Genomic DNA, 144,179 nt, shown 5'->3' on the forward strand with positions numbered 1-144,179 from the left:
ATTCAACTGTAGCTGTACTTATTACATTTAATTAGCCATAGTAGAGTCACGGTGAAGTTTCTATTCATGATTGCTGTTGCCACTTTGATGCTTAAAGTCCACCCAGGTTTCGTTTGTAAGCCCACTCTGGAAACACTGATTATAGCATGCTCGTTCAATTGCATTTAAATCAAAGCTTTGACAGCTTCCCAGCTGAGTGACTGGATGTGCTCCCATCACTGTGATTTTATTGTATAGGTTGTATACGGTACGTACAAGGTTTAAAGGCAAATCAAACTTGCATCAGCACAGCCAAAGTCCTCTCCACCTGTCTTGGTTGTCTATTACTGTGGTAAACAGATGAAGAGTTTCTGAAATCTAAACATTTTTTTTCTCAACAGGTTCTTTTGCAGTTATCCAACATTTGCACCAGTCAACCAAGCTCCTTGACAATTTTTAAAACAAAGGCACTTTTAAGAGCCACGTCTGTCATTCGTCTTTCCTTTGTGCCTCTTTTGTGTCTCCTGTCCTTCTCTCAGTGTCTTGGCCTATTTTCTTTTGTCTTTTGTGGATTGTTCTGTTTGTTTGTTTTGTCTGTCCATCAGGTGTCTTTGTATCATTTCTTTGCACTTTACCAGAAGTCCTTAAACATGACACGCCCCAAATTCAAGCCCTCCGCATCTTGCCAGACTCTCAATCAGGCAAACAGAAAGACCTGCTTTGTTTGCTTTGAAAGCCTTTCCACAAAAAAAAACCTAAATGAAAAAGTACAATCATTGGATAGGGAGTGGGGACAAGCTGTTGTAAAAAACAGAAATGTTGGCCGAATAATTGATTCTGCACGTATTGCAGTAAGTATAAGTTCTTGACTGAAAACCTATTTTTTCATTTAATCCCTTATTTTAAATGATCACAATGTAATCTGTTCTTTGCACATAACATCCTGTTGTTACATTTACCTTCCTCCTTTGACTTGACCCATGTGTAATGGATTGTATGAAGATGTTCACATGTTAACACCAAATAGCATACATGCTTTTGACAAGATAAAACAATATTTTACAAATATTCTGCTCTAATAACATGGTGGGTTTAAGTAATTTATGTCATGGATTATTAATCTCAGGTGCGGAAACTCGAAGCAATAGGCTATAAGCCTATTTTATTCTTTGGGAAAAAAAGAAAGCTTCAAACAAGTGGGTAGTAGATGTCATCACCCATTTGGGACCCACTGCTACGACAAGAAATTTCCTGGAGAAGATGCAGAGAGCCTGTGAATTTCTCCTCTCTAAAGGTTGTTAATATTTAGATTTATTTCATATATATATCCTGATCAAAATTTTAAGACCAGTTGAAAAATGGCAAAAAGAAAGGGCGGTGGGACAAAAAAAATCAAAGTGTTTTTCACTAAACTAAAATAGGCTGTTCATCAGCTACACAAAGGTTTAGGACATATCTCAAAAGAACTTCCTAAAATAGAAATAAAAGTTTCAAAAAAAGACTTAGTAATAAGTAGCTGCTCTATGCTTGTTAATCACCTCTAAAATTCTTTTCAGATGCTTGATGCTGGTGTTTCCAGGAAGTTATACTTGTTTCTTCAAGTGGTGAAGATGGCTTCACGGAGGTCATCCACTGTCTGGAACTGATGTCCATTTTTGTAAACTTCCCTTGCCATCCAACTCTAAATGTTCTCTGGATTTAGATCAGGGGAACACACAGGATGATCCAAAAGAATTATGTAATTTCCCTGGGAGAAGTCCTTTGTCAGGCAGGCGTTGTGAACTGCAGCATTGTCTTGTTGAAACACCCAGTCATCACCACACAGACAATGGCCTCCGTTCATGAGGGACGCCCCCCTGCAACATCTCCACATTGCTGCTACAGTTTGACGCCTCTGCACAACATGAAGCTCCATTGTTCATTTGAAGGAAAAAGCCCCCCAGATTATGCTGGCGCCCCCTCCTCTATGCCGAGTAGAATACATCTTAGATGGGATCTCCTTGTCATGCCAGTAACATTGGAAGCCATCAGGACCATCTAGATCATTTTTTTTTCTCATCAGAAAAAAACTCCAAACCATTTTGTACTATTTTAGGAGACGAGGTCTCTGAAGACGTTTTTGTTCTTAAAACCTTGAGGCCTTGCTTATGCATCTCAGCGATTTGACCGCATTCAGACAGAAAGCTTTTTTGCCTTTGCCATCAGGAGGTCATGAGAGCGTGAATACCTGACAGAAAATGACACTGAATCCACATTTTTGAAAAAATATGGGCTTTTAAATGATGTGGTCTTAAACTTTCCATCAGCTGATGAACAGCATATTTTAGTGTAATGGTTATTTGCAATAAATTGCTTACTCAATCTTTTTTTGGTCTCAATCCCATTTCTTTGTTTTACATTTTGAAGCTGTACATAAAATCATCTTAAGATCCAACGGTGCAAAATGTGAATTATTGCCAATGTTATTTGTGTTTTGTGTAAAATTGTGTTTTCCAGACACCTCTGTACCAGTGCAACCCCACAGCAGTTTGTTCCACCCAAGGAGCAGAGGCCTGATGAACACACTGAGACCCAGATCTGCAGTCAGGAAGAGAACCTTACTGAGGAGCAGCCAAAGATGTTCGCCAAAGAGATCCTGTCAGACAAGCTGGAAGAGCCTGTGTTTGTGCTCGATCTGGTTCCTGTTTCTCCTCCAGTTCTATGTTCCCAGTCTTCACAGAAAAAGAAAAGACAGAGAAGCCCCTCTCCAACAGCCTCTACATCCTCTCCACCACCTTTCTCCCCAACAGACCAACCACAGCTCCAATTGCTTCATGAAAATAAGAAGAGAAAGGGTAAGTTCTGTTTTCCTCAGTCTTGCAATTAACTTTCTTTTTATTGACTTCAACTTCTGAAATTAATGCTTGTCTTAGCTTTGTGAACATTTGGACCATTACACAGTATTTAAGTATGTATTTTATTGTATTTTTGTGGCCATTCTAAAATAGTTACAATTAATGTCATTCCCATACCTAATATGAGAAAACTAAATCCACATTGAGGAAAATTTAAGTTATTTGAGAAGGATTTTAGAATAATTGTAAAGTATGAAAGTCACCACACAAATTTTCACTTTTTGAGGGTTAAACTCCTTGGCTTAATTTTGTATTTAGTGTATATAGTATAATCTTAGTTAGAGAGTAGATGGTTGTTCCTAGGTAACCTTCTCACCTCTGAACCCGAGAAGGGTCTGGGGTCGTAAAACAGAGACTCTTTGAAGTTGAGATAACACTGTCATGTTCTGGTATAAATACTGTGTGTAAATGTTGATCGGGGCTCTGTTTCAACTGACTTGCTTGGTGACAGAGTCATTCAAACGCTGAATGCCTTTGAATAAAACTTATAAAGACAAAGTCCGGATTTTCTCTTGTTATGAGTCAACTTCTACCCACTTTGATAAGAAAATTCCACAACACCTCATAGGCTAAAAGAGATTTCCAGTGATGATCCATCTCTCTTACAAGAATCCTCTTTTCTTCTTCAAGTCTCTTTACTGCCATGATGCCATCAAATGCCCTTCTCTTTATTGTAAGACAGACAGAGTCTGAAATGCATTTATGACAGACACAGATCAATCCAGGAAGAAAAGTGGAATTATACACTCCCCGGCCACTTTATTAGGTACATCTGTCCAACTGCTCATTAACGCAAATTTCTAATGAGTCAATCACATGGCAGCAACTCAATGCATTTAGGCTGGTAGACATGGTCAAGATGATCTGCTGCAGTTCAAACCGAGCATCAGAATGGGGAAGAAAGGTGATTTGAGTGACTTTGATCGTGTACTGTACTCAAATGCCCTCCACAGTCACCAGATCTCAATCCAATAGAGCACCTTTGGGATGTGGTGCAACGGGAGACTCACATCAAGGATGTGCAGCCGACAAATCTGCAGCATCTGTGTGATGCTATCATGTCAATATGGACCAAACTCTCTGAGGAATGTTTCCAGTACCTTGTTGAATCTATGCCACAAAGGATTAAGGCAGTTCTGTAGGCAAAAGGGGGTCCAACCCAGTACTAGCAAGGTGTACCTAATAAATGTAGGTGAGTGTAGGTTAGCAGTTGTAGAATTAAGTCACATCATCTGTCAAACACGATAACAGTAGAAAACGTGTTGGTGTATGTGGACATACCACTGTGTGGTTGCTGCCATGGCCAAACTGGGTCACCAGACAGAATTTCTTCCAAGCACAGAATTTCTGTTTCTGGAACCAATCTGTTGTACTTTTCCACAGCCAGTGTCAAAATTCCTTTTTCCTCTCTGATCTTGCGGCGAATCTTGGCACGAGCTTTGTTTCCATCAGTGTCTTTATAAAGACGCTGGGATCGTCTTTTGATGCTTGCAACCAGAACTTCAATTCGGCCCACTAAGGAATCTGCATCCGTTGTGCTAGTTGTTGCTGCTAAGGATAAAGAAGAATAATGCAGTTAAAGCTGCAGAATATAACTTTTACAAAAGTGTTTTTTCCATATTTGTTAAAACTGTCACCATGCCGTGACATTTTGTTATGAGATGCAAAAACCGTGAAAAGATTGATCTCTTCCACCTCCTCCTTGAGCTACTATCGCTGTCTAAAGAAATGCATCACTCCTGACCTAAAACAACCAATCAGAGCCAGGAGGAAGGTCTTAGTGCTGTCAATCACCCTCGTGTACGCGCTGCTAGATGTGCTGATGGTGGAGAAACAACTTACTGTTCCAGGAAAACTTTATCCCCCGTCATCGGTGGCCATGCTTGCTAGCTGCACTAAGACCCTCCTCCTGGCTCTGATTGGTTGTTTCTGACTGAGTAGTATATTTCTGCAGTTCATACTAGGAGCACTGGGAGAAGGAAGAGGAGCTAAATGTTTTTCACAGATTATCTGTCTTATACTGTCATGACATAACGATCATTTTAATACTTATGTAAAAAGCAGATTTTTTAATAAAAGTTGCATCCTGCAGCTTTAACTATTTGTGCAATTTCCTCTAAATTTCCTACCGTAATCTGCTCACCTTCTGCCCACTCCTTTACATCACTGACCCAGTCACCCAGTTGACTGTCAGACACTGAAAACTCTATTTTTAGGGACTCCAGGTTCTGAAGCTGAGTTTGAAGAGCTTTTGTGGCCTATATTTCCAATGTCAAAAAAATAAAAATTTAGAGCACAGCAGGTGCAGGTAATTAAAACACATCAATAGTTTATTACCTTCTGATAACAACGGGTCAGTGAGGTGGCCAAGTTGTCCAATTTTAGCTGATTCCAACGCATGGCCATAAGAGTCAGCATGTCTGTCCATCCTCCAAACAGAAAGAAGCCTGCAATATTAGCATTTTCCCTCATCATCATTTAAAACGCATAATTTAAGGAAATCAGTATTTGGTTTTCTCACCAGGTTTGGACATATGTTTTGTGGTAACTGCAATCCTTGAGAGAAATGCATTACACTGCTCCACTTCCTCCCCTAAGGTCAAACCAGCTCCATCCTGATAGGCTCCACTTGACCTAAATATAAGCATGCACACACAGAAAATAAAAATAACTGAGTCAAAAATTTTCATGCAGCTATGCAAGTTCCAACAAGGTGGTTCTATACCTAGTCAGATTTCCATACCTCACATTTGAAGTCATGAGCTTTGGCATGGAAAACCGAGAGAAATGGCTTCATTTGCAGAAGGTGTTGGAGCTCAGGGCAACTTTTTGTCACTCTTTCAAGATATGGCCGATACTTGCAGGTCACATCCATGCAAAAAAAAGTGATATGTCTATTGGCCAACTTTTTTTGCAGGTACAAAGGATAGGCAAATATTTCACCCCTGTACATATTTAGAGCACTAAGGAGCACTCCATGTCTACACACCACAAGCTCCAATCCCTCCTCATCCAGCTTACTGCTGGATCTGTGGGAAGTCTCTCTAGCTGCTGACCACTCACCACCACAAACACTTCTTCCAGAAACCTAAAATGCATAGAATTTCCAGTGACAGTGGTCAGAAATATCCTCATTACAGGCTAAAGGTTACTGTAGTTATACATTTATAATATGCAATCTTACATGTCTGGTTGTTTTGTGTACATAGTCCACAAATCTTCCCACGTCTTCATCCCTGGCTATAAAGATGTCCTCAAAAATAGCCTGTTCTTCAGATCTGAAAAGAAGAGCAATAAAAAACCTGCAAAGAATTCTTATGCAAAGAATTGGTGTATTGTACATATTTGGCCATACCTTGCAGCATTCTTAAAACGGTAATGTTTGCGGTTTCCATCCACTGAAACTGCAAGCATATCTGGGGTACACGCTTGACACGTGAAGGGATCCTTCCTTAACATTTTATCTATGTCATATCTTACGGCTTCCCATTCAAAAAAACTTTTCTGGAAGCCGTCTGCCGAGATCTTCCCAGTCTGTTTTAAAATGAAAGATAAGCAAAAAACAAAAACACAAGAACCTTATTTTAGGACATCAGTGTCAAAATTCAGGCCTCGAGGTTAGGTGTCCTGCAAGATTTAGGTTTGTGTCTGGCACAATACGCCTCATTCAAATAATTTGGCCATTAGCAGGACTCTGTAGGATCTGTATATATATATATATATATATGCTATTTTTTGGAGCAGGGTATAAATAAATATAAATATATACACACACACACACCAAAGTACTCACACGGCCAAAGCGGACAGTTCGTTGATCCAGCATTTTTAGAAATGCTTGGCAGGAGAGACCCGGTGCCGCCATTTTCATTTCTTCAAATGTGAAGAAGACATCAGTTCCATAAAGAGTGGTAAAGTGAAGGGCGGCGGGCAAGTAATCACTTAAATTTAGGTCATGGACTCCAGAAGTCCAAGTAGCGTCACACGCCTCACACACCAGCTCCGGCATTCTTAGATCATAACGACCTAAAACAACAAAAAAGAAATTCCACTTTAAAAGCTTATAATTTTAGAGTTAGGTCTCCATTATATTACAAACAATTGTCTGTGTTCTGCAACACACCTTGTAAATATTTATTTATTTAGTTTTATTTTGGTTTTGAGTCAGGAAAAAATAGTTATTCTTACCATTGATTGTGACCATGGCAACAGCCTTCCCTGGTTTGATCCTCAAACACTTTGATGGACAATCACAGATTCTAAGTGGGGTCTCCACAGGTACAAGTCGTGCTACAGAAATTAATAATTGTTTAATATATTCATTCACCAAAACTGTATCAAAACGCTTTGACAAAGCTATGTAGAAACAGCTGAATCATAAACCAGAGCATTAACAACAAAGTAGAAAGTTAACAGTTGGAAAAAAGGAGGAGTGTTTAAAAATATTGAGCTTAGTTAAACTTACCATCATGGCAAAGAGTTTTATTTAAAACATATGTTGTTGGAGGCAATGGCTGGAAGAATCCAGCGCTCATGGTCTCTCTGTTGTGAAGGACATATCTGGTGTGCATCATCACATCACATTTGTCGCAAAAGAAGGGCCGAGGCAGACAATCGCGACAGCGAAGTGCAGCTGGATTGCTCCCACACTGCTGGCATATGTGTGCTGACACACTTTGTTGAGCTGCCATAGTGTTCACCAAACGGGGTCTTTCCGCCCTCCAACTCTCTGAAAAGAGACTTTTCCTTGTGCTCCAGTTTAAGGAAGCCAGAGGAGCTATAAGTAGTGATGGTTCATTAACCTGGCCTGCAGAATCATTCAGTGAGCTCTGGAGTTCTTGCAGAAAAGACTAAAAAAATTTAAAACATTTTTACAGTTTATTAAAGTGTAGTATGGAAGTTGTAAAAGCAAAAAGCAATTGCCACAAATTTGCTTAAAATACCTAAAAAAAGTATCTATTAAAGACATACCAACAGTCTCTGGAGCATAGGCCACCTCACACTGAATGTTATTAGAGGGACAGCTAGTCTTCTGACTGTGGCCAGCTGTAAATAGAAAATAAATGAAAATAACGTTTATATCTAAAACATTATTTAAACCTACATGTACATGTCCAATTCCCATTCAATACCTGCAATTGTCCTATCACACTCCCCTATATTAAGATTCAAATTCATAATAGGAACTATAAACTCAAGTAATTTAGACTTTTAGATGTATGGAGTAACAATATGTTTGTAACTTTTTTTAGTAGGTATGTCTCTACATGTCCATCATCAGATGGAAATGCATCCATTCTGTTTCACCTACAGTCTACAGTAAAAACAGTAAAACTACTAATTTGTCTTACATTACAAACCTGTATCATGTTTCAGAGTTATTTCTATTCAAAATACTTTTATAATGCAATTAAAGATCATTTTGCATTTGGGAAAGCTATAAAGTAATAAATGCTGGTTGGTTACGAAAAGCAGTTAAACAACAATATCACAAAGTGGATGTAAAACTTAACACAATCAATTGATTAATTAGGAAAAAATATACTTTGTCAAAATATCAAAAAATGGATAAATACATTTATTTAAAAATAATCTGTATCTGTCAGATATCAAGTTTTTAAAAAAAAGTACTGACTCTTAGTTGATTGATTTCTGGTTGATCGTGGTCTTGCATAGAGTTCGTTTCCATCTTTGTCCCTTTTTCTCCACCTGATTGTGGGTTCAGGTATCTTCACAGGTACACCGGTATCTTTACCTTGCTTGAAATCAGCAATCAGGTGATCGAGGTGTTGAAGTTGGTCATTTATTTCCTGTTCATTCGTCTCCTTATCCAGGATAATTAAAGTATCATTAATATTTGAGTCACTCATGGCGATGGACAGACAAAACAAACAAACAGAACAATCCACAAAAGACAAAAGAAAATAGGCCAAGACACTGAGAGAAGGACAGGAGACACAAAAGAGGCACAAAGGAAAGACGAATGACAGACGTGGCTCTTAAAAGTGCCTTTGTTTTAAAAATTGTCAAGGAGCTTGGTTGACTGGTGCAAATGTCGGATAACTGCAAAAGAACCTGTTGAGAAAAAAAATGTTTAGATTTCAGAAACTCTACATCTGTTTACCACAGTAATAGACAACCAAGACAGGTGGAGAGGACTTTGGCTGTGCTGATGCAAGTTTGATTTGCCTTTAAACCTTGTACGGTCCATACAACCTATACAATAAAATCACAGCGATGGGAGCACATCCAGTCACTCAGCTGGGAAGCTGTCAAAGCTTTGATTGAAATGCAACTGAACGAGCATGCTATAATCAGTGTTTCCAGAGTGGGCTTACAAACGAAACCTGGGTGGACTTTAAGCATCAAAGTGGCAACAGCAATCATGAATAGAAACTTCACCGTGACTCTACTATGGCTAATTAAATGTAATAAGTACAGCTACAATTGAATTTGATCAGCTCTCAGCGGCTACTTTAGCTAGCTTACCGCTCATTTTATGCGCCAAAATAGGTTAAAAACATATTTAAATGTCTTCAGCTATTCACTGTTCCACAGCGTTGCCACCACTAACTCGTAAAACTATCAACAGCAACTTTGTAAAGTAACACTTTAGAAGTTTTTTGTGTTTTGTAGTCCAGAAAATTGACTGATTCAGGTTTGCACTCCCCCAGGATGCAGCTGACGCATGCGATGACGTCAGCTTCTTCTTCTTCTTGGATTTTTTGGCTGGTGGCATCCATCCTTCTTCTTCTTCTTAAACATTAATTTCTTATTAATATTGGTGGATTGCAAACGACCTCAGCGGCACACAGCGCCACCTACTGTACATGAGTGTGTAACCTACTGTATTCTTTGTTTTAATTTTGTATAATGTAAAAATAAAAATAAGGAAGGTAAAATCCCGACTTAATTCGGCCAACCGGAGGACAGCATATTTTACAGCTTAAGTAAAATGTGCACGGATTTTAGCCCTTTTATATGCCTTTCGAAAAATTATAACGGACTCGTCGTTCTTGTTCCCATATCGTCAGTTACCGACATTCAGGGAGCTCTATAACAGTCAATGAGAGCACCCTGCACGTCAAATAATGACGAGAAGGGGGTACCTGATGCATCAATACGTGACGCAGAGGGAGCCTGACCAATCGTCCAAATCTGACGACTTGGGAGTGAGAACGTGTTGTCATGGTAAGTCCTCTGCTATCCCCCTTCCCCCTTCTGAAGTTGTGCTGAAAGTCTGTTAAATGCAATTTATTTTGAAAGTTCCAGAAATGTCCGTACCGGAGTTTAATGTTGAAATCCATGGCTGCGGGTCCCAACACCTAGCTCCACCTTGTTTTCACTCCATATATATACACACCTGTTCTGTCATTCATTGCGGAAACATTTTTTATGCTCAAGTCTTGTTTTCGGATCATGCCATGCCTGTCTCGCCTGCCCGTTTGTTGTTTTGTTCCTGCCTCCTGCTGTGAGTGAGGTTTTGTTTTTTGTCATTAAAACCTTTTTACTTACCGACATGCTGCCTTCTAGTCTGCATTCTGGGGTCCTATAACTCGCATGCCATAACAGTCAGACTGTATTCTATCTTAGACCATCATGTTATCTGTCACTTGGGACAGTTTCCCATTGATTAGGTGAAGGATACCAAATATTGGCAATCAAAAGGAAAACATGACACTTCCTGTTTTCAGGGGGCGGGTCTTCGATGATGTCAACATCTGATCAGTGAATATTGTACGGGGCCAGAGGCAGATCAATCTCAGAAGGTTTCATTTCTCTGTGACTTTCCATGTAGGTGCTATATCAATTTTGTCCTTTATGGCGAGAAGTCATATTTTGAGGCTTGGCCACGCCCACATGCTTTGATGCAGCAAAAAGCTTTTGATAACTTTTGATTTTTTAGGCATTTGACCCAACTTGAAATAGATTAAGATCTACAAATAATTTTCATACCAGTAGTGCATAAGGTCAAACTGAAGGTACATACTCATTTTCAGAGGGATCCAAGCCTAAGGGGCACTAGATAAATTTAGTACATGTTATCAATATGGTAATGACTGGCCAAAGTGGGCGTGGCTTATGGGCAAAAATGTACCTCTAACTTTCGCTCATAAAAAATTTCCCATAAATCAGTCATGCTACCTAGAGAGCTTAAACTTCTTGCATGTCTTTTGTGCATAATCCCGAAAAGTGCCTACTCTAGCTAAACGTCTATCTCAAAGCACATCACTACAACATAAGACGTTTCATAATAAAGCTACTGGCTGTATACCCAGTTCTGTTAAGCCAAACGCAGCGGAATTATGCACACTAATTAAGTACAATATGCCTATGATCCCCCATAAACATTGTTCAATTCGGACTGCCCACATGTGTACAAATAATCGTGAATCGTAAGATGAGCTTGCTGGGCATATAAACCAAAAGACAGATTATATCCAACAGTCGCTAACAAAGATAGAACTATCATTGTCAATGCTGGCCAAACAGGTACAAGAAATGGAGACCAGGATCGGAGCTGACAAAGATAACCTTGCCGATACACAAGTTCGCATAGGTAAAATGGAGAAGGAGATAGCTTTTCTAAAAGAGAAAATGGACAACTTGGAAAACCAGAGTAGAAGATCAAATATTAAAATTATAAACATCCCAGTAAGGTCCGAAGGTAACGATGTGGTTGGCTACATGGAGCGACTAATCTCGTGACTTCTCGGACACTGGAACAGGAACTGGAGGTGGTTCGTTCTCAAATCCCTCTCCGAACTTGGACACCGAGTCATAGAGTCCCAGCTTGGTCCCAAGCCTCCAGAGTTTCAGCAGGGTCCCAAGCCTCCAGTGCTGCTCAGTGGCCTCTCCGCGGGAGACCTCCAGACTGCCTGATCCGAGGGTCTTCCATGCTCCGCGCCAGACCTCCAAGACTCCTGTTCAGCCGCCGCAGGTCGCCCAGACTACTGCCCAGCCCTCATCTGGACTATAGCCGACCTCCTGATCGAGGGTCCTGTACCCTGGTCAGCCGACCTCCTGACCGCCTGCTCTGAGGGTCTCCAACACTCCGCGGCAGACCTCGAAAAACTCCTGTTCAGCTACCGCTGGTCGCCCAGACTCCTGCCCGTCATCTGGACTATGGCCGACCTCCTGACTGAGGGTCCTTTACACTGCTTACTCTGCTCACCCTAACCCTAACCCTCTCGACAAGCCACTTTGTGGGTTCACCTGGTCCCATCTCAGGCCTCCCGACCGCCTGGTCCTTCATCGCCGGTCTACAGACCGCCTGGTCCTTCGTCGCCGAAATCTTGGACTTTTAGTCAGTTTGGACTCTCGTTTTCTACCTTGTTCGGTTGTTCTGTATTTTGTTTGTGGTTTCTGACTCTGCACAAGGAGGCTGTCAGTCAAAAAAAAAACAAAGTTGGAATTGGCTACCTGGCAGTCTTGAAATGAGTAATGTTTAGAATACTATTGTTGAATATAATTTCTTCTCCAGGGAAATAAGCTACCACTGCAGGAAAATAGCTATTTTGATATATTAAAAAACTTTCTTACTCACAGCCTTGAAATTAAGTAGCCGGTGGACTGAGTTGAGGTGAGTTGAAACCTCTTTGAAATGCCTGGGTGATAGAGTTAGAAAGCTGATAAACACAGACACGTGTAAAATAAGACATAAGGTGAACCAAGTAAGTTTGACTTGCAAGGGTGAGACAGTCCTCTGCCAGAACAGCAACTTCCTTCTCGCAAAGGGAGAAATCCTTGCACCGGCCTTTTATTTACAACTCACATTCCTACAAGCAAAAAGCAGGAATTGGTTCAGCCAATTCTTACAGAGATTTCTACCTAAAAGTGTAGTGATTCCCATATATGGTATAAGCTTGTCATGTCCAGGGAGTGATCCACTCCAGACCGCATTCCTTAACCTTCCACAAACCCTTTTCCACACTAAAAAAGCAATAATAGGAAATAGAAATCATCTTAACTATAGTAGAACTTCAGATATAAACATGATTTAAACTAAACAATGATAACTTAAAAATGATAACATTTTTCCAACAATTCCCTCCTGTTTATTATTGATCAGTTTAATATCACATCCATGTATACACTTCCAAAAGGCTTTATGCATATACTACATTAAAACATTAAACTATTGTTAAGTTTAATGATTCCTCCTCCATAATGTCATCATAGTTCTGGTTCTTGTCCAGAAGCTGGTAATCCTGGGACAACGTTTTATTAATAATTCCTCCAACCATCCTTAATATCATTGCTCTGATACAGGGAACAATGCACAGAGTAAAAAGGCAGACAACAATAACACAGCGATGACAGGGGTCATGATTTTCAAAAACAGTTGCCACCACGGTCCTGAAGTAAGCCACGAAAAAAAAAGCTTCCTCGGCCGGGATGGACAACCTGCTGCATACCCCTTTTAATTGTATTTAATACAGTACAGTACAGTATCACTCACTGTTTGTCCATCTTCGCCGTTGGTCTCATCAGGGATGTAGGTGCAGCAGGTCTTGTTCAGGAGAGCGCAAACTCCCCCAACCGAGGCCATCGGCAGGTCCAACACCATCCTGTTCTGCAACACCACAGTTTGAAGAGCTGTGACTTCTGTGGACAGTCCTGTAGGAGCTTTTGTGGTTGCATTAACAAACAGTCCCATTTGATAATCTATAGTCTCTAATCTAAGCATGTTATTTCCTACTCTCAACCATGGGAATAAACTTAGAACAAACATATTTCCTGTTGATCTGTGCTTGAATTCCTCAGGAACATTTGATCCCCACACACTGTCATGTGGCTTTACACGGATTAGTTCTCTCTTACTCCTATTTAGGGAAGGTTGAACTGAAATGACATAAGTGTGATCAGTGACATAAACAGGTGCACAAACACCACTCCAACCTGGAGGCAACTGCAAATAAATGGCAGTTCCACACATCCAGTGAAATCCATCTATTGCATAAGTGCCCTTTAGATCATGGACCTTTCCCCCAGGTCCAGCTTGGTTGAAAGGATAATAGTAAGTTGTGTGACACATGCGCATTGGAATTGTCCCCACTGGGATGTAACCGGTGCCTACGACGCAATGAGAAAAATGGGAACCTGCAAGAAGCTCCACATAGTTGGACACAGGAGTTGTAACATTACACTGTTTAAAAGCTGTAACTTGTAAAATGTTAAATTACCCATTACCATGCGGAAACTGGTACTGACACCAGAAACCCAGTTTCTGATAAAACACTCATCTCACTGGTACTGGTCTAGCTGTTAACCTGGGCTGGTTGGAAGAGATAGGAAGTTCAATGCATACATAACCAGAAATGTTCCTGGACTTGGTTACAATTTTTGTATATTGGTACCAGCTGTTAGTCTCATACAAGTAATTTATATCTTGTATAAACATTTTATGGAAATCTTCATTTATCCACCTCTTTAATTTCAGGAAATTATGAGATTGTGGAAATGTCTGGCATATTATTAACACAATCAGGGCACATGTGATACACAAAACTAAATGTTTCAACATCTTTCCTTTAGATTTACCTGTTAGTCTCTCTCTCACCCCTAAGGGCTAGGAAAGATCGTTGGTTTCTTCACTGATGTTGAGACGAAGGCTCCTCTAGATGGCGACAACCCCTTTGTTGTAGACTTTCACTTCCTAGCCTGTGGGTAGAAAGACTGACAGGCTCAACTCTTACAGTGTGCTTTGGGTGTTCACAGCAGTAGGAGTTGTCAATAACCCTTGGAATGGACCCTCCCACTTTGGATCAAACCACGTTTCCTTCTTAATGGTCTTAATCAGCACCCAGTCACCTTCTTTCACGTCACCAGGAACCTGTAGGGCTTCAGAAACATCATTTGGCAGATTATTAACATTTTGTATGTCTCTAGACTGTAATATCTTCATCATGTAATCTGCTAACATCGCATCTTGTTTTGGATCTTTTAGGTCTTTTTGTAGATCAGGGATATAATAAGGTCTGCCATGTATTATTTCAAAAGGTGTTAGTCCACTCTGTGTGATGATACTGCACCGTTTGTCTGCCTCATCTCCTCTGTGCTGCTGCCATTAGCAGGATTACTCTCACCTACTGCTTCCACCCAGCTCCTTATTACTCCTCACCAGATCCACCTGTGCACCTGCTTTATAAGCTGCACTCTGACTGACAAACGGTGCCAGATTTTCCAAAGCCTAGTGTTAGTAGTTATCCAACATTCCTTCCTTGCCTGATCTGATCTCACTTTGCTTCTGTCCCCTGACCATTGCAACCTGCGCATTCACTGGATTTGGAACCCTGAGATCCTAGGGAGCGTTTTCCTGCTGTTACCTCGTCAGCACTCTGGTGAGCCGAAAATCAGCTTCCTGGTTTTCATATGGACTCTGAAGAGGTTAGTGGCTTTTTGTCTGAGTAAAGAATTGTTCTCAGCTCTCTGCTCAGCCGCTAACTAATCTGTCTGTCTTCAGAGGTTCCTGAGGTTCCCGCCAGGGGTTTCATGTCTGTTACCATCCAGGATGTTTAATAAACTTTTGAATCTGAACTGTTGTTGTCCGGTTGAATTTTCGGGTCCTGATAGTACCTGTTACACCCTGAGCTGATGGGGTTATCCTCATATTAAGTTTTACTATATCTAAACATTCGACCCAATTTATTTTTGTTTCTTTCATTGTCTTCCTAAGCTTCCTTTTAACTGTCCCATTTGTTCTTTCTACCAACCCTACACTTTGGGATGGTAGCTACAGTGTGTTTTCCGATCAATCTTAAAACATTTACAAAGTTCTTGTATGACTTTCTTAACATGTGTTCCATTATTACTATAAATCCTTCTTGGAATTCCAAATGTACATAGCCCCTTTTGCCACTGTTATAGCATCCGGTCCTTTGCAAGGAAAGATTTTCTTGGGAGTTTCAGACATATCAAACAAGATGCCCAAATTTGTTTTCTTTTTTTTTTTTTTTTGTAAATTTTAAATCCATATGTAATTAATTGTTTGATCACTAGGACAATCATCCCCACTGTTGAGACATGGCTCTGCCCATGGCTCACATTTGCAACCCAGTGGAACATTGATTTAAAATTAAATCATCTTTATTGGTCATTGTACATGTATATTACAACAAAATTTGTCCTCTGCATTTAACCCATCCCTTACAGGGAGCAGTGGGCTGCCATTGTGCAGTGCCCAGGGAGCATTCTGGGGCTAAGGGTCTTGCTCAGGGACCCAGAGGTGCAATCTGTGGGATACGAACTATGGGATACGAACACAAACCTCTTGTTCTAACCACTAGGCCACCACTCCCCTGGTAATATTTAGGTAATATAGGCTTTCCTTCAGGGCATCTAGTAATCCCTTCATGTTTACATTCAACTAATTTAGCTGGTAACAGCACAGCATCTAATAATTTCAATAATAACTTTGCATTTTTCCACTGTGCTACCAATTATACCTTTTATTTTATTTATTTCATAATATGTGATGTCCAATGTGTTAATAAAACCTGTATGGTGTGAAAGGGTTCAATAAAATTAAATTGGATCTTTCCTACAAACGTTTCTGTTTGGCCAAGATAAAGTTGCTCTCTTTTAATCATCCATAACAATTTTTGTGGTATTCATCAGCAAGATTATCACAGTTTTGAATAATCTATTCTAATCTAGCTTTTTTTTAATGCAGTAAATCCTCATTATATTTAAGAATAAGGTCACTATTAGTTAGTTGCTATTATTTTAATAATGTTTAGTTTAGGTTTCATTAGTTCTAAAAAACTCACTCCTTATCAGTTTAGAAGGCTTAATAAAATTGATGAACACAAAAATGAAGAGCATGTTATGTCTTATAATCTTAGTTTGTCTTACCCAGTTTTATAAACACACCATAGTTTCAGCCAGCTATAGAACTTCCATTTTAATTAAACTTTATATTTCAAGTAACTAAAGTTTGTTTCAATTTCAATCCAGTAATTTTGTTAAGGTACATTTCACCTTGTGTTAAATTTGAGTCTAATTTGATCATTCTGAACCTGACCTGAAAAAGTCCAAACATTTGTTAAAATCCTTTTGTTTTATCATAAAGAAGTGACCTAATATTATTGTACTGTTGAGGATCAGACCTGCTCTTGTAGTCTTTAATTATTATCGTGCACATATACCCTCATTTTTTAATAACATGAAGACATTCATTTCACAAAAACAGACAGACAAAATGGACAGACATTGGCCACATAAAAGTTTGATTACTCTATGTTAATCATGCCCTCCATGCAGAAAAAGTAATGAAGAATAAAAAACAGAAAAAGATAGCCAGTGTTGTAAATATGAATCTGAGAATATTATTTAATATTAATATTTTAATATTAATATTTTACCAAATAATATTCCGGTCTGTTAAGGATTGTCCTGTGAATACCAGCCCCATTAAGGCGATGGTATTAGGACAGAATAGAAAGGTGTGAGACGAGCTCAGGCATTATTGAACAGCATAAACTCTGCACACATATGGAATGAATTCACACAATTTCTTAAAATACAAGAATTTATTAACAAAAATAAGTCAACTCAAAGTCAAACATATTTCAATCAACAAACTCTTTACTATGCTAAAACAATCCAACTAAACTTAATTAAAGAATAATGACAACTAATGGACTATGTACAATATAAACAAGTTGATTAAAGATGATTAGAAATCATGACCAAAAAGAGTGATGCAACATTACCATGCAATGTTTATGTTTGAGAACCACGGATTATCTTGAAGAATCTGGAAGTGAAGTTAAGTTAGTTTTGGAACTAACTTAGAAAATAATCAGCAACCTTTAGACAACCCTTCACAATGCAAGATCAGATTAAATATTATTTTAATAAAATAATGTTTTAAATAATGATCTGCTGAATAAAACCAACCTCCTGGATGACTAATTCTCAACGGTGTCTAATTAGCTGCCTTCATTTATTAAAATAATATTTGAAGAAATATTATTGAGTATTTTGGAAAAGAGCCAAATCTTTCTGGAGAAATGGGGCTTAATGGTGTTTACTTAGTTATCAACTTTAGTAAATGATGTTCGGGGACTATTATTCACTAGCTTGAAAACTAACAACCTTTCTGTTGACTAGCCTTAATGCTAGCACACGTGTTCTTACCGGCTGGCCGTTGGGCTAACAAAGAAGCTAGCTAAAGTGCTAAGCTAGAGATAGCTTAGCGCCAGAATCAACACATACCTTTAAAATACCAGGGTTAAAATGCATAAGCGCTGACGGCGCGTTATGAGCAATGTTCTGGTTAAAACCACCCTTTAAATAAAGTTTATCTTAGCTTTAACACATACAAAGAACCCGAACCGGCCTGGGTGCTACAGGTAGCATGCTAGCACCAAGATAGCCGAGTTCCACAAAACAAACTTCATAACATGAAAACGTTTAGATCATTTCATCCTAAACCAATCTGTTAATCTGCCCAAACCCCAACCTCTGAAGCTGTTGAGGGAATGTCGTCCCAAGGCGAAGTTTGAAGAAGATATCCGTCGTGAACAAAGAGTTAGCTTCCCGCTAACTTCCTCAGTTTCTCCCGATCAGAAGGTGACCAGCTGTTCGTTACCGTAAACACGGTTGCGGCCGTCGTCTTTCCTCCAGACTCGGCTTGTCGAAACAGCTTCTCTCGGAACACTGTTTGCTTCTGTGGGGCCTCGAAGAGAAAATGTAAGCAACTCTTACACCTTAATTTCTCCGTTCATGAATGAAAATACCGGATACACAGACAGTATTTCATTCTACTTAACTTTTGCAAATGATCGGTCCTTGGATCCAGTTGAATTTATGTCCTTTTGCCAGCAAAAGACATTCAGCGCGCTGTGTTCCCTCCTGACCCGATGGTCATCGGTGTGGAAGACAAAGACTTGTGGAAAGGTGGGGCTTTTATTTGGGTATTGGCACCACAGGAAGTCCGCAGTTACCCCATTTCCTGGCTGTGCTGGAAGAAGGTTAATGCACTTTATTTTGAAAGGTTCCAGGAAAGTATGTACCGGAGTTTTAGTGTTGAACACCCATGGCTGTGTGGTCCCAACACCAGCAACGTTTTTCAGCAAGAAGAAGAAGAACAGATTTATTATCAGAACAACAGAGGAAGAGGAGGATTTAGGGGCAGAGGACAAAACTGCAGGTGTCAGAGAGGAGGAGTGAGCAGAGGAAATTACAGACAATACACCTTAGGGTGCTGGTGTTGTGGGACAGAAGGACATCTGGCCAGAGACTGTCCTGAGAGGAGAAATAATGATTCAGCATGACTAGGACATACAATAAGTGAAATTGTTCCTAGTATCTCAGACACCGATAAAAACAAAAACACAGGGGCAGGATGTCCTCCTAAATTTCTAGGACTTTCTATCCCTAGATAGCATAAAACCTGAAGTTACCTTACTGTTGAATGGAAAATCAATTACTTTTAGCATTAATTCTGACCTCAGAAGGACATATTGTAGTAAAGAGAAAAGCAGAACTCTGCCAAGGAGATTATTTCATGTTAAAAGGAGTGGGACCACCTTATTACCACTACTCATTGGATGTTCCGAACAAGCCACCCCTAGACATACGGACATCTTTATTAACAGAAGGAAGAAATGTCATTACTCGACTACAAGATCAGATGATCTACATATTACCATGTGGTATAAGAATACTCCTGGACCAGATAAAACTTATGAAGAAGTATTAACTAAAGTAACCCCTACCAAAGTCATGTTAACTTATGTTTATGAAGATGGGAACAGTACGTCAGTTGCTGAAGCAGTGTTAGTGGAAGACACTAGGAAGCTCTGCAAAATGTGGACACCTCCACACATATCTTTATTCAAGAATAAAGAACTCAAGTGGCAGTTGACTAAATATGTGTACCAAATTACATGTGGAATTATATACTGAACACAAAAAGTGTGAAACAACTGAAAATATGTCTTATATTCTAGGTTCTTCAAAGTAGCCACCTTTTGCTTTGATTACAGCTACGCACACTCTTGGCATTCTGTTGATGAGCTTCAAGAGGTAGTCACCTGAAATGGTTTTCCAACAGTCTTGAAGGAGTTCCCAGAGATGCTTAGCACTGGTTGGCCCTTTTGCCTTCACTCTGCAGTCCAGCTCACCCCAAACCATCTCAATTGGGTTCGGGTCCGGTGACTGTGGAGGCCAGGTCATCTGGCGCAGCACCCCATCACTCTCCTTCTTGGTCAAATAGCCCTTACACAGCCTGGAGTTGTGTTTGGGGTCATTGTCCTGTTGAAAAATAAATGATGGTCCAACTAAACGCAAACCGGATGGAATAGCATGCCGCTGCAAGATGCTGTGGTACCATGCTGGTTCAGTATGCCTTCAATTTTGAATAAATCCCCACCAGTGTCACCAGCAAAGCACCCGCACACCATCACACCTCCTCCTCCATGCTTCACGGTGGGAACCAGGCATGTAGAGTCCATCCGTTCACCTCTTCTGCACCGCACAAAGACAATGTGGTTGAAACCAAAGATCTCAAACATGGACTCATCAGACCAAAGCACAGATTTCCACAGGTCTAATGTCCATTCCTTGTGTTCTTTAGCCCAAACAAGTCTCTTCTGCTTTTTGCCTGTCCTCAGCAGTGGTTTCCTTGCAGCTATTTTACCATGAAGGCCTGATTCACACAGTCTCCTCTTAACAGTTCTAGAGATGTGTCTGCTGCTAGAACTTTGTGTGGCATTGACCTGTTCTCTAATCTGAGCTGCTGTTAACCTGCAATTTCTGAGGCTGGTGACTCAGATGAACTTATTGTCCGCAGCAGAGGTGACTCTTGGTCTTCCTTTCATGGGGCGTTCCTCATGTGAGCCACTTTCTTTGTAGCGCTTGATGGTTTTTGCGACTGCACTTGGGGACAATTTCAAAGTTTTCCCAGTTGTTCAGACTGACTGACCTTCATTTCTTAAAGTAATGATGGCCACTCGTTTTTCTTTACTTAGCTCCTTTTTTCTTGCCATAATACAAATTCCAACAGTCTATTCAGTAGGACTATCAGCTGTGTACTGTATCCACCTCCTGTACCAACACAACTGATGGTCCCAACCCCATTTATAAGGCTTGAAATCCCACTTATAAAACTTGACAGGCCATACTTGTGAAGTGTAAACCATTTCAGGTGACTATCTCTTGAATCTCATCAACAGAATGCCAAGAGTGTGCGGAGCAGTAATCAAAGCAAAAGGTGGCTACATTGAAGAACCTAGAATATAAGACATATTTTCAGTTGTTTCACACTTTTTTGTTCAGTACATAATTCCACATGTGTTAATTCATAGTTTTGATGCCTTCAGTGTGAAGATACAATATTCATAGTCATGAAAATAAAGACAACTCTTTGAATGAGAAGGTGTGTCCAAACTTTTGGTCTGTACTGTATGTCCTGACCCGTGTTAGGGATTTGGGATTCTTTGGGATTTTGTATTATTTAGATGCATTCAGAGATATGTTCTGAATAAAAAGGTCCCTCGCGTCAGCTTTGAGAGGAAACCTGTTGTCTCTTCATCATTTTTATAGTAGTAATGTCAGGATCTGTGCTTTCTCTGTTTGTTTGGTGCTGTTACTGTGCTTAGCCCCTAGATGGCATGGAACCTGGAGGAGAGGTGACAGGTGTTCATCATTCCCTTGATCACCTGCTGAGGAGTATATTAGGAGGAGGCTGCCAGCAACTCACTGCCAGAGTGTTGTCCCTTAGTGGTACAGCTCCAGCCACATTACCTTGTCTTGTTATTGCTTTGAACTTTTAGTAATTTGAATTTTGTTACCTTGCAGGATTACCAGAACCTGACCTTGCCTTTTCGTGTGGAACTCTGCCTGGATTAACAACTTCTGGAAAGAAGCTGTCCAGCTCCATGAGCAAAGACTGTAAACCTCTCGTTACTTCATTGGACCTCACCGGTTGGCAACCTCCTGAATTCTTTGCTCCTTGGATTACCATTCAAGAACCCTGTCCACCCTCCTCCTTCCACTGTACCTACTTCTGAAAACCCTGGACCATCTTATCATCCTGGCACACCATTATCCACCATCATCTGTCTCACGGGTAAACAACTATTTGGTCTCTCCGCTCCCCACCCTCTGGCAGATCATTCCATCAACCCAGTAAGGTTGAATTATTATTCTTTAGTTTTGACCCTGAGTATTTCCTGCTTACCATCCTGTTTATTTTTACAGTTGGTTTCCCGGTTCCAGTTTCCCTGCCCACGTCACTACACTGTAAATAAACACTTTACCGTAAAACTCTGTCTCCTGAATTGCTTTCTGCATGTGGGTCAAATCCGTTAAAAACCATTATGACAGAACACTCTGGACAACCAGACCCAGCAGAAGCGTTCAGGAGAACTCTATCTGAACAACATCACCAAATCATTACAGACGATTCTTCCCTCTGTTTGAACAGCAGAAACAGAGCAATCAGCAGATTGAACATCTAGCCTCCTTGTTTCAGCACACCTTGAGTCATTTCTCCGCCCCGGCAGTAGAGGTCGCCTCAGTCTCTCCGGTTTCTCTGCAACTTCTGCACTCACGTGTCGTCCCTTCACCGAATCCTGAAAAGTTCTCTAGTGAGAAGATTGTAAGGGTTTTCTTCTACAATGCACTCTAGTTTTCAATCGCTCCCCACAATCCTTTCCACATGATTCCATTAAGATTTATTTTGTACTTGGGTTACTTTCTGGAAAAGCTTTGAAATGGGCAGAGGCCCGTTTTTCTAACAGTTTGGATTTTGGTTGCACATTTTCTGAATTTGAGGAGGAGTTTCGCCAGGTTTTCTCTAGTGAGAAAGACTTAACCGCTAACGCTCAAAGTCTATGGTCAATTAAACAGAGAGACCGGTCTGTTGCTGAGTTTTCCATTGATTTTCGCACCCTGGCTGCAGCTTCTGGATGGAATGACTGCGCTCTTAGAGCAGCTTTTTTCCAGTCGTTAAATGAATCATTAAAGGACGAGTTAGCATTAGTCGATGAGCCTAAAACGTTGAATGGGTTAATCAAGCTAGCCGTCAGATTAGATAACAGAATGAGAGAGAGAAAAAGATCCCGATTAGAACGGTGTGCAGTTGGGACTCATTTCTCTAGGTCTACACCAGAAATTATTCGCTCCATTTCTGCCTCACAGAATTCTGGAACTGAACCTATGCAGATCGGGCGAACTTAGCTTTCCCCAGACGAAAGACTGAGACTCCACCAATCAAATCAGTGTTTTTACTGTGGCTCAACTGATCATTTTCTTGCAGACTGTCCTGTTTGTCCTTCGGGACCAAAAGGACAGGTCCGTCAGTAAATGAGGGAATACTGACGGACCGTCCTCTTACCCCCAGATTTAGTTTGCCTGCCACATTAATTTCTCACCATCTTTTTCAGGATCTTTCCACGCTCATTGACTCAGGTAGCGATCAGAGGTTAGTTGTTGAAGCTAAAATTGAGACTGAGCCACTTCCCATACCTCAGTCTGTTTCTTCGCTAGATGGGAAAAGATTACCCTGAATCACACATAGAACCAAACCGTTGACCTTAATCCTTTCGGGAAATCATAGGGAAGAGATTTCATTTTTTGTGTTTCCCATAGCGTTGAATTCAATAGTTTTGGGTTTTCCTTGGCTCAAGAAACATAACCCTCACATTAACTGGGCAGAAAGCCGAATTGAATACTGGTCCATTAACTGTCTTTCCTCTTGTTTACAGTCAGCAGTAGCTTCACTCCCCTCTGAGTCAGATCGTGCAGATAACGAGATGTTCAATCTCACTAACATTCCTCCAGAGTACCATGACCTCAGGTTAGTTTTCAGCAAATCCAAAGCTTTGTCTGTGCCCCCGCATATGACTGTGCAATAGATTTGCTACCCGGTGCCACCTTGCCTTCCAGTAGGCTTTATCACATGTCAGGACCAGAAAGAAAAGTTATGGAGAATTACAGGTCCTTCTCAAAATATTAGCATATTGTGATAAAGTTAATTATTTTCCATAATGTAATGATGAAAATTTAACATTCATATATTTTAGATTAATTGCACACTAACTGAAATATTTCAGGTCTTTTATTGTCTTAATACGGATGATTTTGGCATACAGCTCATAAAAACCCAAAATTCCTATCTCACAAAATTAGCATATCATTAAAAGGGTCTCTAAACGAGCTATGAACCTAATCATCTGAATCAACGAGTTAACTCTAAACACCTGCAAAAGATTCCTGAGGCCTTTAAAACTCTAAGCCTGGTTCATCACTCAAAACCCCAATCATGGGTAAGACTGCCGACCTGACTGCTGTCCAGAAGGCCACTATTGACACCCTCAAGCAAGAGGATAAGACACAGAAAGAAATTTCTGAACAAATAGGCTGTTCCCAGAGTGCTGTATCAAGGCACCTCAGTGGGAAGTCTGTGGGAAGGAAAAAGTGTGGCAGAAAACGCTGCACAACGAGAAGAGGTGACTGGACCCTGAGGAAGATTGTGGAGAAGGGCCGATTCCAGACCTTGGGGGACCTGCGGAAGCAGTGGACTGAGTCTGGAGTAGAAACATCCAGAGCCACCGTGCACAGGCGTGTGCAGGAAATGGGCTACAGGTGCCGCATTTCCCAGGTCAAGCCACTTTTGAACCAGAAACAGCGGCAGAAGCGCCTGACCTGGGCTACAGAGAAGCAGCACTGGACTGTTGCTCAGTGGTCCAAAGTACTTTTTGCGGATGAAAGCAAATTCTGCATGTCATTCGGAAATCAAGTTGCCAGAGTCTGGAGGAAGACTGGGGAGAAGGAAATGCCAAAATGCCAGAAGTCCAGTGTCAAGTACCCACAGTCAGTGATGGTCTGGGGTGCCGTGTCAGCTGCTGGTGTTGGTCCACTGTGTTTTATCAAGGGCAGGGTCAATGCAGCTAGCTATCAGGAGATTTTGGAGCACTTCATGCTTCCATCTGCTGAAAAGCTTTATGGAGATGAAGATTTCATTTTTCAGCTCGACCTGGCACCTGCTCACAGTGCCAAAACCACTGGTAAATGGTTTACTGACCATAGTATCACTGTGCTCAATTGGCCTGCCAACTCTCCTGACCTGAACCCCATAGAGAATCTGTGGGATATTGTGAAGAGAACGTTGAGAGACTCAAGACCCAACACTCTGGATGAGCTAAAGGCTGCTATCGAAGCATCCTGGGCCTCCATAAGACCTCAGCAGTGCCACAGGCTGATTGCCTCCATGCCACGCCGCATTGAGGCAGTCATTTCTGCAAAAGGATTCCCGACCAAGTATTGAGTGCATAACTGTACATGATTATTTGAAGGTTGACGTTTTTTGTATTAAAAACACTTTTCTTTTATTGGTCGGATGAAATATGCTAATTTTGTGAGATAGGAATTTTGGGTTTTCATGAGCTGTATGCCACAATCATCCGTATTAAGACAATAAAAGACCTGAAATATTTCAGTTAGTGTGCAATGAATCTAAAATATATGAATGTTAAATTTTCATCATTACATTATGGAAAATAATTAACTTTATCACAATATGCTAATATTTTGAGAAGGACCTGTATATTAATGAGTCTCTGGTGACAGTATTAATTCGCCCCTCTTCATCTCCACTCGGAGCTGGGTTTTTCTTTGTGGAGAAAAAAGATGGCTCACTACGCCCTTGTATTGACTATAGGGGGTTGAACCGAATTACTGTCAAAAACAAATATCCACTTCCTCTTCTGTCCTCGGCTTTTGAACCAGTTCACGGTTCAACTATTTTTTCTAAATTAGATCTCCGTAACGCCTACCATTTAGTAAGGATGCACCAAGGGGATGACTGGAAGACCGCTTTCAAAACCCTGTTGGGCAATTTTGAATACCTGGTTATGCCGTTTGGATTAAGTAATGAACCTGCAGTGTTTCAGTCTTTCATTAATGACGTACTTAGGGATTTTTTGAACGTTTTTGTCTACCTGGATGACATCCTGAACTACTCTAAAGACATTAAAGAACATACCCGTCATGTCCGTCTAGTTCTACAAAGACTTTTGGAAAATAGACTGTTTGTAAAGGCCGAGAAGCATGAATTTCACAAAACGTCAATCACATTTTTGGGTTACATCCTGGAGGGTGGAGAGGTTCGCTCGGATCCTGAGAAGATCAAGGCAGTGCTGGAGTAGCCTGTTCCAGACTCTCGCAAGCAGCTGCAACGGTTCCTTGGATTTGCAAACTTTTATTGACGATTCATCAAGAACTCTGGTTTAATCGCCGCACCACTCACTGCCTTGACCTCCACAAACATTGTGTTTTCCTGGACACCCGAAGCTAACAAGGCCTTCCAAGCATTAAAAGAGAGGTTTTCTCAAGCACCCATTCTAGTTCATCCTGATTCTTCCAGACAGTTTATTTTGGAAGTAGACGCCTCAGATACAGGTGTTGGTGCCGTACTATCTCAGCAGTCAGCCACAGATGGAAAACTCCACCCATGTGCTTTTTTTTCTCGTCGTCTTACTAACACAGAAAGGAATTACGAAGTGGGAGACAGGGAGCTGTTAGCAATTAAGCTTGCTCTCGAAGAGTGGAGACATTGGCTGGAGGGGGCTAAGCATCCCATTTTAGTATGGACCCATCACAAAAGTCTGGCCTACTTGCAAACGGCAAAAAGACCAATCACCCCCACCAATCACTTTGTTTCATTGTTTTTCTCTCGTTTTGATCTTTCCATTTCTTACAGATCAGGCTCCAAGAACGTTAAGCCAGATGCTCTTTCCCGGCTTCATTCACCGGATTCCACTGAAAAAGAGACAGAACCATTGTGCTGTCCCATTGGACCTTTGGAGCCTTAGTTTGTGAGGTAGAGGACCTTATTGACAATGCCCAACGAAACGAACTGGACCCTGGTACTGGTCGTCCCAACAGGAAGTATGTACCTACCTCTGTTAGGTTTAGACTCATCTGCTGGTTTCACACCGCCAAATTCTCAGGTCACCCAGGGGTTAGCAGTGTCATATTGGTTCTTACGGATCTGACCCTCATGCAGAAAAGCGACTCAGGAGACAAAGATTTACGGTAATGTGATTTATTCACAGTGAAGTGACTTGGACAGGGAAACAGGAACCGGGAAACCAACTGTAAAAACAAACAGGTTGATGAGCAGGATAACTCAGGGTCTTGAACTATTACTATAAGATTTAGTCTTACTTGGTTTATGGAGTGATCCGCCAGAGGGAGGAAAGTGGAGAGACCAAGATGTTGTTTACCTGTGAGACTGATTAGGATGAAGGTAATGTGTGCCAGAATGATTAATAGGTCCAGGAATACAGAAGTCGGCGCAGTGGAAAAAGGAGGAGGGTGGACGAGGTTTTTGTAGGCTCGGCGAGGAATGAGGAATCCAGGAGGCTGCCAACCAGCGAGGTCCGAGAGGTGCGGTTCTTGATTCATGAAGAAGAATGTCTCTTCCACAAGAAAAGGTTAATCCTAGCTATGTTCACCACAAGGCAAGGTCAGGTTCTGGTTCAGGTATTCCTGCAAGGTAACAAGATCAAGTTACTAGAAATTACAGGGAAGGAAAAGACAAGGTAATGTGGCTTGAGCTGTACCAGTAATGGACAACATTCTGGCAGCGAGTTGTTGACAGCCTCCTCCTTAAATACTCCTCAGCAGGTGATCAAGAAAATGGTGAACACCTGTCGTCTCTCCTCCAGGTTCCTCGCCATCTAGGGGCTAAGCAAAGTAACAGCACCAAAACAGACAAAAATCCAGATCCTGACAAGCAGAACCATATCAATAATTTCAAGACGATTTTGGTGGCCATCTCTTCATAAGGATGTTACTGAGTATGCACAGGCTTGTTCGGTATGTGCCAGACAAAAATCGAGCAACCATCCTCCTTATGGTTTACTTCAGCCTCTCAGTACACCCAAACGCCCTTGGTCTCACATCGCTCTGGATTTTGTTACAGGTTTATCCTTATCAAAAGGGAATACTGTCATTCTCACCATTGTTGACCGTTTTTCCAAGTCCTGCCATCTTGTACCATTAAAGAAACTCCCATCTGCTTTTCGTACTGCCCAGCTGTTGGTTCAGCATGTTTTTCGCCTTCATGGCATACCTCAGGACATTGTGTCAGACCGTGGTCCTCAATTTATCTCTCGTGTTTGGAAACAGTTTTGTTTGGCTCTTGGAGCCAAAGCCTCCCTGACTTCTGGTTATCATCCCCAATCTAATGGACAGATTGAACGCATGAACCAACAGATGGAGTCCGTTCTCAGATGCATGACCACAACCGAACCACTTGACTGGTGTTTTTTTCTTCCCTGGGTAGAATATGCAATAAATTCACAAATCTCATCCGCAACAGGCCTCTCACCCTTTGAGATTTCCCTGGGTTATCAACCTCCTTTATTTCCCGCTGATGAAAAAGACATTGGTGTAGCATCCGTTGGGCACTACATACGCCGTTGTAAACGGATCTGGGGAAATGCAACCAGAGCTCTCCTTCGTACAGCAGACTAGAACAAGAAGTACGCTGACTGCAGATGACGGCCTGCGCCAACGTACCATCCTGGACAAAAGGTTTGGTTGTCCTCCCGAGACATTCCCGAGGCTATGTCCAAAAAACTGTCTCCTTGTTTCATTGGCCCTTACACTATCGACTCAGTCATCAGACCCTCTGCTCTATGTCTGCCTTCTAGTTTACGTATTCATCCTGTGTTTCATGTCTCACAAGTCAAACCTTTTGTTGCCAGCACTTCTTTATGACAAGTAAACTTTCCGACAGAACTCTTACCAATAGAGTTCTGTTGGACGCCTTCATACTCTCCTGATGGTGTAGACAGGGCTGCCCAAGTTTGCCTAGCCCGTTCTCCATTGCTATAGAACCATTGGCTATTGCTATTCATGCCGACTTATCTATTACAGGTATGAAAAGAGGAACATAAACTTGTGCTTTATGCAGACGATCTGTTAGTATTCGTATCTCTACTGTCTAAATCCTTTCCAATTCTACTTGCATGCCTTAAATCATACAGTGCAGTCTCAGGCTACAAAATCAATTATTTCAAGAGTGAAGCGTTTCCACTTAATATGATAGAACAGGAGATAAAATTGTTGCCTGGCTCATTTAAATGGTGCCCTGATGGTTTTACATACCTTGGCATCAATATTAGTTCCTCACATTACCAGATCTACCAAAAGAATTACACATCATTAATTAATAAATCTAAAGCAGAGCTGGAGCGATGCCTATAGCAGTTGGTATATTACAAACTTGGGTATCATCAAATGACATCTGATCAGTTGGTAAGCTTTATACCAATAATATCTTTGCCAGTTTTAGTCAACTATCTGAATATTATGATTTGCAAAGTCATAATTTTTTTAAGTATTTACAAATCAGACACTGGATCAAGAGCCAGAGACATTTCCAAGTAAGCCAGAGGAAACCCTACTTGAAACATGTTTGTTATATCCCAAACATACTACTACAAAAGGACTTATTTCTTGTGTTTATAAAATTATTGGTGATTATTCACTAGCTTATGAGAAGTGCCTAAAACAAATCAGAATCAGACCTAAGCTGCAAATATGAAGATTATAGCTGGAGCAGATTACTAAATTCATCTCAGACAACACTGATATCAACTCAACATTGACAAATTCAATGCAATATTTTTCACCACATATTTTACACCATATAGGTTGAGTAAACTGAATGCTGGTATCACTGACAAATGCGAGAGGTGTAAGATGTCTGTTGGGGATCTTCTCCATATGCTTTGGAGTTGTATACAGTTGCCAACCTACTGGAATAATGCAATTCTGATAACATCAGAGGTCTGTGGACTTTCTTTGGATCTTGATCTTAGGATTTGGATACTTGGAGATGTTACGTCCCTGATATTATTTCCTTGCAAGAAATATTTTGTTTTGCTGGCATCATCTGCGGCAAAAAAGTGTATACTTAAAAACTGGAAATCTACAAAACCTCCAAACCAGAAACATTGGATCAATGAACTAAAAAACATTATCCACTCAGTACAGGGCACATTGGTGGAATTTGATCGGACATAGACTCCCTTCATGGACATTCTAACTAGATTTGACCCGAGAGACTGATCTGTATTAATCTTTACAGTCTTGTTTAAATTATTTTAATAAGTTTATTATTATTACTTTTTCTCTTATTTCTGGCATTCTAAAACATATGACATGTGTAATGCTAAGTTAACTTTTTACTGTATGCGTGACTGCATAGAGAGATTGGGTGGGGTGGGTGGCTTTTATTTTTATTTTTGTAGCTTGTTTTTTCATTCAAAATAGAATGTTCTATTGTACACTAAATGTAAGATTTTATTGGTTTCTACATTCTTAATAAATATATCTATACCAAAAAATATACATGCTAATCCATAATGACAATTGTAAATTAATTTGGATGATGGCTGAGAAACCTTAGGTTGATTCTTCATATTGAAGATGTTCATGGTGAACTTTTAGAGAATTTTCAGACAAACTTTGTATTTTATGTGAATTTCTAAATTCTGGTCATTGTTACTAATATCATTCAAATGATAGTTAATTCTTTGCGGGTGGTCTGGTAGTGTAGTGGTTTACATACAAGCTGCCCCTGCAACATCATTTGTTTTGCAGTCAATTTGATAAACTTATGTGAAACTTGTCTCACAGAAATACTAGACTCAATGCTGCCTGTTACTTCTTAAAGACTTTTTCAGCATTAATGACACACTCTTATTCACAAATGCTATTTTGAGAAGATTGCCATATAATCATTCTATTCAATAAAGTATATTTGAATTGAATTGAATTGAATTGAATCAATGTGACTTGGGTAATCCAATGGTTGAGTGCATTCTGTGTGGTTCCAAGGGTTGGAACCACACAGGACTGACATTTTTTACTTTTTGTGACTTTCTCAAACAAATGCTGAGTTATAAGACTTTATATTGTGTATTATATTTAGAGGTTGCTTTAGCATTAATCCACATACATTTAAAAAAGCAGTTTTTATTTGTGTTTTTTTTCACACCACTGTTGTGATTTACCTTGCATTACATGTGGCAGGGGTTAGGGTTGTCAGTTTGTGACAAAAGCAGAAATCCTGATATCAAACATCCAATTATATACACATCTTCCACATCCTCGACTGACATTATCGACACACACACAATCCTCCACTTCTGCCAGGAGTCCATCGTGTATCCGGAGAAAAATGTCCCGTCCGGGCAAGTGGGCTCTCCCGACCCCTGTCTTCTCGTCGAGAAAATTTTATCAATATCATTGAGAGACCAGCTGACCAAATCCATATTTTGGAAGAATTTGGAAGATGTGCAAAAAAAGGCTCCAAAAAAGACAAGACACAGAGCTGGAGCAGGGCAGATATGGGAGGGGTGCGGGAAACAGAGAAAAAGCGTCCACCTCCACCGAGAGCAGGAAAAGAAGAATATAACTCCAAGCAAATCAAACCTCTGTGAAATCAAACTGTCCACTTAGGAAGCAACACTGATTGACAATCAATTTCACGTTGTTGTGCAAATGGAAAAGACAACAGGGGGAAATCTTTGGCGATTAGGAAGACACACTCAATAAAGGAGTGGTTCTGCAGATGGGGACCACAGACCACTTCTCAGTACCTATGCTTTCTGGCTGATGTTTTGGTCACTTATGAATGTTGGTGGTGCTTTCACACTCGTGGTAGCATGAGACGGACTCTACAACCCACACGAGTGGCTCAGGTAGTGCAGCTCATCCAAGATAGCACATCAATGTGAGCTGTGGCAAGAAGGTTTGCTATGTCTGTCAGTGTAGTGTCCAGAGCCTGGAGGCGCTACCAGGAGACAGGCCAGGAAACCAGGAGACGTGGAGGAGGCCATAGGAGGGCAACAACCCAGCAGCAGGACCGCTACCTCCGCCTTTGTGTAAGGAGGAGCAGGAGGAACACTGCCAGAGCCCTGCAAAATGACTCCAGCAGGCCACAAATGTGCTTGTGTCTTCACAAACGGTTAGAAACCGACTCCATGAGGATGGTATGAGAGCCTGACGTCCTCAAATGGGGGTTGTCCTCACAGCCAAACACCTTGCAAGACGCTTGGCATTTGCCAGAGAGCACCAGGATTGGGAAATTCACCACTGGCGCCCTGTGCTCTTCACAGATGAAAGCAGGTTCACACTGAGCACATGTGACAGACGTGACAGTCTGGAGACACCGTGGAGAGCGTTCTGCTGCCTGCAACATCCTTCAGCATGACCGGTTTGGCAGTGGGTCTGTAATGGTGTGCAGTGGCATTTCTTTGGAGGGCCGCATGACCCTCCATGGGCTTGCCAGAGGTAGCATGACTGCCATTAGGTACCGAGATGAGATCCTCAGACCCCTTGTGAGACCATATGCTGGTGCGGTGGCCCTGAATTCCTCCTAATGCAGGACAATGCTAGACCTCATGTGGCTGGAGTGTGTCAGCAGTTCCTGCAAGATGAAGACATTGAAACTATGGACTGGCCCGCTCGTTCCCCAGACCTGAATCCGATTGAGCACATTTGAGACATCATGTCTCGCTCCATCCACCAACGTTATGTTGCACCACAGACTGTCCAGGAGTTGGCACATGCTTTAGTCCAGGTCTGAGAGGAGATCCCTCAGGAGACCATCAGGAGCATGTCCAGGCGTTGTAGGGAGGTCATACAGGCATGTGGAGGACACACACAATACTGAGCCTCATTTTGACTTGTTTTAAGGACATTACATCAAAGTTGGATCAGCCGGTGGTGTGTTTTTCCAATTTAATTTTGTGTGTGACTCCAAATCCAGGCCTCTATTGGTAAATAAATTTGATTTCCATTGATGATTTTGTGTGATTTTGTTGTCAGCACATTCAACTTTGTACAGAACAAAGTATTCAATGAGAATATTTCATTCATTCAGATCAAGGATGTGTTATTTGCGTGTTCCCTTTATTTTTTTTGAGCAGTGTCTATATATATATATTTTTGGTCTAAGGACATGGGACTTTTATATCCAACGTCTGACATTGAATGCTTATTCTAACAACATTTTAAGAATTTAAGGAGACATTGGATTCACCAAGACTTTTTAAAGTGTTTCTCCAATGTTATAATTTTGCCACAATACAATGTAAGCGGTCTGAGTGCTTTTGCAAGCAAGTTCTAACCTGACTCTATGGAAAAGGTGGTCATATTAAAAGGATGACTGCGTGCTGGGTTGCCGAGACGCATGACGTGGCGTGCTGGGTGGCGGACTACCTGGGAAGGGCTTGGAACCCGTTCATAACTGCTCGCAGTGCTAGTTCCATTTGTTCTTCCCATCCTAGGATTATTATTATTTATTATATTTTTTTTCTCTGAAGTCTAAAACTTAGTCAGACAAACATTTAAGACAAATATTGAGACAGAAATATAGACAAACACTTAAAACACAACACATGCCGATTTCAGTCTCCCCTCTTAAAGAAGATTGGGCGGCCAAATCCTATGGCAGAATGACAGGTTCTATATGGTTTTCTTCTTCCTCAAAGAGAATTTAGATCCAATTTTACCTTAAAAAATTAATAAGAAATTTAAGTTTTCAACCTCTGAAACTAAAACCCAGGTAATTATTTTAACTTGTGAGCATCTGAACACATACAGTGGACACCATCATTAGAGAAAAAACAAATTAAAAACAAAACTTGGTGCACTCCAAAACATTCATTAGTTGTCCTGACACAACTACGAATCAAAAACCAAAACAAATAATGAGCTCATAGAAGCCAAAACATCAATTTGATTCACACAAATTTCACTCAGGTTGCCCAGATCAATACATCATTCATACCTTGGGCCTTCTTTCATTCTTGTAACACCCTGTCCAACCACACTTTGTTTGTCCTTCAACCCCGATCTTTCCACTCATACTGTTTCTGAACCCCAGGGATCTTATGTCCAAAGTAATAATGTGTCAATGGATCCATTTGTCAGGTGGCTCCCAGCCACTTTTTCAGTCCTTCTTCACCTAGGAGAAAATTATATGTTTAGGGTTATTGCTCCAGTGCTACCCACTGCACCCTATATAATATAACCTTACAAATAAAAAGTACACATCCAATTAATTTATAGAAATATATAGTCAATTAAATCCAAGCAGATAGATAGATAGATAGATAGATAGATAGATAGATAGATAGATAGATAGATAGATAGATAGATAGATAGATAGATAGATAGATAGATAGATAGATAGATAGATAGATAGATAGATAGATAGATAGATAGATAGATAGATAGATAGATAGATAGATAGATAGATAGATAGATAGATAGATAGATAAACTTATTGTACGCTTTATCTCCCACCATTACTATATACAAACTAGACAAAAATAAACAACATTCAAGTTTCGTTGCATTCCAGTTCACGAAGAAAAAAGAGATGAACAGGCAGATAGATTGGTTATATAAGGATTAACTAAATGGTTTTCTGTCCAGCAGTGGCATCTTGTTACCCTTTGGTGCCATCAAGTGGTTAACATTGAAAAATGAATTCATACTAATGCCTGCCACAATACAACTATTTATGGATAAATAAGTCTGTATGGGCTGCATGGTGGAACAGTTGGTAGTACTGTTGCCTTGCAGCAAGAAGGTCCTGGGTTTGATTCCGGGCCGAGGGTCTTTCTGCATGGAGTTTGCATGTTCTCTCCGTGCATGTGTGGGTTCTCACCGGGTACTCCGGCTTCCTCCCACAGTCCAAAGACATGCCTGTTAGGTTAATTGGTCAATCTAAATTGCTCTTAGGTGTATGAATGAGTGTGCATGGTTGTTTGTGTGTTGCCCTGCGATGGACTGGCGACCTGTCCAGGGTGTACCATGCCTTTCGCCCATAGACTGCTGGAGATAGGCAACAGCTCCCCCGCAACCCACTATGGAATAAGCGGTAGAAAATGACTGACTGACAGAAGTCTGTACAATTGTTTTTCATGCCATCAATTGAATAAAATGTTACATTTAATGCACCTACCACTTTCGGTGAAAATCCAAGTCTTAAATATTGGACATTATTTTAATCTGATCAGAAGGCAAAGGTAGGTGTATTCCTCTGATATTATAAATAGATATGCAGTAGATATATTAACAGCCTTTTCCTCCTATCTGTAAGTCTTAAATGGGTGAAAGTTTAGCCAAGTTCAATCACTGTAACTATTTGTTGTGAGGTTTTGAAAAAAACTAACTTTCGGATAAAGCTAGCTGAGGCTAAACGGTTGTGCTGAAAGCCTAAATTTAATATTGTCTGTGAGCCTGTTGCCTTATAATTTCCACTTTATCATTCTGTAGATTTGTTTTCCCTTCCATATTCTCAATGGTTTTTACCATAGTCTCTATAGATTTATCTTTTGAGGTGTCTATACAGTATAAGACTCATTGCTACCTCTCTTTCTTTCTGCTCTCGGTGGAGGAGGACACTTTTTCTCTGTCTCCCGCACCCTCCCATATCTGCCCGGCTTCAGCTCTGTGTCTGTGTCTAACCTCCGATTCCAAAAAGCAGAAATCTTGTTTTCAAACTTCCAATTGTGTACACATCTTTGACATCCTCGACTGACATTATCAACAAACACACAATGCTCCACTTCTGCCAGGAGTCCATGGTGTATCCAGAGAAAAATGTTCCGTCTGGACAAGAGAGTTCCCCTTCACCCTGTCTTCTCGTAGAGAAGATTTTATCAAATGCATTGAGAGACCAGCTGACCAAATCCATAACTCAGTCTTTGGAAGATATGCAAAGAGAGGCTCCAAAAAAGAAAGACAAGACACAGAGCTAAAGCAGGACAAATATGGGAGGGTGCGGGAGACAGAGAAAAAGCGTCCTCCTCCACCGAGAGCAGAAAGACAAAAAAAAATAATAGAGGGCCATTTAAACTCATACACTTGTAAGGAATATATGATTATTGATTAATTAATATTCATCAAGAATCATAATTTAAAATAATAATTTGAAAAATATTAATTTCTTAACCAATGATCATCACTTACGAATAGAAATCAGAGATATCCTCTGGTGTTGTGATTATGGGCTCAAAGCTCTTTAATAATTACAAATTATTAACCAAAACCACAAACTGTCACTGTTTATTCAACCACTTCACCAAAGGTGGGGGAACTTCGACCTTGTTTTGACAGATAAATCTCTCTTGCACGAAATAAACACAAAACGCTTCCCTTAATTATATATATTAATGATTTATTGAAGCCAAATAATCCTGATATACCATTATTCTGGTCCAAAAACCATCACCTAACTAACAAGCACCGTTCTACACAAAGGGAATAAAAATGACTACCTAACAATAATAATAAAAGAAATATATATATAAGCTTTTAGTGTCTATGAAGATCAAACCAGCAGTTTATGGACAAAATGTGTAATTTGGGTTAAATGGGAAGAAATCCTCCTGTCGTGTTGATGTCTCGATCGCAGCGATCAGCTGATAAAACGGTGGGGCCACGCCCCTTTAGCCACTATCAGCTGAACGCCCCAAATCTTGACAAAAGGGTCATAAACTCTTGAGGCAGGAACCCAGTCGAACATTTCCAGCAATAAAACTGGAACAAAGAGTGGTTGGGCGAGGCCCAGACTGCAGCTGCCTTGAATGAAAAACTTTTAAAAGTCCAACTTCTAACTCCTGGCTGATTTGGGATCAGCCGGACAAACATTAACCACGATTCCGCAGCAAATAAAAATACAGCTCAGCATAACATAATTCAATCAGTATTGCATGCAACAAGTTAATACCTTAGATTAACTACTGGTGATCCTACATCACCTTAACTGCCTCATCCTGCCCAGACCTCTAAAGGCACCCATCCGGTTTACTATGAAAAGAACGAAATTACTTTGAAGTTGATTTCTTCTCTCCACAGGTTGAGGATGGGATCAGGTCTGAAGAAAAAGAGGGGGGGGATCACGCGTCCGTGATCGAATTAAGAAAAAAACGGTAACTTCTCATCCGTCCAGGAGGGGAAAAGATGAAGAACCTTTAGTCGACTGCATACACAAGGAGGAAACTCATCTCCTTGGACATAGAACCTCTGTAGGTGTTTTACCTGCGCCGGTTGTGGCACGGTCTTCGATCGGCAAATAAATCCTCTGATCTTCTCGTATCAGACAGATTTCCTGCTTTCAAGCTCTTCCGGGAATGGCCTTGTGGAGCAAAAGTTCGCCTGCGAGCTCTTGTCTCTCCAGAAATGCGCCTCCTATACGCTGTCCTGCGACAGGCGGAAATGGCCCCGAGACTATGCATCTCAGCCGGTTCATACTTCCAGAGACGTCAGAGCTGCGACGTCTGTTGAGCTGTGTGAGTCAAAATGTGCGACCAAATGGATGGCCCCAACACATTTCCCTGGCAGAATTTTTTGAAGTTCTTTAAGAAGCTACTGGACCTGAAAAACTGTTTGGCCCTTTGCCGAACACCAACGGAAACACTAATTTGTCCGAGCTACCGCATCCTGTTGGCAGTTAGACGCTTCGGGACCCCACTAGAACTCTCCCCAGAAGCGTAACCACTGTTTACAAAACTTTCTCTCCATGCCTTCATTACTGCTACATTATACTACTGCAACTCTTTATACTATAGACCTGTGAAATCATCTCTCCATCATTTACCGGTAGCCCAGAAAGCTGCTGTATGGCTGCTAACAGGTACCAGAAGGCATGACCACATCACTCCAGTTTTAGCAGATATACACTGGCTGCCTGTGCATTTTTGTATTGCTTTTAAGATTCTTTTACTCACGTTTATAATTTGAAATGGCTAGGCACCCAATTATTTAATTGTTCTTCTTAACTTTTATAATCCAAAAACAGCACTGACATCTTCCAGCCAGATGCTCTTAGTTCAGCTGAAGGCCAAATTAAGGCACAGAGGGGATTGTGCTTTTGCTGTGGCAACTCGCAGTCTCTCTAATAAAATGCCCCTTGAGATTTGGAATGTTGAGTCTGTACAGTCTTTTAAATCCCTCCTGAAAACTCACTTTTTTTACATCAGCTTTTGACTCAAGTTCAGTTTGAGTCCATCAGAACAGTTAGGGTGAGATGTTTCTATATTTTAATCTTAATTCTATTTTATTGTATATGTCGGGCTTTAACTTGAAGCTGAATTGATCTGGTAATAAATTGTTGCATTTGGAGACAAGTTGTTTGTGTTATTCTGTATATGTATGCAGGGCTTGCTGTGTGAGAACACCGGTGTACCTATCCATTTATTGTTCTATAATACCACACCTCATGAAGCAGGTATTCATAAAACAATAGCTGACAGAGACTAAGAGCTGTTTAGTTCTTACCTCCTGTGAATCAGCTAGTTCCCCGACTTGGTAATTTTACACATTGACACTAATTATTAGTCATTCATATCGAGACAAAACCTATTGTTGCGCAAAAAGTTCAAGATGCTGGGTTAGAAGTGAAGGTAACCTGAGATTGCGAAGACTTCACACTCCTTATTTTAATGCTTGTTAGCTAAATCAGGTCAATATTTACACCTCTTATAAACATCTAAAACATATTTTACTTGGAGACCAAAAATATGGACAATTTGAAAATATTTTCAACACAAAAACATTAACTGGGTACCTTTATATCATTTTGAGTTTTCCCATTTCTTTCAGATCAGCAAGTCAGCATGTGGAACATTATTTTGAAATGTTGCATTGTATATTTTTACACATGCATTATCAAACTCATTGTCAGGTTATGACAACATGTTTCCTTCCATTTAGAAGGCAAAGAAGATTGACCAAATCCATGGGATCCAAAAATGGAACTCTCAGTAAATAATGCTTTTGCTTAATTAAGACTTTATACCATGTTAAAGTATCTGTACATCTCATAAGCAATTGTGTCACAATTGAGTCCAGCAGCCAGGATTCCTGTTCAGTTTTCCTGCACATTTCAATGCCAACTTAGAGGAGCTGTTATCATAAAGAAGCTATTGGCCAACTGCAGACACATGAGATCAATTGCTCCATTCACAGTAGATGCATGTAAATATGACCTTCAGATAGCAGATAAATATTCACAGCTGTTGTGTTCTCCAAAGATGGCGTTTGGGGCAGAATCATCAGTTAAACCCACTAAACCTCTGGTATCCAACGGGTAGGATGCGGCATTCTGAACAGTGTGGGGTTTACTGGTGTGAGGAAGATGAAGGGAAGGTCAATTTGAACAAATGAGGCTACTCTGAATTGTATATACATTGTTCAAAAGCTGACCTTCAGTAATAATCTGAGTTAATGAGGCTAATAAAGCCATCTGATGTCCTCCATTGTCTCAGGCTGCTCACCGCCCTGCTAATCATATCCACACTAAACATTTTATAATTTTTGACAATAAGGCTGATAGATGTGGATGTGATTTATCTTTGCTGTGACTGTCTAAGGCTATCAGCTCCTGGCAGCAGGTTTAATCATCCTCTTATGAATAAAGCTACTGGTACATTATCCAACACTGCACATTTTTCAGAAAAGGAAATGTTATTAAAAAGCTGCAAAGCTGGTATATTGTGACAATTGGAAAGAAGTGCTCTCGTGTTCAATCTTTGAGGGCTGCATATCTCAGATTACAATAAGAAAGGTGTATCATCAAAGCTAAAACTCCAATAACCTCCAAAACTCTCCAAGTATATCATGGGGTTAACAGAACCTGCACAGAGCACTGAAAGGCAAATGACATGAGCAGAAAATAATTGCTTTTTAACAACAATAACATCTAATCTTCCTGGTTGTGTATTAGTGGATTAGTGGAATGTTAAAAAATCCAAAACGCTTCATGTCTCATAGAAAATGCGTCAACAGCCCTGACCCACAAGAGTTTAAGGAAAAAGAAACTACACAATACAAAGCGAACCTTTTTTTACTATTTTTACAAAATTCAGATTACTGCAAACTAAATGATAACCAGAGGATACTTGCACTCATGTATGTGCACTTAAAACCAAAGTTTTACTGGTAAATGTTTAGATTTGTCTCAAATAGGCTTAGGTTGCATGATAACCGAGCAACTACCCTTTGTTGCTGCAGACAGTTGCTAAAAATAAGAGTTTGACTGTTGTATAGTTTAAACCAACAACACTTACAGTTTAATTACAGTGCTATGAAAAAGTAATTGTACCCGTACTTGTCGTCTTCTGCTTTATCCGGGAACGGGTCGCGGGACAGCAGACTTAGTAGAGACGCCCAGACTTCTCTCTCCTACACCTACTCCAGCTCCTTGGGGGTAACACCAAGGCATTTGTAGGCCGGCTGAGAAACAGAGCCCCTCCGGTGTGTCCTTGGCCGTCCCAGGCACTACTCCGGCACTACTCCAAGCTCCTCCCGGAGGGCCGAGCTCCTCATCCTATCTCTCAGGTGGTGCCCAGCCACCCTGCAGGTGAAGTTAATTTCAATCGCTTGTATCTGGGATCTTGTTCTTTCAATCATGACCCAAAGTTCAGGCCCATAGGTGAGGGTAGCCCAACCAGGTAACTCAAAAGCCTTGCTTTCAGCTCAGCTCTTTCCTCACCATAGTGGATCAGCACAGTGTTCTTATTACTGCGGTGGCCGCACTTATCTATCTGTCGGTCTCCAGCTCCATTCTCCCCTCACTCGTGATCAAGACCCCTAGATACCTGAACTCCTCCACTTGGTACAAGAATTTCCCTCCAGTCTAAAGAAGGCAAGCAACCCTTTTTCGGTCGAGAACCATGGCCTGGGACTTGGAAGAGTTGATCCTCACCCCAGCCACTTCACACTCAGCTGCAAACTGCCCAAGTGCATGCTTAATTGTCATTAATTATTGTCAGCCAAAAACCACACTAAATGTAACTGTATTATCAAACCATTAACCAAAACACTGTTACGAGCACAGTAGTGTTAGGAATAACCTTGCTTACTATTACTTATAGATTAGGTTTCACACACAGACCAGAATGACAAAGTATGACTTCACTTTTCTAATGCTGAATAGGATAATAATCCTCAGTGACCTGCAGTTTGACATAAAGTTTAGTGCATTCGGTTAATTGTGGAACATACTGTAATAGGAGAGATTCGATTGCAGCAGCCACACTTAGATTCAGGGTTCAACACCTGCTATTACACACTCTATCAAATAGAAACCAGAATGGTGACACATAGTCTACTGATAAACCCTGAGGGAGTGTACATCCTTTGTAGGGAGTACCAGACATAAAAACCATGTGTGACCCTCTTTTCATGGCTATTTGTCACAATCACCAAGAGGGTCTGCCTTATTTAGAATAAAAGTGTTGAGAGTATAGAACAGTTTGAGAGTCATTCCTTTAAAAATAAAGTGATTGCAAGCAGAAATGACGCTACCGGGGAGAAGAATTTGGGGGAGATCCGAGGCGTCTGTCCGCCAACAGGGTGCTGTAGCTCTGACAAATTGGTGTTTCTGCCCATGTCCCTGAAGCGATTCATCCTCTGGATAGGGGCCATGAACGGACTGGATACCAAAGTCTGCGGGTGATTATAGGGTGAGGAGAATCCTCTTAAAAATGTCCAGTGTTTTTTCCTAAAAACACTTTGGTGGTGTTGTTGGTTCTGAGTGAGCTGGATTTTTATACCCTTGGAGGCAAAGAAATGGTTCAGATTCTAAAAACGGATTAAGACGTCTGATGGCAAAGCGACTGCAATCCGGGTGGGGAAGGTACAATCTTCATTGATCATTGTGATCATTGAGAGAAACAAAGTGGTTTCCACTTTCTATAGTTGTGCACACAGGATCCTAAGTTAAAACGAGATAAGGTCGAATACAGCATTGCTGTCACAATATGCAGTGGAGCGGAGATGTTTTTTAAAATGTTGGTGTTTACAGTTTAATGGAACTTTTATGTGGCCAATATCTGTCGGTTTCATCTGTCTGTTTATGTGGAATGAATGACTATTTCATGCTAATTAAAAATTAGGGTATATGTGGCATGATGAATTTAATTTTACATTGTTTCCTGATCTGAGACTAATTGGCACTTTGAGTTGTTCAGGTCTGGGGAACAGTTGCAAAGAGGTAAACAAGGTCCTTGGCTGCCCATGGACTGCTTGATTAAAGGGTAAAAACATTTTAAGCTGTTTGATGCCGAGCATTATTTATTAAATGAGGACTTGTCTTTATGCAACTCAGGATTATCACAATAACAATTTGAGACTACAAAAGCAGGTCTGATCCTCAACAGTATCATAATAACATTAGGTCAGTTCTTTATGGGAAAACAAAAGCAAGTCCAGACAGGGACAATTTTCCCCTCAAAAGAGGATTTTGATTAACAGAGATTTAGACTTTTTCCAGTCAGGTTTAGAATGATCAAATTAGACTCAAATTCAACACAAATTAAACACATGCTTTAACAGAATTACTGGACAGGCTTATTACAGTTAAAATTGTATGGTGTGTATAAAACCGATTAAGACAATCTAAGGTTATAAGATTTATGCACTTCGTTTTAGTGTTTATCAATTCTATTAAGCCTTTTATTAAGCCTTGATGTGGAAAGAGGAACCAGATTTTGAAAATTGTATCTAGGGTTGAGATTTAACACATTTACAATTTAATGAATACAATACTCAATCTCTTTTTGAATCCTGCATCTAAACAGAGACTAATCGAGTTACGAAAGATATAAAAATAATAGCAAAAAACTAGTCACCCCATTCTTAAAAATAAGGACTAACTTCATTAGGAAAATGCATATACATCTAAATGAAGTTAAAGTAGAATAAAAACATCCAGAGTCATTATAATCTTGCAGATGGATACCACTCCAAATGTTATGAAACAAGATGATTAACAGAGAAAGGTTTTATCATGGCCAAACAGAAATATTTGCTGGAAGGAAACTGCAAAGACAACCCCCTGAAACACCCACATCACAATCAAGTACATGCACACTCTCACAATTCAAACACTCACAACCACACATCAACTGCATGGTACTTTAAGACAAAATAAGGCAACACAAACTGATACAGAGCACTATACATATCTCTGTTAGGATTAAGTCCAGAATAAATAAATCTTTGTTATTATTGAAAGCAAGAGTAGGATGTTTTACAATAAGCAACCAAAGACAACTTAGAAATATAAAAAAGGGTACATGAAAGAGGGAGGTAAATTATTTCAAGCTGATAGAACTTTAAAAACTTAAAATTTTATAAACTGAAATGCACATTTCTTTCCTAAATTATTGTTGCAGGAAACAATAAGATAACTGATCAGTATTTTGCAGGCTATATTCTACACAAAATGGGATTAGATACATTTAAAGGTATATGACAACCAATAAAGTTTTTTTCTGATATGGAGAGCAAACCAGTTCAAGGAATCATACTTAAAGCAGTGATGAGTCCTAAATAGACACCACAAAAAAAGTAAATCTACAGAAACTATTATACACAGCATTGTGAGGATGAAGTTTGGTAGTGACATAAAATAATATCTGTGTCATTGTTGGGGCCATCCATTTTGGTCGCACATTTTGACATGCGCAGCTCAACAGATGTCGCAGCTCTGGCGTCACTGGGAGCATAAACCGGCTGAGATGCAGAGTTTCGTGGCCATTTCCTGCCTGTCTCGGGACAGCGCAATGGAGGCGCATATCTGGAGAGACAAAAGCTCGCAGGCGAAGTTTTGTTCCACAAAGCCATTCCCGGAAGACCTTGAAAGCTAAAAATCTGTCTGATACGAGAAGATCAGGAGATTTATTTGCCGATCGAAGACCACGCCAACACCCGGCACAGGTGGAAACCCACAGAGGTTCTATGTCCCCTCCTGGACGGATGAGAAATTACCGTTTTTTTTTTTCTTTAATTTGATCACGGACGCGTGGTCCCCCTCCCCTCCTTTTTCTTCAGACCTGATCCCTCGTCAACCGGTGGAGAGCAGAAATCAACGTCAAAGTAATTTCGTTCTTTTCATATTAAATAGGTGCATTTAGAGGTCTGGGCAGGATGAGGCATAGTGAAGGTGATTTAGAATCACCAGTAGAGTTAGTCTCAGGTATTAACTTGTTGCATGCAATACTGATTGAATTATGTTATGCTGAGCTGTGTTTTGATTTGGTGCGCAAGCGCTGCTGAATTGTGCGTCGTTAATGTTTTGTCCAGCTAATCTCAAATCAGCCAGGAGTTAGAAGTTGGACTTTTAAAAGTTTTTCATTCAAAGCAACTGCGGTCTGGGCCTCGCCCAACCACTCTTTGTTCCAATTTTATTGCAGGAGACTTTCCAATGAGTTCCCGCCTAAGAATTTTATGACCCTTTGTCAAGATTTGGGGTGTTCAGCTGGCTGTGGCTAAAGGGGCGTGGCCCCACCGTTTTATCAGCTGATCGCTGCAATTGAGAAATAGCACAACAGGAGGACTTCTTTCCATTTAACCCAAATTACAGATTTTGTCCATAAAACTACTGGTTTGATCTTCATAGACACTAAATGCGCATATATGTTTTTCTTTTATTATTATTGTTAGGTAGTCATTTTTATTCCCTTTGTGTAGAATGGTGCTTGTTAGTTAGGAGAAGGTTTTTGGACCAGAATAATGGTATATCAGGATTATTTGGCTTCAATAAATCTTCATATATATAATTAAGAGAAGCGTTTGTGTTTATTTCGTGCAAGAGTGATTTATCTGTCAAAACAAGGTCGAAGTTGCCCCACCTTCGGTGAAGTGGTTGAATAATCATAATCCTTACATTATTGGCGTTCCCTAAGAAGGGCTTTGAAATGACAGATAGCATTATTGTACGAAGTAACACAGTTGTGATATTCTGGAAGTCTGCCAAGCTACTGCTCTGCGTTTTCTATTACGCCAGTCATGTAGGGTTACACTAGATAGTCCACGTGTTACCTCATCTACTGACATAGGATATACTGAAACTGGTAACAATAAAGTGACTAGAGCACAGCGTCCCGTTACTTTTGTAGGTAATCGATCAAACAACCTGTTGTCACCACACCACCACCAAATGTCTCCTCTAGAGACTGGTTTAAAATACTTATTTACTTTTACAGTTGTAGTACACCATACTGCAGTGAGATTTCCCAATTTATTGCCTCTTTCTGTCATATTTATACATGTGTAGTTTCCAGTGGTGAACCGCTTATGGAATTCTGCTTTGTTTTTATCTGCTGTAAAAACAGAATCCCAGTGCTGACACATTTCATTAGGATTAGTTTGATTCATTACTTCCATCACACAGGGTTGTGGTATCACAGCTGGAATTATTTGTAACAAAGGCCAGGGACCCATACACACAAAACAATCTCTTTTAGTCATTAGTTAAGTACCACTTCTGTAATCCTGCCCTTTCCTTCCATGTTTGGTCAAGCTAATGAGTTGTCAAAATAAGGTGAGATCTTTCCATGTAATCCATGCAACATTTAGTAACTGCTCACAGTTAACTCCATAAAAATTACAATAAATATCCTTATATCCTTATGAGTAATCCATGCAATAATTATTAAAAACACACAGTTGAATCAGTGGGGAGTGAAACAAGCATGTTCTCATATTCTGGAGCTGAGAGACTGTAGAGGCCTGTGTGGAGCCACATGTTATCTGTCTTATCTTTTGCAAAAATATAAACACGTATATCCAAAGAAATGATGTATGATGATTTTATATTCTGTCACATGTATTAAATACAATTAGTAATCTTTGATTAACAAGTTAAAAGATGTATGATTGAAATGTGGTTAAGAACTGAGAATTAGAGTAAAAAAACATTAAGGTTTGACATTCTCAATCAGCTATATATGAAAGAGATAATGTTGTGTGGTGTATGAATAAAATGGATGAAGTTTAAGTAATGGTTTTAAACTGTAAATGAAGTAAATGCTGTAACTAAAAGTTTGAGGAGCACCAATGTAAGAATTAAAGCCTCTGTTTAAGAGGAAGTGTAACGTTGAGTGAGACAGAAATAGAGCAGATGTTCGGGAATTGGGGAAGTGAGAGCTGTAGCTTATAGCACAAGACTGATGACTAAGGCGGGGGCGCAGGGCAAAGAAGAGGCCAGGAGACAGCTCAGTACCGAGTTGATGATGGCATGTCTGATATGGACACGACTCGGGAAATTTCAGAAAATCACCTTATGTCATGGGTGACCAATGGGACAGCCATGGCAACAACCACTGACAAATGAGCACAAGGGTTTGGTGGAAATGCTCTATAAAATGGGCAAGAATAGAGGAACTAGTTGGTTGTTTCCTCGCAGAAGACCAGCGAACAAGATCGGAGAGACGCTACAGATGAATCAGAGGACCAGAAACACAGCCCAGCTGATCGACTGCATTAAAAAGAGGATCAACCCGTTTGCCTTAGAAGGACTGTGCCTCAAGATTAAGAATCTGATTTCATCTAAAGCCTTTTTATCCAGACAACAGAAGTGAACTTGATAGGTGAACAGCTGATTGCTCTAAGTTTCAGGCTTCTGGAAGTCCTGAATCAACCTCATTTATGTCTCCAGGTTTCCTTCAACTCTTCAGGCTCTGGAAACTACTGTCTTCGGAGACATATGACAACAAAGATCCTGTTTAACCATTGAAGCCTGGAGCATCAGTACCTGCCACTTAAAGGAAGAAAACTGAAGATTAAGTCGTATTCCCTTCAAGAAATCACTCGTTGTTACCAAAAGAACCGTCTCCATCAGGTGCATGGATGAGCCTCCGTCTTCAAAGCCTCTCCAAACTCATTAGTTTCAGCATCAGGGTAAGACAGGTCGAATTGATTGATTTATTTCTATTATTGAAATTATTACGTGTTGCCGAATTGAAGCTGTTACTGAGCCCTGTATAAGCGTTTTTCATTGGTGGTAAAAAGTCTTGTTGCCTGGTTCTCAGATATTTTAGGAGGTTTTTATAGGTTGCCTTAGTCAAGTTTGTTGAAACAGCGCCCTTGGGGCTCGTGCTGAGCTACTAAAATTAACCTAGCCCATATACCAAGAGCCAGTTGTAAATTAGGGAATGAGCAGCCATGAACAAAAGTGACTGTCGAAGGTGTGAATGACTGCGATAGGCTACTCGGTCGCCCGGACCTCCAGTTGAAGAAGGGTGAGACTTTTAGATGAAGGATGTCAGTGGCTAGGCGAGTCATTTCCCGACACCAGCTGAAACAGAACTTTCAGTAAACCTGTTTAGTAAGGTCTTTCAGGTTTAGGGAAGTCCGGACCCGTTAGATGGAGAGCTGGATTGAGCAATCCCTTTAGACATGGGGAAGTAGGAGGGAGGGGTTAGCTCCTTGGACAACGACGTGGGATCAGCACTACAGCTATGGTTTTAGATTCCACACACACTTAAATGCCATAGGTATAACAAGTTTGTTTAGTACACATAGTTAGGTTAGCTTGCCTTCCTTGGTTTAGCGCTACTTGTTTCATATGACTCATAGCAGGTGTTGTTACATTCTGTTTTATCTTGACTGTTTCCCAGAGGTACCAGAAAAATAAGAAAATCAATATGAGGAAAAATATAAATGCCCAGCAACAGAATGCATTGCTAATCCATCTAAGAGTAATTTTGGCTGAAATTATGACTCCTCTAAGTGGTTCCAGTGTCTTAATTTTCTTCACTGACATTCAGTCTGTAAATCACTGCCCCTGGCGGAGCTTTCAACCGAAATGACCTTTTTACAATGTACAGGGGTTGGACAATGAAACTGAAACACCTGGTTTTAGACCACAATAATTTATTAGTATGGTGTAGGGCCTCCTTTTTGCGGCCAATACAGCGTCACTTCGTCTTGGGAATGACATATACAAGTCCTGCACAGTGGTCAGAGGGATTTTAAGCCATTCTTCTTGCAGGATAGTGGCCAGGTCACTACGTGATACTGGTGGAGGAAAACGTTTCCTGACTCGCTCCTCCAAAACACCCCAAAGTGGCTCAATATTTAGATCTGGAGACTGTGCAGGCCATGGGAGATGTTCAACTTCACTTTCATGTTCATCAAACCAATCTTTCACCAGTCTTGCTGTGTGTATTGGTGCATTGTCATCCTGATACACGGCACCGCCTTCAGGATACAATGTTTGAACCATTGGATGCACATGGTCCTCAAGAATGGTTCGGTAGTCCTTGGCAGTGATGCGCCCATCTAGCACAAGTATGGGGCCAAGGGAATGCCATGATATGGCAGCCCAAACCATCACTGATCCACCCCCATACTTCACTCTGGGCATGCAACAGTCTGGGTGGTACGCTTCTTTGGGGCTTCTCCACACCGTAATTCTTCCGGATGTGGGGAAAACAGTAAAGGTGGACTCATCAGAGAACAATACATGTTTCACATTGTCCACAGCCCAAGATTTGCGCTCCTTGCACCATTGAAACCGACGTTTGGCATTGGCATGAGTGACCAAAGGTTTGGTTATAGCAGCCCGGCCGTGTATATTGACCCTGTGGAGCTCCCGACAGACAGTTCTGGTGGAAACAGGAGAGTTGAGGTGCACATTTAATTCTGCCGTGATTTGGGCAGCCGTGGTTTTATGTTTTTTGGATACAATCCGGGTTAGCACCTGAACATCCCTTTCAGACAGCTTCCTCTTCCATCCACAGTTAATCCTGTTGGGTGTGGTTCATCCTTCTTGGTGGTATGCTGACATTACCCTGGATACCGTGGCTCTTGATACATCACAAAGACTTGCTGTCTTGGTCACAGATGCGCCAGCAAGACGTGCACCGACTATTTGTCCTCTTTTGAACTCTGGTATGTCACCCATAATGTTGTGTGCATTTCAATATTTTGAACAAAACTGTGCTCTTACCCTGCTAATTGAACCTTCACACTCTGCTCTTACTGGTGCAATGTGCAATCAATGAAGACTGGCTACCAGGCTGGCCCAATTTAGCCATGAAACCTCCTACACTAATATGACAGGTGTTTCAGTTTCATTGTCCAACCCCTGTATAACTTAGGTGAATACCAATGTTTCTTCTTTACACTCCTTATTAACACCCAGTCCTCTGGTTCCACTAGTTGGCTTTCCTGCTGGGAAATAGAACATTCCTCATTAGTTTGATTTTGTTTCTGTTACTTTTGATGGACCACTTGTTTCCTGAATATTGGACTACTTGCACGGTGCGGGACGTCACTATGCCTTTCCAACGGCATCGGCCATTTTGTATCCAGGACAGTCAGCTCCGACATATCCGTCGAACATTACGACTGATATTACAAGGCGTCCCAAGTCTGACATCACAAGACGCTATATAACAGGGCCTCCATTTTGAACACCCCGCCTTCAGCTGGAGATCGTGACCCAATCACCAACATCTGAAGCATCACCTGGAGAAGAGTCCCGAGTGGATTTCATTTATTCTCTCTGGCCAACGAACAATTCATAACTGAGGTTTCTGGACTAAGAAGGCCAGACATTTCACTTTGCCGATCGAAGACGTGAGTTTAACACGTAACTAAAAACACGGAGTTTCAGAGGAGACGAACCGCCACCGTGTTTTATCCTAAGTCGACTTTGATGGTCAGATCAAGGAGGCCAAAGGACTGACCGCTTCCTTGGAGTTTAACTGCGGACGTGCAGCAAAGCTTCAACCCCCCCCTTTTTCCCTTCCTTACTCGACCACGCTCAGAAGAAAGCCGACAAAAAGTAATACCCATCCTTTATTTTATTTATTTCTTAGAAAGCCTGGGCAGTGACATCTCTGGTAATAGTTATTAATTATTACGGAGTATTTAACGGTTGTAACTGTCAAAGGCATTGAGCCACAATTACAACACCAGAAACATCTCTGGTCTTGATTCATAAATGAGGATTTTGGTTAAGAAATTGATTTTGTCAAATTATGATTTTTAATTATAATTATTGATCAAGATTAATGAATTAATATTCATAACTCCCAACACTTTTCTAACATACTCCTCATATAATCAGCTAGGTTGGCTTCTTCATCTAACTCCCACTTATTTTTTAACTGTGGTAATCTGTATGGTCTTCCAAATAATGTTTCAAAGGGTGTTAGCCCTGAGGTGCTTGTAATGTTTAGTTGGAAATAGTTCTATCCATTTAGAAAATGCATCTATAATGACTAAACAAAACATTTTTCCCTTCACTGTGGTTTAACTCAATAAAATCCATATGAATTGTTTGAAAGGGGTATCTTGGTTTTGGAAATTGTCCCCTTCGTGGTCATAAATTCCCTTGTGGATTATGTTTTACACATGCTAACATGTTTTACAAAAATGTTTTTGAATAAGAATTAAATCCATATGTTATATAATATTTATGTATCTGTCCTACCATTCCTCCCTGTTGAGACATTGTGAAACATGATGGCTCAATATTGCTGCTCATTTATATAGGTTCCTTGGTAGGACAGGTTTATTATCTGGTCAAATATAGATTTCATCTTTTAATGCCGCTCCATGTTTTTTTTTTTTTCCACATTTCTATCTCCTGTGGTGGGCTTTGTTGTTGCATTTCGTTTAACAATATATCTTTTGTCACCAATGCATATCCTGTTTGTATCTTTTTTAAAACAGGATCAGAGATCAGCCTGATGTTCTCGGTCTCGTTTGAGGAGGTAAGTAGAGCCATGCTCTCCCTCAGTAAACCATTTCAGGCTGAAGCTTGTGATGTAAGCATCACCAGCTGGGTGGAGATGGACATCACACTCAAAGACATGACTCTGGTGTATAGTGGGATGATTCTTCATTAAACTTCTAGAAAAATCATTAACTCTTGAGTATTGTGACCTGCAAAGCCTGAAAAAAAACAAAAAACTATTTAATCATCCAGCCGTCCCAGTACAACAATCCAACACACAAAAAAAAAGAAAACACAAACCTGGGTGGTGAAATCAGCATTTTTCCTTTTTTTGTTTTCTTTTTCATTTCACAATACATAATCATAATTGTACAATATTAATTCCAGTATTACCACATGCAAAGTAGACAAATATCAACGAAATTCAAGTTAGAATGCAGATAGATTAGTTATGAAAAGAATCATTCTCATTAGAAAAGTAAAAAGGTTGGAACAATGCTGAAAGCATGGGAAAGCTGTTTGATGCCAATCTGCACACTGGAGGTGCACACTCTGGCTGTCCTAAGGAGAGGGCGTAGTCTGTCTGCTAAGAGGAGTGTGTGGCTGTGTTGTGCCTCAGTTAAAAGGGGATCTTCTTGGCACACGCGATCATACAGCTCTCTACCAGTAGATAATTTCTCTAGCCAGAAAGCTAGAAGCACTTCTGGTATGAACACGGTTTCCAGGTACACACCTTCCAACACTTTCTGGTTGTGAGGTTTCACTCCTGGGTTCTTTAAAGAGTGAAGAAATGATGCATGGCTGCATCTGGTAGGAGTTTTCTGGGTGGCTGGGTGCAGTTGTGTCCCAGAGGTGCCCATGACCGGCTCTGACGAGGGCCTGAGAGGCTCTTTGGGCTCCTCTAAGCTGGTGACCTGATTGGTCACAATGGATCGTTCGCTGCTTGCACCCAGTGGGTTTGGCACCTCCGCTTGGACCCAGAGTTGATCCTGGTGGCAGTCGATGAGTGGGGCCAGCCTGTCCAGCAAGTCCTGGCCACCAAGAAAAAGCTCTGTGTTTAATGTGCACATATAGATATTCTGTTGATGTGAGTGATAACCCTAAACATGTAATTTTCTCCTAGGTGAAGAAGGCCTGAATAGCTGGCTGGGAGCAGCCTGACAAATGGGTCCATTGACACATTATTACTTAGGACATGAGGTCCTTGGGGTTCGGAAACAGTATGACTGGAAAGATTGGGCTTGGAGGATAAAATCAGTGTTTGAGCTCAGTGTCACAGGAATGAATGAAGGCCCACTGTATGAATGAATGTATTGATGTGGGCCACATGAGTGAAAGGTTCACGAATCGAATGGTATGTTTTGGGTACTGTGAGCTCATTATCTGTTTTGGGTTTTGATTCATAGTTGTGTTAGGACAAGTAATGAATGTTTTGGAGTGCACAAAGTTTGTTTTTTATATGTTTTTTCTCTAATGTCGGTGTTGACTATATGTGTTTGGATGCTTGCAAGTTGAAACAATTATCTGGGTTAAAACTTAAATTTCTTAGGTGAAATTGGTCCTAAATTCTCTCTGGGGTGGGAACCAAACCCAATAGAACCTCTCATTCTGCTATAGGTTTTTGGTTGAATAATTTGACGGTATAAGATTTGGCCGCCCAATCTTCTTTAAGAGGGGAGGCCAAAGCCCCGATATGTTGTGTGTCTTAAGTGTTTGTCTAAATTTTTGTCTCAATATTTGTCTTCAATGTTTTTCTGACTAACCTTTAGACTTCAGATAGAAAAATAATGATAATAATCCTAGGATGGAAACAGGAAAAAATGGGAAAATTGGGGCAATGACTGGTTACGGTGATCAGAAGTTTAAAATAATGAATAACTAAATGATGGTGTGATTGTGGTGTTCCAGAATATGAAAATGATTTTCATCTAGTATTGGGGGTTGATGTAACGAGGAAGGACCATCAGGTCTGACTATCAAGAGCACCATCCCCTGGGGCTCAGTGTGCATGGATGTTGCGGGCCCCATGGGGATAACAGGGAAGAAAGGTCAGAAATACCTCCTGGTGCTAGTAGACTCAATGTCAGGGTATGTAACTGTAAGAGTAGCAAGGAGAGCCAATGGCAGCAGTGTCGTTGCCATGCTGGAGTAAGTCTGTAGTTCCCTTGGGGTGCCTAAGGAACTGCGAACAGACAATGGGACTCATTTTCGCAACGCACAGGTTGATCACTGGTGCCAGAGATTTGGAGTAATGAGAATTTATTCTCCACCATACACTCCCCAAGCGAAAGGAGTGGTGGAACGCACCATAGGTCTGGTGAAAAACTGGATAGCAAAAAATGCTAATTCTCATGACTGGAGCACCAAAGCTTTAGAAATAGGGCAAGCACTGAATGACAGACATCGAGTCAGTAGACCCTCCCCTTTAGCAGAACTCAACCAATGACCAATCTCTTCACAAAAAGTGGGGCGGAGCTCCAATGAGAAAACAGGGAAGCCAACGCCAAAGGTGCCATTCCGTGCCAATTCTCAGCTAAGGATAACCAGAAACCGGATAGATGGCCAGTGAACCAAGCACCATGCCACCCTACATCAGACTGGCCACTGTATATGGGGTGGTTGCCATTTGAAGAACCACTTCAGGGCTTTGGGTAGGAAGAGCCTTGAAGAAATTGGAACTTGCTAAAAAAGGATTCCTGTCAACAGAAGATGAAATGCTGTGGTCAAGAACTGTTGCACAATCTGCATGGGCCCAAGTCAGCTCAAGGTCCACTGGGAAGGACCAGGACGAGAGAAACCACTACATCACAACACCAGTGGTGACGAGTTAGACAAACTGCCATACAAGCCCGTCAAGGTAACAGACATCTTCATTTGTGGAGGGTGCCGAATCACCACTCTCCCCAGAGTGGTCTTTGTGACCCAGTGGGATCTGCATGAGGAAAGGCCACGAGAGTGTACCTGCCTGTGGAATGGTTCATTTCTTAAGTACTGGGACTCTTGCGGATCCCAAACAAGATCAGGAAGGCTGATGCAGGTGGTTCAAGCAGAAGGGTGGCAAGTAAAGCGATTTTATGATCCACTCAGATCCTTTAAACCGCATCCTAATGAAGGGAGGCCTGCACCATACAGACAGGCCACCCAGGACCAAGACAGTGTGGTATTAATAGCTCAACCATCAGCTCCCCCACTTTATGAAGGGTTATGTGGAAACGAAGGATAGGGACACCTGAATGATGGTACAGGGCTCTACTACTACACCACCAGTCTAGATGCCTGGGGCAGCCATGGAGCCAGACCCAAACAAAAGGTGGGAGAGTTCATCGTAACCGCTGAAACCTGGTATCGCGATAGGGTGCTGCAGATTCCAGGTACTGTGGCTCATTGGACAGACACACCCACTGACCTTAGCTCCACCCAGAAAATACGACTGGCAGTGCAAATGGTTGTAGTCCCATTTAGAGGTGTATACTCCGTCAGAGCAACAATAACAGTCATTCCAGAGCAACAAAGAGTAGACCCTGGAAAAGAAGAAGTTGCAGCAGCATACAGGAATAAACGCTCACATTCCTTGCCTTGGCCCTCTTTGCCACAGAAGTGGAAATGGACAAGAAAGGACAGAAATTGATGGACCGACAGGAAAAAGGGACAAAAGTTGTCAAGCGTCAAAGGAAAAGAAAAACACAAAAGGAAGAATGCTATTCTCCATCGGGTTCTTACTATCCATCCTCAGAAAGTTGTTTTGTCTCCAATATAGAGTATCATAGAAAAGCAAATCTGCAAAAGCCTGACCATGCTGGAAAATGCCAAACCTTGCCATGGGATGTTACTAACCTTTTCCTCTCATATCCCACAATGTCCTGGCCTGGCAACAAAGGGCATCACCCACTGGATACTCAAGTTATAATCTCACCAGAAGGGCCCAAAAGCCTGCCATGAATATTCAATACAGTCCACCTTGAAGTAAAGGAGCAGTTCTGGGAATCAGATGGGGACCACATTATCAAGAACCATTACAAGGCATGTATTATGAAGTTTCAATGGCCGGAGCTGTAATTAGGACCACATCACCCTCTATGTCAAAAGAAGTGAAGGGAAAAGAGCGCCAACCTGGCAGATATGTCTTCAACAACACCCAATTACCCATTTCGGTGAGAGAAAGCACGGTCTACCCAAACCCTCCACACCCACACAGTGCCATTCTGGCTCAGCAAGGCCGTTGGGTGGAACTCAAGATTCACGTCAATCTGTACCCTGTCAGAAGTAGGGTTGGCTTACCAGACCTATAGACAAAGGCGGGCCATAGACGGATATACCCTTGCAGGACCACAGATACAACCTGACTACGGGTAGTCTACCAGTGGACGTGGGTGTGGAAGGGGTTGGAAACTGGACTGCCTTACCCATCACCCATTTATCAAACCCTGCTCACAGGACGAGTGGACACAACAGAAGAAGCAGATCAACTGGAATTAGCATGCTATGTCCGAGGATAACCATGCCAGAGACTCATTTGGACATGATTCTTCTCAGTTATTTAGCTACTTTTAATGCCCAAGACGAAGAGCCTCCTGACGACCCTGACAACACAAGTTCCTCTACTCGACCCAAGCTATGGAAACGGATAAAGATCACGGATAAAGCGTCTTGTTTGAAGACTTTGCTTAGGCTTTTTGCTTTGCTTATTGGCATCATTCTTTTGTTAATTATACTTTACCAATCTGAAGTGGGACCATGGAACTTAACCCATGTTAAGGTTGCTCATGGCTCTTCAAAATATGCCAACCAAACTTGCTGGAACACAACCTCTCTGAACGTCTTTTTGCCTTGGACAGAATACCCTCCCCTAAAGAACCAGTCTGTGTTCTTTCGTGAAAGCCAAACAAACAATTTCACCAGACTGAAGAAGGTTCTACAGAGAAACCCAGCATGGATAAATGACTCCACGACCTAACAACTTCTCAATCACACCTGGTCTAGATCCAACCTTGAATTTACTGATGTAGAAGTATTGGATTCCCCCTGACCGAGGGGTCCCGGAGTGGTACTGCGACTGGGCCTGTCGGCCCTTGGTACAGTTTAAAGGCCAAGGTTATTGGGAGCCTAACGTTATCAACAAGGCTCCTTCAAGAGTTGTGAGATGCCCAGCCTGGTTTCCTCGTTGGGAATTTTGGGCAAAATATCAGTTAAATTGTGACGAGAATGTGTCCACTAAACCAGACGCATCCCAGCAGACCAGCACACGCCTTCCTGACACTCCTAGGCCTAAAAACACTTTGTCAACCAGAAACAGTACAAATTACCCGTTGGCCTTTCGGAATTGAGAAGCCCTGCAGGAATGTACTAATACCAAGCTCAGACATTTGCCCAGCTGTTTTTGGAACATATTCACTCAATGTCGCACTCAGAACTATCTGCCCTTGGCCCCTCTTTACACTCATCGAGTATATCTGTCCTTCATAATGTTGAGGTAAAATAATTCTATCACTGATATCCTTGTGGCCTCAAACTCACCTCAGTCCGGATGTCGTGAGAAAGAACAGATGAAGAGCAGGAAATTAAGATTAACACAAGTTTAATTTGGTAAATAATAAGTCCAATGATTTCCAATCTGTATTGAATACAAAAAGAATGATACAAAGAAAGAAAGATTTATCAAAGGCCTTTGGGAGAGACTTAGAGATCAGCAAAGCTAGGCTGTTTCCACCGAGTGGTCTGTCTTACAATCAGTGTTAAAGCATTTTATACCCTTATTTCAAAGCTTACTGACTGACCCTCCCCTCCAAGAATTATTTTTCGAAGTCTGTGTCGGCGTTGTAAATTAGCCAACCCCCATGGGAGTACTTTATTATCTATACCATGCCCAACAGCCGACATTTATTGCTTTACTGCCCATACAGCCGGTATTTACTGCTTACAGCTGCTGGGAACATCCTAACCTGGGGTTCACCCTTGCTCCAGCCTTGAAGCCTGCTGTGACCTGTCCCACTCAGGCTCACAATACATGTTATTTCAGTTTTATGGTTATACATGCGAACTGAACTGATAGCATGAAAGTACATGTTTTTAACTCTCAACAGTTCCCCCTTTTGACCTCTGTAAAAGAGGTCAATATTCAAAGACGTAGGAATGATAAGTAACAAATAAAAAGAATAATAAGGTAAAATTGGCACACCAGAAGATTAGTACTCTGCGAAGTAACAAAGGAAAGCCATGAATTACAAATGAGCCACTAATTCCCAACCTTCAGTAACAACATTTTGCATCATATTATATGGAGGTGCATGAGTGAGTGCACCTTTTTCAATAGTTGACGTTATACAGGGGTTGGACAATGAAACTGAAACATCTGGTTTTAGACCACAAAAATGTATTAGTATGGTGTAGGGCCTCCTTTTATGGCCAATACAGCGTCAGTTCGTTTTGGGAATGACATATACAAGTCCTGCACAGTGGTCAGAGGGATTTTAAGCCATTCTTCTTGAAGGATAGTGGCCAGGTCACTACGTGATACTGGTGGAGGAAAACGTTTCCTGACTCGCTCCTCCAAAACACCCCAAAGTGGCTCAATAATATTTAGATCTGGTGACTGTGCAGGCCATGGGAGATGTTCAACTTCACTTTCATGTTCATCAAACCAATCTTTCACCAGTCTTGCTGTGTGTATTGGTGCACCGCATTCAGGATACAATGTTTGAACCATTGGATGCACAAGGTCCTCAAGAATGGTTCGGTAGTCCTTGGCAGCGATGCGCCCATCTAGCACAAGTATTGGGCCAAGGGAATGCCATGATATGGCACCCCAAACCATCACTGATCCACCCCCATCTTCACTTTGGGCATGCAACAGTCTGGGTGGTACGCTTCTTTGGGGCTTCTCCACACCGTAACTCTCCAGGATGTGGGGAAAACAGTAAAGGTGGACTCATCAGAGAACAATACATGTTTCACATTGTCCACAAGATTTGCGCTCCTTGCACCATTGAAACCGACGTTTGGCATTGGCATGAGTGACCAAAGGTTTGGTTATAGCAGCCCGGCCGTGTATATTGACCCTGTGGAGCTCCCGACAGACAGTTCTGGTGGAAACAGGAGAGTTGAGGTGCACATTTAATTCTGCCGTGATTTGGGCAGGCGGGGTTTTATGTTTTTTGGATACAATCCGGGTTAGCACCCAAACATCCCTTTCAGACAGCTTCCTCATGCGTCCACAGTTAATCCTGTTGGATGTGGTTCGTCCTTCTTGGTGGTATGCTGACATTACCCTGGATACCGTGGCTCTTGATACATCACAAAGACTTGCTGTCTTGGTCACAGATGTGCCAGCAAGACGTGCACCAACAATTTGTCCTTTTTTGAACTCTGGTATGTCACCCATAATGTTGTGTGCATTTCAATATTTTGAGCAAAACTGTGCTCTTACCCTGCTTATTGAACCTTCATACTTTGCTCTTACTGGTGCAATATGCAATGAATGAAGACTGGCTACCAGGCTGGTCCAACTTAGCCTTGAAACCTTCCACACTAAAATGACAGGTGCTTCAATTTCCTTGTCCAACCCCTTTAAGTCTTACTTTAAGTGAGCGAATACATGGCACAGAAAACATCCACACGTTACTAGAATACCAAAACATACAGACAATGAAATCAGCAATGAGATAATTATATTCTTCTTCCATTTACCAAAGGTTTTTGTGAACCACTCCTCCAGTCCCCCTGCCAATTCCTGAATATTTATGCATTTCCTTACTTAACGTACGCAAGCCTTGTAATGCTCGAGTCCCTGAACCATCAGGAGCATAAAGGTACAACACGTCACCAAACATTGCACACACACCACCCTTTTCAGCCAACAACATGTCGAGAGCCCATCCATTCTGCACAGCCATAAAAGAAGTAGTTGCCAACTGCTCTGCCAACCCTTCAACAGCATCTCGTGTCAGATTTGCCAACTTTAAGACATTGTAATGTATTTAATTGATCCGATCTACATTTTTATTTGGGGTTACAAGAAAACTGCTGATATTACAGGTAGATTTTCAAAACCAGCTGCCACTTGATCAACTAATTTATACTCGTCAGGAACTCCACGCGGAACACCAATTGCATCAATATAAGTTGATGAACTGTCCATAAGATCAAAGGACATGGTCTTCCTCACCTTTTATCCACGTGTTGATTTCTCCCCCCACAGAAGAAATGGAGCGACCAGCCGCACCATTGCATAGTTTCCTACTGCCCTAGGGGCAATTTGGACTAAGAAAATATTTCCACCACAATAGTAATATAAATCTTCCCGGGCCCAGTGTCCTGCAGTGCCAGCTGGGTAAGTTGTGTTACACCATGATGGAGAGACAGTTCCCAGTTTTAACTGTGGTTCTTTAGTAACCCCTGTAAAATTGAAACAGGCATAATCATATCCCTCACTCTGAGGAGAAAAAGGGCCTACCAATGACCTATTGCTAATTACCAGAAACACCTTTGCTAAGGTATGACATGCAAGGTTTTCTTTACCATGGGTTAACAGAAGCATACATTTAAATCCTAGTGGATCCGCCTTCTCATATATCGGAGCCAGTTGGTTTGGCAGCCGCACATGCAATACAATTGCTCATGGCCGACTCACGTGCTGTCGGAGCCATCCACGTTAACCGCAAATTGGACTCTGTAAATCCCAGAGCCCCTTGGATAACATCTTCCAGGGTTAAGGTGTTATAGTCTATTTGAACAACAGGGGTTTCTATTTCATGTCCTTTGGCCATAGAAGAAACAAGATTAATTCTAACAATTCTACCCTGATCTCGTGCGATCCATCCTGGCAAGTCTACTCCTAAATACATATAAAATCTGGAACTCATATTCCCACGTCTAAGAGTAGGTGGCATTATTGTAATATTAGGGTTGTGGTAGGGGTTGCTCTGTATTCCTCCAATGCTGAGTAATATTAGATTAATACCTCCAGTTGTCAATTTACCCTTTGCTTGTCCTCTAGCCGAGGTCACCAAATGCTGAAATGTTTCCGCATATGGATTATCTGACAGTATACTCCTTGTTTAGTGTCCCAAATGACAAAACCCTGGGCTGGCATGCCGATGTTCTTCATACCATCCACCACACCTTTCTGATAAATACTCAGATACACATCATGTATAGTCCAGGCTAGCTCAATACCCTCACATGTAAACACAGAACAGAGATCTAACTGAAATGTGGTGTCTGAGCCAAGTACATAATCTAATTCAATACCTCCATGTCTTTTAATGCATGAATCTGATGTTTCAGTCATTTTCTGGAGTAGATGACGACGGCTGCAGAAATTGGGACTGTAAGGGTGCTCACCACTCTGGAAAACATCACACAACAAGAATACAATTATTCCCACAAGTGTCATTATTAAACCTCCCCCACATTTCCATTTCCAACTAACATCCCAAAAATGCATCACCATTTTTATCCTTTGTACCAGATGAATACCACTTACCCAGGAGCTTATAACCATCACACACACTGTGGGATTTACTCAAGAATGTTGATTCAACGCCATACATCAAATACATAAAACAATAATAACATAAACAATGATCCAAAGATTATTAAACAGAGAAAAAAACACTACATTCAATGATCACATAATCAGAATCAAAAGCCACATATGTTCCTGATTCCCAGTTCTGAATTTATCTGTTGGGTAGTTGAACGTAATGACTCCTTGTAGTGGATAAATCCTCTTCTAGTAATCTTGAAAACTAAAAGAAAAAGTCTCTGCAGTGGATAAATCCTCTTCTTTTAATCTTGAAAACTAAAAGAAAAAGTCTCTGGAGTGGATAAATCCTCTTCAACTCAGTGCGATCACACCGGTGAGCCTCCAGGGGAATTATTATGCCACTTTAAGACACCTCTGGTACCTGTGACTTCGTAGGCTCCTCAGCTGGTGCACACTGGCTCCAATCATACCAGGTTTCTCCTTTTCCTCTCAGACAAACCACATGAGATGTTCTTTCCAGGACTTGGAACAGGCCTGTGAACCTGGGTTCCTGCCACTTCTGCTTGATGACCTTGAGCCACACGCAGGTGACTCCTGGTACCACAAGGGGGCCTCTTGTTCCCTCAGGTCCTCTGCAGAATTCTGCCGCTAGGGTGTGCAACTCATTAAAGAACGTCTTAGAAGATAATTGTGCTGATTCACCTGTTTTTCCTGGTATCCGCTGCGCTGGTCCCAGTCTGTAGCTCATGTGGAGTGTAACCTGTGGACTGATTAACAGACATCCTGACAGACATCACAGCAACTGGCAAAGCATCCACCCAATTTAATTTAGTCTGTGCACAGATTTTAGCCAATTTTGTTTTCAATATTTGGTTCATTCTTACAACCTTGTCTTGTGACTGAGGATGATATACCGTACCGAAATCATGTTGTAGTTCCAACATTTGTTCCACCTGTTGCAGATCTTTGTTCCTGAAATGAGTTCAATTATCAGATCTTATCTTTTCCGGGAAGCCATGTCTGGGAATGTAATGATTAATTAAACATTTTACCACAGAGTATCTCTTTCCCAGGTTGGGTGTAATTTTAAACCTTACCTGGAGATGAATGCACAGTAAGTTTTGGATTAAATTATCCACAGATGGAACAGTTCTTGATTTTGATCTTCTCTCTCACCACAGATGGAACAGTTCATCATATCTTTTAAATATGGGTGCCACCATTGTTCCAGATTGATAAGGACCTGCGAAATACCTACATGCAATGTTCCATGTGCCTCTTTCAAAATGTGTTTTCTCATGTTTGGTGGCATCACAACTTTACCATCAGGGTCTCTCCAAAGGCCATCTTCTTCTTTTGCTCCTTTTCTCTTCCACACAGTAAGTTCCTCAGGGGAGGAACCCTTTTAATGTTGTTTGATTTTTGTCCAAGTTTAGATGTTCAAATGTCTCAGCTTCAACACTTACTAAATTGAAGCTGCGTACACAACCCGCTACTTTTTTAGACAACAACAAGGCTTCAGCCATAAATCTCATTTAATTTTCATGTTTGATTAGCTTCTGTGCTGCAGTCACAAATCCACTTCTCAATCATTGTTTCAAATCAACATCTTTTTCCATATTATCTAGCTAACAGACTGAATCCCCTCTATATTTATCCCCCTATTTTCTGAATCAACACTGTTGTTACAGAAACATCTAAATAAAAAGGTGCTGCAAGGTGCAAGTCATCAGGCTAAAGGTGCAAGTCATACCTGAATCCAGGGTTTCCAGATGAGGAAACTGGACCTCACCCCAGCACCAGAAGGGGTTTCAGGCTCAATGAAGACCTGATATAAGACTCCTCCTCCTCTTCAGGCCACAGTATGTGATCCAGGGCCATCCGCTGCATGCAGTGTGGTTCCATCCGGAAAAGTCACTGTAGCTCTCAATGTAATCAAAAGGTCTCTGCCGAGTAGATTCACAGGTGTGTCAGGAGAAATAACAAATGAAGACAACCGTTATTGTTTTCCAACCATAGTGTGAAGAGGTGTAGACACAGCCAGAGTCTGTTTCACCCCAGAGAATCCCATCAGAGATTACATTTTATTAGATGGAGGAATATTCAACTTGGAAAAAGTGGCTTCAGTGTTCACAAGAAATAACAATTTGTCCCTCTAATTCCACTGGAACAATGGGTTCTGCCTTTTTCCCATTGTCTGGACCTCTCTGTGGGGTGTGTCACTGTGGTATGAGTGATGCATTGTGCGGTGACAAGAGCTCGTTGTGCCAGCGGTTGATGCAAGGATGGAGGAGCTCCTTCTGGGCGTACCCCATTGAGCTGGGGGCAGATGCGGTCCACGATCCGTCTGCCCACATACTAGGTAGGAGGAGGAACCAGCTCCTCCCTGTCCACCCCATTTTCCAAATGGCCCACCCCTGGCCCGGCCACGAGGACTATATGGGTGTGACTCCCACTGGATAGGTGGAGCCAGTTGATATACAATGGTAGGAGCTGTGAGTAACGCTCGAGGAGGGTTTCCCTCCCCCCGAGCTGCTGAAGTGGGTGGAGATGTAACAGGAGCCATTATCCAATTTGCTCCTCTCTCAGCCCTCTGCAGTGATCATTTTCTTATCAGGCTTTTTACTATTCCTCTTCTCTTATTGCGGTTAAATGGACAGTTTTAAGTTTTTTGTCTAATGCATCAGGCTTTCTTGTTGTGTTCTATCTGTTCTTTTTTCTCCTCCAAATATTCCTGCATGTGGTGTAACAAATGTCTCTCCCACCTAGCGTGACCACTCCTTTCTAAATCTGGGTTTCTTTGCATTATTTTCCTTTAGGTATTCCATCCATCACAGTTTGTTTAAAATATTGAACTCCAGCGAGTCACTGTCTGTTTGATACAAGTGTCTACCGACTCATAAAGAAACAACTTATGTTCGTCCGTCGCAGAAAAATGTTAGCACGGTGTCTGATTTTTTTTTTTAGATGAGAACATGTCATGCAGCGCATCTCCCATTCCTCCAGCCACAGCAAAATAAGGTGTTGCGTTGCATTGATGAGAGGTGTGGGCCACATTCTCAATAACTTGGAGATTACTGCATGTAGTGCTGCGACCCAAAAATTGGCTGAAATCTCCCAATGCTAAAGTTATACCAGCTAATAATCTGTCAAACTCATCTAACCAAGGCCTCAGTAAATGGATTATTAGGGTGGATGTACGGTGGTGAAGGCGACACCTTGGTGTCTGTGTTAATTTCCTTTCCACGGGAGCAGCTGCATTAAACGCTTCTGATTTATCTCTGCCTTTTCCACATTTCGTGCATATTTTCCCTTATTCAACACACCCACTCTATCTTTTCTGCATTTGCTTGATCCCATTGTTACACCTGTATTTAACTGGCCAGGGTAATGAATGGTTAGACTGTGTTATACGTACTTCCCTTCACTTTGACAGCATTTTCCAGACATTCTTTTACTTTATTAACGTCGTGTGAATCTATATGAGCAATCCAAATACGCTGCAATTCATCTATTTTGTCTTCATTCTACATCCTCAAACTCCCTGTAAATCTCACCATGCATATTAATATTTGATAACTGCAGCACAAAACCAACCAGTTTTCGAATCACATTCCTTGTTTCCTCAACATTTCACACAGCTTATGCGATGATGTCACTTCTCACTATGCACACACACATACACACACACGCATACACAAGGAGAGAGAGAAAGAACAGAAAAAGCAAAGCAAAGCAGCCAGTTGAAACCCTATGGTTGCCGGCAACAAAGAGAAAGGTTCTCCGTTAACTGAGTGTAACATTTAGGTCCTGACCAAGGAAGTTACTCCGACCTCAACGGCCACACTTTTTAGTCGCTTTTGACCGCGGCGGGGCAAACCTGTCCTATAACTGCATCCTGTTTGAGGTGAGCGCAACCTCTAGGTGAGCCAACCCGTTTCCTGAGTCCAAACGTCCTCAACTAAACTATATCCACGTTTTGGGTGAGCCAAATCCCGAGTGTGGAACTCTCAGCACGATCTGCAACTCCGCGTCTGGAAGAAGGGGGGCTTGGCCATCAACCGGCTCGGAGCACAGAGATTTTTATCCTAACCAGTCTTCTAAACCGCCTCCGCGCGGCCCAATAAATACACCTCAAGTTCATCACATCATACAGCGGAGAACCCGCCAAGTAAAAACCACTTACCTTCGTCCCCACTGTTGATGTGATCCCATTCGGTTATGCTCACGACATCCGGGTCACGGCACCAAATTGTTGAGGTAAAATAAACAACCTCACCTCAGTCCGGATGTCGTGAGAAAGAACAGATGAAGAGCAGGAAATTAAGATTAACACAAGTTTAATTTGGTAAATAATAAGTCCAATGATTTCCAATCTGTATTGAATACAAAAAGAATGATACAAAGAAAGAAAGATTTACCAAAGGCCTTCGGGAGAGACTCAGAGATCAGCAAAGCTAGGCTGTTTCCACCGAGTGGTCTGTCTTACAATCAGTGTTAAAGCATTTTATACCCTTATTTCAAAGCTTACTGACTGACCCTCCCCTCCAAGAATTATTTTTCGATTGGCTGAACATGACGTTTCCCTGGGTATGGAAGGCTTATGGTGTTCCCCACTTCAAAGGAGACTTCCCAGAGGGTGAAAGCCGAACACATGAAGGTTTGAAAGGACCTTATTATGCAGATATGTATGTCCAAAAACTACCCATCCCGATGAATTATTGAATGTAACGGTAGGAGATTTTCATAAAATTGACCAGTGTGTGGCACAACAAGTTTCTGACAATCTTTACATCTCTGTGTGGTCAAGCAATGGAGCTTCCCCCCGATGTGACCTGTGGCAAGCTGACATTTCAGTCATGTCAACATGGCGATATGACTGCTCCATCCTAAATAAAATCAAAACAGCAAAGATGCTCCTGCAGGCCTGGGCAGAATGATACAGCAGAGATTGGTCCCGAACCTGGTTGGGATTGCAGGAGTATGAAGTTAAAGAATGGGTTATTCCCTGTTTGTCTCAGATTGATAACTACTGGGTTAAATACCAATATTTAGTAACGATTTACTCCAAAGAGTGAGACATTTGGCCGCAACCCTTCTATTGGCCAGAAAGATTTGTTCATCCAAGATCCTGGCGCATGGAGTGTAACACTCCCCGTACTCAGTGTACCATAGGCCTTGCCCGCAGACCCTGCCAAGAGCTCACAGGTTGGACTGAATTATGCCAATCCCATTATGATAACGAGTACAACACCTATGTACATGAAGTTGTGTAGAAGAAAATTGGAGGAGTGTGGAGAAGATCTCTCGGTGGAGGCTCGACATGTGCCAAGACCGTACTGGGACACAATCTCAGTCATAGGAAAAGCATCATGGATGTTATTGTGCCTTTCATTCCCGACTCGGTAATTGCTTTAGCTGAATTGTATGCTTTTAGACAGCACTTATGCTCTGGCAACATAGATAAGGGCTTAGACTGGGTAGGACATAATCTTTTTTACTCCAACCTCACATGTAAGCCACCTAAAGAAACCTGGAAGAATTGTGGGGAAGGAGCATATCAGCATGCTTGTAGTTGGTATGAGACTTCTTCTTGGCACTCAGACAACAATTCTGAGTGCTACTCTACCGGACAGGACACAATATTAAAAAAAAAAATTATTTGAATTGAATCAGTCAACTCTGGACTAGATACAGAGCAAGCACTATGGAGGATCCTGCTGAGGTTGAGGTTAAGATGCAGTCTTTAAACCTTTTTTCACCTGTCTCAGAATTTTCCAGTTAAAAAGTAGATTTTTAGCTGAAGCAGTGATGTTTAATCAACTTTAACATTATGACTAATTACGTTTGTTTTATGTAGGTTCATGAAGACTATGGGATTGTCTGGAACGGGCCTCATACACATAATGGAGCAACAGTGTCAGTCCCAGATGAAGTTGCCATTTTGCCTGTTCGAGGAACTTCTTTAGTTGCAGCAATCAACTCATACTTGGAAACGGTGCAAGTTTTGTCAAGAATCATAAAGGATTAATATCCAAACTAGATCTTTGTTTAGAATGTTGGAGAAAAAATAATCCTGAAAGTACACATTGCTTTTTTATTGAAAATGAGAAAATCATAACTGTCATTGGCACCTAAAGCCGTTTTGTATAAAAAAGTATAGCTTTTTAATAAACAACTTTGTCGAACTGAGATATGCCTCCAAGGACTCAAATGTGTTTAAAAAAATTTAAACAGATTACAAAACTTAACTTTAAATTGGCAATGCCTCCTGGACATAGCGTTACATGCATCTGCCACTGAATACTTAAACAAGTCCAAAGTGTGAAGTGTGTATGGCAGAAGTAAGTGCTTCTTTAAAGTCATCACAGTTTTTTTTATACAAGCTGGGAGCTACAGTGTCTTAACACATGTTGCTAAAGTAGGCAAAATTCCCCCAGAAATCTCCACCTTCAGTTCTGAAGGAAGCACCTCCTAGCCAACCTAGTATCTCAGCACCTGAGCCGAAGTATCTGATGTGACTAAAATGACAATGAAAATGCCAAAATGTTAGACAAATGTGCAGTTTTTATTTCAATATCAAATTCATAGTGTAGGTTAATTTATATATTTTTTTATTTTTACAATGATGATTCAATATGAACATGCCACACCTGTTTCATTTAATGTTCTCAGAAAACCTGTGACACAACACATGGACTCAACTTCACGATCCGGTTGTAAAAGGTCTTCAGCTTTATTTCCAGAGATTTTCCAAAAAAACCAATCAATGCACTGCAGATACAAATAAAAGTCCTGATCCAAAAACTTACAAGAGGTTCTGCAGGAACATGGAAAAACTCAGCACAAATACGTGGGTTGAGAACAGGATATGACAAACACAAGGAACCAGTGATGAACGGAGACACCAAACTAACTAATATACTGGGGAAAGACAAAGGCAGGTAATCAAGGGAACTGAGAACAGGTGCGACAAGGAGGCAGGGGAGCAGAAGGAACAGGTGAAACAAATAAACAATAAAGAGAAACCAAGACCTAAGCAGAACAATAGACTAAGATAAAATAACCAAAACATAAGAAATCTAGAACAACCAAGAGGTAAAGGAAACAGATGAACTGGAAGGAACAGAAAAACAACAAGACCCTAAGGCCTAAGCAAAAGGAAACCCTGACTACAAGTAAACAAACAAACACTGATAGAAACAAACTGAGAATGAAGCAGAGGACTAGAATAAAAGTCAACAATAACTCAAACTGACCTAACAGGAATCAGAACTGGAACACTAGAAACTAAACATAAAGAACTAAGCTAGACAGAACAGAATAAGAACACAGAAAGGAAATAAAGACGAGGAGGAACAGAAAACAGACTACAAAAACAAGAAGTGTGCAAGGTGAAAAAGAATGCCAAACCATAAATAAACACAGAGATATTAAAAAAGGAGCTAACGAATCCAGGAGAACAAAGAACCCTAATACAGAGACTAATCAATAATAGAACTATACAAAGTAATAAGGAAACAACCACAAGGAAACTTAATGAGGGAGGAGAACAACAAAACACCAGGAGGCAGTAGAGGGAGCAAAACAAATTAATAAACTTAATAGAAACATTTAGACAAAATAAACCATCACAAGAAACCATAAAACAAAGTCCAAAACGTCACTCCGTGACAGAATTGGCCTTTTTTCCACAAATAAACCTCATCAAGGTCAAATCAAATGTCTACAGAGCATGCAAGCGCATATTTTTCATCAAATATTTTAATTAATTGGTATCAGTCTGTACAAATTTAATATAACATTGAAACACAAATTTTTTTAAATTTATATTTCTTTGTAAAGAAAGCCAATTTACATGGACCATGATTATTTGGACAGCAATGAAAACAAAACAAATAAGAGACTGAATACTTTCTAACAGTACTGTGGATACAGAGCTATAAATACAGTATACTATATGTATAGCACAATCAAAAATTAACCCAAGGTGATTACTTCATGTAATGTACAATTATCTTAAAATTACCTAATTACCTGTGGTGTAAAAATAATTTCTGAAATCTTGGGCAACATCAGGCCTGGATTTAAGGAGAGGCCAAACCATCGCATCTCTCAGTCCCTTTCTCAGCTGTTTTATTTGTCACATGGTTCTTCCAAAGACCTGAAATACAGATCTGAAAAATATTGAAGCCTAAAACCTCCTTATTCCAGGTTCCACCAAATTTGAACACTATACGTCTATTGACACTGCGGTGCACCTAAAACATGTTATTAAACAGGGTGTGTGAACTAAGAAGCGTTGCTCTTATTATTTTTACTCGTAAGAGCTGAAGAAAAGAAACATACTCCTATTATCTTTGGATCATCTTTACACCTGGCAAATAAAATTAAAATAACAGAGTCATAACAGACAAAAAAAAAACACAAACCAGCACAAAAGTACTTATCATAAAACTACAACTTTCTTGTGCATCACCACAGAGTCAGAGACCTGTCCCCAACCCAAAGGCACAAGGATGCAACCCTCTCATCCACTGGGGTAAGCCCCAACATGAGACAGCTGAGCTGGGGGGCAACATGCAAACCCACCCCAGCCCACCACCTTTCCCCGTGGGTCACTCCAGAGAAGAAGAGAGTCAGCCCCTCTCAAGGAGATGGGTTTCAGAGCCCACGCTGTGCGTGGAGTTGAGCCCGGCTATTTCTAGTTGATATCTCTCGACCTCCCGCACAAGCTCAGGCTCCTTCTCCACCAGCCAGGTGACATTCCACGTCCCCTAGAGCCAGCCGTACTGGGCGAAGTCAGATGCCTCAATTTAATGGTCCTCATGAAGGTGTTTTGAACCACTCTTTGTCTGACCCGTCACCTAGAGCCTGTTTGCCATGGGAGACCCTACCAGGGGCATTTAAGCCCCAGACAACACAGCCTCTACGATCATTCGAGCACTCAAACCCCTCCACCACGTTAAGGTGGCGGTTCAAGCAGGGGCTTATGTATTTATTGAGCTTTTTTTGTTTTTTTTTGTGTATTTATTGTTAAATCTGTCAGAATTGGTTTTCCATATTGTCTTAGACTGAAAGCATCAAATATTTTATTTCTACTGTACTCAGTGCTGTTCATGTCTAAACTTCCCACTTTTAGCAGTACAAAACACAACAATTAAATGTGAATTTGTTAGGGTAAAATTGCAGGCAAAACTATTTTCAGGTACTGAAACACAATCAATCTGAAAGTAAAGACTACTGGTAGTGGAAACCGCATGTAGACAGAGAAGAATAAAATAAATTAGCAACAAATGTTTAAAAAATGTGAAAAATAATAAATGTCAACAATTTGATAGAACCCTTCTGATAATAATTTTCATTGTGTTGCCGCTTTGTGCAGCCTCCACTGATAGTCAGACATGATTGTTGCCATTCATCATTTTCCACCTGCCTGAGTCTCAGTCACATTCATCACTTCTCACCTGCCTCTGCAAAGCTGGCAGCAGAATTACAAAACCTTAGTGGGAAACAGAAAATCACAGTGATTGAACATCAGGGGAAGCACATGTCAAATTCATACTAGCCTGAAAGGACACACAGGTCCCTAGCTTTGTCCTGTCACTTTAAAGTGGTAAGTGACCTTCAGAATAGAAATGCTACATCATTACTGCTATGCTGTGACAGTCTGATGGTGAATGCTGACAGATGAGCACTGAGGTACTGAGGTCTACACAGGCACTCAGATCATTAAGGTGTGACCACCAGCAGCAATTTTGTTGCCATAGGTTTTGATGAATTTGTTACACTGCAAGGTGTAGAGACCAGAGGCCTGTCCTGTAACGGTTGGTCAGATTTAGTTGTGGATTCTCAGGGTAATAACGTTGGATTGTTTCACACCATAAACATCCACAATTGTAACATGAACACCTTCTAGAGGAAATTGAAATTATCTTGAGTTTCCAGCTGGTCACCTAGACAGAATCATCTCATCCATGGACTTTGGAAATTCAGTAGTGACTAGTCATTAGAGTCAATGCTGTCAGCTCCAAATAAATGACTTTATAAAATATAAAAATATATATTTACCTATAACAGAATACATAATCTATATACCATTTAAGAAAGCACTACACATTTAACATGTTTAATAAATAGTTATTAGTCTGTATACAGGTCCTTCTCAAAATATTAGCATATTGTGATAAAGTTCATTATTTTCCATAATGTAATGATGAAAATTTAACATTCATATATTTTAGATTCATTGCACACTAACTGAAATATTTCAGGTCTTTTATTGCCTTAATACGGATGATTTTGGCATACAGCTCATGAAAACCCAAAATTCCTATCTCACAAAATTAGCATATCATTAAAAGGGTCTCTAAACGAGCTATGAACCTAATCATCTGAATCAACGAGTTAACTCTAAACACCTGCAAAAGATTCCTGAGGCCTTTAAAACTCCCAGCCTGGTTCATCACTCAAAACCCCAATCATGGGTAAGACTGCCGACCTGACTGCTGTCCAGAAGGCCGCTATTGACACCCTCAAGCAAGAGGGTAAGACACAGAAAGAAATTTCTGAACGAATAGGCTGTTCCCAGAGTGCTGTATCAAGGCACCTAAGTGGGAAGTGGAGAAGGGCCGATTCCAGACCTTGGGGGACCTGCGGAAGCAGTGGACTGAGTCTGGAGTAGAAACATCCAGAGCCACCGTGCACAGGCGTGTGCAGGAAATGGGCTACAGGTGCCACATTCCCCAGGTCAAGCCACTTTTGAACCAGAAACAGCGGCAGAAGCGCCCGACCTGGGCTACAGAGAAGCAGCACTGGACTGTTGCTCAGTGGTCCAAAGTACTTTTTTCGGATGAAAGCAAATTCTGCATGTCATTCGGAAATCAAGGTGCCAGAGTCTGGAGGAAGACTGGGGAGAAGGAAATGCCAAAATGCCAGAAGTCCAGTGTCAAGTACCCACAGTCAGTGATGGTCTGGGGTGCCGTGTCAGCTGCTGGTGTTGGTCCACTGTGTTTTATCAAGGGCAGGGTCAATGCAGCTAGCTATCAGGAGATTGTGGAGCACTTCATGCTTCCATCTGCTGAAAAGCTTTATGGAGATGAAGATTTCATTTTTCAGCACGACCTGGCACCTGCTCACAGTGTCAAAACCACTGGTAAATGGTTTACTGACCATGGTATCACTGTGCTCAATTGGCCTGCCAACTCTCCTGACCTGAACCCCATAGAGAATCTGTGGGATATTGTGAAGAGAACGTTGAGAGACTCAAGACCCAACACTCTGGATGAGCTAAAGGCCGCTATCGAAGCATCCTGGGCCTCCATAAGACCTCAGCAGTGCCACAGGCTGATTGCCTCCATGCCACGCCGCATTGAAGCAGTCATTTCTGCCAAAGGATTCCCGACCAAGTATTGAGTGCATAACTGTACATGATTATTTGAAGGTTGACGTTTTTTGTATAAAAAACACTTTTCTTTTATTGGTCGGATGAAATATGCTAATTTTGTGAGATAGGAATTTTGGGTTTTCATGAGCTGTATGCCAAAATCATCCATATTAAGAAACTAAAAGACCTGAAATATTTCTGTTAGTGTTCAATGAATCCAAAATATATGAATGTTAAATTTTCATCATTACATTATGGAAAATAATGAACTTTATCACAATATGCTAATATTTTGAGAAGGACCTGTAGTCTGTACTGCGTCCATTTTGACTGATTCATCATGGAAAACATGAAGGTAGGGCTAGCCTCTCTGACCCGATTAATAACATTTAATATGTTTGGTAAATTCCAATATGCAGTTAACCAATTAAAATAGAGACAAGGAAAGCACAGTGGAGAAGTTAGAACTTTAATTCCTGTAGTCAGTATCTGCAAGCCTAAAGATAAACAATTTAGATTTTCTTGCTGGAGGATGAGTTCAAAACCCTCAGTTTGAGGAAAAACTCAAAACTAAACAGCCTGCTGATCACTCCCCCCAGAGACTGAGGGAACAAGGCATAAAACATAGTGGTTGATTGATTCTCCAAGTAGCAAACTTAAAGTAAGGGATTAGGCCCAGGACCAGATTTATGGATTTAAAACATATTTCAGAGGATCTTATTAAACATATGAGCAGTGGGTTATATCTGGACATCTGAGTGAAGCTCCAAATGGATGGGGCTTACAGATGCACCTTTGTGCTCCGCACCATGGCATGTGGGGTCGTCTTTTTTAATCCAGGGATTTTCAAATATGTTTTTTTGGCAAAATGGGAGAGAGGAGCCAGATTTCATGAGTGAAACTGTGATTTTATTAGTGTGGCTTGGCTGTGTTATCTGTTAAAGACACTGAGAAGTGTCCTTTGTCAAAGTGTTTATTGTAATCAAGATCTATACTTCAGATATTGTGTTCTGTAAATTCCAGTGATGTCACTACGAGTGCTTAAATTTGGACCAATATTGGCCACTATGAGAAAATGTTTCATTACCAGTTTCACAAAACACTTCGCACTCAGACAATAGGTTTGCTGGTAGTTTTTAAAGTTGATTGGGATGCAGATCTTTTAGTTATCAGGCTCCTCTCCTGTGGAACCAGGGCCCAGTTTTTCTCCAAGAGACTGATGATATGCCTACTTGTAAGACTTGGCTTACGATTTTCTTTTTTGACAAAGTTGATTGCCATGATTCATAGGTCTTTGCATTTTTGGTTGGTTGTTAGTTTCCTACAGTATACAGCATCTTCAGATTCTTTGTTCTAGTAGTAGTTGGTTAAGCTTCTCATTCTGGCATTTTAACACCTGGTTCTTATGTTACTCATTAACCTTCCCCATTGTTTAAAAGCCAGTCAGTTTCGTTACCTCCTCACCAGGTTATTCTATTGTTTAGTGTATTTTCCTTCTGTAACCCATTCCAAACCAGTGATATTTTGTTTTGAGTTAAGTTCATATCAAACTATCGTAAATAAGCTAAATAAAAATTGTTTGTGCAGATTAAATTACTATGTTTAAAATTGTACGTTCACATTTTATCAGAAAATGAAGCTTAGCTACATATTTGTTTTATTTTGTAGAGTCCATGTTTGAAAAAGGAGGCGGTGAGGAACATATGAATTTTACTGGTCAGTCACTGGTCAATATTCAGGAATTGGGAGGAGAGTAGAGAGAACAGGAAGTGACGTTGCTCACAGGAGGGCTTCTTAAAGAAGAACTAACAGGCCTGTGAGAGCCAGAATTATTACTGGTTATTAGGTGATCAAGTACTTACATGCAATAAAATGGTAATTGATTACTCAAAAATCACACAATGTGAATTTCTGGATTTTCTGATGATGAGTACCTATGATAAAAATTTAAGACTTCTACATGCATTGCAAGTACGAAAACCTGTGTTTCAAATGCTTGATCTCCCTTTTGTATGTACTGGTGTAGTCTCGGGTTTTGCATGGGTTCTACAGTGTACAAAACACTTACCTCAGAAGATACCATCCCCCCCTGAGGATGCCCTGGAAGGGAAAGCCATATGGGTCCATCTGTTGCTGAACTAGATATTTGTTCCAACTACATTCAAGATTGTAACCATATAAGGTGTTGTTTTGTTGTTTTAGCCCAGGAATGTAAGCCTGGACTATCTCAGGATGCACTGCTTGGTTTTGGGGCTTTCTCCTATCAGTTCTTTCCCCACCCATCAGTGCATGCTTGTATGAGGGAACAGTGTGGACTCTTTTTTTTATCCTTTTTGGCTTCGAAGGAACTGACTGCATTCAGCAGAGCAAAAAATTTCACTGTAGGCACACAATCTGTTAAGATACTTTTTTTTCTGATCCAATACATTTTAAATGATTACACTTAATTTTCCTGTAATTATTTTGGTAACTACCAGTCTTGCTTCCATAATAAAAGATCCATCAGGAGAGGCGAGGGATTTTCTCCAACAAATTGGTAGTAGATTATGGTTTCAGGAACAGACTGAAATTGGAGGATGCCTGAGGAGATTTTCCAGGGAAGCCATTGGGACTGCAGAACTCTGTCAGACTCGCAAATCCCCGGAGAACAAGGTAAAAAGGAACATTTGATCCTGCATGTTGTAGTATTCTGTGAATTGGCGAAATTTAATGTGAGTCTGTTGGAGGTAAGACATTTTCACCTAAAATACTACATTGTGTGAAGTCCATAATTGTGTTAAGTGATTGTAAAATCAATAAAGAAAATAGGTAATTAACTTTTTTAAATAGGTTATAAAAGGTTAAGCCTGAGCATACCGGTGTCGCACTATATTCTGTCACCACCTTATGTTATGACCAACACGAGGCGCTGTTGCATTTTTACACTGCATCTTTGCCTCAAAGAAGGGATGCCAAATGTGTAAGCTTGGCTGAAGAGAGTGGGGCAAACAACACAAAGAAAAATCCGCAGAAAATCCTAATCTCAACTCTCACATGATAAGAGAGCAACAGGACCAGTGCACATGCACATTAGTATTATTATTATTATTATTAAAACGTATTAAGTCAAGTCAAGTTTATTTATATAGCGCTTTTTAGCAACAAGGCACTCAAGGCGCTGTACATGTGGAAAAACATTGCAATGATACAGAGAATCAAACAACAGAGGTAATTAAGAAAAAAAAGAGAATAGAATGACGGATAAGAAAATGAAAGGAAAATTGGATTGAAAACATAACCAATAATGTTTAGATAACACATTCAAAGGCCACTCTAAACAAATACGTTTTTAATCTTGATTTAAAGCAACTTAGGGTTTCGGCGCTTTTACAGTTTTCTGGGAGTTTATTTCAGATTAGTGGAGCATAAGAACTAAAAGCTGCTTCTCCATGTTTGGTTCTGGGTATGCAGAGTAGATTTGAGCCAGAAGACCTGAGTGGTCTGGGTGGTTGATAAACTGACAACAAGTCTGTAATGTATTTTGGTGCTAAGTCATTCAGTGATTTATAGACTAACAGAAGTATTTTAAAGTCTATTCTCTGAGCTACAGGGAGCCAGTGTAAGGACTTTAGAACCGGGGTGATGTGCTTCTCTTTCTTAGTTCTAGTGAGGAAGCGGGCAGCAGCGTTCTGGATCAACTGCAGCTTTCTAATCGACTTTTTAGGCAGAACTGTGAAGACACCATTGTAGTAATCAATTCTACTAAAGATGAACCCATGAATTAGTTTTTCAAGGTCCTGCTGAGACATTAGTCCTTTACTCCTGGAGATGTTCTGTAGGTGATAGAACTGTCTTTATGTGCCTCTGAAGGTTCAGGTCTGAGTCCATCACTACACCCAGGTTTCCAGCCTGACTGGTGGTTTATAGTTGTATTAACTGAAGCTGTGTGCTAACTTTTAAACGCTCTTCCTTTGGTCCAAAGATTATTACTTCAGTTTTGTTTTGATTCAGCTGAAGAAAATTTAGGCCCATCCATGCATTGATTTCTTCTATGCATTTACCCAGCGTTTGAATGGGTTCATAGTCACCTGGTGACATCGTAACGTATAGCTGTGTGTCGTCTGCATAGTTATGATAACGTACGTTGTTGTTTATTAAAATCTGATTTAGGGGGAGCATGTAGATATTGAATAGGAGGGGCCCTAAGATGGACCCTTGGGGAATGCCACATGTGATTTTTGTGGTCTCTGATGTAGTTACCTACTGACACAAAAAAGTCCCTGTCCTTCAAGTAGGATTTAAACCAGTTGAGTGCTGTACCAAAAAGGCCAACCCAGTTTTCCAGGCGCTCTAATAAAATGGAGTAATCAACAGTGTCGAATGCTGCACTAAGGTCCAATAATACCAGCACTGTGGTTCTTCCACAGTCTGCATTTATACGGATGTCATTGAGCAGAAAGCCTGACTGGAAGACATCGAAGCGGTTGGTTGTTGTTAGGAAATTGTTTAACTGTTGAAACACAGCTTTTTCAATAATCTTGCTGATGAAAGGGTGGTTGATATAGGCCTGTAGTTCTGTAGTAGCAGCTTGTCCAAGTTGCTCTTTTTCAATAGAGGTTTGATAATTGCTGTTTTCAGGGCCTTGGGGAAAACACCTGACAAAAGGGACGCATTATTATTTGTGTTAAATCAGATGTTATTACAGGCAAAGCTTTCTTAAGGAAAGCTGTGGGTAAAAGATCGAGACAGCAGGACGAAGAGTTTAGTTGCTGTACTAAGTTTTTGTAGTTTATTTGGTGAAATTGGGAAATTTTGTCAAAATCAGTTCTAGTTGGAGACAACATTGGTACTGGAGTTGATGTGGATGTTCCGATTGCCCCTCTGATCTTTTGGGTTTTTTCAGTGAAGAAGTTAGCAAATTCATTGCAGGCCCTGGTAGAGTGGAGTTCAAGATGCTACAGTGTGCTAACTTCTAACTCCTGTACAGTTACAGGAGGGTTTGTTAGCTTGTCGACCGTGGGAAATAATGCACGCGCATTGTTAATGTTTTTGCTGATGATATCAGAGAAGAAAGATTCCCTTGCATTTTTCAGTTGTAAGTTATATCTGTATAGTGTCTCTTCATAGATAATATAGTGAACCTGGAGTCCAGTCTTTCGCCACCTGTGTTCAGCTTTTCGACACTCCCTTTTTTTTAATTCTGACTGGTGAATGTTGAAGTCTCCCACCATAATTAAACAGTCATAATCAACACATAACACAGATAAAAGTTTGTTTTGGACTTAGGGGGCCTGTAAATATTCAAGAACATGGTTCGGACCGGGCTCATTACCTGGAGAGCCAAATATTCAAAAGAGTCAAATTTTCTAATAAATCTTTAAACAAAGTGGCCCCCCCCCCTCCACCTTTTCTTTGCTGTCTGCTCTCACAAAGAAAATTGTAGTTCGGAGGCGTCGACGCTATCAGAATGGGAGCTTCATTAAATTCATGTAACCATGTTTCTGTTAAAAACAGAACATCAAGATCGTGGTCAGTAATGAAGTCATTGATTAAAAATGATTTTCCTGACAGAGATCTAATGTTCAATAAAGCCAGTTTATATGACTTAGTTGCTGATATTAACTCTGTGTCTGGTTGTACCTGACAGTTTATGGCTTTTGTTGATTGTTTATTACTGTCACTTATCCTTTTGGCTTTGCTCTTTCTGTTACGTATAAGCAGAGAGATTTTACAACTATCTCCTATTAGGGGCCCAAGTTTTTCCTGGACATGCTCATTTCTGATAGAGTTACCACTGGAGCCCAGACTGTATCACAGATAAGTGATTTGAAGGTCCTGATTAGGAGGAGATAGATTAGGAGGTGGTGGAGGTCTGTGGCATTTGGAAGATGTTGGTTAAGTAGCAGGGCCTCGGGGTGTTGAATGGAGAAGATGTCAGAGCCATTTGGGTCCCGATCTTAAGAGCTCCTTTCATGTTATCAGAATCAAGTAAAGCAAAAAGCGGGCTCAGTGGGGAGATGGGAGAGTTCTGTGAGGTCTGGGTCGGGGTCTGGGGTGAGGGGGGTTTACCGGGGGTGTCGGTCTGGGTCTGGGTTTGGGGGGAGGGGGGTATAACGGGGGGGATCCACTTCCTTTTGTGATGACCTCTCTTTCTCAGCCATCTGGCCGGTTGTCTCTGCTGGAGCTGTTGGAGGCAGCGTTATCATTGTTTTTGATACTCCATGTTCTCTGCTGAAGGTCGAAGCTGCTGGCGGATTATTTACTGAATAGAAGAGATTAGATGTGAGACGTCTGGCTCCTGGCTTGTTCAACAGAAACCATCTTGTTTGAAGACTTGTCTTTTTTTCCCAAAAAATATTAAAGTTGTTGATGAAGTTCACAGGTGTGGTGGCACATATTTTTTTCAACCATTTATTAATCATCAGAATGCTCAAAAAAATCTCATCTCCACAGAAAATCGGTGCAAAGGGTCCGCTGAGAAACACTTTGATATTGAGACCTCCAACAATATTCAGAAGACGAGTGAAATCCTCCTTCAGTCCTTCTAATTTTTTCTTAGCCACGTCATCCATGGCTCCACAGTGTATAATAAGGTTTTCTAGAGATGGGCACTTTCTTGTGATATCAAGAATATTCGCTGAGATATCGTTACTAGTACCAATCATAACTTCTATGTTTTTCTTGTTGCAGACGTTTTTAATCCCATCCACAGCTGTGTTGCCCACTATTAGGGTTCTTGGTCTGGTGGGGCGTTTTTTCTCTGGCAGCTTAGGAGAAGACTGTTTAGAATGAAGGTTGTTCTCAAACCTTTTATTGTTCTCAGAAGATAGATACTTTTCCTGGTTTTCATTCTGTAGTGGAGCAAATCTGTTCTGGAGGAGAACTCCATTACAGGTCCTTCTCAAAATATTAGCATATTGTGATAAAGTTCATTATTTTCCATAATGTCATGATGAAAATTTATCATTCATATATTTTAGATTCATTGCACACTAACTGAAATATTTCAGGTCTTTTATTGTCTTAATACGGAGAATTTTGGCATACAGCTCATGAAAACCCAAAATTCCTATCTCACAAAATTAGCATATTATTAAAAGGGTCTCTAAACGAGCTATGAACCTAATCATCTGAATCGAGTTAACTCTAAACACCTGCAAAAGATTCCTGAGGCCTTTAAAACTCCCAGCCTGGTTCATCACTCAAAACCCCAATCATGGGTAAGACTGCCGACCTGACTGCTGTCCAGAAGGCCACTATTGACACCCTCAAGCAAGAGGGTAAGACACAGAAAGAAATTTCTGAACGAATAGGCTGTTCCCAGAGTGCTGTATCAAGGCACCTTAGTGGGAAGTCTGTGGGAAGGAAAAAGTGTGGCAGAAAACGCTGCACAACAAGAAGAGGTGACCGGACCCTGAGGAAGATTGTGGAGAAGGGCCAATTCCAGACCTTGGGAGACCTGCAGAAACAGTGGACTGAGTCTGGAGTAGAAACATCCAGAGCCACCGTGCACAGGCGTGTGCAGGAAATGGGCTACAGGTGCCGCATTCCCCAGGTCAAGCCACTTTTGAACCAGAAACAGTGGCAGAAGCGCCTGACCTGGGCTACAGAGAAGCAGCACTGGACTGTTGCTCAGTGATCCAAAGTACTTTTTTTGGATGAAAGCAAATTCTGCATGTCATTTGGAAATTAAGGTGCCAGAGTCTGGAGGAAGACTGGGGAGAAGGAAATGCCAAAATGCCAGAAGTCCAGTGTCAAGTACCCACAGTCAGTGATGGTCTGGGGTGCCGTGTCAGCTGCTGGTGTTGGTCCACTGTGTTTTATCAAGGGCAGGGTCAATGCAGCTAGCTATCAGGAGATTTTGGAGCACTTCATGCTTCCATCTGCTGAAAAGCTTTATGGAGATGAAGATTTCATTTTTCAGCACGACCTGGCACCTGCTCACAGTGCCAAAACCACTGGTAAATGGTTTACTGACCATGGTATCACTGTGCTCAATTGGCCTGCCAACTCTCCTGACCTGAACCCCATAGAGAATCTGTGGGATATTGTGAAGAGAACGTTGAGAGACTCAAGACCCAACACTCTGGATGAGCTAAAGGCCGCTATCGAGGCTGATTGCCTCCATGCCACGCCGCATTGAAGCAGTCATTTCTGCCAAAGGATTCCCGACCAAGTATTGAGTGCATAACTGTACATGATTATTTGAAGGTTGACGTTTTTTGTATTAAAAACACTTTTCTTTTATTGGTCGAATGAAATATGCTAATTTTGTGAGATAGGAATTTTGGGTTTTCATGAGCTGTATGCCACAATCATCCTATTAAGACAATAAATGACCTGAAATATTTCAGTTAGTGTGCAATGAATCTAAAATATATCAATGTTAAATTTTCATCATGACATTATGGAAAATAATGAACTTTATCACAATATGCTAATATTTTGAGAAGGACCTGTATTTCCAGCTGTCTCACTCCTATCAGTTGTTGTGACAGCAGTTCCCTGTCGAATGCCTCCTTTTCCCAGGAGAAACGGGGGCAATTCTCTGTAATTCTGGCCATTCTAATTTATTTAATTGGTGAGATCTTCCAGTGAGTTGTCCACTTTGATTTTTTGGGCATGCGCCTAAAACATGCCAGGGGGGTCTGCCGGTAGGTTTATTCTCAGTGTTCTGATTACCGGCTGAGTTGTTGAGCTGGCTGTCACTGTTTGGGATCACAGGCAGAGTTGAATCATCGCTGTACCCCATATTCACCTCCACATTCACTTCTAGTCGATGGATTTTCATCTCCAAAACAGCCAAATTCTGTAAAGGTTTGTCGAAGTCCTCTGTGGTGAAGGGAGTCATTTTGTGCTGATTAGCTGGCGTCAACTTGTCCTTCTTTCGAGTTCGATTATAAAAACATCAAAATCCTTTAGAAAAAAATTATAATAATAACAATAATAATCCTAGGTAGTTGCTGGTAAGAAATAATTTTAGTTCAATATTTTGGTAATTTTGGCTAAGAGATAAAAAGTTAGGAGTAAAAGAATGCAAGCAAGCAGGGAGCTTAGGAGAAAAGCCCCTGAGCAGGCAGAGAGGCAGAAGCAGAAGTAAAGTATTTTGATTGTGTTATTTAGCACATTAAAGATTTAAGAATTAAAACAAGTTAAACAGCTTTAAAATTGGGAAAATTCACCAACACAAATGAATTTGGGTAATTCATTTGTATTGAATTACGCTAGCATAATTTGTCATTATGCTGGCATTAATGACAATCGGTTACTCCAATTGGAGGTTACCAAATTAGTGTTGCTTTGTTCTTTAAGTTTGCCAAAACACTGTTGTAATTTTCCCTGGTCACGTACCTGATCTGACCAGTGACGACATGTTTAGCCGCATGTCCAGGTGGTGTCCTAAAAACGATGTGCACTACATTGATAATTGGCAAACATTTTGGGGAAAACCTGGTCTGATATAGAGAAACGGCATCCATCCCACTTTGGATGAAGCAGATCTTCTTTCTAGGAATCTAGCCAAATTTATTAGTTCTCCAACCCTCTGACAACTCAGGGTTCAGACCAGGAAGCAGGACCGTAACTTAAGTTTCTATAAATGAGTCAAATCCCAGTAATTTAAATTTTCACATACCTCAAAATATTGGGCAAGGAGGAGAAATAGCAACCATCTTTCAGTCCGATTTAATGATTAGTCCCAGACCAATTAATAGCTACAACTCTTTTGAATATTTAATCATCAATTTTCCTCATCCAAATTCCAAATCACTAAAACCACTTCGGTTTGTTGTTTTTCCTCTCCACTGTCGCTGCATGCATGCTCAGTATGAGGGATTGCTGCAAAGTCAATGCCAGTGACTGTCCACTGTCTCTACATGCTCATACAGGAGGAGTGAATGCTACAAGTTACTGGCTGGATGCAATCTGCTGGGTTTCCTTAGATAGAAAAACTTTTTATCCAATTTGAATAAATAACTGAATCTGACTGCACTGTTCAATGGTTAGGATTAATTGGAATGAATGTACCTGACTTGTGAAGTGCCTTGAGACAACATGTGTTGTGAATTGGCGCTATATAAATAAACTGAATTGTTTTGTACCATCTACCAGGCCCTTACTCTCAATTTTTAGATCGGTTTTCATACTTTTTATCTGATTTAGTGTTAAATACAGATAAGGTTATAGTGGGGGATTTAACATTCATATTGACACTGAAAGTGATGGCTTAAATATAGCCTTTAATGCCTTCTTGGACTCAATTGTCTTTGCTCAAAACATTAACAAACCTACCCACTTTTGTCTTCATTCTCTGGACCTTGTGCTGACACATGTTATTGGGCATAAAGAAATAACAATATTTCCTCATAACCCTGTCCTGTCTGACCATGTTTTAATAACGTTGAGTTTAAGTTCTCCACAACTGAAAGAAAATGTTATCATAGTAGGTCATTATCAAACAATGCTGTAACAACCTTTAAAGAATCTGTTCCACTTTTAATTTCCTCATTATCACAGAAAAACACAGTGGAGGGCAATAATTTTGTTTCTTCCCCTTCTTCTCGTGTTACTTCTGATTCTCTTGTTAATAGTGTTACTTCATCATTGTGTGGTGCATTAGACAATGCAGCCCCTTTGAAAAAGAAGATAATTATTCATAGGAGGCTGGCTCCCTGGTTTATTTCAGAGCTGTGTACTTTAAAGCACAATGTTAGAAGATTGGTGAGAAAATGATGCGCCACACATCTAGAGGATAGCCTACTGTTGTATAAAAAGACTCTTCACCAAGCCAGAACAGCTTATTTCTCATCATTAATAGAAGATAACAAGAATAATCCTAGGTTTCTCTTTAGTACAGTTGCTTAGCTTACACAGAGTCATAGCTCTGTTGAGCCATTCATCTCCCGAGCTCTCAACAGTAATGACTTCATGGGATTCTTTTTAAATAAATTCTTTAAAAAATAAAATCATTGGGATACTCCCGAACATGATTACTTCATCCTCAGGAAGTGAGAGTATTGGAGGTAACTGTAGAAACTGATCTGTGTTTGGAGCTTCCTGTGTTTTCAAAAATATTAGCTTCATCTAAACCTTTAACTTGGATGTTAGACCCAATCTCAACCAAATTATATAAGCAAGTGTTCCCTCTGATTACCAGCCCCATTTTAGATATGATTTATCTATCTTTAGAAAATGGATATGTACCACAGGCTTTTAAGGTGGCTGTAATTAAACCTTTACTTAAGAAACTTTCGCTTGATCAAAATGATTGTTAGGTATTAATTAGTCAAACTCAGAGGAAAGAAGTATGACACAGGGTCTCTGTTTTTCTTGCGCAAGAGGTAACTCACACTCTGCAATGCAAATCTACAAAGTGTTGGCACCCTCTCTCTTTATTTATACATGCTGGTTCACACACACAGTTCAACAGATAGTTCAGGCATTTAGGGGGGGGGGGGGTGTCTGTGTGTGTGTGTGGGGTCAGAAGGGTTAGGGTGCATGTGTTTTGCTTTTAAACAGAGAGGGAGGAGGGAGTGGGGACTGGTACAAGCAGCCCCTAGATGTTGCTGATAAAAGCATAACTCACTCCTCTCCCCCATCTCCCTTTCTGTGGCATGTGGGAGGGAAAAGCACTTTGTCCAGACATGAGTGATAAACAATACAAAAGTTTTCAAACCCTAACAGTCCCTCCTTTTTTATCACAAATAAAGTCATGATTAGATACATGTAAAAGAAAACACTCTGTGTGAGCGAAAAATGTGACGGAAAGCAGATTATATTGTGGGAAAAATACTCACACGCCCCTCCGCCCAAGGTGACCATCAACCATGGTATAGTACAATAATAATAGAACAATATAATAAATCAAAGAAAACAAAATGTAATAAAAGTAAAATAATTAAAACAAGCCTTGTTCATGTCATCATTGTACTTTTTCTCATTTCACTTAAATAGAAACTTATTTCGATTTTCTGCTTTAAAGTCATTTTATGAAGTACAATTATGAGTACACTCTGGCGTCACAGATATTTTAATTTACAACATGTCATCATAGGAGTAGTGGCCTTTATTTTGTAGCTCGGTAAAATAAACCTTTTCTGTGTCATCATAGTCATCTGTCTTTGGGTTCAGTGTGGTGTCAACATTTACACACAGTATTTAAAGAGTATGTGGGTGTTATCTCAACTTAAAAGAGTTTGTGCTTTATGGCCCTAGACCCTCCTCGAGTCAGGGGTATTGTTAGATATTATTTAATCAACTCAGAGGCAAGAACGATACAGTCAATTTACTTGCAAGGGTAGCTCTGCAGTACAGACTAAAAAGTGTTGGCACCCTTCTTTCTTTATTTATACATGCTGGTTCACACACAGTTCAACAAACATTCAGGGGGTGTGTGTGTGGGTGTGTGTGGGGTCAGAAAGGTTAGGGTTCATGTGTCTTGATTTTAAACAGAGAGGGAGTGAGGACTCGGTACCAGTCGCTAGATGTTGCTGATAAAAGCATAACTCATTCCTCTCCCCATCTCCCTTTCCTGTGACATGTAAGGAGGGAAAGACACTTAGAGCAGACATGAGTGATAATACAAAAGTTTTCAAACCCTAACAGGTAAAGTTATCTATGAGCAGACCATCTGCTTTTCCTGAGACATCACCCAAAAGGAATGGGTTTTAACCATTAAACGTCTGATACTGGTTTTTACAGCTTCCTCCTCTAACACAGATGTTCTGAGGAGAGAGAGGTAACCTAAAGGTCATACACTTTGGAACACCTTAGAGCACTTAATACAAGAATTTCCATTACAACTCCTTTCTTCTGATTACAAGGTAATCACAATTAAAAGGAAAATTCTTCAAAACTATCACTCCTCTCAGCTAACAGATAATCCAAAGCCATTCTACTTTGCAAACTCATGTTCTAAGAGCTTGCTGCTCCTTGGTCAGAACAGTGAAACCTTCCTCTCTAATAATGGGCTGATTGAATTATAAGTTGTGACTGTAGGTAGTAAATGAGCTAGATAACATACTCCAGACCAATTAGCAGGCAGATACAGATATGATCTATTTCCACACATCCAAACCATGTTCTTAGGACACGAGTACCCATCTCTACTAAGAAAAGTAACAAGAACCCTGGTTAATTTACCTGCCTGGTCATACAACTTACTTCCATTCGGTACGGCTGTAAGATTAAGAGTTAACAAAAAGGGATCTAGGACCAAAGATCCTGAAATAGTATAAGCAGCAGTTCTGATAGGACATGACTCAAATTTATGTCTGTTGATTAAAGCACATGAAACAGATATAATAGTTTTGCAACCTTCTGTCTTTCCAAGGAAATAAGGTGTGTTTTCCTCCTGTGCGATACAAATATCTGTACCTATATCTGGATATCTTATTGATTCCTATTACCCCAAAATCTATAAAGAATTCTGTCAGGGTGGGGTTTTGGAGTGGACCGAAGCACAGACAAGAGCTTGGAAGCAGCATTTCGAAAAGCAGTCTCTCAGCTTTAATTAAAAAAAAGTCAAAATGTAACAAAAACACTGCAGGTACTGAACAGAGTCGACATCCAAACACTTACATTACAGACACTGCAGGAACATGGAGACTCAAGGCAGGGACGAGGATAAAGGGTCGAGTTTTAACACAAGGAACCCACAAAACATAATGAAACAAACCAACTAATATGCAGAGAGAAAACAAAGGCAGGTAATCAAAGGAACTAAGGACAGGTGAGGCAAGGAGGCACAGAGGGAATAGGTGAACCTAATACAAGTAATTAACAAGACACCGAGCAGACCTAAAACAAAACTATAAACAAAGATAAAAATAAAGCATAAGAATCAGGGATAAACATGAACTGAAGGAAACCGAGAAACCGAAGGGAACATAAGAAACACCAAATCTAAGAACGAACAAGGAACCCATAAAGCAAACCAGATTACAGAGTAATGAAACCTAAATCCACACAGACTGAACTGACAGGAAGGGAAGCAGAGAACACAAGGACTAGGATGTAAACAAACAAAATGTAAACAAGTAAACACAACCTAACCAGAGGGGCTGGAGAAATATGATAATCAGTAAACAAAACAAAACACAAAGTCCAAAATGTCACATCCTGACAGTACCTCCCCCTCATGGTCGGATTCCAGATGACCAAAAGCGGCACACAAAGTCCAAAACAAAAACAACCCAACCAGGGTGGGCGGAGGGGGCCTTTGACGGAGGGCGAGAGTCCAAAAACAAAAACCCTAGATCCAGAGGCCAGGGGCACATAAAAAACAAGGGTCCAACAATTTGGCTGCTAATGAGCCAGAAACAGGGCAGCAGGCCGGCGGCGAGACCAGGCGAACCCTCGAAGCGAAGTCGTCGGAGGCCGGCGGCGAGACCAGGCGAACCCTCGAAACGAGGTCGAAACGAGGTCCTCTGTGGTCTGTGATGTGGCCAAAACCATGGCGGAGACTTGGACCCAGGCGGGGCCCGCAGAGGCTTGGACCCAGGCAGGAGATCTGGAGGTCGGCCAAGCAGGGTGGATGACCTTCCAGGAACTGTGTCAGGCTCTGGCGTGTCAGACCTGGAGACAGGCTGTGTGTCAGGCTGTAAAGCCAGGAGCACCCCCCAAATAAAAACCAAAAGGAGTTCCGGACCTGCTTGTGGGGGCAGCCCACTCACGGGCTCCTCCCGGATCAGGCGAGGAAGTGGAGGCAGCCCACTCACGGGCTCCTCCCGGATCAGGCGAGGAAGTGGAGGCAGCCCACTTACGGGCTCCTCCCGGATCAGGTGAGGTTCTGAAGATCCAGCGGCGGTGGCGGCGGCCGGCTGAGGCTCTGTAGACCTGGCGGCTGTGGCCCTGAAGCGGCCTGCTGTGGCCCTGAAGCGGCCTGCTGTGGCCCTGAAGCACAGGCGGCAGCCTCGAGGAGAGGAGCAAACAGTCCTCCGGCGGAGAGTGACAGTGGAGCGTCGAGCCACCCCCTCTCGATACAACCAGCAATAGAGGCGAAGGTAAAATCTCCACCTCCTCCCCATACAAAGTGCGCAACGTCTCATCCTGCTGTTAAATCCATCCCTTTAGCTCTGTAGCTCTGTCTGCTTGGTCCTTGTGGTGGGTGCCTTCTGTCACGGTGGGGTTTTGGAGTGGACCGAAGTGCAGACAAGAGCTTGGAAGCAGCATTTCAAAGAGCAGTCTCTCAGCTTTAATAAAAAAAAAGTCAAAACGTAACAAAAACACTGCAGGTACTGAACAGGGTCGAGATCCAAACACTTACATTACAGACACTGCAGGAACATGGAGACTCAAGGCAGGGACGAGGATAAAGGGTCGAGTTGTAACGCAAGGAACCCACAAAACATAATGAAACAAACCAACTAATATGTAGAGAGAAAACAAAGGCAGGTAATCAAAGGAACTAAGGACAGGTGAGGCAAGGAGGCACAGAGGGAATAGGTGAACCTAATACAAGTAATTAACAAGACACCGAGCAGACCTAAAACAAAACTATAAATAAAGATAAAAATAAAGCATAAGAATCAGGGATACCCATGAACTGGAGGAAACTGAGAAACCGAAGGGAACATAAGAAACACCAAATCTAAGAACGAACAAGGAACCCATAAAGCAAACCAGTTTACAGAGTAATGAAACCTAACACCACACAGACTGAACTGACAGGAAGGGAAGCAGAGAACACAAGGACTAGGATGTAAACAAACAAAATGTAAACAATAAGTAAACACAACCTAACCAGAGGGGCTGGAGAAATATGATAATCAGTAAACAAAACAAAACACAAAGTCCAAAATGTCACATTGGTATTAGGACAGAATAGAAAGGTGTGAGGCGAGCTCTGACATTATTGAACATTATAAACTCTGCACATATATGGAATGAATTCACACAATTTCTTAAAATACAAGAATTTATTAACAAAAATAAGTCAACTCAAAGTCAAACATATTTCAATCAACAAACTCTTTACTTTGCTAAAACAATCCAACTAAACTACCAAGCAGAATTAAAGAATAATGAAGACTAATGGACTATGTACAATATAAACAGGTTGATTAAAGATGATTGGAAATTATGACCAAAAGAGTGATGCAACATTACCATGCAATGTTTATGTTTGAGAACCAAGAATTATCTTGAAGGATCTGGAAATGAAGTTAAGTTAGTCTTGGAACCAACTTAAGCAATAATTGGTATTCCTTCAAACAACTATTCACAAAGCAAGATCAGGTAAAATATTATTTTAATAAAATAATGTTTTAAATAATGATCTGCCGAATAAAACCAACCTCCTGGATGACTAATTCTCAACGGTGTCTAATTAATTGTCTTTATTTATTGAAATAATATTTGAAGAAATATTATTGAGTAATTTGGAAAAGGGCCAAATCTTTCTGGAGAAATGGGGCTTAATTGTGTTTACTTAGTTATCAACTCTAGCAAATGATGTTCAGGGACTATTATCCACTAGCTTGAAAACCAACAACCTTTCTGTTAACTAGCCTTGTTAGGGTTTTTATGACTTTTCATGTTGTCTATCACTTGTGTCTGCTCTAAGTGCTTTCTTCCCCCACATGTCATAGACAAAGAGATAAGAGAGAAGGGTGAGTTATGCTATTATCAGCAACATCTAGGGACTGGCACGAATCCTCACTCCTTTCTCTAAAATCAAGACACATGAACCCTAACCTTTCTGACCCCACACACACACACACACACACACACACACACACCCAACCTGAATGTTGTTGAACTGTGTGTGACCAAGCATGTATAAATAAAGAGAGATGGGTGCCAACACTTTGTAGTTTTGCACTGCAGAGTGTGACCTACCCTTGCCGCAAGTATAACTGACTGTGTCGTTTCCTTACCTCTGAGTTGACTACATAATACCTATCATTAATTTGGCCCTTCGGAGCCGGATATTATAAGAACTAAACTGATTTAAGCTCTGCCGCACAGCCGCATTTAGGCCTGGTGGCTGAAAGTCCCGGTGTGTGACGTTCGCATCTGGCCGGTGGATTATTTTCTTACTCGGCGCCGGGTGACTCTGGAGGTCCGACAGTCATCTAGAAGTAAACTCCGAGGTGAGACAGTTTTAAAATATAGTACATAAAAATGACTAGGCGCTGTAAAGTGAACTGGATAATTTGGTTGGTAACATTCCGCCGGAAGGGAATGAAATTAAGTGTTAAATGGAGCTCATCAACTAAACTAGGTCGACCATACATATTGCTGAAGGGACATAAATATGTTAGGACATAAATATGTTAAAATACTAACTGTGTGAGTGTTGTTTTGTGTGTTTGGAAGACTAAGCATTTTGGAAGAATCTTAGTAGGATTCTGCTGGTCTTGTGTTTTCTTTTGCCCAGAATAGAAAGACGTATTGGTGATTTTTGGAGATAAAGGTCGGGTTTAATCCCAGAAAATTAACACCGCTGCGAATTAGTTGCAGTAGAAAGGGGTGTTAATGTCCTCTCCTTGAATCTCATGCCAGTGAATTTCTATTTGGGACATTTATAGTATTGTGAACTAAAATTAAACATCATGGGGAAGAAACAAAGTAAACTAACTAACTTAGAAGGGGATGTAAAGTTTATGGAGAATTATGTAAAAGGAGCAGGTATGATCTGTCATAGATGGAACAAAAAACATGGTTTCTTGGGTAAACTAAATATTAACAATATCTTAAAATTACAAAGGGATTTAAAATTAGAAATAATGAATACCAAGAAACCAACTATAAAGGAAAAGAGAAAGGTTGAGTATAAATTCTCAGACAAATGGCTGGAACAAAGTAAATTAAGAAACATTCAGAGGCAAGATAAGGAGGAGAAGCGACAGGAGAAGCTGACAGCTGCAGTCTTGGTGCGTGCCCACATGAGGAAACAGTGGTCGCATCCAGACAGCGAGGTGTTGAGTCCCCTGCCGAGCAGACAGCTGCAGGGCAGGCAGCTGGAGCACAGCAAATTGGAGGAGAGATAGAAGGAGCTGTAGCAGTTCCTAAAACTCCTATAAGTAAGCAAGAAAAATTAAGTAATACTTCTAAAACAGAAGAACAGAGCTCTTCTAGTGAGCCCTGGTCTCCTAATTCCTGGTGGGACACAAGAATGCGAACTAGGAGTCAAAATAAGAAAACTACCCCCAGCATATACCCAGGCGAAGCCTTAATGGCTCACGAACAGAAATTTCATCCATCTGAAATAAATTTAGAGGGAGACACATTCCCTCTAGTTGAGGTAGCGAATCCAAACATAGGTGACGCTAATCACCGACAGCCGCCAACTATTCTAGTATATAGACCATGGACACAGGAAGACAGAACTGCTGCTTTAAAAGGTATCCCATCGATACAAGAAGGCGTTGAAGAATTTCTAGAAGCTATTACAGAACTCAGAGGAAGCTTTCATCTTAATGGCAGAGAGATGCTCCAGTGTTTTACCCAGCTGTTTGGTCATTGCTCGTACAGAGTAGCAGGAGGTTTCACTGGATGCGATGATAACGGTGACATACTAGCACATAATTCACTAGATTTAAGGGACGCCTTACGCTTACTCTTTGAAAGAATTCGAAGAGTTTATATACAGACAGCAGATTATGGTAAAATCTCACAATGCAAACAGAAGGAGGAAGAAGACCCACAAGATTTCTTGGATAGGATGAGACGTGTTTTTAGAGCAAAGTCTGCTATACCATATGATGAGGCAGAGGCAGGAGCCTATCAGCAACAGTTGAAGAAAGCCTTTTTGCAAGGCCTTAAAATTGAACTCAGACGGTATATAGATAAACACTGGGTTCATCAAAATACAGGAACTGTTACACAAGCTTTGGAATATGCGGAGCACGCTCATAAAACACAACGAGATAGGAAGACAGATACGTTTGGAATGCAAGACAGTTTAATAGCATTGCATCGCTCAGGGGCAAGCGAGCAAAGAGGACAGAGGGGATTTAGATGTCACAGAGGAGGAGAAGGAGGGAGGCCACGACACACCTACACACAGACCAATGTGTGTCTGAGGTGTGGGAAAATAGGGCATTATGCTAGAGAATGTAATGAAAAGCGGGTGTATAATCCCAACTCTACCCAGAATTGACAATTACAGCCACAGCCCCCACCTCCTCCCCCACTAACAGAGAAAAACAATGGTGAAATGGAGGAGGTTGATATACAAGCAGCACTGGAACTTATAGCACTAAGTAGGACGCAAGATTTGCCATATAAAAACATCATAATAAATGGCAAAGTATATAGTTGTTTGTGTGATACAGGGGCATGTAGAACTGTGCTAACTAAACCTCCACCCGGAATAAAATATTCTAACACCGCAGTGCATGTTAGATCAGCAGCTGGCACATCAGAGGTACATTACCTAAGTGCACCAGTAACAATAACAGAACCTGAGACAAAACATACTTGTCAGGCTCCCGTTCTGATAAGTCAAAAATGTCCAGTAAACCTGTTGGGAAGAGATCTTATGCAAAAGTTGCATATAAATATAGTATCAACAGAAACAGGTATGAAAGCTGTAGTAGAAGAAGGGGCCCAAGTCCTAAATGAACTATCACAGCCGCATTATTACTGGTCCCTCGATCTAGGCCCCACACCAACAGCTCGAGAATTGCTGAGGAGAACCAGAGAAAAACAAAGCTCCCAAGAGGCACAGTACATGCTAGATACTGAACTCCATGTAACAATGAGATATAAAAATACTGCAGGGCCAGATTATCAGTATGATACTGTTTTTCACAGAGAAAATAATCAGACTGTTACCATACAGCACCTGTATGTTGACCCGAAAACAGGGAAATCCTCCACCTCAATCATACTGTCAGGAAGACAGCTTCAACAGTTTAAAGGCAGTACACCTCATCTGTCATTAACTAAACCTGTGGGGGGTCAGTGGAAAGAATTAGAAAACTTTATACAGCGTGCTGAAAGAGGGATATGAGGCATTAACAAGCTCTGACTGGAAAGTAGATCCTAACACAGGAATCTGGAAACTCACTTTAGGGTGGATAGTCAAAGTTCATCCAAAGACACATTTGGATGAGGCAAAGTGATAGATACAGGGCCTAGCTGAAAGCAAAGAGAGCAACAGGCACCCTGCCTTAGCTGCTGTCCCACCTGAACTGTGGTCCCAATCATCGACTGATGTAGGACTTATAAAGGGGTTTCCACCATATAAGGTTAAATTAATATCTGAAGAACGGCCAGTAGTTCGCCGGTACACCTTGAAACCAGAAGCTGAAGAGGGTATTAAGCCAGTAGTACAGGATATGTTGAAATCAGGAATATTAAGGGAAGCCCCTGATGCTACATGTAACACACCTATCTTTCCAGTGCAGAAAGCCAGCACAGGAAAGTGGAGGATGGTTCAGGATCTTAGAATGATAAATAAAATAGTGTGACATGCGATTCCAGACGTCCCGAATCCACATACATTACTGCATTCATTAACTCCAGATAAAAAATATTTCTCAGTGGTAGATCTTAGCAATGCTTTCTTTACAGTACCACTGCATGAAGAGTCACAGCATTTATTTGGCTTTCAGTTTAAAGGGAAAAAATACACTTACACCAGTCTACCACAAGGCTTCAGTGAAAGCCCACATGTATATACACAAGCCTTAAGATACTCTATGAGCACCTGTGAGGTGCCTGAACATAGTCAAGTCCTGTTGTATGTAGATGATATTCTTATAACCTCAGACACTCAACAACACTGTGAGGAAGCTACTATAACAGTTTTGAAACATCTCTACCAGACGGGGCACAAAGCCTCTAGGGATAAACTGCAGTTTTGCAAGGAGAAAGTGATTTATTTGGGACATATGTTATCACAACATGGTCGTTCACTCCTAAGTAGTAGAAAAACAGCCATACAAGAAGCCCCAAAACCACGAACTAAACAACAAATGATGTCCTTTCTGGGACTGTGTAATTTTTGCAGAGAATGGCTACCAGACTATGCAGTCATTGTACAACCTTTGCAATCTATGATCTATGGCAAAGACACGACATTAAAAGACAAAATCATATGGACTAAGGAAGGAGAAGTAGCATTCACAGAGCTAAAAAATCTGCTTCAAACAACAGTCACCTTAGCTCTGCTGGATTATAGCCAGCCTTTCACACTTTGTGCAGATGCATATAAGGGTTATATGAAAGCTGCATTAACCCAACCATTTGGCTCCAAAAACAGACCTTTAGCATTTTCTTCTAAAAAACTGGACTCTGTGGCATCTGGATTTCCAAATTGTCTGCAGAGCTGCATCGCAGCAGCAGAAGCCGTGAGGCAGAACGCTGAAATTGTGCTGTGCCACCCGCTCACACTGAAAGTTCCTCATTCAGTGTCACTTATATTGCTACAAACTTCACTTCCTTTCTTGACTCATGCAAGGCATATTACGTTGACCTCATTGTTACTCTCACAACCAAATATAACTCTGCAAAGATGTGGTCCACTAAACCCTAGCACATTAATTCCAACAGCAGAAGATGGAAAACCACATTCTTGCAAAACAAAGGTTGAGAAAGATACAAAACCTAGGCAAGATATCTCTCAGACACCTCTGGAAAACTCACAAATAATCTTTGTAGATGGATCAGCATCAAAAGATGAATATGGAAAAAACAGAGTTGGTTATGCAGTAACCACTGAAACTAAAATTATAGAATCACAGGCCTTGCCCCATACATGCTCAGCACAGACTGCAGAGCTGTATGCTGTTATTAGAGCGTGTGAACTATATGAAGGAAAAATCCTAACCATCTATACAGACAGCCAATATGTATTCGGTTCTGTTCACCATTTTGCTAAAATATGGGAAAATAGAGGGTTTAAAACATCAGCTGGAACAGAAATGACACATTTTAATCTGTTAAAACGACTGCTGTTAGCTATTCAACTACCTGCAAAGATAGCACTTTGTAAATGTAAAGCGCATCAATTTGATGAAACCATGGAAACAAAGGGGAACACCTTTGCTGATATTGCTGCTAAAATAGCTTCGAGGCTTCCCCTCACTTTGAAAATGTCAGATCTCCTATTTATAGATACAGATGTGCTGAAAGATTCACAACAATCTGCGCCAGCTGCAGAAGTTAAATCTTGGCTGAATAGAGGGGCCATAAAGAAAGATGACATTTATCATTTGGGAAATAAGGCAATATTACCAAAGAATTTATACAAGATGGCGGCCCATGCGACACACGGGGTTTCCCATGTGTCGAGAGGGGGAATGATACACTTAGTAAATCTACATTTCCATACCATAACTTTTTCTGACTATGCAAGAAACTTTTGTAGATCATGTATTATTTGCTGCAAACATAATCCACAGGGGAACATGAGACCTAAAAGAGGCCAGTTCCCAGCAGCAATCCATCCATTTCACACGATACACATGGATTTCATAGAGTTATCATGGTCAGGGTGAAAGAAATATTGTTTAGTGGTCATAGATGCATTTTCGAAGTGGGTTGAGATGTATCCTGCAAAACACTGTGATGCGCTCACAGTGGCGAAGAGTTTAGTGACACATTACTTTCCTACATATGGTATCCCACAAATCATAAGATCAGATAATGGGACTCATTTTGTAAATAATGTAATAGAACTGTGCTCTAAAGCATTAGGGTTTCAGTTAAAAAACCATTGTTCTTACCACCCACAATCTGCTGGGCTGGTTGAACGAACAAATGGAACAATAAAAAATAGATTAAGGAAAACAATGGAAGAAACAGGGAGGTCATGGCCTGAATGTCTATCTCTGGTTAAATTATGGATGAGAATAACTCCAAATCAAACTGGTCTCACTCCATTTGAAATAGTACATGGCAGACCTTTTCCATTGCCATCAGAAATGGATGACATAGGAAAAGCATAGCAGGAAACATCATTAGCTGAATGGATGAATAAGATGTTACAAACAAAAGAAGTACAGTTGTCCAGTAGCCTGCCAGTAAATTCTGCTCCGATTTCACAGGAGAACCTGAGGCCTGGGGACCTTGTCCTGATTAAGACACTTCACAGAAAGGACTGGAGCACCCCCTGCTGGAGAGGGCCATACCATGTTCTTCTGACCACACCAACAGCTCTGAAAATCGCAGAGAGACCATCCTGGATCCACAAGAGCCACTGTAAGCTAATATCACCGTTACAGGAGCCAAACCAACCGACGGGGTAACAGGGGAATGACCGGGTACAAAGGGGTTTGATCCATATGGTCTAACATCTCAAACCGGCGAAGAAAACAACTGACCTGTGCCCACTTTAGCATGGCTTTCTGTGACATGTGGACAGGACTGATAAGCCTGAGCTTAAACCTGGTAGCAGGGCTCTTTCTCTGTTTAAGACAGGATCCACAGGATGTAACATCACATGAGAAGAGATGGACAAGATGAACACTGGACCCAAAAAGCAGATGATTATGATGACATGTTGTAAATGAATATATCTTCAATGCCTGAGTGTATTCATACTTGTACTTCATAAAATGACCTTATAGCAGAAAATCGAAAGAAGTTGCTGTTTAAGTGAAATGAGAAAAAGTGCAATGATGATATGAACAAGGCTTGTTTTAATTATTTTATTTTTTATTATTATTACATTTTGTTTCTTTGCTTTATTATATTGTTTCACTCTGCCATGATTGGTGGTTGCCTAGGGCGGAGGAACCGTGTAAGTGTTTCCCACGAAATAATCTGTTTTCCGTCCTGTGGGTTTGTGCTTACACAGAGTGTTTCATTTTACATGTATTTACTCATGACTTATTCGTGATAAAACAGGGGGGAACTGTTAGGGTTTTTATGACTTTTTATATTGTTTATCACTTGTGTCTACTCTAAGTGCTTTCTTCCCCCACATGTCATAGACAAAGATAAGAGAGAAGGGTGAGTTATGCTATTATCAGCAACATCTAGGGACTGGCACCAATCCTCACTCCTTTCTCTAAAATCAAGACACATGAACCCTAACCTTTCTGACACCACACACACACACCCACCTTGAATGTTGTTTGAACTGTGTGTGACCAAGCATGTATAAATAAAGAGGGAGGAGTGTTAATACTTAGTTTTGCACTGCAGAGTGTGACCTACCCTTGCCGCAAGTATGACTGACTGTGTCGTTTCCTTACCTCTGAGTTGACTAAATAATACCTATCAACTACAGACTGGAAGACCTTTTCCAGGCCCACATACCAGGTTGCCATTTCTAACTGAATGTGAACAATATATGTCTCACCTTGATTACTATAGATCTCTCCACAGCTTGGTTGCAGCATTCTCAAAACAGGTGGCCGCCCAACCATCCGAGGCTCGAGCCACCACCTCAGACGCGGAGTGGATCCTTCTGAAAGTCATCAAAAGGAAGTGGTCAGAGCCCAGGTGGACGGGTCCATTCCAGGTCACAGAGAGAACCTCACATGCGGTGAGGCTCAAGGGCGAAGGAGACACGTGGTATCATTGGAGCCAGTGTGCAGCAGCAGAGGCACCACAGAGATCGCTGCCAGAGGTCCAGCAGAACCTGGGGGACAACACCAGCCCACCAGAAGACCCTTCTCACCCAATTCAAGGGGCAGAATAATTCCCTAGGGTGAGAAAGCGTTCATTTACACCTAATGGTTAGTCTACACCTTAGGTGCACCGTCAGATCAGTGGTCCCACCAATAGGGGCAGAATAATCCCCTGGTGAGACCACTTAGCTCCAGGTCAGTCTACACCTGTGAGTGAAGACCAGGACATCACACAGAAGAGGCGGATGTGATTGAGCTTTCCTCTCTTTCACTGGTGGTTGTAGCTGCTCTCCCACCAAAGAACTGAACTGAACATTCTGAACTTTAAAAAAAAAAAAAGAAAAAAAAGAATAATTTTTGTGTTTCACCATATTGTTGATCCTTATCTTCCTTTACAGGTACCTTTGAAAGGAATGGGAGATCAAAAGTTAGGACCCAGGCCCCTCAAGGGTTGGGTCATGGGAGGTATAGGTGCTGTATAATTTTTCACTGTTACATTGATTCTAGGATTGTTATGTGAACTTCCTTTCCAGACATGCTCCAGTCATCCCAGGATCAATAAAAGACAATCTAAACCCCAGGGTCCAGATAAATGCCTCCAGGCGTTTGGGGGAATAGAATTAAATTACACTCTCGGTGCGACCACGACTTTCCAATTTGATCTCTGCGACGTTATCAATTGTAGCCCTTACCAAATCTCAGGCAGCACATGGTTGACAAGGCTCCACTATTACCTATGCGCTAATGTTGAACTCTCCACACACTGTGAGTCCACAAGTGCAGACCCCTTTGTGCGGTAGGGCGTGGGGAAATACTATATATTACAGCAGACCATGGAATACCAATATTTTTAACCCTGACCCGACACCTAAACTTGAAGCGCTAAACATATCCCTGATACACGGTAGTTTACCGAATACCGCCTCAAACGGGCAACAGCCATTCCTTTTAACCCTTAAAGCCTTGACACACAACCCCCTAGGAACACACAATGCCCATTTCATGTTTGGTCTTCGACGAGGATGGAACACACAGAATCCGGAAGGCATCATTAAGATAAATTTCGGAAACCACTCCAATCAGGCAGAGTCAGACAAGGGGAGGATAAAGATAGACTACAACACCTTAAAACCCATAGAAATTATCCAGATGGCCACGGGATATACTGAAGATAACCTCTGGCTCCAATGGATAGCTCAGACTGCCAAAGAACAAAGTAAATCAGATTGTGTGGCATGCGCGGCTGCAAGACCACATTTAACTACTGACCCTGCTCCCCTCTACCCAGAGGACAATTGGGGTTAAAATTGCATGATTCAACTGACCAACGAGGCGTCTCCTGCTAACTGTACAACCAGCATTTTCCCTCCCATTCCTAACAATACTAAAACAGGACCGTTCACACCTACTAAAGCCAATGGCACGTATACTTGCTTTAACTTCACATCATCCACCCCCAAAGTGAATGTGGGGCAAATCCCATCAGATTGGTGGAATATTACTACACCGGGTAACGTTATTGGTCCTTGGGCCAGATCTGGACTCTTTTATTACTGTGGTGGACATAGATTACTTACCAACACACCTAAGAATACCATAGGGGTGTGTGCAATGGTGAGATTACAGGCTCCCCTTATTCTTTTGCGTAAGGACCTTAAACGTCTACCCACTAAACATGCCCAACAAACAGCTCTCACCTGCAGAAGGCGACGGCATATTATGAAACAAAGCACTGCTGGATTGGATTTAAGTCAGGGCTCCCCCACCTATATAGATGCTATAGGTGTCCCTAGGGGAGTACCAAATGAATATAAATTGGCTGACCAAATTTCTGCAGGATTTGAGAATATACCAATCATTGCTGCCCTTTTCCCTGTGACCCCTAACAAGAATGTCGACCGCATCAATTATATTCATTACAATATCCTACGCCTCGCGAACTTAACTCGAGATGCAGTTGAGGGACTCGCTGATCAAACAGGACCTACTTCCCTGATGACAGTACAAAATAGATTGGCGCTGGATATGCTTCTAGCAGAAAAGGGGGGCGTATGTGCAATGTTTGGTGATATGTGTTGCACATTTATTCCAAACAATACAGAACCAGATGGATCGGTGTCGAAAGCCTTAGCAGGCCTCAAAACGCTATCCGCAACCATGCATGAACATTCAGGTATTGATAACCCATTTGAGGATTGGATGATTGGTATGTTTGGGCATTGGACAGGTTTAATCATGTCTTTGTTTATTTCGATAGCAGTATTTGTGGCTATTATGGTGACGTGTGGATGTTGTTGTGTACCATGTATTAGATCTTTGATTGTGCGCTTTATTACTGCAACTATTGAAGGCAAGGCAACCACACCCCCTCATATGATGCCTTTGTTGGCTATCCCTGATGACGATGAGGAGCCTGAAGGGGTGTTGAGAATTTGATTCAAGTCCGCTGTGCTTAGGCTTCTGGTATAGACGTTTACTTTTTGTATTATTTTAGTGAAGTCTTAACAGACTTCAAAAGGGGGAATTGTGGAAATATAAATGCCTTATCATTAGTAGCTAAAGCTAAGATATATTTGGGATTTGCTGCTTATAGATTTATTATTATTAGGAGTTTTTAGTTATGCTTTTGAGATTTAGAAAACTCCTTAAACAGTAGCTTTTGGTGGTGTGGTCACACAATGACTGTTTATTATTCAAGGTTAAAGCTGGCAGGTGTTTTCTGTCTGTATCGTGAGAAGCCGGCAGTGTATTAGGGAGGCATGGTACTCCTCTCCCTGAAGATTCCTGAAGATGTGTGAGAAACTGACCTTCAGCAAAACAATGTGTGAGAAAACTGAGAAGGGCTGCACAACAAATGTAAAATGTATACGTCAGCAAAAGAATGTGTGAGAAACTGAGAAGGGCTGCACAACAAATGTAAAATGTATATTTCCTGTAGTATGTGTGTGTTCAATAAAAGAACGGTGCAGGGGAGAGAATTAGAGATGTGTTCCTGACTACGCAGATGCAGCACCTCTCTCCCCGGCCGGGTGAACAACTTTATTACCTAGTCCGTGTTTTTCTTTCTTAGAGATTCAAGTATAGTTTCTCATACAGAATTAAGATGCTTTGACCAAATAAACGAACGCACAGGAGTTAAGAAGAACAACTCCAACAATAGGAAAAGGAACCGCCAGGGGGAAAGGAGCTGTGGAGTCTGGGAGCTCAGTAGGAGAAGGTCCTCTTGACTTCTGCTGTAGGTATGAGGCTTGGTCTTCTCACCATAAACGATGGGCAGGGAGTTAGAGAGGAACGCAGGTGAAGGAGGGCACTTGGAGAGTGAGGCAAGGTTAGCTGATTACTTGAGCCAGATAGTTGTCGAGCCAAGAAGCTGCCAGCTAGGATGTGTCCAGGGATAAAACTAGATGCTTGAGTCATGAATTCCAGGAGGGTCAACCAGGTTACCCAAGAAATACTAAGAGTCCACTTGATCAAAGCGAAGGCTGGACTGTGCAGTCTGGACCTGAGAAGGAGCATACAAAAGGTAAGTCGAAGCACGAAAGAAAATATAGGCAAAGCTTAGGAATATTGGCGCTCTCAGGCACTGAAGTGCTGGCAGCTTAAATATCCCCAGTAGCAGTCAGGGAATGACGAATATCTGGTCCTTCACCACCTGGTCCTGGTACATAAAATTAGGCTTTGAAGTGCTTATTACAATTAAAATACTCAGGGTAAGCTATGCAGTTGTTATACTTGCTCATCAAGAAGCAGTGTAACTTTATTGATATGAAAGTTCCAGAAAGGCTGACAAGAAACAAAAAAAAGTCTTGTGGCTGATTATTTTATGTTTCTACCAGGAAGCATCCTCCTGGCCAGCTCCTATTGTTGGTGGGTAAAGAAGCTTTGTCAATCGTAACCTTTACTGGAGTTTAGACTCATTCCATCCTTGGTTGTTGTTTTGTTTTTTGAAAAATGTGATCCTTTGTGTTTCACTTCAGCTCCCTCTGTGTTCTCATTGTTTATGAGTTACCTTCCCATAGTTTTTCAACTCTGTAGTCTTGTCACAATTCACAGATGTTTGTTGCTGGATTCTTCTATTACACTGCCTGTTACTCTCTTGAATTCTCTGCCTATGTTCCATGACAAACTCTCATTGTGATTCCCCACTGTAAGTTCTTTGTTTATTATTAAAGAACTCTGTTTTGCCAGCCAGTATCTGCACTTGGGCCCTTTACCAAACCTCAACATGACAATTCTCTACCACACGTTGAGTCTTAGCATCCCTCTGCTTAGACTCACCTGGTTTTTGTGCCACTCTCCACTCTCCAGTATTTAGGCTCTTTGGTTTCCATTGTTCACTGCTGATACCTTTGGTTACATTGAACCCTGCTTTATGTCCTCCTCATGCCTTGCCTGTACGTTTCTCTGTCTTTGTCATCCTGAAATCACCATGATGCTCCCAAGTTCCTTTCTGCACTTTGGTCCTTAAAAAACCTCACAACCCAGATTGAAAATTCATTCATATCATCTGACTGACTCCTCCATAGCAGCAGTTGTGGGCAAAGTCCTGCCAATCCATATTGGCATTTTTGCTAACTTTACAAACTCTTATCAAACCATTTAGTTTCCATTAATTGGGGTTTGCTAGCTTTAAGTCTGCTAACAGAAATTTCTAAAAACAAAAAGCAATGCATAGAATATCTATAAATTAAATACAAGCATTTTCTAACATGAAGTTCTAGTTGTATGTGAAACCTGTAGTACACTTTAATTATTGTCCCTTCATCAATACTTAGAACTACCAGTATGTAACCCAAATGCACATTGACAGAACAGCATAGTAAATACAGTACATTACAATGGTTTGGCTCATCACTCACCAATAATATGTAACAAACTCTAAAAATTAATCCCAGACATTCAACAACAGGACTGTGCAAAGGTGAAAACTGGACCATTTTATTGACTCTAAAAAAGCTGTGTGTAATTGTAATAATCATTTGTTCCTAAGTGATGAAACACATTCACTATGAGCATAGACAAAAATGACACAATATCGTGACACAATACTGACACAATGCCTTCTAAGACAATGTGCTAGATGTATAGTGATGAATTACCGGCTTAAAATGCTTCCAACATGAAGATAAAAAGCATATAAGTTGAGTTATTACTTTAAAAGCATTCCGAATAAAAGCGTATCAGTGTAAATCTAACAGATGAGAAATTAGATCAGCAGCATAACTAGAGGATGGTGTGTGGTGAAGGCTGCATGAAATTAAATTTCAAGGAGATGGCTTCAGTGAATGTGACTGACTACGATCAGAAGATCTGTGAAAGGAGAAAAACAGAAGGAACCGATAGCATAGGTTTTAGCATTTCATCTCCATAGGATCTGTTTTACATGTTGAATGTTGTTTACTTGTTCACGATTTTTAACAAGTTAAAATGTTTATTCTCTCAGCAATAAAAGTATTAAACCTTCTTCTAGAGTTTAGTCAAATATGTGCAAAATCACATCATAAATTCTCCAGCACATAAGCCCATAAACCCTATACTTTATTCTTTCTATTCCGTTTCTGATATTTTTATTGGCTTATATGGGTCATTACTCACTGGTGTTTTATAATATGTTCAAGTAATAGCATGGTTGAGTGTTGCTATTGTAGATCCTTGTGTTGTAGTCAACAACAAACGGGGAGGTGGGATATCTGACACCTGCGGTCAACAGGAGTTAAATATCCTGATAAGGAACCCAGATAAGGTTTATCATTTGGACCTTTCTGCCTGAAGGGATGTAAAACTAGGGAACATGTTAAGGCAAAATATGTTTGTTTTTGTCTCAATTGAACAAGTCATGAAATATGATTATAACATTATTATTATTACCACTGGTGATAATTTGCTACTCACTGCATAGGAAAAGTTATTTGGCTTCCCTCCTCTCAATTATATATATATATATATATATATATATATATATATATATACAGTATATATATTCAGTAAGGTCAGAGTTTTAGAGTACAACAATTCTCGAGTAAAACAAAACAAATTTCTTAATATGAGTGCAGTGGTCCTAAAATAAAATGATAAAACTTAAAAACAATAGGCTCCCCAAATAATGAGCACTTTTTATTCACTCATTTGGACACTTCAGTATTCAGATAATTACATAAATTCTCCAACATAGGATATACCTTATCTATAAATAAATGACCTTTGTAATTATTTTTAATTAAATATAATTAAATCTAAATAAAAACACTAACAAATATTGATAAAATGGTTGCATTATGCAGGTCAATGTCAGATTAATTTGAATGCAAATTCTGAACATTTATTCTAAAATTGTTTATTACCGTTATGATCTAAAACAACCTATCATATCTTTGTTTTAATGCATTTTGTTGTGCTCATTGTATGTTTCCATTTATCTCTGTACCACTCATTGTCAGTAACAGGGTTGTTCTGCAAACAGAACTGCAAATGAAGCAAAATTCATTTCACCTGAACAGTTACAGGTAAGTTTGCAGGAAGTTATAGGAACCTGTAGGAATAAACTTTGCCAGCATCTGGATTTATATTATGCTAATGTTGGAAAATGTATTGTCAGCCAAATTAAAAATAATTAAACACAAAATTATTCACATGATCACCACAATGTATTGCTTCATTGTTGCAGCTCATTTCTGCGGCTAAGCAGAAAGCCAATAGGCCAAATGGAGATTTTCGGACAGTTTTTCTCAATTGCTAAGACAAATTTCTCAAAAGCTGCTCTCCTTTTCTCCAAACTGTGAACACAAAACCTAATTTATAACCTACATTCACAAAACCTCAGACTCTTCAAAACCATACTCTTATCTCAAAACAGTTCAATCTGTGCTCAAAACTGAACACAATCAGTAGCTCTGATTTCATCAGATATTACTGTTCTTTGTCTTCACTGATCACGCTGACCCCCTCTCACATAAACTCCTCCTCTCAGATTTCTATCCATTGTATTGCCTCATAAACCAGTGCTCTCTGAACTGGTTGTTGTGTTCAACCAGTGACACCTGTGCTTTAACTGTGTTTGACTTTGCCACCTGTGCTCACCATAATGCATCACCGGTGCATCACAATGAAAATGTGTTGGCAAGTTGTGTTTAAACAGGTGAAGAGTGCTTATGGTTTTGCCAAAAGAGTGACAATCAGTGGCTTAAGGCAACTGAGCATTTGGTTCAGACAATAGGGTTTAGTGTTTTGGCAATTGAGAAAAACTGTTAAAGTTTGGAGAGAGAACATCAGTTTGAGACTGTTTTCTGTCTAACTGCTGTTTGTTTCTCCCTCTGTGTTTTCTTTTTATATTTCTATGGTGGGTTTTTATGGAACTGTACTAAACACACATTGATGATGGAGTTAATAAAATTACCCCAAAATGTATTTTGTAGTCACTTGCTTATTCAGAATGACAATAGTTGAAGCACAAAAGATAGCAGGGAGAGGGAAAGAAAGAGGCAAGGTGAAACTCTATGGCATAGTAGTTGAAACACTATAAGTTAGGAAACTTCCTCTTCAGAAAATGTCTAATTGTAAAGATAATTCAAATCAGCAGCGGACAGCAGATTGTGTTATGCAGTTTGTTTATCGGAACTGTAAGTCCCATTGTAAGGGGAATAAAAGGCTGGAAGGGCATGTCAATAAATGCATGTTGCTTCATATAAGAAGTAACATGCACATGATGTTATTGAAAGCTTTTTGTCTCATATAATAGAAAAAAATTATCATTATTCAAAAACAAAACATATATTTCTCACAATTTATCACCAAAATAAGAAATATGTGTTTATTGCAGTTATTAATATGATGTCATTGCTGTTAACTACAGATATTGACAGTTCATAAATTAACTGTACCCATATTGCCAGCATGAATAGCTTTCACACCCACAAGCTAAGCAAACACTATCAAGTTCCTTTTAGAATGTCAGAAGTCGTTAATTTGCTGCCAGCTTTCTATTGAATGTGTTATCAGACACCTGGCAAGTGAAGGAAGGAAGATGAAATAAGCCAAGTTAATAGTGTTTTACAAAAAAGCCACAATGCAGTCCTGTTTGTTTTTGTTGTCTGACCAGAAATCCTCATTGTGCGAGGGCATTTGCACCTGTGCCTGAATATTATCTACAGAGCTTCTATTAGTGCACCATGATGCAGAACTGCTTTGGGTATTGGATAATTTTCTGGTTTCTGACAAGGAAGTTCATTGTCTGTTAACATTTGGCAGCTATAAACGAAAAGCTCGATATCAGCTTCACAGCCACATGCACTCCACATTCTTTTCATTCATTATGAGCAGAAGCAAAAGAGAGATAATTATTCACATGAGTGATCTGCAATAATCTACATGCTGCATTTTGAAACTATTCCTCATTTATTTGTGCCAAACATTTATGTTGTGTTTTAACACAGCAGGCTTCACAGATGAGGCACCAATCAGAGAAGGTGGTTAATTAATTGCCTTTGAACAACCTTTCTCCCTCAGATCTTTTTTCTAGCTCTTTACGGGAATTTCATCCCAGAAGACTGGATTGCTGCCAGACAACAATTCAATCAGTTTGGAAGGACAAGAAAAAAAAAATCTGCTAGTACCAAGAACATGCAAAATTCTTATAGGAGAAAATATTTTGCTCAGGGGTTCAGAAGTATGGGGTTCCATTTGTTTCTAAAATAAATACATGTAACATGTGTAGATGTTGTTGGTCTATGTTGTTGCTATGTGTCTTTGGTTTATGTCTATTGTCTTGATGTTTTTGCCACGTGTTGTTGCTTTATGGATATGTCTATCTTGCATATGTGTTTGCTGTATCTCTATGTTGCATGTATTTTTGCTGCATACGTCTATGTCGCATTTGTGTTTGCTGCAGATGTTGCACATAGGTGTTGCATATGTGTATGTCTGTAGCTGATGCTGTGGTTATTACTCACTGCAATCTTAACAATTAATTTGCAGTAAACTAGTGTACACCTTGCAGTTGTTTTATGATGCTGTTGCGCCCTCTTGTTGGTTGATGTGGTTTTTTGCATGTCTGTAAGTTCTGTGATTGGTCAATGTCATTGCTCTCTGCTGCTGGTCCATGCTGTTGGTTCATGTCGTTGGTCAGTGTTGTTGTTGCCTTTTCCTCTCTTCATTAATAACTGTTGAAGTACGCCATGTCTGATCTAAGTGTTTAGATATTACAAAAATTTTGGTTTTTCAATATCACTGGTTTCAAAATGTTTAGTTTTTGCCGTCGCTATATTTACTTCAGGCATTAAATAGGGCAGCACAGCAAGAGGATGGCGTCCCGGCGCAAAGAGCCTCGGGGTAATGATGGAGGGTTATTTTATAGGCCTAAAGCTTTAAAATAACACCATGGAGTTCAGTCTAGTTACTGTGTATAAATGTGTGCCCACATTAGCAGGACTCGGAGTGCTGTACATGGTATCTAGTAGAGTATTGATTGGGCTCAGTGAATCCAGCTCGACCCGGGCCAGGCCCGCAGGCATAAAAAGCCCGACCCGAGCTCGATCAGCACACTTTAATCATGGGCACGAGCCCGAAGGAAACCCAGTGTGAATACATATTTTATTGAAATTATTACTGCTACTGGACGCAGTCAGTCCGTACGGTGCCCACCATTGACTGATAAGCGGTGTAACCGAGCGTTCCTTGAGAGTGCAGAGGTGCCCCGCACGGAACCGTGGTGAAGTTAGTTTGAAGTTGGATATTGGATATTCAAGCTCCACGGAGTTAGCGGCATCTTGCTCATGGTTGATCCGATTCAGGAACTCAAGATTTCGGCTAGCTGCTCTCTGTTGCTTCCTCTTCTGACGCGTGGTGATTCACTTAGGGACCATCAATAAGTTTCCGAACCAAACATTCTTCGGAAATAAAAATAAATAATTTCCTTGTCTTGTACCCAATTGAAACAAAAACAATGGTAAATCATGCTACTGGATTACATCAATGAGGCACACTTATTTTTATTCCATTTTAAGCCTTTTTATATTTTTAGGATTTTATTTTTGGTCAAAAAGTAGCATTTTTCTTCAATAGTTTCCACGTCATGTGACCCACGGACACAAAATCTGTCTGAAATTGTTACATGTATTGTAATATGTTTATCAAAATTCGCCATTTTTCTTCAATAACTTTGAGGTCATGTGACCAATTGACAGAAAATTCTTCATAAATCATCCAAATAGAATGGAAGAAGGAGGCACACTCATTGTTTTCTGATTTAATTGCATTTCCTATTTTTTATAAATTTTTATATTAAAATTCACCATTTTTCTTCAATAGCTTACAGGTCATGTGAGCAATTGACACAAAATCAATCATAACCTATACTACTAGAGAAGGAGGCACACTCATTTTTATTTCATTTAATGCATTTTCTTTTTTTTATGAATTTCTTTAATCACAAATCATGTTTTTTTTCAATAGCTTTTAGATCACGTGACCCAGTGGTACAGAACTACTGTTAAATAATTCTATTAGACTGAATAAAAGAGACACATTTCTTTATATCTGATTTAATTGCATTTTCTATTTTTTGTCAATAACTTTATGGTAACATGCCTTTCACAAAACTAATGTTAAATCATTCTACTAAACATGGCAGATGAGACAGTCTTAAAGCAATCTAGCAGATCTACAGTTTTATTTCCAACATATAATTTACATAATTTCTTTCTGACATTATTGGACAAACTTCACACTTTGCACCTTACTTGCATGATGGACATTTCCATCCTTTCTTTGCATTGTCCTTTTCTGTGCCGTTTGTGTTAAGGCACTGGACATGGAGCCATCTATCAATCACACTGGATCTGTTAATAGCATTGTAGATGCTGATGGCTGTGGGCAGGAAGGATCTCCTGTAGCCCTCCGTCTTACAGCACATCTGAAGAAGCCTCTGACTGAAGACGCTCTGTTGTAGGACAGTTTCATGATGATGCTCAGGGTTCTCCATAATGTTCTTCATTTTATGAAGAATCCTTCTTTGTACAACGATCTCCAGAGGTTCCAGAGGAGTCCCCAGAACAGATCCAGTCTTCTTTATCAGCTTGTTGAGCTATTTTAAGTCCCTGGCTCTGATGCTGCTTCCCCAGCAGATGATGGCAGAAGAGATCACACTCTCCACAACAGAATAGAAGATATGCAGCATATTGCTTCAAACTCTAAAGGTCCTAGGCCTCCTCAACAAGTACAGTCTGCTCTGTCCCTTCTTGTAGATGGCTTCAAAGTTGCATCTCCACTCCAGTCTGTTGTCCAGGTGAACACCGAGGTATTTATACTCCTCCACCACCTCCAGTTCTTCTCCCATGATGGAAATAGAGTTGACCTATTTCTGTTTTTCTTAAAATCTTCAATCATCTCCTTTGTTTTATTCACATTTAAGATGAGAGGATTGTTGTCTTTTAGGTCACATGACCCAATGAAACAAAACTGATGTGAAATCATTCTACTAGACATAATAGATGAGACACACTTCTTTTTTAAGAATTTTTGTAATCACAATTGATCATTTTGATTAAACATAGGATTATATTACATACTGTGATCAGTTACAAGGTAATTCTCAAAGCTTACAAGCTACAGTCAAATGCAAAACATTCATTTTACCAGATCACACCTGCTTTTTTGAAACTGTCCAGCTTTACTGTATAAGTCTTCAATGCATGAACCAGTTTCTTGGTATATCTGATTGTGAGTTAATCTTACTTTGGAAAAAGATGGCACAGATGTTGTCCCTTCAAAAATCAAGAGTCGAAGCATGTTCGTCCATCATTCAGAGCTATACTCTTTTTGTCTACATCAGCAGTTGACAGGAGAGGTATGTGTGTGATTGTATTTTTTAAGTTCATATTTCACTTATTTGTCAAAATTTACTTCATCATTTTAAAATTGATATCAAGAAATGTTCAAATTTGCTGGCCAAGACAATTTTAGCCACTTTAAATATTTATAAATAAATATGTTGCTTAGGCAGAATATTGCAAGCCTGTTTAATGTTTCTGCCCATGCATCGAGAGTGGTGGATGGCAATTACCTCCTAAATCCCTCCACAGCTGATGTGATTCTGTTTGGTGACAGAATAGAGCTTTCTCCTCACAGTTAACCAAAGGTAATATATATGTTTGTTTTTTGTGATATTGTACCAATGTAAGAAGTAGAACTCTCACACATCAGCTACACATGTCTGGAAATCAACTGGTAAGGCGTATTCGTCACTTCCTGTTTTCACTGTTGCACTCGGTGAATTGTTTGGTGTGTGAAGCTTTCTCGTTTGATCTGATTTCTCTCTACTGTGATATCTCTTACTTGTTCTAATACATAAGCACATTAAAACACATATTATCTTTTGCTCCATTTAATGTTTGGGGACTCTGTGTTTTACATGATTTTTCTAGTAGTAAGGGGTCGCTAGCTTAGCGTTAGCTTTAACTCCACCATGACTACCCGTTCTGCTGTTTCTCTCTCTGAGTCTCCTCCTCTCTCCTGCTCTCTGTGTCAGATGTTCAGTTAGTCCTCTGCCTCCTTTAGTGATAATGATACGTGTAATAAATGTAACATTTTTATAGTTTTGGAGACGAGGGTGTCGAAATTGGAGACCCGGCTCCACACTGTTGAAAAACCAGCAGATAGCCAAGGCCCCTTAGCCAGCGCGGAGCCACCGAGGGTAGCTCCCCGTAGCAGTCGTTCAGCAGAGCCCGCGCAGCCGGGGCCTCAGGCCGGCTGGGTGACGGTACGTAGAAAGCATAGTCCTAGATCCCAGCCCACAGGTCACCACCAATCCATCTGCGTTTCTAACAGATTTTCCCCGCTCAGCGACACACCCACGGAGAAGCCAACTCTGGTAACTGGCAGCTCCATAGTCAGAAACTTGGCACTAGAGACACCAGTGACCATAGTCAAATGTCTGCCAGGGGCCATATCGGGCAACATCAAATCCTACCTGAAACTGCTGGCTAAGGATCAGCGTAAATACAGTAAGATTGTTATTCACGCTGGCGGTAATGACACCCGGTTACGTCAATCGGAGGTCACCAAAGTTAGTGTTGCTTCAGTGTGTAAGTTTGCCAAAACATTGTCGGACTCCGTAATTTTCTCTGGTCCCCTCCCTGATCTGACCAGTGACAACATGTTTAGCCGCATGCTGTCATTCAACCGCTGGCTGTCTAGGTGGTGTCCAGAAAACGATGTGGGTTACATTGATAATTGGCGAACATTTTGGGGGAAACCTGGTCTGATCCGGAGAGACGGCATCCATCCCACTTTGGATGGAGCTGCTCTTCTTTCTAGGAATCTGGCCGAATTTATGAGTTCTCCAAAACTCTGACAACCCAGGGTTCAGACCAGGAAGCAGGGTCGTAGTTTAATACTCCTCTCTGCAGCTTCTGTACTGCTACCACCCATTACCCTATTAAGACAGTGTCTCACCCATGTCCAAAATTGAATAGATTAAAAGATAATCTAAAAGGAGGAAATCAGGAAAATCTCATAAAAATAAACGCAATTCAGACTACAAAGAGAAATAAAACTATTAAATGTGGCTTACTGAACATAAGATCTCTCTCTTCAAAGACTTTGTTAGTTAGTAACCTGATTTTTGACAATCAGATTGATTTATTTTGCCTCACAGAAACCTGGCTGCAGCAAGAGGATTATGTTACTATAAATGAGTCAACTCCTACTTATTATTTAAATTTTCACATTCCCTGAAATACCAGGCGAGGAGGAGGAGTAGCAACCATCTTTCAGTCCAATTTATTGATTAGTTCCAGACCAATCAATAGCTACAACTCTTTTGAATATTTAATCCTTAGTTTTTCTCATCCAAATTGCAAAGCACTAAAACCATTTGTTTGTTGTTTTGTACCGTCCACCAGGTCCTTACACTCAATTTTTGGATCAGTTTCCAAACGTTTTATCTGATTTAATATTAAATACAGATAAAGTTATTATAGTGGGGGATTTTAACATTCATGTTGACACTGAAAGTGATAGCTTAAATATGCGTGATGCATTAGACAATGCAGCCCCCTTGAAAAAGAAGGTAATTATTTACAGAAGGCAGGCTCCCTGGTTTAATTCAGAGCTGCGTACTTTAAAGCACAATGTTAGAAAATTGTAGAGAAAATGGCGCTCTATAAACTAGAGGACTCCTGCTTAATCTGGAAAAATAGCCTACTGTTGTATAAAAAGACACTTTGCCCATTCCCTTAGCTTTCAGTAGTAATAACCTTATGGGATTCTTTTTAAATAAAATGCAGGGTTGCTGGTGGTTCCTAGAGTCTCTAGAAGTAGATTCTAGAAGTAGGTTTCTCTTTAGTACAGTTGCTAAACTTACACAGTCATAGCTCTGTTGAGCCATCCATTCCCTTAGCTCTCAGGAGTCATGACTTTATGGGATTCTTCTTAAATAAAATTGATTCTATTAAAAATTTAATCTTTGACATACTCCCGAAGATGATTACTTCATCCTCAGCAAGTGAGACAACATTGGATGTAACTGTAGAACCTGATCTGTGTTTGGACTGTTTTGATCCTGTCAAGCTTCCTGAGTTATCAGAAATATTAGCTTTATCTAAACTGTTGGGGGTTATGATTATTGATTGATTAACCTTGATCAATAATTATAATCAAAAATCATAATTTGACAAAATTAACTTCTTAACCAAAATCCTCATTTATGAATCGAGACCAGAGATGTTTCTAATGTTGTAATTGTGGCTCAACGCCTTTGACAATTACAACTGTCAAATACTCCGTAATAATTAATAACTATTGCCGGAGATGTCACTGTTTAATCGACCGTTTCTGCTGAAACGTGTGGAACTTTTAACCTTATCTTGACTGACGAATCACTTTTGCACACAATGAACACAAAACGCTCTCTTTTTATCTATGCGAATATTTATTCATCTTCACCTACTCAACATGCAAAATTCTACATAACAAGGGTAACACATAAGCAAAAATAAAGCAAACAGCAGTGGGTGTGTATTGAATCAACCAGCAGTTATGGCAAAAAGAAGGAATGAGAATATGGAAAGGGGTTGTGGTGGTGAGTGGAGAGTGGGGGGCGCAGCTCCAACTGTAACTTCTGCTTGGTTCATAAAACCTCCCCCCCCCCAAACTCCTGAGCACACAAAGGGTCGTAAAACTTTTGGCGGCAAGCTAGCGAACAGTGAGATTGGAGACAAAAGAAAATAAATAGAGAATTTCACCATGCGGTTATTTCAGCAGTCCAGTATCACAACGCACTTGCGTTGACTCTCAGGCGGTAAACACGCACAGAGCTAGGAGCACAGCGGCTTCAGACATCAACACAACACATCAAAGTTCCAATAAGCAAGGTTACATGCACATATCATTCAGAACACATGAGATTCTAACTAGTGATTCTCATCGCACTACAACCTCTGACCCTGCCCAGGCCTTCTAATAAAGGAATACAAGTAAACGATAGGTTTACTTGTCGTCTTCCTTCTGAGCGGAGGGGGGGGGGGTCGAGCATGGAAAGTGGAAAGGGGTTAATTGTGCGTCCACAATTAACTTCAGGAAAAATGGTCAGTCTTCGTCTTCTGGGGAAAAGGGAAAATATGATCTGACCATCAAAGTCGACTTTGGGATGAAGCACGGTAGCGGTCCGAATCCTCGAAACTCCGTGTTCTTAGTTACGTGTTAAGCTCCCGACTTCGATCGGCAAAGTGAAATTTCTGGCCTTCCTAGGCCAGAAACCTCAGTTATGAATTGTCCGTTGTCCAACGAGAGAATGAATGAATGAACTCCGCCAGGAGCTCTTCTCTTAAAGGAGCGCGCTTCAGTCGCTAGTCCGGTCTCTAGCAGAAGGCGGCGTGTTCAAAACGGATGCCTTCCTATATAGCGTCTTGTGACGTCAGACTTGGGACGCTCGTCATATCCGTCGCAATGCTCGATGGGATATGTAGGAGCGGCTGTCCTGGAGACCAAAATGGCCAATGCCATTGGAGAGGCACAGTGACGTCCAACAACGTGCAGATAGTCCAATACTCAGCAAACAAGTGGTCCAACAAAACCTTCAATTTATATGTTAGACCCAATCCCAACCAAATTATTTAAGGAAGTGTTCCCTCTGATTACCAGCCCTATTTTACATATGATTAATCTATCCTTAGTAAATGGATATGTACCACAAGCTTTTAAGGTAACTGTAACTAAAACTTTACTTAAGAAACCTTCGCTTGATCGAGATGACTTGAAAAATTACAGACCTATATCCAATTTTCCATTCTTATCTAAAATTCTTGAGAAAATAGTTGCTAATCAAATGTGTGAGCATTTACACAGCAATGAGCTGTTTGAAGAGTTTCAGTCAGGCTTCAGAGCTCATCATAGCATTGAAACAGCTCTGCTGAAATCACTACTCTGCTACAATTCTCTGACTCGATGCAATCTGCTGGGCTTCCTTAGACAGAAAAACTTTTTATCCAATTTGAATAAATAACTGAATCTGACTGCACTGTTCAATGGTTAGGATTAATTGGAATGTATGTACCTGACTTTTGTGAAGTGCCTTGAGACGACATGTTTTGTGAAACAGCGTTATATAAATAAACAGAATTGAAACTGAATATAATTGAACAAATCTGCTATACAAAACCAGTAATCCATTAGTGAAGAGTTGTAATAATACCTCTCTTTTAGAAGGTGTATTTATCACTAAAATAAATGACATACAGTGCATCTACAAAGTATTCACAGCGCTGCACTTTTTCCACATTTAATTATGTTACAACCTTATTCTAAATGGTATCAATTTAATCTCTTTCATCAAAATTCTACACACAACACCCCATTAGGACAATCTGGAAGACGTTTGTTTGAAATTGTTGCAAATTTATGAAAAATAGAAAAGAAATCACATTTCTGTAAGTATTCACGGCGTTCGCTTAACACTGTTGATCCACCTTTTGGCAGCAGTTACAAACTCAAGCTTTTGAATATGACGCCATAAGCTTAGCTCACCAGTTTGGCCCATTCTTCTTTGCAGAAAATCTCAAGCTCCATCAGGTTGGATGAGAAAGGTCTGTGCACGGCTATTTTCAGATCTATCCGGATGTTCTATCAGATTCAGGTCTGGTATCTGGCTGGGCCATTCCAGGACATTTACAGGGTGGTTCTGAGATCTTTGCTGTGGGCTTCGGGTCGTTGTCCTGCTGAAAAATGAACCGTCGCTCCAGTCTGAGGTCAAAAATGCTCTGGAGAAGGTTTTCATCCAGGATGTCTCTGTACATTGCTGTACAATGGGTTCCACGTTCCTTTCTGCCCCCCCTGGTTGGTCATCCCAAGGCATTTACAAGCTGAAGGGAAAATGTGCCTGAACAAAATGTGTCTCGTTTCTCTTCCTGTCCCTGGAACCCTGGCTGGTTCAACAAACAATTTGTTGCAGAGGAGCCGAGATGTCCGCGTGAAAGCTAGGTTGATTCTCACATCTGCTTTTCCAAGAGGGGGGTGCCAGACCACATGGGGTTTTGCCAAACTGATATAAGGAGAGGTCAACCTTTGTCTCATCGGATTTGGTCTCGGCTCTGCTCAGTAACACATCTGATGCTGTAAGACCTGTCCCCCTTCTTACGGCTAAATTAATAAAGGTGATTGAATGGTTATCATTGTTCTCTTTCTTTAGAAAATAAAATTTTTCTACAATACCTGCAGACCAGGAGCAGCAGCTGAGGCGTTGCCGAGACCCTCAGTGGCGTGCACAGGAGCTGAGGCGCCGCTGAGACCCTCAGTGGCACTCCCTTTGGCTCCCCCTTCCACATGTGTGTCTCAGGAAGTCAGGTGAAGAGACAACTGGAGAGACTGAACCAGAATAAAGCTGCAGGTCCAGATCATGTCAGCCCTAGAGTCCGGAAGGGCTGTGCAGAGCAGCTGTGCAGGATTCTGCAGCACCTCTTCAACATTAGTCTGGCCCAGAAGAAGGTTCCAGTGTTGTGGAAGACCTCCTGTCTTGTTCCGGTACCAAAGAAAACTCACCTATCAACCTGTTGCCCTGATATCCCACATCATGAAGGTCCTAGAGAGACACCTGTTGGCCCACCTGAGTAAGCAAAAATTAACCATCAGGAGCCCCTTTAGTTTGCTTATCGCTGTAGAGTTGAAGATGCAATCATACACCTGCTTCAACAAACCCACTGTCTGGACAAAGCCAGCAGCCCTGTGAGGATCATGTTCTTTGATTTCTCCAGTGCATTTAACTCAATTCAACCTGATTTGCTTTGTCAGAAACTGCAGAAGACTCAGGTGGAGGCCTCAACAATCTCCTGGATCAAAGACTACCTGACAAACAGACCACAGTTTGTGAGACTGAAGGGTTATGAGTATAACCAGGTAGTCAGCAGCACAGGAGCACCACAGTACTCTCACCATTCCTTTTCACAATGTACACCTCAGACTTCCAGTACAAGACAGACTCCTGTCATCTGCAGAAATACTCAGATGATTCTGCAGTCATGAGGTGGATCAGAGAAGGACAAGAAGCTGAATATAGGGAGGTGGTGGACCGCTTTGTGGCATGATGTGGAATCATCATGCCACAAAGTGGTCCACCACCTCCCTATACTCAGCTTTGTGGCATGATGTGGAATCATCTCATCTTGAACGTAAATAAAACAAAGCAGATGATTGTAGATTTTAAGAGAAACAAGAATAGGTCAAACACTATTTCCATCATGGGAGAAGAAGTGGAGGTGGTGGAGGAGTATAAATACCTTGATGTTCACCTGGACAACAGACTGGAGGGGAGATACATCGTAAAGGGCCGTAAAGGGACAAAGCAGACTATACTTTCTTTTGCCATCATCTGCTGGGGAAGCAGCATCAGAGCCAGGGACTTAAAAAAGCTCAACAAGCTGATAAAAAAGGCTGGCTCTGTTCTGGGGACTCCTCTAGAACCTCTGGAGATCATTGTACAAAGAAGGATTCTTCATAAAATGAAGAACATTATGGAGACCCCTGAGCATCCTCTTCATGAGACTGTCCTACAACAACAAAGTGTCTTCAGTCAGAGGCTTCTTCAGATGTGCTGTAAGACGGAGCGCTACAGGAGATCCTTCCTGCCCACAGCCATCAGCATCTACAACAGCTCTTTGAAGAAACCTGCATAATATGGGATTAATAAAGTATTTTATAATTGAAATTGAATTAAATTTAATAAATATTAATGAAAATACATGCTATAAGTGCCAATCGAATTATTATGGGGCGTTAAATTAATGAAAGAGCTGTGAGCTGTAAAAAAAGCAGTCTGCTGTGTGACATAAGCAGAGCTATTAGCCTGTTAGCTGCTAGCGGAGACAACCTGTGGCATGTTTAAGCAAATAAACCTAATTTTACCTGGTTTATTTTAGGTAAAATAAGGAAATAAGGAAAACACATATGGAGCAAACTTATATTACTGAGCCATCAGTGTTTAAAACATCTCTTTGAAATAAAGATATTTTGGACAATTATATGCTCCTGAGTCAGTGGGAACAGAATGGAGTTGGCCTCTTTATTTAAAGCAAGACACATGACTGTGCACCAGTGCACAAAACAAGGTCCATCAAGACATGTATGAGTAAGTGTGGTATGAATTAACCTGAACGGACTACTCGCTGACCTAACCTTAACTTCATAAAACACCTTTGGGATGAGTTAAAGAAAAGACCGTGAGCCAGACCACTTTATCTAACACTTACTGCCTGACTTCATAAATGTGCTGGTGGAGGGATGGTCAAAATTTCCAATAAAAAACATTTGAACCTCAGAGACTGCCTTCCCAGAAGAGTTATGGGTGTTGCACAGTGGGTGCAATGGATGGGCCAACACCATTTGAAAGCCTTTGTATTGAGAATAGGATGTCCCTAAGGTCCATGCGTGTGTAAAGGCAAGTGATGCAATACTTTTGGCAGTGTAGTGTATCTTTCTTGGATGTCAAACCACACAGGCCAACTTATGTCATGGTATTTTAATTTCCCTAAAAAGTTGAGATAATGAGACAAAGTGGATTGATTTTGTGAAGACCCATGTCTAAACCACACTCCAAATGTCAGAGGCAGGAATATATGGCGCTAAGAGAAGTGAGTATACTTCAAATTTTTTTAGTGCATCAGCTGTGCTATATCAGCTTAAAAAGATGTCCTTATTAAGCTGCGGCTGTTTCCCTTTGAAAATGTGTTTAAAACAGAAGCCATTCAGCACCATATTAGTGTGTGTTTACAAAGCAGCAAGATAGCATCACTGCTGAGTGACAACAGTAAAATTGCTCACTCCCACTTAACACCAGCACATCAGTATTGGCTCTTTAGTTGCTGGCACAGAGGTCCTTCAGTGGTGAACCTTCTTTCCATCTCTACACCTTACAAACAGGATGGCATGCAAAATGCTTGGGCTTGGTTGTGTCAAACACACTTAAATCATTTCCAAGCTTTATTTATGTAACCTGTTCAGTAAAGGATAAACACTTTCCATTAAATATTGATTTTAGAAGCACTTCCCTATATTTAGCAACTGAGCCAAAATAATGGAATTTGCACATTGCTGCAAATCGTTTCCTGCTTAACAATAGGCAGTAAACTCAAACACAGTTTCCTAAACAAATTAGTGTCCTGAAGAGAACTCCTAACTTCAAGTGTGAGGCCGAGCAAGAGTTATGTCACCTACACAACACAGGAAAACAGAGACATCTCTGAGGGTGGCGAAAGAAACAAGGAAACTAGCAAGATATTTAGAGGGAACAGAAGAATCACCAAACGAATGGGAAAAAGCAGAGTATAAATACAGGGGAGAGTGATTGAGGAACAAAGAACAGGTGAGTCCATTAAACTGAAAGTGATGTGACTGTGTGTGTGTGTGTAGCATGACTGAAGGGGAAATAATTTTCAAATATAGTGGAATGTATACAAAGGGAACCCACAGGTAAGAAAAATTACTGAAAGAGTTCATGCTGCAGGTGGTGCTGAAGGTGTAGGCAGTTGCTGCTGCTCCTCAGAAAAGATGGTAGTGAGAAGGTGGTGAAAAATCTACATTTATTAGTCCTCACTTACTGGGGTTTAGGTTCTGAATGTGAAGGTGTTTTTTTCTCAAAGACAAAACTGGGGCGAAGCTGGTCGACACTGGCATTTAATGACACCCTGGCTGGCACAGTAGGAACCACTGCTTACAAATAGTATTTATGTAGCATGCCCTCTCGCACAAGGATGAGACTTTACTGATGGTTTTGTGAGATTTTATTCCTTTCCTTTCCTTATACCTTGTTCCATTCTGATAATCACCATATCACCACCGTAAGAGCTGCAACACATATAGATATGTGTAACTAAGTTTACATCATTCCATTTTACATGCTGTCTTCAATTTATGCAAACATATCAACAGACAACTACTAATGAATTTTAAATGCTTAAATCAACGCACCTTTTGCCTCTTCAGAGGGCTGCCAGTATGAAATAATTTTCACTGTGGCTCTGTGTAAAAACTTATGCCATACTTGTGGAACACATGCTACCTTCCGTACAACTACGTTACACAGGAAGTGTAAGTTCAAAATAAAAGCATGCAGCTCAAAAACAGGAAGTCAACGACCTCATTCAAAAACTTCAAACAAAAAATTGAACACTTTCTAATTTGCTCTCCCAAATAAGCTTATGGTTATTTACAATTTACACTTTAAAACATCATACTGTGGTATTTGTCACTGAATTATAAAACATTGTGTTTGGCTCTAAAGATCTGCTTTGCCTGCAGTTATGTTCAAATAAAGAAGGCTTATTGATGGATAAATAAGAGAAGCTTTTTCTTTTTTAAGTAATCCATTTGTTAATTTTTTTAGTAAGCTAAGAATGACAGAATATTGACTGACATGGTGTCACCTTTTAATTCTCAGGAATTTGCACTTAACAGAGATTCCTCAGCTAAGGTCACAGCTTGTTCAAGGTTTGCACTGAAATATCCTGCTTCTCCTTGGGGTAATTTTTCCTTGAAGTCAAGAAGGCGGTTTCACTGTAACATCTTCAGACTAATCACTTCACTTTTAGACATTTAAGGCCTTTTGAATCACTATGTCCATTCATAATTTTAATGAATCTAAACCAACTCCTAAAATGCCTCAACCTCTTTTATGTTTGGATTTTATGCTTAAGTGAAAATTGATCCAAAGGAGTCACTTTGCAAATGTTTTTGGGCCTTGATTTTGTTAACTGAATTCTGTAAACACACAGGAGTTTTAGTAAAAAAAATAAATCTTTGTTTGGATTATACACTGAATTTGAAAGGAATACATTGAATTTGCTTTAACAAAGCCTTTAGTGAAAATCTGAAAATGTTAGAACCATGTTTGAGTTAGACCAGAACACTTAGGGTGTATTCACACTTGCCAGTTTTGGTCCGCTTTAAACAGACCAGAGTTCGTTTCCCTCCTTGGTCCGGACATTTTGTGCAGGTGTGAATACACTCAAGTGAACCCTGGTCTGGATCAAACAACCAGACCGAGACCCACTTTTTGAGGTAGTCTCGGTCTGCTTCCAAACAGACTCTGGTGCGGTTCGCTTATGGTCTGAATACAAACCGGCCCCGATCCGAACCAACTACAAAAAGTGTACGTCTCTTTGGATATAAAAACCCACCATAGCCGGTAGCAAAGGTGTGTGTTGTAAGGTAATCATACCTGATAAGCCGTGCGTTGTTTAGCAACGCTACTGGCTTGTTGTGGGATAAGGCACGTAGAGAACGTCGGCGTTCAGCACACATTCTCCAACGGGGTTCCAACATTATAAATGGAATGTCTCAAAGTCTGTGTTGAATGAGCTGCTCTTGACCCTCACAATAATATTCCAGCTGTAATAACGGCACAATTATGCAGAACAGAGGTGCTGCACGCAGCACGTCCACAGATGTTTTCCTCAATTTCTGGGTCTGTGCTCTGTCCCGACCCCGTCGTTTCTGTCCAATGGGAACAATGATCGTCACCCGCGTGGCTGTGTTTACAAGTAATAGTTGACTTGAAAAAGTACAATGTGAAAACTAACCGCACCAAATGAAAAAAATAAAGTTCGCTTTTGGTCCGGACCAAACAGGCGGACCAAATGACTTTCCTGGTGTGAATACACCCTTAGTGTGAGGATCAGTGTCGTGCGAAAAGCAATAATTTGCAAGACTGCAGGAAGCAGAAAACATACTTTCCATATGCATCAGAATCATGGAATGAATAAATCTGGTAGGAAGACTCAAGGCTAAAGTTTTACTGTGCAAATGGGTTTGTTTTCTGTGCAGTGTGTGCAGACAACGTTCTTCTAAGATAAAAACAGGTATAACCTGGCAGCTCGGTTATTCCCAGACACATTCCCTGAAATCAATGTTGTTTTCTGCTGAAAGAATTGTGAAAGACCAGAAATTCCAAAGGATTTAAAGGCATAGTATATTTATGCCTTTAATTAACCTGAGTTGTAAATGTATTTATGTACAGTATATATATGTTACATGTCACCAATTGTAACAAATGATGATCAGTTTGGGTGGGCTCCCGTCTCAGCTTCCTTTTGAGTGGGAGTCCAGTAAACCTGAAACATGAATTAATAATGTCCGTGAGTGAAGAATTGAACCTCCATCTCCTCTCTCAAACTTTGACTTTTATTACAAATCCTCACAATCATGAATTCTTACAATAAAATTTTCCCATTCACTGTAATCATGTCCCGGTGTTTTTATGTGACATTAGTAACTCTCCACTTCAGATGTAGAATGTGTTCTCATTGAGCATAACAGCAAGGAATAGGATTAAACATTTTACACACAGGTGTCTTTAAATATCCCTCATTTACATAGAAAAATACAATCTTCGTCAACTTAAACAACCTCCTAAACCTACATTATTTTACCCATCCTCACTGTGGTATTATTGACGGAACAAATCATATTAACAGGTATAATTAAATTTAGACATATTTGAATGACCATGTTCACTCCAAACACTCGCCTGTAGACTAGCTGTATATCTGCCAGCAAAACCCAACAGTGAAACTGATTACATTGTGAAGAAAATAGTAAATAAACTCACTCAAAACAATGCTGGTTAAATGTGGAGTTAACAGTAACTTTAAAGTTTCCTTTACATTCAGCATTACTCTGATTTAACAATAATAATAATACAACAGTTCAGCATTACTCCCTTTTAACAATAATAATAAAATACAAAACACATGTCAGGATACCACGACAACCTTATTAAAGTTAAATCAAGGAGTGTATTCTAGTTTACAGATACACGCGGCGGTCCCTGCTAAGTAGCCTTTGTTGTTAAGCAACTGTTACTGCTAACCAGCTTACCAGGTGCGATTCCGATAGAAATCGCTCGTGCCCGCTTAAATATAAAAACATCAACTCACTACCGATCTTTTTCACCTCTTTACACTTAAAGGGGGGGCTGGTTTACAAGTTCTCCACATTACTAACCTGAAACATGAATTAATAATGTCCGTGAGTGAAGAAGCGAACCTCCATCTCCTCTCTCAAACTTTGGCCCTGTCCCAATACTCGCACTTCCACCCTTGTATCCCTGAATTGCGCGTTCCCGTTGATGGGTTCGAGTGCGTAGTGTGTCCCAATTCTCCAGAGTGGTCCTTAGCCCCGCCCCATTTGTGCCCCACATCCGCCCTTCGGCGAAGCCCGCATCGAAGCGGACTTCGCCGAAGTATATTACCCACAATTCACTGCTGCAGATGACATTCTGAGCAAAAACCAATCACAACCGTCAACGTAACCAGCCATCAAATCAGAACAATAAGAACCGCGTAAAATTTATACAGCAAGCCGACAAATATATTTTTTTACTGGTTTTCCAGGCTCAACGTTGTAAGAAACCACTGGGTTCAGAGTGAGTCTGGGCAGTCAGTAGGCCATAACACTGAAGTTACCTTTCAAACAAACACTGGCACGGCGAGAGTCTGGAGTATAAGCCTCCTTTGCTTCCTGCACTTTCTTCTCCTCAAAACAATTGCTTGTTGGAGTTTTAAATTGTTTTTTTTAGCAGCAAGATTGTGAAAAGAGTGCTGGTTCCTGCCCTTTTTGATGTTGCAGTTAAGGTGCAGAGGTGCAAGTCGATGACGTAACCCCTACTGTCCCAATTCTCCAATTTTGCAGCTTGTAACCTGCGCACTTCTACCCCTACATGCACTTGTGCAAAGTACACACTTCATAGAGGGGCGTAGGGTGTAGTGTGGGTATTGGGACAGGGCCTTTGACTAAGGGGAGGAGGGGGAAGGGACGCCTTTCACTTCCGCGTCCGGAGGAACGGTGTCTGTATTTTGGTTCCGCCCCCCTTTTATTCCCATTAAGCTTGAACACAGTTTCAGTCCCAAATGTAAGTGTCACTGTCCCTCACTGGTAACCCATAAGTTCTGTATTGGTTTTTAACCTTCATTTTCTTTCTTTGCAATAAATAAACAGTGGACGAACTCTCACTATAGAGTGTATCACATATACATACAGCAAATATAATGTACACTTATTTACTGTATGTACATTTCTGACTTTGAATAAAGTACAAAGAAAACTTCTCATTATTGTAGCATTTAGCAAATAGAATTATTTTGGTAATCTTAAATGACATAAATCACAAATGTTTGCTTTAACTTCAGACAATGAGAATAAGATGGTTCTTTGCCTTTTTATACAGTGTATGCAAACACAGCAAAACCTCTATAAACAACCCCACCTAAATACTTTTCTTTTCAAATACATGTACAGACCCACAGAGTTGGGGGTGGGGGGTTGCCGTTGGAGTTGTCGGAGCGGTGTGAATCAGTTGGCAGAGTTTAGTACATCTAATTAGAGCTGTATTTCGATGTAAATCCAAGAGTGGCTTTCAGCTTTTCTAGGTTTTATAATAAATTTTTCATGTTTTAACTGTAGCTTTTAGTATGTTCATGTTTTTAAATGTTTTACTGTTGTTTAGTAGCACTTTGAGATACTTATATATGTTAGGACCCAGCCATGGATTTCAACATTAAACTCCGGTACGGATTTTCTGGAACTTTCAAAATAAATTGCATTAACCTACTTCCGGCAACAGCCAAGCAAACTGTAACAGCGGCGTTCCCATGATGCCACTGTCTGAATAAGAGCACCCCTTCTCCAACAAGTCGATCTCTTCCACCGGTGATCATCGGGATTAGAGGGGAAAAGCGCGCTAATGTCTCTTTGCTGGCAACCAGACATAAACTCTTCAACTGGATCCAAGGATGTCATATGATCATCGATCATATGCAAAGTAAAGTACGAATGAAATACTGTCTGTGTATCCGGTATTTCATTCATGAACTGGGGAAAATAAGGTGTAAGAATTGCTTACTTTCTCTCTGAGGCCTGCAGAAGCAAACTGTCCCAGAGAAGTTCCCTACAGAGAAGCGGTGTCTACGAAGCCGAGCGGAGCGGTCTCCCAGTCTGGAAGGAAAACAGCAGAGACCGCATCATCGTGATTACGGTAACACGCAGTGTGGTTGGCGGACAGAACGGGCCGTCTTTCATCCACAGTCACGGAGGTTAGCTAGAAGCTAACCATTTGTTCACAGACCGGCCGACAGAACAGCCACCACTCCCCACAGCTAAGGAGGTTAGCTGTAGCTAACCGTTTAAAGACTGTGGACGTTTCTTCAAACCTTGGACAACGTTCCCCACCACAGTTCATGAGATTAATGTTTGGGCAGAATAATATAGAAAGATTTAGATTGAAATGATCTAAACGTTTTTCATTTTATGTTTGGTTTGGTTTGTGTTGAACTCAGCTATCTTAGTGCTAGCAGGCTATCTGTAGCACACGTGTTCAGGTTGTGTTCTTTGTTTGTATGTTTTTAAAGTTAAGACAAACATTATTGAAGGGTGATTTTAAACAGAAGATTGATCATAACGTGCCGTCCGTGCTTATGCATTTTAACCCGTTTATCAGTGGTAATTTTAAAGGTGAGTGTTTGATTCTGGTGCCAAGCTATTAGCCTCCCTTGTTAGCTTAACTGCTAACAGCTAAGGACACGTGCTTGCTGCTAAATAATATTTACCCAGAAAGGTTTAGTTTTCAATCCAGTAAAAAATGTGTCCCTAACATCATTTTACTAAATTTGATAACTAAGTAAACACCATTAAGCCCCATTTCTCCAGAAAGATTTGGCTCTTTCCAAAATATTCCCTTAATAATATTTCTTCAAATATTATTTCAATAAGTAAAGGCAGCTAATGGGACACCGTTGAGAATTCATCCAGAAGGTTGGTTTTATGCAGCAGATCATTCTTAAAACATTATTTTATTAAAATTATATTTTACCTGATCTTGCATTGTGAATGGTTGTCTAAACGTTTGCTGATTATTGCCTAAGTTAGTTCCAAGACTAACTTAACTTCATTTCCAGATTCTTCAAGATAATCCTTGGTTCTCAAACATAAATATTGCATGGTAATGTTGCATCACTCTTTTGGTCATGATTATTAATCATCTTTAATCAACTTGTTTATATTGTACATAGTCCATTAGTCTTCATTATTCTTTAATTCTGCTTGGTAGTTTAGTTGGATTGTTTTAGCATAGTAAAGGGTTTGTTGATTGAAATATGTTTGACTTTGAGTTGACTTATTTTTGTTAATAAATTCTTGTATTTTAAGAAATTGAGTGAATTCATTCCATGTGTGTGCAGAGTTTATGCTGTTCAATAATGTCAGAGCTCGTCTCACACCTTTCTATTTTGTCCTAATACCATCGCCTTACTGGGCTGGTATTCACAGGACAACCCTTAACAGACTGAAATATTATTTGATAAAATATTAAAATATTAATATTAAATATTAATTAATATTCTCAGATTCATAATCACAACATATAAAAGCAATTCATTGTAATTATTATTATTATATTTCTTATTAATATATTACCTCCAACTTCATGGTTTTAACCTTCTTTTACAGCCTTTCTGCTCTCTAACACGCTATAGTGACAACTAGGAGTACATGCAATTTCCTCATTTAAACAGGGCAGTCTGCACCTCCTTTGCACTTGTTATCCATTGTGCTCGCAAACTTTGAAGATTGCACACAACACGTCAACCTATTTTTTTTTCCACAAGGAATTTAGCACGATTTATTTGGAATCTTTGAAGATCAGGCTCTAAATGTCGACATGACTAGGGAGCCTTTTACACCAAACTGGTTTCAGTGCTTATCTGGTGCTGCTGGGGTTGTTTTTGTTTCCACCTTGTCTAACGCTAACAAAAACAATTCAACTCAAAGCTAAACATACTTCAGTAAACAAACTATTAACAAGGCAAGAACAATTCAACTGCAATGATATGACACTTCAATGTGGATATTTCTGTTTAAGAACCAAGGTTTATCTTGAGGAATATGGGAATGAGGTCAAATTAGTCTCAAACTAATTCAATTCAATTCAGTTTTATTTATATAGTGCCAATTCACAATACATGTTGTCTCAAGGCACTTCACAACAGTCAGGTACATACATTCCAATTAATCCTAACAATTGGACAGTGCAGTTGGAGTTAGCTTTTTATTAAAATTGGATAAAAAGTTTTTCTATCTAAGGAAACCCAGCCGATTGCATCCAGTCAGTGACTTGCAGCATTCACTCTTCCCGGATGAGCATGTAGAGACAGTGGACAGTCACTGGCGTTGACTTTGCAGCAATCCCCCATACTGAGCATGCATGTAGCGACAGTGGAGAGGAAAAACTCCCTTTTAACAGGAAGAAACCTCCAGCAGAACCAGGCTCAGCGTGAGCGGCCATCTGCCACAACCGACTGGGGGTTTGAGAGAACAGAGCAGAGACACAAAAAGAACACAGAGGCACTGATCCAGAAGTACTTTCTATGGGAAGGAAAAGTAAATGTTAATGGATGTAGCTCCTTTAGTCGTTTCACCTAGAAAGAAAGAACAGATAAACTCTGAGCCAGTTTTCAAGGTTAGAGTCTGAAAGAAAGCACATATAATTAGTTACAGTAAAAGCTCAGTCAATTTCCATGTCTAGGAGAGAGAAAGGGTTAAACACTAAAAGACAGGGCTATGTGGATCATCGGTAGAGGGTGAGCATTAAGTTGTTGCCAGCAGAAGCTCAGACGATTCCCCTCTCCAGAAAGGTGTCACAGGCAGACACAGAGCCAGTCCAGGTGTAGCTTCTAGGAAGAGAAAAGAGAGAATAAGGTTAAAAGCTGAAACAACAGCAAATAATGCAAAATTGGAGAGTAGTGTGAGAATGTAGCGAAGAGGGTGAAACTGGTCGATATGTCCTCCAGCAGCCTAAGCCTATAGCAGCATAACTACACAGATAGTTTCAGTTCAGATTATTTAGTTAAACGGCGCATATTTACAACAATGTCGTCTCAAGGTACCCCACAAAGGGTCCCACTGATGGTCATTGTTATACTAAAAACCACAAGGATTGGGATACCTGTCTCTGTCAGACTGATCACAACCATCGGAAAAGAGAAGGGGTCAGACAGGTAGCAGAAATGGAGGGTGTGTTTGCACCTCAACCATAACTGAGCCGGTTTAGGCTAAACCTGACTCCCCCTTATTCCAACCAACAGGGAGGGAGGAAGGCTCCCTCCCTGATAAACTAAGTCACTCTAACTATAAGCTTTATCAAAAAGGAAGGTTTTAAGCCTAGCCTTAAAAAAAGACAGGGTGTCTGCCTCATGGACCAAAACTGGGAGCTGGTTCCACAGGAGAAGAGCCTGATAACTAAAGGATCTGCCTCCCATTCTACTTCTAGAGACTCTAGGAACCACCAGTAAACCTGCAGTCTGAGAACGAAGTGCTCTGTTAGGAACATATGGACCAATCAGATCTCTGATGTATGATGGAGCTAGATCATTAAGGGCTTTATATGTGAGGAGGAGAATTTTAAATTCTATTCTGGATTTAACAGGGAGCCAATGAAGGGAAGCTAAAATAGGAGAAATATGATCTCTCTTTTTAATTGTCATCAGAACTCTTGCTGCAGCATTTTGAATCAGCTGAAGGCTTTTAACTGCATTTTGTGGACATCCTGATAGTAAAGAATTACAATAGTCCAGCCTTGAAGTAACAAATGCATGGACTAGTTTTTCAGCGTCACTCCTGGATAGGATTTTTATTTCTAATTTTGGCAATGTTCCGGAGATGAAAGAAGGAAATCCTAGAAACCTGCATAATATGGGATTTAAATGAGATGTCCAGATCAAAAATAACACCAAGATTTTTTACTTTATTATCAGAGGTCAATTTAATGCCATCCAGGTTAAGTGATAGACTAAGCAGTTTCTTTTTTAAAGACTCCGGTTCAAAGACGATAACTTCTGTCTTGTCTGAATTTAGAAGCAAAAAATGTAACGTCATCCAAGTTTTTATATCTTCAAGACATGCTTGTAGTCTATCTAACTGGTAGGGCTCATCAGGATTTATGGATAAGTAAAGCTGAGTATCATCAGCGTAACAGTGAAAATTTATCCCATGCTGCCTAATAATTTGACCTATTGGAAGCATATATATAGTAAAGAGAATTGGCCCAAGTACTGAGCCCTGTGGTACTCCACAATTAACCCTGGAGTTTAAAGATGATTTATCATTTACATGAACAAACTGGAATCTGTCAGACAAATAAGATTTAAACCAGCCTAGCGCTATTCCCCTGATCCCTACAGCGTATTCCAGCCTTTCTAAGAGAATTTTGTGATCGACTGTATCAAATGCAGCACTGAGATCTAACAGAACCAGAACAGACACAAGTCCATTATCTGAGGCCATAAGAATATCATTAGTGACTTTCAGCAGAGCTGTTTCAGTGCTATGATGAGCTCTGAAACCTGACTGAAACTCTTCAAACAGGTCATTGCTGTATAAATGCTCACACATTTGATTAGCAACAATTTTCTCAAGAATTTTAGATAAGAATGGAAGATTGGATATAGGTCTGTAATTTTTCAAGTCATCTCGATCAAGTGAAGGTTTCTTAAGTAAAGGTTTAATTACAGCTAACTTAAAAGCCTGTGGTACATATCCATTTACTAAAGATAGATTAATCATATCTAAAATGGGGCTGGTAATCAGAGGGAACACTTCCTTAAATAATTTGGTTGGGATTGGGTCTAACATACAAGTTGAAGGTTTAGATGAAGTTAATATTTCTGAAGATTCAGGATCAAAACAGTCCAAACACAAATCAGGTTCTGCAGTTATTTCCAATGTTGTCTCACTTGCTGAGGATGAAGTAATCATCTTCGGGAGTATGTCAAAGATTTTCTTTTTAATAGAATTAATTTTATTTAAGAAGAATCCCATAAAGTCATGGCTGGTAAGAGCTAAGGGAATGGATGGCTCAACAGAGCTATGACTCTGTGTAAGTTTAGCAACTGTACTAAAGAGAAACCTAGGATTATTCTTGTTCTCTTCTATTAATGATGAGAAATAAGCTGTTCTAGCTTGGCGAAGTGTCTTTTTATACAACAGTAGGCTATTTTTCCAGATTAAGTAGGAATCCTCTAGGTGTGTAGAGCGCCATTTTCTCTCCAATTTTCTAACATTGTGCTTTAAAGTACGCAGCTCTGAATTAAACCAAGGAGCTAGCCTCCTATTAGTGATTACCTTCTTTTTCAATGGGGCTTCATTGTCTAATGCATCATGCAATGATGAAGAAACACTATGAACAAAAGAATCAATTTGTGAAGGGGCAGAAACAGAATTATTGCCTTCCATTGTGCTTTTCAGTGATAATGAGGAAATTAAAAGTGGAACAGATTATTTAAAGGTTGTTACAGCATCGCCTGATAATGATCTACTATAATGAAATTTTCTTTCAGGTGTGGAGTTAAATTAAACTCAAAGGTTATTAAGAAATGGTCAGAGAGGACAGGGTTATGAGAGAATATTGTTATGTCTTTAGACTCAATGCCATATGTCAGCACAAGGTTAAGGACAGCAACTGGTATATCTTTAAGTAACCAGTCACATTGCAAAATTAGATGGTAAGTAAAACATTATTTTAATAAAAGAATAGTGTCGGGATCTGGGAGACTTTGTCTCCTTTTTGTTTATCTGCTGCTTAACCTGCTTCGCTCTAGATGGCGACAGCATGGTGACTGGAGGGTGACAGGTGTCTTCCATCAAGCCTCATCATCTGAGAAGTATAAGAGGAGCCTGCTGTCAGCACTTCAGCGCCTGATCTCCTGGAAATCACTTACCTCATGCAAACGTTTCTCATCTTGGCTCCAGTCCATCATGTGCAGACAGAACTCCTCACTCCCAGACGCTGTGCCCCCCCTCCCAGCAGTCCATCTACCTTCCACCTGTAATGATATAGTTATGATTAACACCTACAAATCATTCCCGAAAGATACTAACCTTACCTGTCCTCCTCCTCACACACTCAAGGTGCTCTTGGTCCCGGATTCCTGTAAACATTATCTTACTGGTACAATAAACCCGTTAAACTTAACTGAACAAATAGATTAACCTCAAGGGTCAGAGGTCTGCTTTATTAGCTTCACCAGGTAGCACCAAAGCAAAACACCATAAAATAAACAATATTTAGATATTTCATGCTAAACTAATTTTCTCTGCCCAAACACCACCTTATGAACAGTTCTGATGAACTGGGGGACGGGAGGTCCCTTATGGAATGAGTTACATGGCGGACATTAAAGAAAGAACCATGGCCGGGGTGGGTAGTTCCTGCTACCCCGGCACATAGGAAGGCATGCGAATCCGGGCAGTTCTTACGCTGTCCTCTTTCAGCAGGGGGAAAACCGCTTCACTTGACATGATTAGAGACACCATTGGTTCTGGGGAAATCTCTAGCTCAGATTGTTTTTCTGCAGAAGCTCAGAAAGAAAGGATTAAAATAAGATTGCCTTAATTACCTATTGTTTTTCATGAATGCTGGATTCACAAACTGCTGATCATCACTTAACTTTTGTCGTCCTCTATCGGCAGTTACTCAAGCACCAGATTGTAATCAACTTTGGATCCAAGGATTCTTCAAAGTAGTAGTCTTTTACTCGCCAGCAAGTTTTTGACTCTCTTGCACACTTCCACCCCGTGGTGACCAGCTTCTGCTAGCATAGGTAATGAGAGAGAGGTGTGGCTAGATAGCCTGTTTTGTTAATATCTCCAATGACTCCTCCTTTCTGGGCTGAAAACCCATGAAGAGCCACTACACATACAGGTCCTTCTCAAAATATTAGCATATTGTGATAAAGTTCATTATTTTCCATAATGTCATGATGAAAATTTAACATTCATATATTTTAGATTCATTGCACACTAACTGAAATATTTCAGGTCTTTTATTGTCTTAATACGGATTATTTGGGCATCCAGCTCATGAAAACCCAAAATTCCTATCTCACAAAATTTGCATATTTCATCCAACCAATAAAAGAAAAGTGTTTTTAATACAAAAAACATAAACCTTCAAATAATCATGTACAGTTATGCACTCAATACTTGGTCGGGAATCCTTTGGCAGAAATGACTGCTTCAATGCGGCGTGGCATGGAGGCAATCAGCCTGTGGCACTGCTGAGGTCTTATGGAGGCCCAGGATGCTTCGATAGCAGCCTTTAGCTCATCCAGAGTGTTGGGTCTTGAGTCTCTCAACGTTCTCTTCACAATATCCCACAGATTCTCTATGGGGTTCAGGTCAGGAGAGTTGGCAGGCCAATTGAGCACAGTGATACCATGGTCAGTAAACCATTTACCAGTGGTTTTGGCACTGTGAGCAGGTGCCAGGTCGTGCTGAAAAATGAAATCTTCATCTCCATAAAGCTTTTCAGCAGATGGAAGCATGAAGTGCTCCAAAATCTCCTGATAGCTAGCTGCATTGACCCTGCCCTTGATAAAACACAGTGGACCAACACCAGCAGCTGACACGGCACCCCAGATCATCACTGACTGTGGGTACTTGACACTGGACTTCTGGCATTTTGGCATTTCCTTCTCCCCAGTCTTCCTCCAGACTCTGGCACCTTGATTTCCGAATGACATGCAGAATTTGCTTTCATCCGAAAAAAGTACTTTGGACCATTGAGCAACAGTCCAGTGCTGCTTCTCTGTAACCCAGGTCAGGCGCTTCTGCCGCGGTTTCTTGTTCAAAAGTGGCTTGACCTGGGGAATGCGGCACCTGTAGCCCATTTCCTGTACACGCCTGTGCACGGTGGCTCTGGATGTTTCTACTCCAGACTCAGTCCACTGCTTCAGCAGGTCCCCCAAGGTCTGGAATCGGCCCTTCTCCACAATCTTCCTCAGGGTCCGGTCACCTCTTCTCGTTGTGCAGCGTTTTCTGCCACACTTTTTCCTTCCCACAGACTTCCCACTGAGGTGCCTTGATACAGCAGTCTGGGAACAGCCTATTTGTTCAGAAATTTCTTTCTGTGTCTTACCCTCTTGCTTGAGGGTGTCAATAGTGGCCTTCTGGACAGCAGTCAGGTCGGCAGTCTTACCCATGATTGGGGTTTTGAGTGATGAACCAGGCTGGGAGTTTTAAAGGCCTCAGGAATCTTTTGCAGGTGTTTAGAGTTAACTCGTTGATTCAGATGATTAGGTTCATAGCTCGTTTAGAGACACTTTTAATGATATGCTAATTTTGTGAGATAGGAATTTTGGGTTTTCATGAGCTGTATGCCAAAATCATCCGTATTAAGACAATAAAAGACCTGAAATATTTCAGTTAGTGTGCAATGAATCTAAAATATATGAATGTTAAATTTTCATCATGACATTATGGAAAATAATGAACTTTATCACAATATGCTAATATTTTGAGAAGGACCTGTAGTATCTATGAGAGAGGCTTACAGTGGGGCATTTCCTGGAGGTGATCCTTTTGCTTGGTTTTCGGTTGAGAGGCTCGGCAGGATCGGAGAGTGAGCGGGCAGCCAGGTGCTCAGAGCAGCTCGGTTAGTTAGCTGACTTCTGGAGGAGGAATTTTTCAAGGGTAGAACAATCCTCCACATGAATGCCAAGAACCCGGAAAGGAAGTTGTCGACTAAACCTAGGAGTGTGGCAACAAACAAGATTTAGAACTGGAAACTGCTAGAAGCTTGGTCAGACCGAGTTTCTGGAGTTTAACTGAGAACAGAGTGGCTTGAGGTTACCAACTGCTTGGACCAACAGGCAGGGAATGTTTGTCCAGCCGCTCCTTTTAAGCACAGCAGTAGAGATTGTCCGCTGGTGCGGTGATCAGCTGGTGCCACACCCACCAACGAGCTCCTGGTGTACAGCAGGAAGACTCACAAATGTACACAAGCATGCACACACACACACACAATCACTCAATCACCCCCCACCGCAACACCTCCAGGGTCTCAGCACACTTCTGCAGATAAAGTGGGAGAATGATTGAAAACATTGCATCTGAGCCAGTCACCCTCAGCTGATGTTGTTCCCTGAACCAGTCCACTATCTCCCCACTGCAGTTGAGCCAAAAACACATCCTGCCCCCACAATAGGGTTCAAACCTACATTCTGAGGTCATTTGAGTTCACTAAGGTGTGTGTTGGTCTAATCAGAATTCAATATTTTCCTCTTCATTCCTTTTGAAACTATATATTAAATGTCTTATCATTTGTCTGATTGTTTTGCATTAGCGTAAAAAAATATTCTCTTCACATTCACAGAATTGCACAACATTTTTCCCTAATAAATTATTGCATTGTCTATGTCATATTTAAAATTAAAATGGTGTTGTACACATATAGAAATAACTTGTTTGAACATTGATGTGGGAACATCAGTCCGTAAAGTAGGTTACATAAAAGTTCTGTAAAAGACTAACAGAGACAGAGGGTGACAGGTAGACATGGGTGCTCACTTTCATTTCTAGATGCTCACTTGTTGTTGTCCTTTTGCCTGCCCCAGTGATGGAGAAAAGATACTCCTGTAAAAAGCTACTGTACAATGTATCTTATTTTGCACACTTTCCACTAAAGGTCACTATTATTACCATGCTAGTCATTAACGCTGTCTCATTGAAATTTGTGACACTGATTCATGTCCTGGAGCACCAGTATATTGTTTTTGAATTAGGACACATTGTATTTGCATATACAAATGCGTTCACACACAGTGTGATTGCTTACAAACTATAAGTTAAAAACTGTGTTCCAGACAATATAAAACCCATTGACATCAGAATAACTTAAATTAATTAATGTCTGTCAAATCCAGTGAGTTCTGCAATATTTATGTACTTTTTTGATTATAAATAACTGTAAGATTTAAAGTTTGTATATAATGTATATAATATATTTTTTTTTTAATTCTTTTTTTTTCTTGTATGCATAGATTTTGGAAAAACAAATGTGTGGTGGTTTAGGCAAAGACATGCATTCAGGGAAATTATGAGCATGTTTTCTCCCAAAATAAAGGATGGGGCTGGATAAGATCCTGTCACTAACAACCATTTATTGGGTCAGTGAGCAGGACCCCTCTTTCAACTGCTCAACTGTTGGAGCCAGAGCGCCTTCCGGTGGGCAGGTTTGTGCACGGCAGTACCCAAAGACATGCAGGCACACAGGAGAGAGGTTGCCTGAAAGAAAATACAGTTACCACTAAATGGGCCTGTACCAGTGGGTAAATGGGCTGCTACTTTAAAAGATTACATATAGGTGTACTCAATGGATAATTCTGTTATGTTAAACAAATTTACATCTCCGTCAACATGAGTATCGGTACATGGACCTGATGTGTATTTTTCTGAGGCTTGATTGGTACTACCAGGGCCTGGGTTCACATTGGGTTTTTTGTATGGTACCCAGTTAGATTTAAACACATGAGCAAAACCAGCTGCAAACCTTATGTAGGTCTTTGTTTTGTCTCAAAGGGAAATAAGAAAATGATTTCAACATGTAACACATCCACGGTCAATATGGGTTCCACCTTTTACTCAAAACCTTCTTGCATTACATCTGAAAAGGCATTTGTTCAATTTTTCAGCCCATTTTCTACCCGTGAGGGTTCCATATTTAAAGGTTGGCAGGGATATATTTATTGAAATGAAAGGGACTGATTATTATGGAATGCCAAAGTGCTCAAAATTAAATACATGAAACATTATGAAATAAGTATCTACATCAATAAATAATAGATAAACATATAATGTGACAATAAAATTGTAAAATAATTGAATGAATATTAAATTCTCACCTCATTATTATGTTTATCATTAATACTATTAGTTTCTATTAAAAATCAGCTCTATAATATAAAGAATTTTCATATCGAATTTTTACCTAATAAGTTGTTAAATTGAAAAGTGGCATTATGAAATAAATGGCCATGGGGAGAAATCACCCTTATAAAATAAAAGCTGTTTTTTTGAAACAAAAGCTGACTTTAAAAAAATTAAATTTTTAAATAAATAAAAAACTGCTCGAATTATATAAAAACAGCCTCAACTATAATTTCAGTTATTGGGTAAAAATTTAATTATATGTTTATCTATTATTTATTGACGTAGATACTTCTTTCATAATGTTTCATTTATTTATTTAATTTTGAGCACTTTGTAACTAATAACTATGGAACGTCAAAGAGCATCCACACAACCAGACAACAAGTTTGATAAAAACAAGGGAAGGTGTAAATCAAATGGGAAATAACATTCCACAGTTACACACACTGCTGACAGGTGACTTATATAGAACTACTCATCTTATTTCAGATAAAAAAAACTGCTTCCTGCCATTCATGAGGATTACTTTGACAGATGATATGTGTCCAAACTTATTTGCAGACAAACGACACCCAACTTGGCAACATGTCCCCCTTACAGGGCAGCCACACAGGAACACGTCATTGGATATGAGCGACACCCATGTCTTGCCCCAAGATGACTCTCTGTTGACACTATAAAGGCATATAGTGTCTATACATAACACTATAAAGGTTATGGTTGAGGTGCAAACACACCCTCCATTTCTGCTACCTGTATGACCCCTTCTCTTTTCCAATGGTTATAATCAGTCTGACAGAGAGAGGTATCCCAATCCTTGTGGTTTTTAGTATTACAATGGCCACAGTGGTCTAGATGGACAAACTTTATCAGTTTATTATTTTACTTAGTGCCCCTACACGTGGCCCATTCTTGGGTGGCCAGGCTCTGGCACTCGGTGGTTTGGTCTGGCCTCCTCGGCGGCCCCGCGACGTTCCGGACCCTTTGTGGGGTGCCTTGAGACGACATTGTTGTAAATAAGCGCTATATAAATAAATAAACTGAAACTATCTGTGTAGTTATGCTGCTATAGGCTTTGGCTGCTGGAGGACATAATGACCACTTTCACCCTCTTCGCTACATTCTCACACTACTCTCCAATTTTGCATTATTTGTTGCTATTTCAGGTTTAAACTTTGTTCTCTCTCTCTTTTCTCTTCCTAGAAGCTACACGTCTTTCAGTGTTTAACCCTTTCTCTCTCCTAGACATGGCAATGGACTGAGCTTCTACTATGACTAACTCTATGTGCTCTCTTTCAGACTCTAATCTTGAAAACTGGCTCAAAGTTTATCTGTTCCTTCTTTCTAGATGAAATGACTAAAGGAGCTACATCCATTAACATTTACTTTTCCTTCCCATAGAAAGTACTCCTAGATCAGTGCTTCTTTGTTTTCTTTGTGTCTCTGCTCTGTTCTCTCAAACCCCCAGTCGGTCGTGGCAGATGCCCGCTCACACTGAGCCTGGTTCTGGTTCTGCTGGAGGTTTCTTCCTGTTAAAAGGGAGTTTTTCCTCTCCACTGTCGCTACATGCATGCTCAGTATGAGGGATTGCTGCAAAGTCAACGCCAGTGACTGTCCACTGTCTCTACATGCTCATCCAGGAGGAGTGAATGCTGCAAGTCACTGACTGGATGCAATCTGCTGGGTTTCCTTAGATAGAAAAACTTTTTATCCAATTTGAATAAATAACTGAATCTGACTGCACTGTTCAATGATTAGGATTAATTGGAATGTATGCCGCCGGATCTACAGAGCCTCAGCCGGCCGCCGCCGGATCTACAGAGCCTCAGCCTGCCGCCGCCGGATCTACAGAGCCTCAGCCAGCCGCCGCCGGATCTACAGAGCCTCATCATGACACGGAGGAGCCCGTGGGCGGGCTGCCTCCATTCCCACACCATGCTTCGGTGGAGCCCATGGATGGGCTGTCTCCAAGACCTGGTCCCTGAGCACCTCAGGGGGGTGTTACTGGAGATACGGACTGAATTTTTGACTTTGCCTGACTCTTTGCCTGACTCTTTGCCTGACTCTTTGCCTGACTCTTTGCAGCCTGGGTCTAAGTTGGACGCCAGGGCCAAGTCTCTGAGGATCTCGCCACGTCATACACTGCTTGACTCCTCGCTTCGTGGGTTTGCCTGGCATCTCCGCTGTCGGACTCCAGGCAGCCTGCATCCTCGCCGCAGACCTCCGAGGCACCTGCATCCTCGCCGCAGACCTCCGAGACATCGGCTCCTTCATCGCTGGCTACTTCGTCACTGCCAGCCTCCGGATCATCAACCACTTCGCTGGCTACTTCGTCACTGCCGGCCTCCGGATCATCAACCACTTCGATGGCTACTTCGTCACTGCCGGCCTCCGGATCATCAACCACTTCGATGGCTACTTCGTCACTGCCGGCCTCCGGATCATCAACCACTTCGATGGCTACTTCGTCACTGCCTGTCCTCCGGATCATCAACCACTTCGATGGCTACTTCGTCACTGCCGGCCTCCGGATCATCAACCACTTCGATGGCTACTTCGTCACTGCCGGCCTCCGGATCATCAACCACTTCGATGGCTACTTCGTCACTGCCGGCCTCCGGATCATCGGCCTCCTGGATTTTGTTATGCGCACCTGGAGATTATGGACTTTGGTTTTGTTGTTTTGTTTATTGGGAGTTATTTTTGTTTTGGACTCCGGCCCTCCTCCCAAGGCCCCCCTCCGCCCACCCTGGTTTGGTGGTTTGTGTTTTGGACTCTTGCCCTCCTTCCGGGGCCCCCTCCGCCCGCCCTGGTCGGGTTGTTTTGAACTTTTGTTTTAGTCTCCAAGTGGTTGTCTGGAATCTGACCTTGAGGAGGGGGTAATGTCATGGAGTGACATTTTGGACTTGATGGTTTATTTTGTAATTTAGATTCTCCTTATGGCTCTTTGTTTATTTCTTAAGTTATTGTTTCTATGTTCCCCTCTAGTTTCTCTGTTTACTTTAGTTCATAGTTATTCTAGTTCTTTATTTCCTCCTCTGATTTATTCTCTTGCTTAGTTTGTGTTTTCTGTTTTAGTCCTTTCTGAGTTGACTAAATAATACCTAACATTTATTTGGTCCTTCGTAGCCAGATTAACTCAATAACCTTATTTCTTTTTGTTTTAACAGTGACTCTGGGATCCGTGGGGGAAGCCTGACGTCGAGTGAACTCCTTAAGCCTGGATGGCTGAAAGTCCCGGTGTATAGATTTGCATCAGGCCGGTGGATTATCATCTTGCTCGACGCCGGGTGACTGTCACCGGATCCAGAGAGTCACCAAGAAGTCAACTCCGAGGTGAGACAGTTTTAAAATACAGTTCATAAGAAAAGTACTTAACAGTTGTTGGTAGTGTGTTGCCGGTAAAGGACACTGCATTGGGAAGGTTTTATTCCACCGTGAAAGGAATAGTGACAAATTAAGGTAGGGCCCCGCCAAGAAGGGGGCCAAATAAAACGACTAAGGGTTATTCCCCTGCAAGGGAATAGAATAAGCGCTATAAAAGTAAAAAGAACGGAGTAAATTGAGCTCATAAAATGACACCAAGTTAAATTAGAAAAAATTACAAGGTACCTGAAACTAACTGTGTGACTGTGTTGTGTGTGTATGGAGGACTAAGCATTTTAATAGAATCATAGCAGGATTCTGCTAAGTCCTGTGTTTTCTTTTGCCCAGATTAAAACTACGTACTGGTGACTTTGGAGATTAAGGTCGGATTTCATTCCGGAAAATTAACACCGCTGCGGACTAGTCGCAGAAGAAGGCCGTGTTAATGTCCTCTCCATAAGTCTCATGCCAGTGACCTTTTATCTGGGACATTCATACTACAATTAAACTAATTAACTTAGAAGGGGATGTAAAGTTTATGGAGAACTATGTAAAAGGAGCAGGTATGATCTGTCATAGATGGAATAAAAAACATGGTTTCTTGGGTAAACTAAATATTAACGATATCTAAAACTACACGGGGATCTTAAACTGGAGATTATGCATTCAGAAGATTCAAGAGACAATTAAAAACCTTGCCAGATTATAATTTCAACGGGGACCTTTCAGTCCCTGCGTGCACACAGTTGATAAACAGATTAAAACAAAAAGATGAATTAAAAAAAACAACAAGAGCAGGCTTTAACTGACATAGTCATAATACTGAGGCCTTAAGAAAAGCACAGGAAAAAACTTTCAGCTTAACTGATAACAAATAAGGGGGGCGGACCGCCACCCATCCCAGTTTAGAATACCAAGGTAGCCCCAAATTATAAAGACTAAGAGGTGGTTTTAGAGGATGTGGTAAAGGAAGTTAAAAGAGGAGGTGACAATGTGGACAACATGGACACTGGGCTAAAAAAACTGTCCAACTGGACAACCCAGTGATCTGAGAGTAAAAGATTTTGTAGGCATTAGCATTAGTGAGAAACAGGTGCTTTAAAAATCTTTCTATGGTGTTATACTACCAACAATACCATGATAAAATGTAAAAGATTCATTTTACAGGGAAATATTTCCATATTTGGCTCAGATTGTGTGCATTCTTGATTTTTCCTCTTTGAGAGAGGTTCGTTTTCAGCTCTGTGAGGTGACCTTGACGGGGAGATGCAGCTGCCTGAGAACAGAGATAACACTTCTGCACAAAAGGCAGAAGCCTGTCTCTGCTGAGAGATGGGGATTGTAACTATGTCCTGCATGTGTCAAACTCAAGGTCCGCAGGCCAAAACCGGACCCCAGACGTTTAGTGATTCTCTAGAAGTAGAGCCTTTTAATATGGTGATTATGTGCTTGAATGTTATTTTGTCAATCAATAAGCAGTTTTGTTTTCATTCTGCCACAATCTGCCTTTTGAAATGTTTTGAATCTTGCTCTTTATGTATAAAAAAAAAAAAGAAAAATTGGCTAAAGTCTGCAGACACAAAATGAACCTGGATTGAAGCTCTAACTAAGTTTATTTAATCTGAGATCTTCTCCAAATGCAACAGTATATGTCTGTCTACATGAGATACTAACAACTTCACCTACTGGTATAATATAAAGATCTGATTGAATATGTGAAACAAATAATGATGAAAGTTTTTCAACAGGTGATGCTCATCCAGGAGGAAGACAGTGTTCCTAGGAAATGCAGCTCATTCATTAACAATCAATTTTTCTCTTATAGGTGGAAGTTTTGCTGACTAATCATAGGCTGGATCTATGAAACATTATGTGCACAGACCAAATGACCAAGGTTCTGACTGACTTATGAACCTCACTGACCTGACAATGATAACATGGCACCCAACAGGTAACACCTTTAAGGTGGACCCCACTAAGACCACCTTATTGATTCTTGGTGAATAAAAAAGAATTGAAGGGTTCAAAACAGACCTAGTGGAAACAAAAGGGGTTATGAGGAAACAATGTGTATTTTAAGAATAATAGAAGTCAAATTATGTTCAAATTTTTGCAAATAAAATTACTCTGACAGAGAAATAAGTAAGTAGTGTGTGAATGTGTGTGAATGGGAATGACTGATTTCATTGTAATGCATCTTTGAGGGACCTTAAAAGCGCTAATAAAGGTCTGATGTTCTGATGATCTTTGCCAAACTTATATCTTAATAAGGTTTCCAGAATCTTTTCCGAAAAATCATATAAAGATAGCAAAGGTTCTACCTGTATTGAAAATACTGATAACCATAAGAAAGTTCATAGATCCATCTTCAATTTTTCACAATTCTTTTACAAACAGGGTATTTAAACTTTCATGTGGCCAAATGTCTGTATTTAACTTTCTGTTTTTGTGAAATAAATGTCTGATTCATGTTATGTAAAAATTAGAGTCCTCAACATTACCATAATAATATTAGGTCAGTTCTCTATGGTAAAACAAAACAAATTTTAACAGACGTTTAGACTTTTTCCAGTCAGGTTCAAAATGATCGAATTACACTCAACACAAGATGAAATGAACCTTAACAGAATTACTGGACTGGACTGAAATAGAGAAAACTTGAGTTAATTGAAACAAACTTTAGTTACTTGAACTAAATATAAAGCTGACTGAAACTATACGGTGTACCTATAAAACTGGGTAAGACAAACTAAGATTATAAGATATAATATGCCCTTCATTTTTTGTGTTCATCAGTGAATGAGTTTTTATTTTTTATTTTTAATAAGAACTAAACCAAGCATTATTTAAAATAATAGCAACTACCAAAAATAGTGATCTCATTTTTAAATGTAATAAGGACTTACTTCATAAAATTTAATAAAAAAGAATAATAAGAATTTGGAAAAACAGAGGCTTTAAAACTCTGCAGGAACAGCACTGACACTGTCGAAAGTAGATCCTAATACAGAAATCTGGAAGCTCACTCTAGGGTGGACAGTCAAAGTCCATCCAAGGACACATTTAGATGAGGTAGAGGGACAAATACAGGGCTTAGCTGAGAGCAAAGAGACCAACATGCATCCTGCCCTAGCTGCTGTCCCACCTGAACTGTGGTCCCAATCATCGACTGATGTAGGGCTAATAAAGGGATTTCCCACCATACAAGGTTAAACTAATATCTGAAAAAAGGCTATCAGTCCGCCAATACCCCTTAAAGCCAGAAGCTGAAGAAGGTATTAAGCCAGTAATACAAGATATGTTGAAGTCAGGAATATTAAGAGAAGCACCTGACGCTACATGCAAGGCATATCACACTGACATCGCTATTATTATCACAGCCAAACATAACTCTAAAAAGATGTGCCCTTTAAATCCAAGTACTCTAATACCTACTGCAGAAGATGGAAAACCACATTCTTATAAAGCAAACGTTGAAGAAGACACAGAACCCAGACAAGACATTTCTCAAACCCTTATACCAGATTCATGTGTTGTGTTTGTAGATGGCTCAGCATACAAAGATGAATATGGAAAGAATAGAGTTGGTTATGCAGTAACAACCATCGATAGGATAATAGAAGCTAAATCTCTACCCAATACATGCTCAGCCCAGACTGCAGAGTTATATGCTGTAGTAAGAGCATGTGAAATACATCAGGGACAAATACTTACTATATACACAGACAGCCAATATGTGTTCGGATCAGTACATCACCATGCTAAGATTTGGCAAAATAGAGGTTTTTAAACATCATCAGGAACAGAATTCATACATTTTAATCTTTTGAAAAGATTATTATCGTCAATACAGCTACCAAGTAAAATAGCACTCTGTAAATGTAAGGCTCACCAAACAGATTCTAGCACAGAAACAAAGGGGAAAACTTTTGCAGACATAACTGCAAAGAAAGCTGCAACAGAACCCCTAACACTAAAAATGTCAGATCAGCTATTTATAGACATGTCAGTACTAACAGATGCGCAACAGACAGCACCCAGTACTGAAATAAAGGCCTGGCTAAAGAGAGGAGCACAGAAAAAAGATGACATCTATCAGATAGAAGATAAACTAATCCTCCCAAAAAATGTATACAACACAGCGGCTACAGTGACACATTGGGAAGACCCACGTGTCAAGGGGGGAATATGTCACATCTGGTAAAGCAGTAATGCTACACTATAAATTTTTCTGACTATGCAAAGAATTTTTGCAGATCATGCATAATTTGTTGCAAACACAGGCGAAGAAATATTGCCTAGTGGTAATAGATGAACCTAGTGACACATTTCTTCCCCACATATGGTATCCCACAGATTATAAGGTCAGATAATGGGACTCATTTTGTAAATAGTGTAATAGAACTATGTTCTAAAGCATTAGGGTTTCAGTTAAAGATTAAGGAAAACAATGGAAGAAACAGGGAGGCCATTGCCCGAATGCCTATCCCTGGTTAATTATGGATGAGAAAAACTCCAAATCAAACTGGTCTTACTCCATTTGAAAACCTACTGTACATCATTGAATAACTCCACCCACTATATTCGCCAGATCACGTGACACCAATTTGATGTAAATTTGTATTCTCAAATAAATAGTACATGGCAGACCGTTTTCTCTGCCCTCTGACATGAATGAAATAGAGAAAGCACAACAGGAAACTTCCTTAGCTGAGTGGATGAATAAAATGTTGCAGACAAAAGAAAAACAAATGTCCAGTGGTCTGCCGATAATCTCTGCTCCTATCCCACAGAACGACCTGAGGCCTGGAGACCTGGTCCTGATTAAGACACTCCACAGGAAGGATTGGAGCACTTCTCGGTGGAAAGGGCCGTTTCAAGTGCTCCTGACAACGCCCACAGCTTTGAAAATAGCAAAGAGGCCTTCCTGGATCCATAAAAGCCACTGTAAGCCAGTTTTGCCGTTACAGGAGCCAAACCAACCGACGGGGTAGCAGAGGAAGTACGGGTACAAAGGAGTTGGGGGACCCATAGGGCCCAGCGTCTCAAACCGGTGAAGAAAACAGCTGATCTGCACCCAATTATAAAATGGCTCTCTGTAACATGTGGACAGGACTGATAAGCCTGAGCTTAATTCTGGTAGCAGGACTCTTTCTCTATCTAAAGCAGGATCCACAGGAGGCAAAACCGCACCAGAAGAGATGGACATCTAATGGAATGCATCTCAGACCACTGACGGAAGGACATGACACACACCCATTTCTGCAAAACTACTGGTACCGTTATGTGTATGACACAGCTAAAACTCAAAATAAAACTGATTGTTATGTGTGTTCCATAATGCCCGTGCACTCCCAAGGCCCCACCATATATGTCAAAGCTATGAATGATTCACAAGCAAGTTGCGCCTCCTCCTTTGGAGCACTAGGATATGCACGTCGCGATCAATTTATCTTACCAGGTCAGTTTCCAGCAGCAAACCAGAGTTTAAATTATACGTGCAACCCTCATAATTGTACCTGTCCCGATTTCTGGAGAGCTTTCAATATTACAGAAGGAGAAAAAGTCTCCCCTTTCAATGCATATTTAAAGGACATAAAGCAGCATGCCCAGTGTTACAACAAAAACAAAGGGAACAACTCTACCTACTTGGGTACAAGTACAAATTGTAAAACAACATTTCAGATTACAACCTTCATGCAAAATGGCACATACTGGATAGAAGGGGTGGCATGGTTATGCGGTAATAATGTTTATTATGTTCTCCCACCCAGCTGGTATGGTGTATGTGCCCCAGTTTTCACATCAGATCACACTGTGGTACTTAGTAAGCAGACTATAGTTATACCACATAGGAGATCAAAAAGGGAAATAGATGTTAAACCACATGATCCCATTTGGGGAACAAATGTCCCAGATGAATTTAAACTTTGGCCTAAAGATGATAAAACATTATTATCTCTCCTACCCTGGTTGGGTGTGGGCAAATTAATGCTGCGCGTGGAAACTTTAAGTTATCGATTTGAATGGTTTCTAAATAACTCCATAATAGTAGAAGAGGGTCAAAACACAGAAATTAACGCTATGCGAGCCATGGTAATTCAGAACTGCATGGCTTTGGATATTCTAACAGCATCAATAACGCCTGTTGCACATATATCCCAGATAATATACACTCTGCAAACATAACGGGAGCATTAAACAACCTATGGAATCTGCAAAATGTCATGACACATGACCTCCCAGATCCTAACTCTTCTTGGTTAGATTGGATGCTCACAGGGGGATGGATAAATCTGTTTAAGGTTCTCCTAGTTGCAGTAATAGCATGCATGAGCCTTCTGTGTCTCCTGTCAATATGTATTATCTGTTGGAATAATTGAATAAAGATTTGTCTTATAGTTTCTCCTATTTATTAACTTGACTATTTGATTATATAACTTTTCATAATGTATGTGTGAGTAATTTTGTCTGCAGGTTAAGGTCACAAAGTGGAGCTGAGCTTGCGAGAGAAGAAGCAGTCCAGTTGAGGAGGTCATAAAGAGGGGCTGATTGCACTGAACAAGAAGCCAGAGTTGACCCTGCAAAGTTGGAGGAGACTGTGGGAAAGATGTTGTTAAAAGATAAAGGAGTTTATGACCTGTCTAAGATGCAGCTGTTGTTTTCCCATCCTTTAGAGAATAATGTTCATTGTAACTAGGGACAATCCTAAATAAAAAGGGGGTTCAGAGAGATGTTGTTCAGAATGGTTGGAGACTTGTAACTGAACATATCTCTGATCGTTCTCCTCGTACGAGTAAATAACTAATACCTTGTCTCTCTCTCTTCTTTTTGTGTTGTTATAAGTATTGTTAGGTTGGTTAAACCTGACATTAATTTGGTCCTTCGAGAGCCGGATTCCAACTACGCCTGATGGTTCCAGCGGGTCGGTAGACTCCAGGAAAAGACCGTGCGCACGGCTGTCTTCATCAGGAAGACACACAGACCCTTTCCGGGACTGGATTTCGGCCCGCCCGCTGGAGTCTGACGGCTGACGGAACTCTGAGAGAGAGAGGAGAGGACAAAGTGGTGAGTTGAATCTGGATTTAAAACAAAAGTTTGACGAATGACTGGGGGTCATTGCGTGAAGTAAACAAACCCTGTAAACCTAGGCACTAACAGGTAACAGCAGTGCGCCGGAGTTCTGCTTAAAGTATTAGTGAAAATACTGAAAATTCCGAGGTTAACAGCAGTGCGCCGGAGTTGTGCTTAAAGTATTAGTGAAAATACTGAAAATTCCAAGGTTAACAGCAGTGCGTCGGAGTTCTGCTTAAAGTATTAGTGAAAATACTGAAAATTCCAAGGTTATCAGCAGTGCGCCGGAGTTCTGCTTAAAGTATTAGTGAAAATACTGAAAATTCCGAGGTTAACAGCAGTGCGCCGGAGTTCTGCTTAAAGTATTAGTGAAAATACTGAAAATTCCGAGGTTAACAGCAGTGCGCCGGAGTTCTGCTTAAAGTATTAGTGAAAATACTGAAAATTCCGAGGTTATCAGCAGTGCGCCGGAGTTCTGCTTAAAGTATTAGTAAAAAATACTGAAAATTCCGAGGTTATAGGGGACGACAGAGTCCTCTTAAGTATTAAGAAAGTAATACTAAAATTCCGTGTTTCCAGAACGGCGGAGTCTGCGTTTAAGTATTTTAAACAACAAAAGGAAGCAAAGGCAAGAATTCTCCACTCGAAAGAGTTGAAGTGAGAATTACCACAAAAGGAGATTTTTCTGTCACCCTACTGAAGAGAAAAATCCAGTATTTAGAAT

The sequence above is a fragment of the Girardinichthys multiradiatus genome, chromosome 7 (genome assembly GCF_021462225.1).
Source record: "Girardinichthys multiradiatus isolate DD_20200921_A chromosome 7, DD_fGirMul_XY1, whole genome shotgun sequence".
Taxonomy (NCBI): Eukaryota; Metazoa; Chordata; class Actinopteri; order Cyprinodontiformes; family Goodeidae; genus Girardinichthys; species Girardinichthys multiradiatus.